This window comes from Chiloscyllium punctatum, chromosome 48 (assembly GCF_047496795.1).
Source record: "Chiloscyllium punctatum isolate Juve2018m chromosome 48, sChiPun1.3, whole genome shotgun sequence".
NCBI lineage: Eukaryota > Metazoa > Chordata > Chondrichthyes > Orectolobiformes > Hemiscylliidae > Chiloscyllium > Chiloscyllium punctatum.
In genome coordinates this window covers 57,250,911-57,395,089 of record NC_092786.1, presented here as the reverse complement: position 1 = coordinate 57,395,089, position 144,179 = coordinate 57,250,911, and the positions used below count along the sequence as shown (strand labels likewise).

At 42.6% G+C, this 144,179-nt stretch overlaps 3 protein-coding genes and 1 non-coding gene across 8 annotated transcripts in view; 3 read left to right on the top strand and 1 right to left on the bottom strand.

The window, feature by feature from the left end:
- adamts7 (a disintegrin-like and metallopeptidase (reprolysin type) with thrombospondin type 1 motif, 7) overlaps positions 1-10,239 on the bottom strand; it is a 197,422-nt gene extending 187,183 nt beyond the window's left edge. Inside the window, exons 1-2 of the mRNA XM_072565316.1 lie at positions 9,841-10,239; positions 8,399-8,757 (exon numbers count right to left, since the gene is read on the bottom strand). Coding sequence (XP_072421417.1) covers positions 8,399-8,757; positions 9,841-9,967 — 486 coding nt within the window. The 5' untranslated portion in view covers positions 9,968-10,239. The remainder of the gene's footprint in view (positions 1-8,398; positions 8,758-9,840) is intronic.
- A 29,755-nt stretch (positions 10,240-39,994) lies between these two features.
- On the top strand, positions 39,995-41,216 carry rxfp3.3a3 (relaxin family peptide receptor 3.3a3). The gene has a single exon (XM_072565324.1). The coding sequence runs from the start codon at positions 39,997-39,999 to the stop codon at positions 41,176-41,178; it is 1,182 nt and encodes a 393-aa protein (XP_072421425.1). The 5' UTR covers positions 39,995-39,996; the 3' UTR covers positions 41,179-41,216.
- Positions 41,217-45,596: 4,380 nt separating this feature from the next.
- On the top strand, positions 45,597-45,669 carry trnak-cuu (transfer RNA lysine (anticodon CUU)). The gene has a single exon. It is a non-coding gene; the product is annotated as a tRNA-Lys (tRNA).
- An 18,085-nt stretch (positions 45,670-63,754) lies between these two features.
- Positions 63,755-122,414, top strand: morf4l1 (mortality factor 4 like 1). Of its 5 annotated transcripts, XM_072565327.1 has the most exons (13): positions 63,762-63,924; positions 64,973-65,039; positions 68,984-69,030; positions 75,460-75,527; positions 86,656-86,742; positions 95,203-95,283; positions 95,866-95,891; positions 97,844-97,932; positions 101,075-101,176; positions 110,076-110,167; positions 110,610-110,782; positions 119,094-119,178; positions 120,631-122,414. In XM_072565327.1, the coding sequence occupies exons 6-13, from the start codon at positions 95,225-95,227 to the stop codon at positions 120,713-120,715; spliced, it is 711 nt and encodes a 236-aa protein (XP_072421428.1). In that variant the 5' UTR covers positions 63,762-63,924; positions 64,973-65,039; positions 68,984-69,030; positions 75,460-75,527; positions 86,656-86,742; positions 95,203-95,224; the 3' UTR covers positions 120,716-122,414. The 5 variants fall into 5 exon arrangements, with proteins under 5 accessions (XP_072421427.1, XP_072421426.1, XP_072421430.1 ...); XM_072565326.1 differs by lacking the exon at positions 64,973-65,039 and having other exon boundaries at positions 63,755-63,924; positions 97,844-97,928; positions 101,077-101,176; XM_072565325.1 differs by lacking the exon at positions 64,973-65,039 and having other exon boundaries at positions 63,755-63,924.
- The last annotated feature ends 21,765 nt before the right edge of the window (positions 122,415-144,179 follow it).

The following is a 144,179-nucleotide window of genomic DNA, read 5'->3' as shown; positions in this document are numbered from 1 at the left end:
GTGGGCTAGGTGTCATCCTGACTTCTACTCGAAAAACAAGGCAAGCTTTATTGGCTCCAGAGACACATTTTACTGAGTTGGAGCCAGTTCAACAATGTTCCAAGATTTCTGTTGAAGCCATAATTGGATCAGTGACTGAAGCCTGGAGAGGATTCAGCCTTGATTGAGTTCAGAACTGCACACTGTGCACGTTATTGTAATGCCAAGCAATGTAATCTTCACTAAACTTTATTGGTCCAGTGCAGAAACCAACATCTGTTTCCAACAGAAACACATAAAAGGAAGCTAAACACAGCTACAAACCTGAAATAAAAATTGGAAGCTGTACAAATACACCAGCAATTGAGAAAGAAGAAGACTCTCTGTGGTAACAGCTCATTAGAGGTGGACTAGAAACAGGAACCTCATTACAGGACAGAAGATGGAGGGGCAGGAACCTCGTTACAGGACAGAGGATGGGGAGGGAGCAGGAACCTCGTTACAGGACAGAGGATGGGGGTGCAGGAACCTTGTTACGGGATAGAGATTGGGGAAGGAGCAGGCACCTCATTACAGGACAGAGGTTGGGGAGGTAGCAGGAACCTCGTTACAGGACAGAGGTTGGGGAGGGAGCAGGAACCTCATTACAGGACAGAGGATGGGGGTGCAGGAACCTCATTACAGGACAGAGGATGGGGAGGGAGCAGGAACCTCGTTACAGGACAGAGGATGGGGGTGCAGGAACCTCATTACAGGACAGAGGATGGAGGGGCAGGAATCTCATTATAGAACAGAGGATGGGTGGGGCAGCAACCTCGTTATAGGACAGGATGAGGGAGCAGGAACCTCATTACAGGACAGAGGATGGGGAGTGTACAAACCTCATTACAGGACAGAGGATGGGGGGGCAGGAACCTCATTACAGGACAGAGGATGGGGGAGTATACAAACCTCATTACAGGACAGTGGATGGGGGGCAGGAGCCTCATTACAGGACAGAGGATGGAGGGTCAGGAACCTTATTACAGGACAGAGGATGGAGAGTGCAGGAACCTCATTACAAGACAGAGGATGGAGGGGCAGGAATCTCATTACAGGACAGAGGATAAGGGAGCAGGAACCTCATTACAGGACAGAGGATGAGGGAGCAGGAACCTCATTACAGGACAAAGGATGGGGGACTTTACAAACCTCATTACAGGACAGTGGATGGGGGGGCAGGAGCCTCATTACAGGACAAAGGATCTGGGGGAGTGCAGGAACCTCGATACAGGACTGGGAGAATTACAGGTTAGGAGTGAGCAACTTGCTGATTATCTCCTAAAGGTTCTTAAGGAAAGAAAGGCTGTCCAATCGCAGGCCAATGAAGGACATTGGAAATACGAATGAAATGTAGAAAACATGGCAACCAATTTATTCACAGCAAGAGCCTTCCACTGGCAATACTATAATGACAGGGTAGTCAAAGAGGGAAATCACAGCCTTGGCTTAACATCCAATACATAAAAGTTAAAGGCCTAAGAACAACACTTGTAATAGTCCAGCCCTCCCTCATTATTGGAACAGGAATATCCATCAGAATAATGGAATTGAAACCTCTAGAGCATGAATTGAAAAGCCAATCTTCGAGAATAAAATTGAAAACAACAAATGCTGGAGATCACAGCGAGTCAGGCAACATCCATGAAGAGACAGCAAGCTGACGTTTCAAGCCTAGATGACCCTTCAGTGCTGATGAAGAATCATTAGGACTCGAAACATTAGCTTGCTCTCTCTCCGTGGATGCTGCCTGACCCGCTGTGATCTCCAGCATTGGTTGTTTTCAGTACAGATTCCAGCATCTGCAATCATTTGTTCCTACTTCGAGAATAACAAGTGAGTGTTTTCCATCGAGGCCACAGCCAATGTTACGATAGCTATGAATGAGAAAGATCACTGAGCTTACACCAATTCACTCATCCTAAAGGACCCTGCAATTCCCAGTGCGTCGTCTAATTCTTCCTGAAGCTATTCAATAGATTTTCCTTCGACATTCCCAATTTTTATGACGTAATTTGCCAATGTTAGCATCATATGAATTGCTGTTATTCCCCCATCCCCAATCATTTTTATAACTAAGAAATAAAAGTGGTGTGCAAAAAATGAAGATGATGCACAATGTTGATGTTGATGCCTCTATCTTTCTTTTCTTGCGGTTTATCACAACTGCAGTGAGAAGATTAATCTTAATTTTAAAAAATAAAGCTTTGAAAATCCTGGAAAACCTAGTGGGATAATGTTTTGTAAGTTGGGCTCCTGTTACTCCTGTTCATAGTGTGAAGTCCAGGGACACCACGAGACAGCTGGTCATTTTACCAGGTGATGAGGCCATTGAAACAATCAAGACTCTGTCAGCTGTTTAATATAGATGTACAATGAATCCTAATACCCTGTTCCCTTGTAAGACCACAGGAGCAGAATTAGGCCATTCGTCCCATCAAGCCTGCTCTACCATTCAATGAGATCATGGCAAATCTCATGGTCTTCAATTCCATTTTTCCCCACAACCTTTGATTCCTTTACTAATTCAATATCTGTCAATCTTAGCCTTGAGCAATACTTAATGGGCCCAACAATACTTTGCTGTAAAGAATTCACCCTCCAAGTGAAGAGTTTTTTTTATTCGTTCACGGGATGCAGGGATCACTGACTGGGCCAGCATTTATTGCCCGTCCCTAGTTGCCCCTTCAGAAGGTGGGGGTAAGCTGCCTTCTTGAACCGCTGCAGTCCATGTGCTGTGGATAGACCCACAATGCCCTTCGGGCAGGTTCCAGGATCTTGACTCAGTGAGAGTGAAGTCAGCAGGGTGCATAGCTTGGAGGGAACTTGGAGGTGATGGACTTCTCATGTATCTATTGCCCTTTGTTCTTCCAGATGGAATTGCTGTTGGTTTGGAAGGCGCAGTCTAAGAATCTTCAATTAATTTCTGCAGTACATCCTGTCGATGGTGCACACTGCTGCTACTGAGCATCAGTGGTGGGGGGATGGGATGTTTGTGGATGTGATACCAATCAAACCAACTGCTTTGTCCCTGGATGATGTTGAGCTTCTTGAGAGTTGTTTAAAGCTGCATTCAACCAGACAAATGGGGAATATTGCATCACACGTCTGAGTTGTCCCTTGTAGACAGTGGACAGGCTTTAAGGAATCAGGAGGTGAGTTACTCATCACAGTATTCCGAGCCTCTGACCTGCTGTCGTAACTGCTGGGTTTATGTGCCGAATTCAGTTGAGTTTCTGGTCAATGGTCACCCTCAGGATGTTCATAGTGGAGGATTCAGTGATGGTTACATTGCATTTTATTGCACACGGTTAATGCTTGGCATTTCTGTGAGTTACCACTTGTCAGCCCAAGCCTGTATATTGTCCAGATGCTATTGCATTTGTACGTGAACTGCTTCAGTTTTGGATGAGTTCCAAACGGTGCTGAACATCGTGCAATCATCGGTAAAGGTCCCCACTTCAAACCTTATGATGGAATGAAAGTCATTGGTGAAACAGCTGAAAGTGGTTGGGTCTGGGACAGTACCCTGAGGAACTCCTGCAGTGATGTCCTGCAGCTGAAATGAGTGACTTCCAACAACCACAACCATCTTCCTCCATCTTTATCCTAAACACGTGACCCCTCATTCCAAGGTTAAGCCCTCTCATTCTAGACTCTCCCACAATCTTTCTGCACCCACTCTGTCCCCTAACAATCTTGCATGTTTCAATAAAATTACCTCTCATTCTTCTATATTCCAATGAGAATAAGCCCAATCTACTCAACCTCTACTCAGAAGTCCCTTCATAGCTAGTATCACACTAAAGAACCTTCTCTGGACTGATTTCAATACTAGTATACTTTTCCATTGATAAGGTTCTCAAAATTACAGAGTATCGCAGCTTAAATGTACCTTGTATAAATTTAGCAAACTCTCCCTACTTTTATACTCCATTCCCTTTTAAATAAAGGCCAGTATTCCTTTTGCCTTCCATATTACCCATTGAACTTGGATGCTAGTTTTATGTGATTCATGGAAGAGGACTCTCAAATCCCTCTGTTCTGTAGCTTTCTGCAGTCATTCTCCAAACAAATAATGCAATGTTTCTTCACAGCCTTGTAAATATTTCCCTTTCAAATCTGTATCCAATTTCCTTTTAAATTTTACTGTTAATTTGCTCTAATAGCTTTTCAACAAATGCATTCCAAGTCTCAAGAACTCACTATATTGAAAATATTTATTCAAGGCATCTCTTGTCTCTTTTACCAATCACCTTAAATAGTGTCCTTCTGGGGGGGGGGGGTCCAGAACTAGAGCGCATAGAGAGAGAAGGGAAAGATATAAAAGAGACCTAAGGGGCAACTTTTTCACTCAGAGGGTGGTACGTGTATGGAATGAGGTGCCAGAGGAAGTGGTGGAGGCTGGTACAATTGCAACATTTAAAAGGCATTTGGATGAGTATATGAATAGGAAGGGTTTAGAAGGATATGGGCTGGGTGCTGGCAGGTGGGACTAGATTGGGTTGGGATATCTGGTCGGCATGGACGGGTTGGACCAAAGGATCTGTTTCCTTGCTGTACATCTCTATGACTCTAAGTTACTGACCTTGCTGCACCAGTGAATGTTTCACTTTATTTGCTCTATCAAAACCATCCATGATTTAAATACCGGAACAGGGTTTTAAATACTAAAACAAAAGAGACGAGACGTGCTGGACAGTATACCCAGTATTAGATGATATTGTTATTGTTTAACCTTTTAACTTTGTTTTCTTTACTTTTTTGCTTTGTTGCTAAATGACACCAAAAGTGGCGACTTGCAAACTTTTCACTGTCCTCATGTGTGTACATGTGACAATAAACCTAATTCAATTCAATTATTTACAGCAAGACAGTTTCAGACCATTGTCTATATTCCATACAATCTTCCTCCCACTTTCTATTTATAACGCCAACAACATATCCCTCCATTCTGTCATGTGTTTATCTAGCTTCCCATTTAATGCATCAGTACCATTTGTCTCACCCAACTCTATGGGTGGTACATTCCATACGCTAGACACTTTCTGGCTCAACTCCCTGTTGGATGCTTTAGAGATTATCCTATATTTATGGCCCATAAAATCTGGTTTCACACAGGAGTGACAACATCTTCTCTATTTCTGTCCAATCAAACACATTTGTAATCATAAAGACCTCGAACAGGTCACCCCTCAGCCTTCGCTTGTCTGGAGATAAGTGCCCAAGCTTGTTCAGCTTTCTGATAGTAACTGCCCCTCTGCTATCACACGCCCATTTCTTTCATTAATTCCTGTGGGGCTTTCTCCATATTTTTCTATGAACTTCCCAACTATAATTAGCATACATTTCCAAGTGAATTTATGTCTGTAGTCCAGATTGAAAGCTACTATTTAAGGACAGACCTCTGCTCATCACAGAACTGTAGAAAGACAATAGAAACAGGCCACTCAGCCCATCATTTCTTCGTTCGCTGAATAAACTGGCTGCTCATTCTAATCCCACTTTCCAACACCTGGTCTGTGACACTGAGTTATTTTTCACGTTCTTTCTCTCAACTATGACGTTAATGTTGCAGTATTCCAAACAAATTGCTTTTGAAATTAATTTTTTGTTGTAGCTGAGATTATAAATGTCAACTTTAAGAAAGCACTTTGGTCCCTTACAGAAAATAGACCAAGTGACTTGTTGAATCATGTTGCAGCCAGTAATAAAATTAGCATATAAGTACAGGAAATATAACACAACTGTAGACTAGGTTTATTTGTAGGTGCAATTATCTAAATAGTATTTAACTCACTGTATCCCTGAGTTCCAATGCCTTAAAATGGGATTGGAAATCCAATCTGCAATGTGAAACTGCGTTAAGATACCTATCTATAATATTGGCTCTCAACTTCATGATCTCAGTGCTTATTAAGAGTACTGCCACTGGTTGATAAACTTCAGACACAATTTTATGTGAGCTTTGACCTTATTTGAATAAATGAAGGAACAATAAATAATTGAATTTGGTTCAAAAACAATAATCATGTGAAAAGATTAACAATAAAAACTGAAAAGCAGAAAGGCAAATCTACATATATATGAATTTCTCGGTTTATTACAAATCAGGAGTCATGTTTCAGTGTCAAACACTAAGAGAAAGCCAATTATATCCTACATTGATAACTTTACTTATTTCTAAGAGACTTACAAACAGCAGTAATCTACCAAACATTCTCTGAAAATTAGTGCCAATCTTATTGAAGAATGGAGTAGATCACTTTCCTACATTGCAGATGGCTTTAAAGGTAACAGCAGATTAAACACTGCTGCATGTGAGAAATAGGGGTATTTGTGGTTACTAATGAGGTGAGATCTGCCAGTTAATATTTAAACACATGTGGAGGACATCAAATTATCCTTTCTACAGCTGGTTTGCTAAACCACTGCAGAGAGCAGCTGAGGGATATTAATATGGGATTGAAATTACCAGAATATATCAGATAGGTAAGGATGTCTGGTTCCAATCTCTAAAGGATAGTGGTGAACCTGTTATAACGTGGACATGACTTTTACAGATTTTCAGTTTTAAATTGCCATGATGGGATTTGAACTTCTGTTCTCTGGGTTGCTGGCGCCGTAGCATAAATGGTCACACTATTGTACCCATGCAAGTGATGCATGCTTCCTGATAACACCTTTAGCTTAGAAATGTGTCCTAGAACAGTAAGGAGAAATGGACACTGAACAAAAAAAGGAACAGTTAGCAAAGATGACCAAAGCTTGGTTCAAGAGGTAGTCTTAAGTAATTGCTGGAAACTTAGAGAGTTTCAGGGAGGGAATCCTGGATCTTAGTGTCTATTAACTGAAGGTATAACAATCCGTGGTGAGGTGAAGAGAAAGCCAATATAACGAACCTTGTGGAACCAGAGCTTGAGAGATTGGAGTTAATGTTGTTAGGCTGGGAGAGATAGGGACTGATGAGATGATGAGTGAATTTAAACACAAGGATGGGAATTTTACAGCTGGGACTCTGGGGGAACTGGAATATAGTGGAGGTCAGCAATGAGAGGAGTGAACAGTGATTGGAACTTTGTGCAGCATACAGTCCACGGAGCAACATTTTGGAAGAGGCGAAAGTGGGTACTGCAGATGTTGGTGATTAGAGTCAAGATTAGTGTAGTGCTGTAAATGCATAATAGGTCAGGCAGAATGCGAGGAGCAGGAAAATTGACATTTCGGGCAAAAGCCCTTCATCAGGAATGAGGCCTCAATGCCATGGAACAAATTCTGCTCACTGTATTGGAGGGAGGGAATGATCACCCTCGAGAGTATTTAGAAGACACATACAAAATCACAACTAAAAATGGAGAATTTAGCTAAGATTGGACAGGCTGGGGTTATTTTCCTGAGCATACACTCTCTCCTCTCCTCAGCACAGGACAGATTTAATTGAGGTGTAAAAATTGTGAACGGCCAAGAATGAATCAGAAAGATCTATTCACAGAAGTGGAGAGGTCAGTAACTGGAGGCATATATTTAAATTGGAAAGATTAAAGGGGTGGTGTGAGGGAAGATGGAATCTGGAACTCATTGTCTGAGAGATGGATTGAGACAGAAGCCTCTCACTGCATTTACAAGGGACTTGGATTTTTATTTGAGGAACTGAAGGCTACTGACTAAGAGCTGAAAGTGAAATTAGACTAGGGCTGGTAAGGACACAATGGGCCCAATGGCTTCATTCTGTGCTCTTCCATCATTTTATGTTTAACTGGGCTGCCAGAGGGAGTGAGACAGGTGAAGTAACAGAGGTGGAACAGGGTCTTTGCTGGGCTCATAAATACATTGCAGTGTTGAATGGGGAGGGGGATGCAGTGGGTCCCATAGTCTGGAGAAGATGTAATTAATGTGGCATTGTGGCTCAGTGGTTAGCTCTGCTGCCTCACAGTGCCAGGGACCTGGATTCAATTCCAGCCTCAGGTGTCTGTGTGGAGTTTGCTTGTGTCTCCCGTTTCTGTGTGGGTTTCTTCCGGGTGCTCCGGTTTCCTCCCACAATCCAAAGATCTGCAGGCTAAGGTGGATTAGACATGGGAAATTGCCCATAGTGTCCAGGGATATGCAGGCTGGGTGGGTGAGCAATGGGAAATGCAGGGTTACAGGGATAGGGTGTTTCTAGGTGAGATGCTCTTTGGAGGGCGATGGGCTGAATGGCCTGCTTCCACACTGTGCAGATTCTATGATTGTGGTCCACAATCAGCAATGGGCAACGAGTAGCAGCGTTGTCAGTGAATGCTGAGGTTGATGTAGAGAAAACAAGACAGAGTAAGATGTGAGGAAAGCGGTGGCCATTCTGGGCAGTGCTGGAAATGTAGCCGCTTGCCCAGATGGTGCTTACCAGGCCCTGGCAGGTGCTGATAGCTGCCATCCCGCTACTGCCAGCTTGGACTGTGCCCACAAAGTGGCAGCGGTTGGTCTGGGCACGGCTGATGGCAGCTCCCTTCACCCCCCCATAGCGCCGCTCGGCCAGGAATCCGGGGGCTAGCAGGGGCCGGTTGATGGTGAGGTTGAAGTGGAGCAGGTGGCCCCGGAGGGACAGGAGGTAGTGGACAGCCTCAGGCTCAGGCTCCAGTTGGCGGCGGGACCGCTTCCTCAGGCGCTGAGAGAGCTGGTGAGACAGGAATCGGCCCAGGGGATCCACTCTGACCGGGTGCACCAGCTCCAGCTCCGGCTCCGGCTCAGGCAGGGCCCGCAGCTCTACGGAGGGAACAAGGAAGGTGTCAGAAAGCTCCCAGGGGCACAAAACCCACAGTCTCTCCCCAAACCCCCAATCCATCAGTGAGTGCAACAACCCCAGATCTGGGAGAAATGTCCCAAACGCTGCAACAAGTCCCACAGATTCATCCCATGGAGTCTTCCTCAGGGACAGCCTCCCTCATACACTGGGAGAGAGAGAGGGATCATTCCCAACCATTTGGACCAGCGGCCATTCATCCCTTTAACATAAACTAACCCAATGCAACTTATAGAGAAAGGGGACATGTGGAGACTCCTCGCCCTCTGACTATTCCCCAAAAGTTAATTCACTGTTACCATCTGTTACCTGTCTGTTCCAATCTGCAGGAATTGACAGCATCTGCCTCCCTGTGTTAGGGTTAGGGTTAGGGTTAGAGTTAGATTTAGGGTTATGATTTATGACTAGGGTTTAATGCTAGGGTTAGCATTAAGGGTTAAGGTTTCGGGTTCGAGTTAAGATTAGGCTTCCAGAGCAGATTTACCTTAGGTTAGGATTAAGGGTTAGGGTTTAGAATTAGGGTTAAGGGTTAGGGGTTAGCATTTAGAGTTAAGTTTCAGCTCCCAGAGCGGACTTACCTGGGTTTGGGTCGAGGGTTAAGGGTTAGGCTCCTAGAGCTTACTTACCTCGGGTTAGGGGTTAGGGTTAGGATTTAGGGTTAGAGGTTAAGGTTAGTGTTTAGGGTTTCGGGTTGGGGTTAGGGTTAGGGTTATGATTTAGAGTTATGATTAGTTGTGAGGGTTTAGGGTTGGGGTTAGGGTTCGGTTAGAGTTAGGGTTTGGGGTTGGGGTTAGGGTTTAGGGTTGGGTTTAGGGGTAGGGTTGGGGTTAGGGGTTAGGGTTTAGGGTTGGGGTTAGGGTTTAGGGTTGGGTTTAGGGGTAGGGTTGGGATTAGGGTTTAGTGTTGGTGTTAAGTTTGGGGTTAGGGTTTAGGGTTGGGGTTAGGGGTCAGGATTGGGGTTAGGGTTTAGGGTTTGGATTAGGGGTTAGGATTTAAGGTTGGGGTTAGGGTTTAAGGTTGGGGTTATGTTTCCAGAACGCACTTACCTTGGAGGCTGAACCGCTTCTGCCCCTTACCCTGAACCTCAGTGAATCCCTCCGTTAGTCCAAAGACAATCAAAGTTGTCAAAGTCTGCAGAAAGTTGCCAGCGTTCCCGCTCCACGGGCTCTGCATCTTTCCGCTGCTCTGGAGACCGTGTGTGTTTAAAAAGTTCCCCGCGATGCTGTGAGCCCGGATCCTGCAACATGTCCCGGCTCTCAAAATAAACTCAGTGCCGCCGGCACGGCGCAGAAGGGACGGGAGCGGGCAAAATCCTGCCCCAGGAACTCTGTCTCTGTGAGGGCTGAGCCGCTGGTCCTGTACAATCCCCACTCACACACAAACACACACAGACTGGGCTGCTCCGCTTCTCTCATCTGCTGGATTCAGCTCCATCTATTTGCATACAGCTCCTGCCCACACATCCCTCCCTCCCTCCCTCTATCACAGGGACACAAACACTCCCAGAGACACAGGGAAAGAGAAACCACACAGCCTTAGCAACCGTCACAGAGACACGCACATTTACAGACACACCAGCACACATAGAGAAATTCACACACTGTTTTTCAGATAGGAGCACACAGACTCAGAGACACACTCACAGACACCCAGATAAACTCAAAGAAACACACTCAAATATCAGACAACAGCGTGTATGGAATGAGCTGCCAGAGGAAGTAGTGGAGGCTGGTATAATTACAACATTTAAAAGGCATCTGGATGGGTATGTAAATAAGAAATGGTTAGAGGGATATGGGCCAAGTGCTGGCAAATGGGACTAGACTAGGATATCTGGTCGGAATGGACGAATTGGACCGAACGGTCTGTTTCCTTCTTGTACATTTCTATGACACACTTGGACACTCAAGCACAGCCAGTGACAGTGCTAATTGTCTCCTTGCTCCCAGACATGTTTAAATGGGCTTTTCTCTCTGTGTGTAAACAGGCAGGAACCAAGCAAGACCCAAACTGAACCAAGAATTCAGGACACCAGCCCCTGTTATCCCAACCCCCGTTATCCCAGTCCTCTCTATCCCCATCCCCACCCTCCCAGTCCCTGTTATCTCAATCTTCACTATCCCAGTCCGTGTTACCCACGTCCTACTATCCCAGCCCCCATTATCCCAGTCCCCACTATCCCCATTTCTATCCTCCCAGTCCGTGTTATCCTATTCCAAGTCTTCCAATCCCATATCCCAGTCCCTCTGTCTCAGTCGTTCAACCCAGTCCCTCTTATCCCAATGCCTCTAATCCCAATCCCTCTAATCCCAATCCCTCTATTCCAGTCCCTCAAATCCCAATTCCTCTATCCCAGTCCCTCTATCCCAGTCCTTCTAATCCCAGTCCCTCTATCCCAGTCCCTCTTATTCCAGTCCCTCAAATCCCAATTCCTCTATCCCCAGACCCTCTATCCTAGTCCCTCTAATCCCAGTCCCTCAAATCCCAATTCCTCTATCCCAGTCCCTCTTATCCCAGTCCCTCAAATCCCAATTCCTCTATCCCCAGTCCCTCTATCCCAGTCCCAGTTGCAGCCTCAGCTTTATTCCCTCACTCCCTGCCTCTGAAATGAAGAAGCACGCCCGTACTCCTTAACGCGGCTTTTAACGTAAATCAGATAAAATTGGACACAAAGTGTAATGTCGTGGCTGCTACAAAGATGTTTGAAAGGTGCGGTTTTCGCCAAGTCCTGAGGGAGGGTCTGAACAAGCGCAGAGTCCGCTCTTTCGGCTTGTGTTCTGGGGCCACATAGCGGTTAATACCAGAACAACAGAGAATGAGAGAGAGAGAGAATGCAGATAACGATAGACACCCCCTCCCCCCCCACCCCCCCCCCCCCACACACACACACACACACACACATAGTGCGAGAGCGGAATCCCGTGGGGAGCATTTAAGGAATGGGATGTGGTGAAGACCGATTGACTTTGAGCCAAGTTTTCGAGAATTGTTGAAGACTATGTCTCTGATCCTCTTTCAGCAAAATGTACAAATATTTATTCTGCACAGAATATAGCTTGAGCCTGCAGCGTGGCACTGAGGGAGTGCTGCTGTGTGGCACTGAGGGAGTGCTGCAGTGTGGCACTGAGGGAGTGCTGCAGAGTGGCACTGAGGGAGTGCTGCAGCGTGGCACTGAGGGAGTGCTGCAGTGTGGCACTGAGGGAGTGTCGCTGTGTGGCACTGAGGGAGTGCTGCTGTGTGGCACTGAGGGAGTGTCGCTGTGTGGCACTGAGGGAGTGTCGCTGTGTGGCACTGAGGGAGTGCTGCAGTGTGGCACTGAGGGAGTGCTGCAGTGTGGCACTGAGGGAGTGTCGCTGTGTGGCACTGAGAGAGTGTCGCAGTGTGGCACTGAGGGAGTGCTGCAGAGTGGCACTGAGGGAGTGTCGCTGTGTGGCACTGAGGGAGTGCTGCAGTGTGGCACTGAGGGAGTGTCGCAGTGTGGCACTGAGGGAGTGTCGCTGTGTGGCACTGAGGGAGTGCTGCAGTGTGGCACTGAGGGAGTGTCGCTGTGTGGCACTGAGGGAGTGCTGCTGTGTGGCACTGAGGGAGTGTCGCTGTGTGGCACTGAGGGAGTGTCGCTGTGTGGCATTGAGGGAGTGCTGCAGTGTGGCACTGAGGGAGTGTCGCTGTGTGGCACTGAGGGAGTGCTGCTGTGTGGCACTGAGGGAGTGTCGCTGTGTGGCACTGAGGGAGTGTCGCTGTGTGGCATTGAGGGAGTGCTGCAGTGTGGCACTGAGGGAGTGCTGCAGTGTGGCACTGAGGGAGTGCTGCAGAGTGGCACTGAGGGAGTGCTGCAGTGTGGCACTGAGAGAGTGCTGCAGTGTGGCACTGAGGGAGTGTCGCAGTGTGGCACTGAGGGAGTGTCGCAGTGTGGCACTGAGGGAGTGTCGCAGTGTGGCACTGAGGGAGTGCTGCAGTGTGGCACTGAGAGAGTGCTGCAGTGTGGCACTGAGGGAGTGTCGCAGTGTGGCACTGAGGGAGTGCTGCAGTGTGGCACTGAGAGAGTGCTGCAGAGTGGCACTGAGGGAGTGCTGCAGTGTGGCACTGAGGGAGTGCCGCTGTGTGGCACTGAGGGAGTGCTGCAGTGTGGCACTGAGAGAGTGCTGCAGTGTGGCACTGAGGGAGTGTCGCAGTGTGGCACTGAGGGAGTGCTGCAGTGTGGCACTGAGGGAGTGCTGCAGAGTGGCACTGAGGGAGTGCTGCAGTGTGGCACTGAGGGAGTGTCGCTGTGTGGCACTGAGGGAGTGTCGCTGTGTGGCACTGAGGGAGTGTCGCTGTGTGGCACTGAGGGAGTGCTGCAGTGTGGCACTGAGGGAGTGTCGCTGTGTGGCACTGAGGGAGTGCTGCAGTGTGGCACTGAGGGAGTGCTGCAGTGTGGCACTGAGGGAGTGCTGCAGTGTGGCACTGAGGGAGTGTCGCTGTGTGGCACTGAGGGAGTGCTGCAGTGTGGCACTGAGGGAGTGCTGCAGTGTGGCACTGAGGGAGTGTCGCAGTGTGGCACTGAGGGAGTGCCGCTGTGTGGCACTGAGGGAGTGCTGCAGTGTGGCACTGAGGGAGTGTCACTGTGTGGCACTGAGGGAGTGCTGCAGTGTGGCACTGAGGGAGTGCTGCAGTGTGGCACTGAGGGAGTGCTGCAGTGTGGCACTGAGGGAGTGCTGCAGTGTGGCACTGAGGGAGTGCTGCAGTGTGGCACTGAGGGAGTGCTGCAGTGTGGCACTGAGGGAGTGTCGCTGTGTGGCACTGAGTTAATGCTGCAGTGTGGCACTGAGGGAGTGCTGCAGTGTGGCACTGAGAGAGTGTCGCAGTGTGGCACTGAGGGAGTGCTGCAGTGTGGCACTGAGGGAGTGCTGCAGTGTGGCACTGAGAGAGTGTCGCAGTGTGGCACTGAGGGAGTGCTGCAGAGTGGCACTGAGGGAGTGCTGCAGTGTGGCACTGAGAGAGTGTCGCAGTGTGGCACTGAGGGAGTGCTGCAGTGTGGCACTGAGGGAGTGCTGCAGTGTGGCACTGAGGGAGTGTCGCAGTGTGGCACTGAGGGAGTGTCGCAGTGTGGCACTGAGGGAGTGCTGCAGAGTGGCACTGAGGGAGTGCTGCAGTGTGGCACTGAGGGAGTGCTGCAGTGTGGCACTGAGGGAGTGCTGCAGTGTGGCACTGAGGGAGTGCTGCAGTGTGGCACTGAGGGAGTGCTGCAGTGTGGCACTGAGAGAGTGTCGCAGTGTGGCACTGAGGGAGTGCCGCTGTGTGGCACTGAGGGAGTGTCGCAGTGTGGCACTGAGGGAGTGCTGCTGTGTGGCACTGAGGGAGTGCTGCAGTGTGGCACTGAGGGAGTGCTGCAGTGTGGCACTGAGGGAGTGCTGCAGTGTGGCACTGAGGGAGTGCTGCAGTGTGGCACTGAGGGAGTGTCGCAGTGTGGCACTGAGGGAGTGTCGCAGTGTGGCACTGAGGGAGTGCCGCAGTGTGGCACTGAGGGAGTGCCGCAGTGTGGCACTGAGGGAGTGCTGCAGTGTGGCACTGAGGGAGTGCTGCAGTGTGGCACTGAGGGAGTGCTGCAGTGTGGCACTGAGGGAGTGCTGCAGTGTGGCACTGAGAGAGTGTCGCAGTGTGGCACTGAGGGAGTGCCGCTGTGTGGCACTGAGGGAGTGTCGCAGTGTGGCACTGAGGGAGTGCTGCTGTGTGGCACTGAGGGAGTGCTGCAGTGTGGCACTGAGGGAGTGTCGCAGTGTGGCACTGAGGGAGTGTCGCAGTGTGGCACTGAGGGAGTGCCGCAGTGTGGCACTGAGGGAGTGCCGCAGTGTGGCACTGAGGGAGTGCTGCAGTGTGGCACTGAGGGAGTGCTGCAGTGTGGCACTGAGGGAGTGTCGCAGTGTGGGAGCTGCCAGTGAGGAGGGTGTCAGTGTTGGACTGGGGTGGACAGAGTTAAAAATCACACAACACCAGGTTATAGTCCAACAGGTTTATTTGGAATTACTAGCTCTCAGAGCGCTGCCCCTTCATCAGGTAGCTGTTGGACTATAACCTGGTGTTGTGTGATTTTTAACTCTGTCCACCCCAGTCCAACACTGACACCCTCCTCAATGGCAGCTCCCAATTTTTAATGTTATCCTTTAATTGAGGTGTTAAACTGAGGTCCTGCCTGCTCTCTCAGCTGCAGAAATGAAGATAATTACAATTGTATATACTGAGTTTGTTTACAAATCCTGTATTGTTCAAATTGACATGTTTGTGTGGTGTTTTTGTTTACAAATATTGTGAATAAAATATGTTTTGGGGAAGAAAGTGGAGGTAAAAGGGGTTAGTGATGAGAAAAGCCCTTCCTGTTAGATTCCTCTGACACACGCAAAGTCTTGAACCCCTCACCCTGTCACACATTGCCCTCAAAGTAGCTGTGCTGGGAAAGCGATTGCCCTCCATCTCTTGGTAACATGTGAAGAAGGTCTGGCAGAGTTATAGCTGCTTCCATTGAGATTCAGGGCACTGTGCTCCATGGGCTATTCCCAGGAATACACACAGAGACAAGCAGTAACTTCATTTGGGGGGGCCATCGACTCAGTGAAAGGTGCCCTTTGGGCTGACTGATGGCTTTCCAATGCAAAGAGTTGCTTGACTTAGTTATGCACTGAGTGTTGCAGACTGGCTCATTCTAAGGTCAGTGCTTCGATGGACGCACTGGGGACTGGGGCAACTGCTGTGGTGCCTGATGGGGAAAGGTAACTCTCTCTGACCTTTCATCCATAGTACACTGAGAGGCTGTGAAACGTAGAACTCTGTTTGCTGTTTGCTTCACAGTGTGCTATGAGAACACCAAGAATATTAAAATATGCTAAGGTATGTCAAAGTGTCTGCTCTCAGGTTGTCTGTTTGCCAGGGACTGTGTGTTGTAAATATAAAGACTGTTATAGTTGTAGTATAACAGCAGTTGGAGTGCAAAGACATAAATTACTGGAAAAGCTCAGCAAGTCTAGCAGCACCTGTGGAGAGAAAGCAGAGTTAACATTTCAACCTGAAATGATAACATTGATCTCTCTCCACAGATGCTGCCAACTTGCTGAGCTTTTCCAGCAATTTCTGTTTTTGTTGCTGATTTACAGCATCTGCAATTTTTTCGATTTTAATAGTTGGAGTACAACCTGTTTTTTGGAGACAAATAGAATTCTGTAATGTTCAAGCCAAAATATTTTGTCTTGTACTTTTACTCATTTTATGAATAAACTATTTGTTGTGGGAAAGAACAAGAAGGTAAAAGATGCGATGGGACTATTTTGATGATGAGCATGGCCATGTTCCTGTGTGTGCACAGAAATCATTGTTGGCTCTCCTTTGCAGGTGAGGATGATTGTCTTGATGAGTCTTGAGGTGACTGTGATTGAGACTAATTTGGGATCTGCAGATGCCATAGCTTAACAGACATATGCTGCCACATAAGATGCCTGGCTGTGTATTTTTAGTTGATGTTGTCAAGGCTTGCTCTTTTTACTGTTCTCACTTTTTCACTTCATTTTATCATCTCAAAATGCTGGCATCTATTTCCCACAGACTTCGCCTTCACCTGGTTCAGTCTACAGCAATATTCTCCCAGGAATTGGCGTCAATATTATATTTCTTCATATTAGCTTTCAGCACGTGCTTGAAACATTTCTTCTCTCTTGCTCTGGTATTTCTGCCCTGCTTGTGCTGCGATAAATGAAGCTGCTTTGAAAGCTGGGTATCTGACATCCAAACTACACAACCATCTCAACAGAGCTGTGGTCTCATTGACTGTGGGCTCTGTTTGTGAGGGGTCCCTGACAATGCTAGGACTGCACTTCTAGTTGAGACAGAGGATCTTTTGGACCTGGTGTTGATGGTGTGACATTAATTATCCTTCAACCCAATCACAAAAACAGATTATGTGGTCATTATTACATCGCTGTTTGGGGGATCTTACTGTGCATTGTCTGCCCTGTTTCCTACATTACAACATTCAAAGGTACTTATTTGATAATAAATTCACTTGGGGATGTCTGGTGATTGGAAAGACTTTATGTAAATGTACATCTTTCTCTGCTCGCCCTCCCTGACCACCTTCCCTCTCCCCTACAACCCCATCACAGAACTGACAATTCCTAACCTTCAAGCCTGATGTAGTCCTGGACCACTGCAGATACCAGACTGTAATTCTGCCCCTGTGTTGTGCCCTTGTAGCCTCCATTCCTGTTGGAGAAAACACTTGAAAATCATTGAAGACCAAGAGCCTGGTTACAATGGGACCATTTTGCTTTCAGTGCTCTGTCTGAGCGTTATGTTGGATCTGCTGTAGAGATTTTACCAAGACTTCACCTCTTCCGAGGAATTAGACATTTTTTGATATGCACCTCCTCTCTTTCTTTAATTTGAGTTGTTATTTGAATAATTAATTGGATATAAAGAGCCCAGATTGCTATGTTAAGCAAGCTAGTTAGAGGTTTATAAGAATCATAATCTTACGTATGAGAAGTTGTCAGTACAAAGTTTATTCCATGCTCTTTGAGGTTGCAGCATTTCACTTTGATTATGTAAGAAAGGTTTGATGACATTGATTTTCCTAAGAGTGTAAGAACATAGGAACAGGAAGAAGCCATTCAGCCTCTTCAGTCTGTTATCTCATTCATGACTGACTGTGTCTTAAAATACTCACCTTCCTTTCATAACCTTTAATACTCTTGCTTAATGAAAATCCGAACATCTCAGTTTGAAATTTTCAATTGACCTCAGGCTCAATGCGTTTTGGGGGGAAATGTGTTCTACTCATTTCTACAATGTGGTTCTACAGAATAAGTCTTTTTTTATTCATTCACAGGATGGGGACGTCGCTGGTTGGACCAACATTTATTGTCCATTCTACATTTATTGTCCATTCTAGAGGGAAGCTAAGAGTCAACCACATTACTACGGGTCTGGAGTCACATGTAGTCCAGACCAGGCAAGGATAATATTATCCTTACCTAAGGACGTTAGTGAACAAGGTGGGTTTTTCCAACAATCCCATCTTGGTTTTATTGTCAACAGTAGATTCTTAATTCCAGATTTTTATTGAATTCAAATTCCAACTTCTGCTGTGGCAGGTTTGAACCCAGTTCATCAGAACATGACCTGGTTCTCTGGATTAACAGTCCAGTGATAATACCACCAATATCACCTTCCCTGAGTAATTTATAACTCTCCAGCAAGACTGAATTCACTCCAGACTACATTTGTATGTTTCTTCCCTTGCAGTTTTCTTACACACTCGTACAGGATCAAACAAAAACCCATACTATTTAACAAATAATCCTTTTTGATACAACATTCAGCTTTCAACCTCTCTCTTTATGTTGCTGTATCCTAACACTTTTTTTCTCATCATACACACAGTCAGATCTCCTTTGGATATTTCTCTAATCTCCCACTATCCCTTCTGTATGCTCCCTGTGATGAAATTATGACACATCACATCATCTTCTATTCTGACTCAAGGATTTCATAGCTACAGAACTTCCATAAGTCTTCCTTGTCCCCTACAGGGTACAGAATTTCAAAACTCAATCTTTTCTTTAAATGATCACCAATTTCCTATTTGCTTCACTCTCAAATGTTCTCTGTCCAAATTCAGTGGTGTTTGGCAATCATGGTTTCTCTAAAGAAAACAGAGACTGCAACACCCTTGCTGGTGGGAGTGTATTATTACGATGTGTCATGACAATAGACAATAGGTGCAGGAGTAGGCCCTTCAGCCCTTTGAGCCTGCACCGCCATTCAATATGATCATGGCTGATCATTCCTAATCGGTATCCTCTTCCTGCTTTATCTCCATAACCCTTGATTCCACTATCTTTGAGAGCTCTATCTAACTCTTTCTTAAATGAATCCAGAGACTGGGTCTCCACTGCCCTCTGGGACAGAGCATTCCACACAGCCACCACTCTCTGGGTGAAGAAGTTTCTCCTCATCTCTGTCCTAAATGGTCCATCTAACATCAATGTAGACATAGGAATCATTTTTGGAAAAATTGAGAGGCTGCATGTGTAGACATAAGTTTTTAAAAACATAATAAATAAGCCAATAAGTATTCCAAAATGGCATTTTATTAATGAAGATAAAGAATGTTTGAGTTAATTATACACATTTTTTGTTGTTATGATTATTTGTGGATCCATACAAGATTTGTGATTGTAATAACATGTAAATATGGAATGTATCATCAGACTGCTATGGTCAGACATTTGGGTTAGCTGAGAGACTTCCTGGGAATGGTGTAGGATAGCATTAGGGTCTTACTAAACTAATAGATTTGTGCAGAGTTTAATAAGGCTAGAGGTTCCTTACAGAGGTGTTGCTGTTGTACTCATCTGGCAGGAACAGGGTTTTCACTGCAGTTCTCATGAAGTAATTCCAGCAAAATGAAAGCAACTCTGACCAATTTCTCAGTCACTTGGAGATGCCCGTGTTGGACTGGGGTGGACAAAGTTAGAAGTAACACAACACCAGGTTATAGTCCAACAGGTTTATTGGGAAGCACTGGCTTTCAAAGCGCTGCTCTTTCATCTGGTGGTTGTGGAAAATAAGACCAAATATCTTATGGTCTTATTCTCTGCAACCACCTGATGAAGGAGCAGTGCTTAAAAAGCTAGTGCTTCCCAATAAACCTGTTTGACTATAACCTGGTGTTGTGTAACAATTTCTCAAGTGAATATGTTTTATTCTCTGGTCAGCAATGTGTTGTTGTACAAAGCTAATACTGAATACTTACAAAGCTAATACTTCCCTTAAAGACTACATTTTATAATTGAATGAGCAAGTGTGTTAATATAGTGCCCAGCTGAATTTTAATAGGGGAAAATTAACAAGTTGCTTCCAGAGGGAACAAAAACCTAAATCCCTTCATTCTGAGTTGAATGTCTTCCATCTCACTGCAGGCATTCTGAAGATTACAATTTTCATGAATATAGGTGCCCATTGCTTCTGAGAAAGGCAGATAAAGAATTAACAATGAGTCATTCATCCAACCTAGTTTCTGCACAAATTGACTGCTCATTCATATATCTATTGTTAAAAAACAGACAAGCTGTCCAGGATATCCATTCTATAAAGGCTGTTTTATATTTAAATTGTTGTCATGTATGTCAATTTCATGTCATACCATTAAAAAAATTTTAGTTGACCATCATGTCAAGAATTGACCAAAGAAAAGTGACAGCTTTTTGAAAAAAGCTATTTGATTAAAGTTACTTCTCTGTTCCGTCGCTTAGACTGGCAAATGTTCTCCCCTTCAATATTTCCCCAGTGATATCCTTTACTCTGGCTTCTTATTTCTCAATAGTTCCATTGGTGATCACCTGCCTGAGGGTTGGATGATGGACAGCAGTGTCACGCAGTATCACAGAAAGCACCCAAAGTGCTGGTATGGGACCCTAATCTAGATCAGAACGCTGTCCAGTTGGATAGAATTCAGCACAAACTGTTATTTGTGCATCAATTTGGTATATTCACTTTTTGTTTACTTGGTCATGGGATGTGGACCTCATTGGCCAGGATTTATTGCCCTTACCTAACTGCCTTAGAGAAGGTGATGTTGAACTGCCTTCTTGAACTGGTGCAGTCCATGTGGTATATGTAAACCTTTGGTGGAGCTGGGAAAGGAGTGCAGTGCATTTTGACCCAACATCAATGAAGAATTAGATTAGATTAGATTACTTACAGTGTGGAAACAGGCCCTTCGGCCCAACAAGTCCACAGCGCCCAGCCGAAGCGCAACCCACCCATACCCCTACATTTACCCCTTACCTAACACTACGGGCAATTTAGCATGGCCAGTTCACCTGACCTGCACATCTTTGGACTGTGGGAGGAAACCGGAGCACCCGGAGGAAACCCACACAGACACGGGGAGAACGTGCAAACTTCACACAGTCAGTCGCCTGAGGCGGGAATTGAACCCGGGTCTCTGGCGCTGTGAGGCAGCAGTGCTAACCACTGTGCCACCGTGCCGCCCATAATGAAACAATGAAAATAATTCCAAGTCAGTGTTATGTGTGTCTTGGAACTCTGTACGTGCTGCTATTTCCACACATCTGTTTCCTCTGTCCTTCTGGATGGTACAAGTAATGAGTTTGGAAGGTGCTGTTGAACAACCCGAGGTGAGTTGCTGCAACGCATTGTACTCAGATAGTGAGTAATAACTGTGGATTCACTTACATCTGTATATACACATATAATACATGCATAGGAATCAGAATCCCTACAGTGTGGAAACAGACCATTCAGCCTATCAAGTCCAGACCAACCATCTGAAGGACATCCCATCCAGACCCACTCCATCCCAATGCCATGGCTAACACACCTAGTCTGTACATCCCTGGACCCTATGGGGTAATTTAGCATGGCCAATCCACCTAACCTACACATCCTCGGATCATAGGAGGAAATCAGAGCACCCAAAGGAAACTCTATGCAGACACAGGGAGAATGTGCAAACTCCACACAGACAGGTGGCCAAAGGTGGAATTGAATCCGGGTCCCTGGCGCTGTGAGGGAGCAGTGCTAATCACTGAGCCACTGTGACATCCCAATAGAGACACAGGTTGAGAGGGGAGAGGAGCAGGTTGAAAGGGATTTTTTTCCTTACAGGACAAGGTATGCAATATGTGTCTCTGTAAATAATGGCTTGTGAATGAATAAAGTCTAGGCTCCAATATTCTATTCTTCACCAGTTCAATTTGACATTAACCACCAGTAAAATCTTATTATCAGTCAGGACGGGTTTTCTTTGTCCATTCATTACTGCCCAAACGTTCAACATATTGCAGCATCCACATTCAGAAATACAGTGAAGACTTGCCACTGCCACACACCCTGATGTACGTGTCTGATTCGTAAAAGGTCAGCATTTAATTTTTGTTCATAATTAATTTGGAAATGCTAGGGCATGATACTGGTGCCTCCAGTTCATTTAAAAAGGATCCCTATTCTAAACAAGCAGCCAGGATTGCTAGATAATAGAAAACTTTTAGAAATCATGGATAGGACTTAGAAAATTAAAATACCGGTAAATAATTTAGATAGTTATTAATCTTTTGTTAAAAACACTACTTCTCATCTTTTTTGCAATTCACACTGAGGTTCTTGTGATCTTTTATTACTTTAATCAAACCAGCACCACTAAGACACCATGCAAATGAGCTCAGTCTGTGTATCAGCAATGTGAGGAGTACTTGCAGATTGTGGCACAAGGGATGTCAAACTGATGTAAATGCTGCCCTAGCCAGTGATGCCCACATCCCTTGATTCGATTTTTTAAAAGGAATTATGACAATCATTGAGCTACCAATTCCTGGATCCCATATCACAGGTAGAGAGGAAACTAATTCACTTTGGAAGGTAGCAGCCCAGGTGAACTCTGTTGCAACAACCGGCATTTATATAGAGCTGTTCACATAGTCAAGGTTTTAACAATGAAGATATATTAGCATATTCCTTGTAGTGTTGGTAAGATCTATGAATGTCTGACTAATCCTAATGTTTAATGCATTGTCAGAGATACTCCTGTCATAGAATGTATGATGGCAGTGAATGGTGGTACATGATGATGTTATCACAGTCTTAGGAGGGATGAATTATTTCCATTTCCTTGTTCCACTCTTTTACTGGTTAGAACAAAGCTTGAATTTAAAAATGGAAGGTGATATTGTCAACTTGACAAATACATTATACGGTATCATACAGTATAAAGCTCAGTTTCAGCATCATGTCAACTGGATACCTTATGTTAGCAAGTTTTGAGAAGATTTGTAGCTCAGGTTGAGGTTCTGGATGTAGGTTTGCTTGCTGAGCTGGAAGATTTGTTTTCAGATGTTTCGTCACCATACTAGGTAACATCTTTAGTGAGCCTCTTGATGAAGCACTGGTGGTGTAGCCTGATTTCTATTTATATGTTTGGAAAGCTCAACCCTATATCCAGATATCTTATAGAGTTTATTTATTACAAATAAAATATATTCAAACAAAGATCTAAAAATTATTAGCAAAAAAGTTAAATATATACAACTATCCTTCTTGAAAACTAACACACAGAGACTTACACACAACCTCCAAATCTGGCAAAAATGCCTTAAAAGTACTTTGACCCAGTAACAGTTCAATTAGTAAAAGAAGTATTCACAGATTGTCCAAAAGTAAGCCTGTAACCAAAGTCACTTTGCACACAAGTTGTTGGCACTGGTGTGTCTTCCTGGATCAGCTATGGCTTGCTGACTTTAATTTTATGGAAACAATTGTGTAGATTTACATTCTTCTTTTGGGAGCTTTTCACTTGTATTGATGAGATTTTCCAGTGGACTTACAACTGATAAATCTTGATAAGAGAGGTTTCAGAGAAGATAGAGAGTGAGAGCATTGTTGTTCTCGGCAAATTATGTATTTATGTTCAAATCCATTATCTTTATTACACCCACATATTGGGGCATTTTATCTCTCTCTGAAACTACAGCAGGCTCAGTGACTCTGGTAAATCAGTTCGTGTTCTTCACAAATGCAGCAGTTTCACTCCTGCATTTGATCTCCTTTACATTTGCAAAGTGTTCTTTCTAAAAAGCCTAAAATATGGCTATAAGTCCAGTCAATGATATTCTGATTTAATATTTTAAATAACACACCTTCCTAACTTTGACATTCAATTACATTACTACTGCTGAATACGTTGCTGTCAACACCTTAGTGGTTATCATTGACCAGAAACTGAATTGAACTCGCTATATAAATACTGTTGCTCCAGGAGCAGGTCAGAAGCTAGGAATATTGCAGTGAGTAACTCACCTCCTGACTCCACAAAACCTGTCCACCATCTACAAGGCACAAGTTAGGAGTGAGATGGAATATTCCCCTCTTCAGGACAAGTGCAGCTCCAACAACACTCAAGAAGCTTGACATCGTCCAAGACAAAACACCCTACTTCATTTGCACCACATCCACAAACACCCACTTCTTCCACATCAACAAATATCCACTCTCTCCCTCAGTAGCATGTACTATATACAAGATGTGCTGCAGGAATTCACCAAAGATCCTTAGGCAGCACCTTCCCAACACAGAGCCACTACCATTCATAAGGATCAGGACAGCAGATACATGGGAACACCACTCCCTGCAAGTTCCCCTCCAAACCATTCACCATCCTGACTTGGAAAGACATCGCCGTTCCTTCAGTGTAGCTGGGTCAAAATGTTGGAACTTCCTCCCTAAGGACATTGTGGATCTACCTGCCGCACATGAAAAGCAAGAAGGCAGCTCACCACCACATTCTCAAGGGTAACTGGCAATGGGCAATAAATGCTGGGCAGCCAGCAATGCCCACAACCCACAAATGAATTTTAAAAATAGCTTTCCACATTTGCTGTGGGAATATTATAAGAACTCACCTCCTTTATGGAAGGAAACCTTCTGACCTAAACCAGCCTCAGCCTTCAGGTGACTCCAGACCTACACCATTGTACGTGACCCTTCCCACTGCTCCAAAGTGGTGCCAGAAGCCATTCAAATGCATCAAATCACTTTCTTAAGGGAACTATGGGAGTAGCAATAAATGCTGGCCTTGCTAGCGATGCAAATACCCTGGATCAAAAGCTTTAAAAAGTTCTGTTTGTGACTGCACATTTATCTAAATTAAACTCTATTTGCCACTCCTCTGCCCATTAGCCCACCTGATCAAGATCCTGTTATACTCTGAGGTAACTTTCTTCGCTGTCCACTACACTCCAATTTTGGTGTCATCTGCAAACTTACTCACACCTAAATCATTTATATAAATGATGCACAGCAGTGGACCCAGCACCGATACTTGTGGTGGCTACATTTTGGAAGGCAAATCAGGGCAGGACTTATACACTAAATTGGTATAGTGTTCCTGGGGAGTGTTCCTGAACAAAGAGACCTTGGAGTGCAGGTTCATAGCTCCTTGAAAGTGGAGTCGCAGGAGATAGGATAGTGAAGAAGGCATTTGGTATGCTTTCCTTTAACAGTCAAAGCACTGAGTATAGGAGTTGGAAGATCGTGTTGCAGCTGTACAGGACATTGGTTAGGCCATAGAACATAGAACATAGAATATAGAACATTATAGCACAGTACAGGCCCTTCGGCCCTCGATGTTGCGCTGACCTGTCATAGCAATCTGAAGCCCATCTAACCTACACTATTGCTTGTCCAATGACGACTTAAATGTACTTAAAGTTGATGAATCTACTATCGTTGCAGACAAAGCATTCCATACCCTTACTACTCTCTGAGTAAAGAAACTACCTCTGGCATCTGTCCTATATCTATTGATGGGATTTATTCTAGAATCCTCTGGGAAGCCAGGGAGGAGATTGCCGAGCCTTTGACATTGATCTTTAAATCGTCAGTTTAAAGCTATGCCCTCTCGTGCTCGCCATCACCATACTTGGAAAAAGGCTCTCCCTGTCCACCCTGTCTAACCCTCTGATTATCTTATATGTCTCTATTAAGTCACCTCTCAACCTTCTTCTCTCTAATGAAAACAGCCTCAAGTCCCTCAGCATTTCCTCGTAAGACCTTCCACCCATACCAAGCAACATCCTAGTAAATCTCCTCTGAACCCTTTCCAAGGCTTCCACATCCTTCTTATAATGCGGTGACCAGAATTATACACAATACTCCAAGTGTGGCCGCACCAGAGTTTTGTACAGCTGCAGCATAACTTCATGGTTCCAGAACTCAATCCCTTGATTAATAAAAGCTAAAACACTGTATGCCTTCTTAATAACCCTGTCAACCTGGGTGGCAACTTTCAAGGATCTGTGTACATGGACACCGAGATCTCTCTGCTCAACTACACTGCCAAGAATCTTACCATTAGCCCAGTACTTTGCATTCCAGTTACTCCGACCAAAGTGAATCACCTCACATTGTCCGCATTAAACTTCATTTGCCACCTATCGGCCCAGCTCTGCAGCTTATCTATGTCTCTCTGTAACCGACAACATCCTTCGTCGCTGTCCACAACTCCACCGACCATAGTGTCGTCTGCAAATTTACTAACCCACCCTTCTACGCCCTCATCCAGGTTGTTTATAAAAATGACAAACAGCAGTGGACCCAACACTGACCCTTGCGGTACACCACTAGTAACTGGACTCCAGGATGAACATTTCCCATCAACCACCACCCTCTGTCTTCTTTCAGCAAGCCAATTACTGATCCAAACTGCTATATCTCCCACAATCTCATTCCTCCACATTTTGTACAATAGCCTACTGTAGGGAACCTTATCGAACGCCTTGCTGAAATCCATATACACCACATCAACTGGTTTACTCTCATCTACCTGTTTGGTCACTTTCTCAAAGAACTCAATAAGGTTTCTGAGGCACGACCTACCCTTCACAAAACCGTGCTGACTATCCCTAATCAAATTATTCTTTTCTAGATGATTATAAATCCTATCTCTTATAACCTTTTCCAACACTTTACCAACAACTGAAGTAAGGCTCACTGATCTATAATTACCAGGGTTGTCTCTACTCCCCTTCTTGAACAGGGGAACCACATTTGCTATGCTCCAGTTTTCTGGCACTATTCCTGTAGACAATGACGATTTAAAGATTAATGTCAAAGGCTCGGCAATCTCCTCCCTGGCTTCCCAAAGGATCCGAGGATAAATCCCATCTGGCCCAGGGGACTTAACTATTTTCACACTCTGCAGGATTTCTAATACCTGTGAACCTCAATCCCACCCAATCTAGTAGCCTGTATCTCAGTATTCTCCTCGACAACATTGTCGTTTTCTAGAGTGACTACTGTCGAAAAATATTCATTTAGTGCTTCCCCTATCTTCTCTGACTCCACACACAACTTCCTACTACTATCCTTGATTGGCCCTAATCTTATTCTCGTCATTCTTTTATTCTTTAAATACCTATAGAAAGCCTTAGGGTTTACCCTGATCCTATCCGCCAACAACTTCTCATGTCTCCTCCTGGCTCTTCTGAGCTTTCTCTTTAGTTTTTCCTGGCTACCTTGTAACCCTCAAACGCCCTAACTGAGCCTTCACATCTCATCCTAACATAAGCCTTCTTCTTCCTCTTGACCAGAGATTCCACTTCCTTCGTAAACCACGGCTCCCGCGCTCTACAGCTTCCTCCCTGCCTGACAGGTACATACTTATCTAGGACACACAGGAGCTTTTCCTTGAATAAGCTCCACATTTCTAATGTGCCCATCCCCTGCAGTTTCCTTCCCCATCCTATGCTTCCTAAATCTTGCCTAATTGCATCGTAATTGCCTTTCCCCCAGCTGTAACTCTTGCCCAGTGGTATATACCTATCCCTTTCTATCACTAAAGTATACATAACAGAATTGTGATCACTATCACCAAAGTGCTCACCTACTTCCAAGTCTAACACCTGGCCGGGCTCATTACCCAGTACCAAATCTAATGTGGCTTCACCCCTTGTTGGCCTGTCTACATACTATGTCAGGAAGCCCTCCTGCACACACTGGACAAAAACTGACCCATCTATACTACTTGTACTATAGTGTTCCCAGTCAATATTTGGAAAGTTGAAGTTCCCCATGACAACTACCCTGGCTCTCTCACTCCTATCGAGAATCATCTTTGCTATCCTTTCCTCTACATCCCTGGAACTATTCAGAGGCCTATAGAAAACTCCCAACAGGGTGACCTCTCCTTTCCTGTTTCTAACCTCAGCCCATACTACCTCAGTTGACGAGTCCCCAGACATCCTTTCTGCAACTGTAATACTGTCCTTGACCAACAATGCCACACCTCCCCCTCTTTTACCATCTTCTCTGTTTTTGTGTCCAAAAGGCCACTTTTGGAATATTGTCTGGAGTTCAGGTTTCCCTCCTACAGGAAGGATGTTGTAAAACTCAAAAGAGTTCACAAAGGATTTCCAAAGATATTGTCAGGATTGGAGGGTTCAGCTATAGGGAGAGGCTGAATAGGCTGAGGTTGTTTTCCCTGGAGCATCAGAGACTGAGGGGTGACTTTATAGAGGTTTATAAAATGATGAGGGACATAAATAGGGTAAATAGCCAAGGTCTGTTCCCTGGGGTGGGGGAGTCCAGAACTAGAGGGCATAGGTTTAAGGTGAGAGGGGAAAGATTTAAAAGAGACCTAAAGGGCAAATTTTTGATACAGAGGATGGTATGGGTATGGAATGAGCTGCCAGAGGAAGTAGTGGAGACTGGTACAATTACAACATTTAAAAGGCATCTTGATGGGTATATGAATAGGAAGGGTTTAGAGGGATATGGGCTAAGTGCTAGCAAGTTGGACTAGATTAATTTAGGATAACTGGTCAGCATGGACGGGTTGGGCCAAAAGGTCTGTTACCATGACTCTATGACTCTATAACGTGTGTTCTACTGATTCGACACTGAGTCTAATGTTGGAAATGTGCCTTTCCCGCCCCTTAACCAACCGCCTCGTCATTCATCATAGTCAAAACACACTTTTGAATAAATTACCCACATGATGGGAAGAGGTTCACAGAGTGAGTTATGGTGTGACACAAAGAGTTCAGATTGGGTTCCACAAGGACTTGCACTTTTACAGTTTTAGGAGGTAATTTGAAGCTTCCTGCTTATGTTAGAAATTTGTAGCTTTCCAACACATCTGTTGTTTGCTGTAGTACATCGTTGCTGTGCGACATTATTTTAATATTTTATTATGTGTTTAACTTCCTCTCTCACACGCTCTTTCCCTCTCTCTGAAACCCCCACACAGCCTAAACTGAATTATGATGCAGCGTGTAAATAACAAAAAAAGTGTCTGGAGCCATTCTGTTCCCCACATTTTTCGGATGTGAACAGACAGCATGTAGGTATGGCACTTGACAAAATACAACCTTATTTTACTTAGAGTCAATGCATAACCACCCTCCTGCACAATGAAAATGTTCAGGCACAAGTATCAATTTGTTTCGTTCTTGTCCTTTTCAATTACAGATGATCTGGGCCAGCTGATCAGAGAATGACAGCAACTTACATTTATATAGCACCTTTAACATAGCAAAACATCCCAAGATACTTATAGAAGCGCGGTCAGACAAAACTTTTGATACTACGCTGTGCAAGATATGAGGACTAGTGACCAATAAATTCATCAAAGACGTAGGTTTTAAGGGAGAAGACAGAGATAGAGACATGTGGAAATAGTGAGTGCGGGATAAAGCCATAGGTCAGAGCAAAATTAGGCCATTCAGCCCATTGAGTCTGCTCTGCCTTTTAATGAGATCATGGCTGATCTGATAATCCTCACTTTTCTGCCTTTTCCAAATAACCCTTGATTCCCCTTACTGATTAAAAATCTGTCTGTCTCAGTCTTGAAGATAGTTGACAACCCAGTTTTGACGGCTCTGTGGAGTAAAGAGCTCCACAGATTAATTACTCTGTGACAGAAGAAAATCCTCCTCACCTCAGTCTCAAATTTGACAAATGACATTTCCTTGAACATTTAGTTCCCATCTTTAATTTCTTTGTAATCATTTCTCCACAATGGCTCTAGGAACATACTCTTCACCCTATACTAATACTGTCAATTCATTTATTGTGTTCTGAATACTGCAGGGATTTAAGTAAGTCATTAATTTTGCTTTCTTGTCATTTTCCCCCTTTCACCCTATTTGCAGCTGAAATTCTACGTTTGTAGATTTTCCCCCTTCCTGTCCCATTCTGGTTACCATGTTAGTTACCCTTTAATGCTGCCATATCTTCTTGCTATTTCAGCCAATGCATTATCTCTCCAGAACCCTTCCCCTCTTTATTTAATTTAAAGCTTTCTTTAAAGCCCTGGTTGTACAATTCACCAGGACACTGGCCCCAGCCCGGTTCAAGTGAAGCCTCTTACTCCAGCATTGGTGCCAGTACCACATGAACTGAAATCCATTCCTCCTACACCAGCCTTCAAGCCAAGCATTTAATTCCTTGACTTTATTTGCCACACGCCAGTAGTTTACCTGTGGCTCAGGTAGTAATCCCAACCTCATTACCTTGGATATTCTGCTTTATAATTTAGCTCCTAACCATTCAAAATCTTTCAACAGAACCTCAGTTCTATCTTAAATAAAATCATTGGACAACAATTTGATCCTCCTCTTTCTCTCCATGATCCTCTCCAACCTTGTCGAGCTGTTCTAACCCTGGCACTGGGCAGGCTTCTGGACTCCTGTTCACAGCTGCAGAGAACAGTATCCATCTCCCTAATTATACTATACCCTGACTACAACTACATTCTTAAAGCCTCCCCAAACTTAAGTGGCTCCTTGTACCTTGTGCTGTGGTCAGTTTGCTTTTCCTTCCTGCACTCTCCATTCTTGTACACCTGCAGTTATGAGCTTGCAAGACTTATAACTGCTGGTAATGGCAGGGACTGAACCTTCTTGAAAGCTAACCCTTTGGGTGCTCATACCTGCCTTACCTGCAAACACTCGCTCCTGTTCCTGATTGCTGACCAAATCTGTACCTCATCCAAGAGGTGTGGCCACCTCCTAGAGCAAAGTGTCCAGGTAACTTGTCCCATCCATGACATGGGGCACAGTCTGCAGCTTGGACTTGGATCTGAAGGATTACTTCAGCTGCAAACATTTACTACACGAGTGTACGCCCTTGGTGTCCAGCAGCACCAACATGCTGCAGCAGCAACACATTATCTGACCAGCCATATGGATCATATTTTATTTAATATATCTCTCGAGGATTCCTGCACTTTACCCATTATTGTGTTTTTGAATCCAGGATCGATCTTATACTTAATAAGCTTTTTTTAAAAGAAAATACGAAACAAAAGACTTAAACTCAAAGTCAAACTCAAAGTCTTAAACTCAAACTGAGGAATTTCTGTTCACTTTAAGTCCAGAAAGAATCATCAATCCTATTCACCATTCAGCTGCTTTGTTCAGGTTAAAGCAACCAAACACCTCTTTCTCTTCCTCTGTTTAACTCACTGAGACATTCAACTTCAGAACTCAAGTACTAAGTCAAACTAAGTTCGCTCCTTCTCTCCGCTCCCAACAAAAAGTATCTACCTGAGTCACTTAATGAGCGTCCAACTTCAGCTGGTTCTTCATTAATCTGCTCTTTCTTTGGGTGAAAAATAAACTGCCCAAACTTGCACTTTCAGAAATTAAACTGCAGACTTCAGTTTAATTCCAACTATAAACTAAATAAAGTTCAAATAAATTAAAGGTTTACACTTTCTTACCCAGCAAACACATACTCAGTCCAAGATGGCTGCTCAGAAGGGGCAGCACTAATTTGATGAGCCCAATGACACCTTCTGAGTTGTTCTATTTTATGGTTCACTGTTGTTGGGAAGAGCTTGTTTAGCCAGAGAGGGAATATTCTGGACTTTATCAAGATGGATATGTTAGGGAAAGAAAACAATTAATTTATGTTTGAGAGATAGATCTCTCTTAAGGAGAGACATGATACATGAGTATTGGAAATTGAGATGTGTACAAACTAATTGCAATATTGATTTGTATTTTATATTTGAAATATGAGATTTCTGTGTGGCAAACTAAGTCACAAAGCTGAACACACCTCTGAGCTAGAATTAAGTAAGTTTCATTCCTTGGATCGAGTAAGATTAACTGGGCTAAAATACTCTGTTGCCCCACAGTGCCTGCAAGCATCCTTTACTTTCATGTCCTTGAAATTCACCTTTTCTTTCAAATTTCCTCTCACCTCTCATGCTGGGTAAGAATACAAACCAATGGATACAATGAGGAGCTATGCCCAGACTGTGGTATCTCTGAGCCAATCCCTTAAAGAATGGCAGTGGGACATTTTGTAAAGTGATTGTTACAGAAAATAACATCTTCAGCAGGCAATCACTGAACTTTAGGGATGTAATATCTTTTGTAAATAACACAGCTATTGCCTTGGTTTATGATGTTATCATACATACATGATTAACCTTCTAACTTTCTCCCTATCTTCTCTTTATCTCTTCCTTTTATATAATACCCAACAGATATATAACAGAGATCCATACCTATTGGACTCTGGTTCTCACTGGTATAATGCAAACTCACATCTGGTAGCTAATAAAAAAATCTTCCCTAATGTTTTGTAACTTTACACCTCGGGCCAAGAACTAGTGGACTACAGATGGACGAAAGTGTAGAAGAAATATCCTTCCCCCCCACGGCCCCCCCCCCCCCCCCCATCCCCACCCCAAGAAAATGGACATGCTCAAAAGGCACACATCAGAAATAATCAGACAGTGTTAGAGAAAGATGATGGATGAATATCTGGTTGAAATAGGGATAGGATAGATGTGATGTTAAATATGATCAGATTACTACCTGGCATTTGCTGCCAAATATCCATTGTTAAATGCAAACCATCCGAACAGTTTGATTAAATTAAAGAATGGAATCACTCCCAAGCATTCAGTCCAATTCTTGAGTATCTGTTTAGAATGTTTTAAACCTCTGTTCATGAAATATAACGCTGCATGTGGCAGAACACTGCACTTTTATAGCAGTCAGCTGGCAAGGTGGGATTAGGATCTGAATCAATTGCATTTTATTCACAGGCCTCTTGGACTTAATGAAAAGTAGCATTCCTGTCGGGTGGCACGGTGACACCGTGGCTCAGTGGTTAGCACTGCTGCCTCACAGCGCCAGGGACTCAGGTTTGATTCCCACCTCAGGAAATTGTCTGTACGGAGTTTGCATAATCTCCCTGTGTCTGTATGGGTTTCCTCTCACATTCCAAAAGATGTGCAGGTCAGGTGAATTGGCCATGCTAAGTTGCCCATAGTGGTAGTTGCATTAGTCAGGGGTAAATGTAGGGAGAATGAGTCTGGGTGGATTACTGGTTGGAGGGGTCGGTGTGGACTTGTTGGGCTGAAAGGCCTACCCCCACGCTGTATGGAATGTAACAATGCACATGAAGAGGACTTCCGTTGCACGTGGGATCACAAGGTTTAGCTGCCTCCTTTAGGAGAAAGGTGCTAAGGTTTATTTAGTGCAAATTCCTCTGTGCCATAGTTGATGATATTGGAAACTGGTGGAATTTCCAGAAATCCCTCAGTCTCTGCAATAAATTTTCCAATCCTGCAAACTCAGTGAGCACTTGAAACACAACAAAACAAAGATTTTGATATAAATATTGTACAGAATGTTATTGGAGTCAGACTACTTTCCAATATAACTTCTAGCTGGATTTGTGAATTCATCCTGAGATATAAGTCACACTGTCACCAGAAAGACCTCAAGTCAATGCCATGCTTCTTGCTAACATTGTATTTCCTCCTGAAGACACATTTTGAAGGAGTGGAGGGATTTTCGGCCTGATTAAAAATCTGACAAGTAGTGAATAGTATTCCCGCTGCTGGAACCATCTCTATAACAATTAAGAGTGGGGGATGGCTGTCCTCAATGGCAGGTGGTTTTCCCAGCCCATGTATTGAAGAGGTGGGGGATATATCATACGTGAGTATCTGCTGCATATTATCACAGAACTCCAAGCTGGAGTTCCTGTCTCCAGGCACCAGACCATCTTGAGTGCAGCTTCCACTCCAGACATGACAATGTTAGCACTAAGTCAAAGGCTACATCACTGTCATATTTCATGACTTCTAAAATTACACCTTCTAAATTTCTCTTATTCTTCTATACTTATTTGTATATCGATGCCCCTTAGACCACTGCCTCTCTCTGTCGTGAATACACCAGAGATTGCCATGCTAGAGTGAAGCTCCTGAAGCACACAAAGTGGTGTGTAACACACACAGTGCAAACCATTGCCTTATGAAATGGAAAGCTGCAGCTTAATTATATTGATAGCCAACAGACAGTGACGCATAAATTATTAAATAACTTATAACTTAACACATACCCACTTGTGTGGCATGAATGTAATTTTCTTTCAAGCTCCTTAATCCACTCATAATAAATATCTATTCATCTGTATAGCAAAAATTCTAACTCTCAAGTATTTTATATTGACGTAGATGTGGGAAGAACATTAGTAAGCATGATTTATGTAAAAATAATGAAAATTCTCAGAGTGGGAATAGGAAATAATGTAGTCGCAATATTCAATATATTAAATAGCAGACCATCAATGGGGAGGTGGTTGTGCATTGCCAATGTCACCAGTATCATGAGGCCCAGGGCATTGCTGTAGGGACACTGACCCTGTGGTGAAATAATTCATAAAATCTGGAGTTGAAAGTTAGCTATCAGCAATGGTAATTGTGAAACTTAACATTAGGTTATTATAGAAGCCTTTCTGGTTCTCTAAGATTCTTTAGATCATCCTTCCCTAGTCTGGCTGTGATTTATTTACCTGTAACAGTGATTTTGTTGACTCTCTGTCCTTTGAAGTGGCTTAGCCAACCATTGGGTTCAAGGGATAATTCAGGATGAGCAATGAAGTCAGGTACTGTCAGCAACACCCACATCCCTTGAAAGAACAAAAATAAAATGCTGTCCTATTGAGACTAAAAATTCTGACGCTTTTTTTGAAAACAAGTTTTTAGTTCCTTGAAAGTAGAGTCACAGGTGGACAGGAGAGCATTTGGTTTGCTTTCCTTTATTGATCAGTGCATTGAATATAGGAGTTGGGAGATCATGTTGAGGCTGCACAAGACGCTGGTTAGGCCACTTTTGGAATACTGCACTAAATTCTGGTCTCCCCGCTGTAGGAAGGATGTTGTGAAACTTGAAAGGGTTTGAAAAAGACTTTCAAGGATGTTGCCAGGGTTGGAGGATTTGAGCTATAGGGAGAGGCTGAACAGGCTGGGGCGTTTTTCCCTGAAACTTTGGAGGTGGAGGAATACCTTATAAAGTTTTTTGAGGGGCATGGATATGGTGAATAGACAAGGTCTTTTCCTCAGGGTAGGAGAGTCTAAAGCTAGAGAGCATAGGTTTAAGCTGACTGGAAAAGGTTTAAAAGGGGCCTAGGAGGAACATTTTCACACAGAGGGTGATGTAATGGAATGAACCACCAGAGGAAAGAGTGGTGCCTGGTACAATTACAGTGATTAAAATGCAACTGCCTGGGTATATGAATAGGAAGGGTTATAGTGATATGGGGGGCCAAGTACTATTTAGGATACCTGGTCGGCATAGTGTGGAAAGTGTGAGGTGATTCACTTTGGAAGGAGCAACAGGAATGCAGAGTACTGGGCTATTGGTAAGATTCTTGAACAGAAAGATCTTGGTGTCCATGTACATAATTCCCTGAAAGTTGCCATCTGGGTTGATAGGGTTGTTAAGAACGAATATGGCCTGTTAGCTTTTATTTGTAGAGGGATTGCATTTTGAAACCATGAGGCCATGCTGCAGCTGTACAAAACTCTGGTGCGACTGCACTTGGAGTATTGCGTATAGTTCTGGTCCCTGCATTATAGGAAAGATGTGGAAGCATTGGAAAGGGTTCAGAGGAGATTTACTAGGATATTGCCTGGTATGAAGGGAAGGTCTTTTGAGGAAAGGCTGAGGGACTTGAGGCTGTTTTTGTTAGAGTAGTAAGTTGAGAGGTGACTTAATTGAGACGTATCAGAGCGTTAGATAGGGTGGACAGTTACAGCCTTTTTCTTCGGATGGTGATGGCTAGCATGAGGGGACATAGCTTTAAATTGAGGAATGACAGATATAGGACCAATGTCAGAGGTAGTTTCTTTACTCAGAGAGTGGTAGGGACATGGAATGTGCTGCCTGCAACAGCAGTAGACTCGCCAACTTTAAGGGCTTTTAATGGTCATTGGATAGGCATATGGATGAAAATGGAATAGTGTAAGTAAGATGGGCTTCAGATTGGTTTCTCAGGTCAGCGCAACATTGAGGGTCGGAGGGGCTGTACTACGCTGTAATGTTCTATGTTCACTGCAGTCCACGTGCTGTCGGTTGAACCACAATGCTGTTAGGGTGGGAGTTCCAGGAATTTTATCCTGCCATTTATTTTCTGTTCATCATCTGAGCAGTCACTTGAAAGTCAAAATCTGAATTGTGATTCAATTGAAAATGATATCCACGGTTATGAATATACAAAGGATGCAACACACACTGAAATTGAATTCCTTCTCTGTTCTAGGGGATGTTCAAATAAACAAGTGTCTGAGCAATGGGCTGATTTTGTGAAAGGCATTTATTTCTTGCTTCTCGTCTTATTTAGTGCTGCAGGGTGAAACTTGCAACATTACAAATGAATTAAGGGGAGACATGGTGGCTTTATGATAATGTTCTGGATTCTTGCTCCAGATGCCCAGTTAATTTATTTTTATTCAATCATGGGGTGTGGGTATCACTGGCTTACATATATTGCCAGTTTCAAATTGCCCAGGTGGTAAATTGTGGTTCTTGAACTGCTGCTGTCATTGAGGTGTAGTGACTCTTACAATGCTGTTAGAAAAGGAGTTCAGGATTTTGACACAGTGATATAGTTCCAAATCAAGATGGTACCTGGTTTGTAGGGAATTGCATGTGGTGTTGTCCCCATGCATTTGCTGCACTTATCCTCTAGGTGGTAGTGGTTGTGGATTTAGGTGATACTGCTTCAGGAACCTTGTTGATGATGTAAATGGTACACACTGTTGCTACTGGACATCACTATGGTGGTGCAGGGAGTGAATGTTGAAGATGGTGGATGTGCTGACGAGTGGCTACTGAGCAGTGCCTCCTGATATGGACCTTGTAGATGGTGGACAGGCTTTAGGGAAGCAGATGAATTATTTTTTGTTATCCTCAGGAGTAAGTTTCAAATCCCATTATGGCCGTTACAATTTAAAGAACTGGTGGAACTTAGATTTAATTAATAAACCTGGAATGTAAAGATAGCCTCAGTAATGATGGCCATGACAACTATCATAATCTTTCATAAAAACCCATCTGGCTTGCTAATATCCTTTAGGGAAGGAAATCTCCCATCCTAACTAAGATTAACATACACATGACTTCAGACTCACAGCAAGCAACTGTCCTCTAAAATGCCTGAGTAAGCCACTAAGTTTGAGGGCAATTAGGGATGGGAAATAAATGCTGGTCTTGCCAATGAGATCCACATTCCATGAATGAATAAAGATATAAAAAAAAGATTATTAATGGAATAATTTTTCTATAAGACAATCTCCTAACCGTAAAAGGAAATGTAGTACAGTTTTGTACATATCTTCATTATGGCTACTACTAAATTAAGATAAAATTAATTGTGAACTACAGATGAACAGATTTCCTATTGCTCATGCTGCTCTTTCCCTACATTTTGCTGAAATGCCCACCAAGAGCAGATTCTTTCTTTCATTGGTGCCTTACATTGTAGACTGTAGCCTTTTTAATTGTTATTTTACCTCACCTTACACAATCTAATGAGTTACAAATTCAGAAGTTAAAAACACAACAGGCAAAATAAAACATCACCACCATCCCATCAGTGTTCAGATAATGGTGCATAGTGGCATTACTACTGGACTGGCAATCTGGACAAGTATTGCAGTGAATGGAATTTGAAGGCAATTACTAAAATTCAAAGCTAATGATGTTGTGACAAATCTTATTCATTGTTTTAAGAGCCCATCTGATTTACCAAATTCCCTTTTATGGAAGGGAATCTGCCACCCTTTTCCAATCCATCTACATGTGATTCCAGACCTTTAGCAGTGTGGCTGATTTTCAACTGACTTTTGGTATGACTTAGCCAGCTCTTGATTCAAGGGAAATTAAAGATGAAAACAAATTATGATCTTGCCACCAACACTAATATTCCATGAATGTATAAAGAACGAAAATGGCATATACAATCATAAAACCATTTGTACTTATTTCCAAACAAGTTTTTTTGTCTAATTCATCAAAGCACATGTTTTATGATGGGCTCAGTGATAATCTCAGATTTGGAGTCACTGATTTGAAGAAAAAGCAGCTTGGTCGCAATTGAAAATTTCTTTTAGGTTAGATGTTTTCTTTGTTAAGGGCAGCTAAGAACCAGTCATCTGCATACAGAATCTTCCTGATTATTTAATTCAAAAGGAAAATTCCCTACTTAAACCTTTCATTCCAGCTATTTGATAATTGAGGAGGAAGTGAGTATGAAAATAATTCTGGTATAGAGGACGCTTAAGGTACAGTTGTAGAGTCCCTACTTCTGAGCCTGAACACCCAACTTATATCTCATCTACTCCAGAAGTATGTCATAGCATGTCTGAGCAGACTAATTAAAATATATGATTCTGGTATCTGGTTGATAGTGAATGCCCTAATTGAGAATATATCTGGACCTGTGTAATACAACCCACAGGCAACCACCACATTGGGATGTAAGGTTAAGTTAATTGATGGTTACAGAGCAGAAGGAGCTCAATTTTGTCCATCTGTGCTCATCCACTGAAGGAGGAATTCATCTGCTTTTCAATTCTTCTCTTCTTTGTTCAGCCTGGTTCATAATTGCTATATTCACCTAATATTTGTCATCTTCTGCTCCATTTTGATTTTTCTCCTCTTTGCCATTCAGGGAACTCTGGGATAGTTTGCTCTAGTGTTTTCCTTTGTGGGAACATACCTTGAATGGACTTGAACACTGTCTTATTTAAAAGCAGCCATAGTTAAGTTGAGTTGCAGATTTGCTAATCTTTGAATCTTTGTCAGATTTATTATTATCTCATTGAAATTGTCTTGCTCCCAATTCATCATACTTCACCTGAATTGCTCCTCATCCTTTTTCATTGCCAGCCTAAACTTTATGATGCAATGTTTATTGTCTCCTCGCATTCTTCCACTAACACTTGGCTCGCCTCATTCCCAAGAACTTTGTGTAGTAGTCCCTCCTTTCTTACTGAACTGGAAATGTGCTGCCGTAGAAATTTTTCTTGAACCACTTGAGGAATACTCGCTCCTCTGTTATTTGCGTTATTGCCATCGCAGACTGTATCCTGATAATTGAAGTCCCCCACTGATAATTGAAGTACACTGCAATATTGTATTTCTGAAGTTTTCTGACTTGTTTGCCCTCTACATTTCCCCCCTCTAGCTGGTGGGCCACAGATAACGATGAACAATGTGATTGCACCTATGTTTGTTCCAGGCAAATAGATTCTTTCCTCTGCCTCTCTGGGACATCCTCTCCAGTACTGTGATGTTCTCCTTGCTAAATTCTGTCATCTCTCCTCCTTCCTGCCCCTCCTAATTTTTCTTAGTAAGCAGGAGTATTTAAAACGTCGTTCCTTCATATTTGATCTCGGTCTCTGTTATCACCACAACCTGATATTTCCATGTGGCTATCTGCTTCCATAACTCACCAATCTTATCCACCACAGGCAGTCTATTCACGAACACGCAATATTTACATTTCATGGTTCTATCCTTACGCACGGAAAGCAAATGTCAATAACAATACATTTATATAACGCCTATAACGTAATAAAACACCCCAAATATCCAGCGGAGGCATTACAAAACTAGTCAAACAAAGAGGACCGTGGTCTTGATCAGACAGCTGAGTTTTAGGACTGTCTTTCGGGGGCAAATATGGGACAAAATGTTGGAGGGTTTGGTGGAGGGGGTGAACTGCAGAGCTGTTGGAGGCACCACCAGAACATTTTACACTTCCATCTCCAGCATGAGCTGCCTTTCAATTCATCTCACAATCATAGTGATCTCACTAATGGCTGGCCCACTATACAAATCAGTGAGAACAAATGCACGGGGTACGTCCAACCCAGCCACAATGCGCTTTGATGAACGTGTCCTTTCACATTTTCCTCGCTCAAAGGCACCTTCTGTTTCAGCACCTTGGCCAGCAGGTGTGCGCAGGCGCACACTGGGCGGGGCAGAGCCGTGTCCTATGATTGACATGCTCAGCGGCCATTGGAGCAGGAGGGACTACCGGGGGGCAGGCCAATGGGAGGCTGGAGGGGGCGGGCCAGCCAGTTTGGTTCATTCGAACCGCGGCTGCTGGGTTGGTTCAAAGCAGAGAAAGCAGGAGGCAGCCCGGGAGCCAGGTATCTCCATCCAGAGGGAGGGTCAATCTGGGTCAACTCAACTCACACCAGGGGCTGAGAGCGGGAGGGGAGGGGAGCGGGGGGGAGGGAGGGAGGGAGGTGGACGGGGTCCGGCTGTAGTTGGGGAACTTTCCCGGCAGTGGCATGGTCTCTGTAGGGAACCACTTGCTTTCAGCCAGAGCACGAGGTGATGGATGGAGCCGGGACCAATGCTACAGCTGCAAGGATTCCCAACTCAAGCATGATGCTGGGGCCACGGAACTCCAGTGTTTTGGAGGATGAAGTCTCCGGGAACGGCTCCCCGGCTTTGAGAATCAGCATCTCCATCACCTACTCCATCGTGTGTGCCATTGGCTTGGTGGGCAACTTGCTGGTTTTCTTCCTGATGAGGGCGAAGCAAGGGCGCAAGAACTGCACCATCAACTTCTTCGTCCTCAACCTGGCGGTGACGGACTTCCAGTTCGTGCTGACCCTGCCGTTCTGGGCGGTGGACACGGCTCTGGACTTTAGCTGGCCCTTCGGAGACGCCATGTGTAAGATCATCCTGTCGGTCACCGTGATGAACATGTACGCCAGCGTCTTCTTCCTCACCGCCATGGCCATGGCCCGTTACTGGTCGGTGGCCTCGGCTCTCAGATCTCGGAAAAGCCGGCTGCGATGCTCGGTCAGATGGGTCAGCTTGCTGCTTTGGCTGGCGGCCAGTGTGGCCACTCTGCCCACCGCCGTGTTTGCCAGCACCAAGTCCCTGAACGGCGAGAAGCTGTGCCTGCTGAATTTTCCTGACGATGGCCAGTATTGGCTTGCGCTGTACCACATCCAGAAGATCACGCTGGCGTTTGTCCTGCCCATGATCACGCTGACAGTCTGTTACCTTCTCCTACTCCGAATCCTGGCTCAGCACCACATCGGCACCAACAACCCGAAGAGAAAGTCCCGAGTCACCAGGTCCATCACCGTGCTCATGCTGGCTTTCTTTCTGTGTTGGCTTCCCAACCACGTTATCACCCTCTGGGGGGTCCTGGTTAAACTCAACGCGGTGCCTTGGGACAAAGCCTACTACACCTTACACGCCTATGTGTTCCCAGTCACTGTCTGCTTGGCACACACCAACAGTTGCCTGAACCCGGTGCTGTATTGCTTACTGAGGAGAGATTTCCGCCAGTCCATGAGGGAGATATTCTGGAAGATATCTTCACCCGGTCTGAGCCACGCCTGCGCTATCCGACCTTACTCGGGCCCTTTCAAAGCCGAGCTGCCGGTGGGAATCCCTCTAAACACCAGGGATGGAGAGCGCTGTCAGTCAGCCTCCCAGTGTAACAGGCAGGGGGACGGTGCTGTGTCCAAGTGTAGCCTCCAGGAAAACTCCAAGTAAACTTGCGCTCTGTGTGTGTGTGTGTGTGTGTGTGTGTGTGTCTGGCTGTGTGGGTGTGAGTGGGTGTGGGTGTGAGTGGGGGTGTGTGTATGCGTGCATCTGTGTGGGTGTGTGTGTCTCTGTGTGTATGGGTGTGTGTGCCTGTGTCTAAGTCTGTCTGTCTGTGTGTGTGGGTGTGTGTCTGTGTGTGTGTCTGTGTGTGGGTGTGCGTGTGTGTCGCTGTGTGTGGGTGTGTGTCTGTGTGTGAGTGTGTGGATGTGCGTGTGTGTCGCTGTGTGTGGGTGTGTATGTGTGTCTGTGTCTGAGTCTGTCTGTGTGTGTGTGTCTGTGTGTGGGTGTGCGTGTGTGTGGGTGTGTGTCTGTGTGTGTGTCTGTGTGTGGGTGTGCGTGTGTGTCGCTGTGTGTGGGTGTGTATGTGTGTCTGTGTGTGTGTCTCTGTGTGTGAGTGTGTGTGGGTGGGTGTGGGTGGTGGGTGTGTGTGTGTTGGGTCTGCCCCTGTACGGGCGTTAGGGTTAGGGAATAACTGTGTCCCTGATGCAGTCAGAAAGAGACACAACTTCACAACGCACCGGCTCAGCTGAGCTCCCCCCGAAGCAGGGATCACTCGCCTTTCCAGCATTGACCACGAATCGTTTCTCCCGTTTTGTTTGGAAGGATTTGATGAGTCTTTATCGGGCAGCGGGCATTCATGAGCAGGTCGATCCCTGATGATCAAACCCAGCCTCCCTGGAGGTGGGGGAGGGGCGGGTTGATCTGGTTGATTGTGGATTTAAATACCCGGGATAGAAAGGGGAGCTTCCTTCACATGACTTTTTATTCCAGCCATTACCCGGCGGGCAATCATCACCCGCTACATCAGAGTTTCTTTCTAATGATCTGGATGGCAATGAGTGGGATCAGAGGAACTGAATGTCTGATGCCTGGAGCGGACATGAGGGGCCGAAAGGCCTCCTGCCGTGCTGTAAAAACTCTCGAACTGTTCATTTCTCCCATTCCTATGGCAACATTTCGAATTTCTTATGTTAAGCAACTGATTCGCCAAAAGCGGCTGTGGAATTAACTGTATGATGTTTAGAAGATGAACGATTTGCTTTGGAATTCGTTGTCGAGTTTAAGAAAGTAATTGTGGAATATTTAAGGACTTGGCCGACGTGGCGCTACCTCTTGTACATTTCCGTTCATTGACAGTCACGGTTTCTGATGTATGTCTAACTGTGCGTTAAGGTGGATGTACTTCATGTAACTTCATGAACACACTATTTCACTGAGAATGCGCCGAAAGAAATCGATTGTGACAATCCCCTTTTTTAATATTAAAGAATAAAATGGAACAACTGATGACAGCCCCACCGCTGCTGTGCCGTGCCATTCTGCAAAGCTAAATTTTCAGCAGATAAGGAAATCACTCTCAGCATTTTGGCTCTGTTGGGAACTCTGGATTTTTTAAAACCCCCAGTGTAACCACAATCCTCGGAGTTCAAAATATTTGACTTTTGAGCCAGAATGAGAAGGGGGTCACTGGACCCAAAACGTTAACTCTGATTTCTCTGCACAGATGCTGCCAATCTGCTGAGCTTTTTCAGCAAACCTCTGTTTTTGTTTAGGATTCTTTCAGCCTTTCCAACAAAAAAAGTCATAATTCTGTACGTGAATAGATTTTGTTTTCATTGTCGTGAACTTTCAGGAAAATACTCAATTTTTTCACTCAATGTGTGCAAAGTGACTTTATTTTCCGACAGTGGGACTGCAGGCTGGGATTGAAGGCCGCCCGTTCAGAGCCCTCTGGCGGAACAACAGCTCTCTTCCAGCATTAGAAACGTTTAACCTCATCCACCAAGAGACTTCAACCCTTCGCCTTTATTCATGTTCTCCTTAATCTTCAATAGGATGCGGGTGTTGTTGGCAAGATCAGCATTTGTTACCCATTCCTTGAACTGAATGGTGTTTTTTAAAAAAAAAGTAATTCATGGATGTGAGCAACACTGAAAGGATGGGGATATATTAAAAATCACACGACACCCGGTTATAGTCCAATAGGAAATAACTATGTTGGACTAGAACCTGGTGTTGTGGGATTTTTAACTTTGAGAAAGTGAGGACTGCAGATGCTGGAGATCAGAGCTTAAAAATGTGTTGCTGGAAAAGTGCAGCAGGTCAGGCAGCATCCAAGGAGCAGGAGAATCGACGTTTCTCCTCCTTTGATGCTGCCCTGACCTGCTGCACTTTTCCAGCAACACATTTTTAAGCTCTGATTTTTAACTTTATCCACCCCACTGACTCCTCCACAATTATGATATATTTCCAGGTCAGGATGGTGAGTGACTTGGAAGGGAACTTGCCTTGGGTGGTCTTCCTATGTCTCTGCTGCCCTTGTCCTTCTCAATGGTAATGGTTGCAGTTTTGGGGGGCTGCTGTCTAAGGATCTTTGGTGAATTTCTGCAGTGAATATCGTAGATTGTACACCTTGCTGCGACTGAGGGTCGCTGGTGGAGGGATTGGATGCTTATAGATCTGGTGCGAAGTCATTTCAGGGAACAGTTAAGAGTTAACCACATTGTGTAGGGCAGGAAGTCTGTCCCTCTGGACAGTTAGGGATGCGCAAAAAATTATAGCCCTACCACCAACACCCACATCTTATTGAAGAAAAATAATGTATGGTCCTGAACCCACAGCCTCTTGACGAGATCAAAGATTGCTGGTTGCAGCAGAGAGGCAAAGAGACAACTGGTCAATGAAACAAAACGTTTGGCTTTGGGACAGATAAATAAATAAATGTAGTTTTATACAACTTCCTCAATGTCAACATCCTGAGTTCAAACTTACAGTGCGATCCTTCCTGAGGTGGAAACACACCATGATCGATTCTTACAAAAGCATTTTAATTCAATTAACTGTATGTAAGCTAGTCCCTGCCCCCAACATCAATACGGAATGGTTACAGCGCCTTGGGGCTACTTCTGTTTGATTAACAGTTAGAACTCAATATTAAGCAAGAAATTACCACACTGCCCTCAGCAAAGTGGAAATAACAGCAGCGAGGCCTGGCCACCAATATAAATTAACTGACAGTGTGTTTCATTCAGTCCTGTTTGCGCTGCCCGGGGTGGAGGGGGTGCTCCACGTCACGATATTTTCTAGGCAACATGTATAGATGCAGAGCTCTGAGATAGGTGGGACTTGAGCCCCCCGCACTCCTGGCTCAGAGGTACGGACACCACAAGAAATCTCCAAATATCCCCTAATAAAATGAACACCTGAGGGCGTGGACACGCTTTGTAAGTAGATGTAACCCTGTTGCTGTGCCGCATGCAGTGTAAAAAAAAAGTAACTGAACTGAAGTCTTTGAAGTAAATATCGATTTTTTTAATTTCAAAAATGGGGTGGAAGGTTTTCAATTGAGGTTGAAGTTAGACAGTTGGACCAACATTTTTCTGATTGCGGAGTCTTTTGGCGTGAATAATACCAGAATATTTGATTTTCCTTCTCTCGTGGGTCAGAAACAACATCAGAAACAGAAACAGCATCCCTTAAAGTTCTCACTTTTATCGTCATTATTATTAAGATTATCGTTTTTTAGCTTAGTTATTATTTATTTATGTAATTAGTGGGTTTGTTTTTTAAATATTGATTTAAATTGTTTGGTTTTGTATTTGCTGTAACATTCAAAAGAAAAAAATCATTTTCTCAATAAAAATATATTTTAAAAGTTCTCACTTTGTTCAATATTGTGGATGCTGATGACCTGAAATTTAAAAGAAAGAGTGCTAGAAAAATACAAGCGTTACATTGCAATAAGAAGGCCATGTGGTAAAAACAATAACTGCATATGCTGGAAACCAAATACTGGATTAGTGGTGCTGGAAGAGCACAGCAGTTCAGGCAGCATCCAACGAGCAGCGAAGTCGACGTTTCGGGCAAAAGCTGCTCGTTGGATGCTGGCTGCTGTGCTCTTCCAGCACCACTAATCCAGTAAGAAGGCCATTTGGCCCATCGTGGCTGTAATGGCTCTTTGCATTATCAGTCTCCTGTATTGCCCTTGCACCTTGTTACAAATGCTGGTCCCACACAGCAGCAACAGTCTTATATTAACGAGTCTTCTTCGGAACTTGACTTCCCCCCAGTACTATGTGGTTGTATTTTCGAAGTCCATTCCTTCACGTTCGGTCGAGCACCGCCTGCTGCGTGCGCAGCCCCTGTCGTTACATTGCATTGTGACATTTCGAGTCACGTGAGCCGGTAGCCGGAAGTGCGAGCGCGGGAAACTCAGAAACTGGGATCAGGAGGGGAAATTAAACAGGGAGAGACCTGTGTTTCTGACTCCCTTCTCACAACAATATCTACAGAAAACATACTAAACACATAGGAAGCCATTTACCAACTACACAGTGATTCAGAATGGATGGCATTAATCGTTAGCAGCCCGGCTAGCTCAGTCGGTAGAGCATGGGACTCTTAATCCCAGGGTCGTGGGTTCGAGCCCCACGTTGGGCGCATGTTTTGGTCCTATAATTTTACAATTTCTTCATTAAATGTATAAATGCAAACAAAATAATCTCTTACCTTTAATAACCCTTCTTCCAGCTTAAACAGTTCCGATTCTGTCCTTGTAGCTTCAGCTGAGGATTTTGACCGTTTACATAATAACGTGTTTCCAGCAGTTTTCGTTCTATTTCTTTCGACATTTTCTGCTGCTCTGTTGTTCAGATTTGAAGTTTTCCCTTTCAATCTTTTCAATTCTTAAGCACTGGCTGACAGTTTCGACCGGTTGGAGACATATGATCGGTTTAATTGTATGTTAACTAATGTCACAATAACAATTGCGGGAGCCGAATGTGAGGTGGGGAACTGGGGAAACGATACTGTAGATCATTACTGTAAATTATAGTTTCTGCTATCCAGAAATTTTTCAATCAATTATTCCATTAATCCATTCTATCATTTGGGGGGGGGGGGGGGGGAGGCGTTAGCTCAGTTGTCTGGACGCTTGAGGCGTGGTGACCCTCAGGTTACAGCAACACCAGCTGTGTTTCACCCTCATCAGAAAGCAGCTTTATAGTCCCCGAAGGCAATGGCGATTTTAGCTTCATATTCAGGCAGCCATAAGGCCATAAAACACAGAAAAGGAAGTAAGGCCATTCGGCCCATCGAGTCCACTCTGCCATTTAATCATGGCTGATGGGCATTTCAATCCCACTTACCCGCACTCTCCCGGTAGCCCTTAATTCCTTGTGAGATCACAACTTTATCAATCTCTGCATTGAAGATATTTTACATCCCAGCCTTCATTGCGCTCCATGGCAATGAATTTCACAGGCCATCACTCTGTGGCTGAAGAAATGTCTTCTCATTTCCGTTATAAATTGACTCCCTCTAATTCTAAGGCTGAACCCAAGGGGCCTAGTTTCCCCACCAAACGGAAACAACTTCCACTCTTTCTAAGCCATTTTGGGGCCAGCGACCATAATTCTAATAGATTTAAAATACTGATGGAAAAGGATAGACCAGATCTAAAAGCTGAAGTTCTAAATTGGAGAAAAGGCAATTTTGACGGTATTAGGCAAGAATTTTCAAAAGCTGATTGAGGAAGCAGATGTTCGCAGGTACAGGGACAGCAGGAAAATGGGAAGCCTTCAGAAATGAGATAACGAGAATCCAGAGAAAGTATATTCCTGACAGGGTGAAAGGAAAGGCTGCTACATATAGGGAATGCTGGATGACTAAAGAAATTGAGGGTTTGGTTAAGAAAAAGAAGGAAGCATATGTCAGGTATAGACAGGATAGGTCAAGTAAATCCTTTGAAGAGTATAAAGGCAGTAGGAGTATATACTTAAGAGGGAAATCAGGAGGGCAAAAAGGGGACATGAGATAGCCTTGGCAAATATGGTTAAGGAGAATCCAAAGGGTTTTTACAAATACATTAAGGACAAAAGGGTAACTAAGGAGAGAGTAGGCCCCCTCAAAGATCAGCAAGGAGATCTTTGTGTGGAGTTGCAGAAAATGGGGGAGATACTAAATGAGTATTTTGCATCAGTATTTACTGTGAAAAAGGACATGGAAGATATAGAATGTGGGGAAATAGATGGTAACATTGTGAAAAATGTCCATATTTCAGAGGAGGAAGTGCTTCCATGCTGTACATCTCTGTGACCTGATCAGGTGTACCCTAGAACTCTGTGGGAAGCTAGGAAAGTGATTGCTGGGCCTCTTGCTGAGATACTTGTATCATTGATAGACACAGGTGAGGTGCCAGAAGACTAGAGGCTGGCTAACGTGGTGCAATTGTTTAAGAAGGGTGGTAAGGACAAGCCGGTGAGCCTGATGTCGGTGGTGGGCAAGTTGTTGCAGGGAATCCTGAGGGACAGGATGCACAAGTATTTGGTAAGGCATGGACTGGTTAGGGATAGTCAGCATGTCTTTGTGTGTGGGAAATCATGCCTCACAAATTTGACTGACTTTTTTGAAGAAGTTACAAAGAGGATTGATGAGGTCAGAGCAGTAAATGTGATTTATATGGACTTCAGTAAGGTGTTCGACAAGGTTCCCCATGGGAGACTGGTTAGCAAGGCTAGATCTCACGGAATATAGGGAGAACTAGCCATTTGGATACAGAACTGGTTCAAAGGTATGGTGGTGGTGGAGGGTTGTTTTTCAGACTGGAGGCCTGTGAGAATCGGTGCTGGGTCCACTACCTTTTGTCATTTATATAAATGATTTGGATGTGAGCATAAGAGGTACAGTTAGTAAGTTTGCAGATGACACCAAAATTGGAGGTATAGTGGACAGCGAAGAAGGTTACCTCAGATTACAACAGGATCTTAATCAGATAGGCCAATGGGCTGAGAAGTGGCAGATGAAGTTTAGTTCAAATAAATGAGAGGTGCTGCATTTTGGGAAAGTAAATCTTAGCAGGACTTATACACTTAATGGTAACACCCTAGAGACCTTGGAGTGCAGGTTCATAGCTCCTTGAAAGTGGAGTTGCAGGCAGATAGGATAGTGAAGAAGGTGTTTGGTATGCTTTCCTTTATTGGTCAGAATCACTTATTCTGTCAATTATTTTCAATATGAAATGGGCCGAGGTGTGGCAGATGGAGTTTAATTTGGATAAATGTGAGGTGCTGCATTTTGGAAAAGCAAATCAGAGCAGGACTTATACACTTAATGGTAAGTTCCTGGGGAGTGTTCCTGAACAAAGAGACCTTGGAGTGCAAGCTCAAGCTCCTCGAAAATAGAGTTGCACGCAGATAGGATAGTGAAGAAGGTGTTTGGCATGTTTTCCTTTATTGGTCAGAGTATTGAGTACAGGATTTGGGAGGTAATGTTGCGGCTGAACAGGAGATTGGTTAGACCACTGTTGGAATATTGTGTGCAATTCTGGTCTCCTTCCTATTGGAAAGATGTTGTGAAACTTGAAAGTGTTCAGAAAAGATTTGCAAGGATGTTGCCAGGGTTGGTGGATTTGAGCTATAGGGAGAGGCTGGACAGGCTGTGGCTGTTTTACTTGGAGCATCAGAGGACAAGAGGTGACCTTTCTTGAGGTTTACAAAATTATGAGGGGCATGGATACGGTAAATAGACAAAGTTTTTTTCCTGGAGTCGGGGAGTCCAGAACTAGATGGCATAGGTTTAGGGTGAGAGGGGAAAGATATAAAAGAGACCTAAGGGGCAACGTTTTCATGCAGAGGGTGGTACGTGTATGGAATGAGCTGCCAGAGGAAGTGGTGGAGGCTGGTACAATTGCAACATTTAAAAAGGCATCTGGATGGGTATATGAACAGGAAGGGCTGGGAAGGATATGTGTATAAGTGTATATGTCCTGCTCTGATTTGCTTTTCCAAAATGCAGCACCTCCCATTTATCTAAATTAAACTCCATCTGCCGCACCTCGGTCCATTTCAGATTGAAAATAATTGACAGAATAAGTGATAATGAGACAAACTTCCACAGGTGAGTTATTAATGCTTAGAATGTGTTGTCTGAGACTGTGATGGAGGCAGGCATAACTGAAGTATTAAAAGGCAGTAAAATGGTTATTTGCAAAAGAGTGGCACAGTGGCTCAGTGGTTAGCACTGCTGCCTCACAGCACCAGGTTTGATTCCTGCTTTGGGCGACTGTCTGTGTGGAGTTTGCACATTCTCTTCATGTCTGCTTGGATTTCCTCCCGCAATCCAAAGTTGTGCAGGCTAGATGAATTGGCATGCTAAATTGCTTATAGTGTTAGGTGCATTAGTCAGGAGTAAATGAAAGGATCTGGGTAGGTTACTCTTTGGAGGGTCGGTGTGGACTTGTTGGACCAAAAGGCCTGTCTCCATACTGTAGGGAATCTAATCAGAAGAATGTGTAGTATTAGGAGGAACAGGTGTAACTGTGTTGCTCATTCAAAGAGCCAGCACAGATTCAATGACTTCCTTCAGCATTGTAGCAATTGTAATATATATGAGACAAATAGGCTACCTTATCCTTTCTTCATGATACAGCATGAGGCAATTTGGTTCAATCTGCCTGGGCTTGCTTTTTGAAAGACCTTTCCAGTTAGTTGTTTTTATCTTTCTCTGTTCTTTCCTATTGCCTTGAAATATTTAACCCTCAGAATTTAAACAATTCTATTTAGATAATTACAGCTAAATTTGTTTTTACCATCCTCTCAAGCAGTGCACTTCAATTATCTTGCAATCTTGTCAAGATGAGACATGTTTTTTCTGAGAAATGGAACATTTTCCACACGACTGCCAGCATTATCCTAAATTTAAAATAAAGCTCATCACATGCAGCATCTATGATTTATATGATGAATGCATGCTGTTGCCCAGTCAGTGGATACCATTTAATGCAATATCAACACTATAATAAAATTAAGTTGCACCTCATCACTTATTCGTATGTAACTTGAGTATTGATGACAAAAGATACATTTTGTTGAAAGCTTTTTTGCGTTGCACTCATAAGATTGTCAGTTGGGTTTTTCAGTGTGGCACACCTGTGCATAAAGAAGGTTACAACTATTAACACATGGGGCACTTTCCTTTGCATATATATGCACAAACTGCACCTATTTCAACTCAACAAAATAGATGGCTGCCATTGTCTGGTGCATTTCTCAGGATATTACCTTGACCAATCAGACTCAATCTGCCTGTTTTGCAATTAAACAAAACTCATCAGTTGACTAACAGTCATCATTGAACTTGTAAATTCTCTATGGTAACATTTCAACCAATCAGCATCCATTTGCCAACTGATCAGCAGACTCTTCTCATATAGTATAAAATTGTTGTTCTGTTTTATGTTGGTATTCTTGCAAATATTCTGATGAGCATATGATGAAAAGCTTCAACCCAATGTGTCTTTTGTAACCAATACTTAAATAGTTCTGGGTGGAAGCTACACTCAGAATCCTTCTCAGCTCAGATTTCACACAGAATTGAGCATCCGTATCTAACCTGCCCAAGACGAGGAGCCGCCACCTACGCACAGATGGCCGGAGGTGGCAACACGAGCCGCGGACCGACAAAGTCTAACGAGGTACCGCGAATCAGCAAAGGAACGGTACCTGGAGGCACCCAGAAGGAAGGGAAAGTTGTAGAGGAGCAGGCAGCAGACGGCGGGGAGATGCAGCAGCCGACCCAAGCTCCTGCAAGACAGACGGAGGAAATGGAAGAGGAGGGATCAAAGGAGGCAGAGCAGTGGATTATCGTTAAAAACAGGAAAAGGAAACCTCTCGAGGGCCCCAAAGCCACCAAGCGAAGGGGGAAGAGACACCTCCAAGAGGAGGATACAGGCAGCTCCTCCGAGGGTGAGGACGGGCGCAAGAAGGGTCGCCTCCGGAGGAAGAGGCAGAGCGCCGTGGGGAGAAAGGAGGGCAACACCGCCCAAGGAGGAAAAGACGATCCCTCTGAGGGGATGGGTGAAGGCCTCCCCCTACCCGGTGAGAACCAAGGGGTACCCACCGGCCCACAGCTCCAGGGAACTGGGAGCAGCGTCCCAGTGACAGCCCTGCTGTCAGATGGAGAACGGGGCGATGAGGACCCTGGGTCCGACACGATGACACCAGAGCGGGGAAATGACTCCAGCGTGGAGCCGGACAACTACCTCAGCCCTGGGAAGGTCCAGCAGTTTGCTGTCACCACGGGGATGCACGCAGCTACCCCACTGGAGCAAGACCAGAAGAAAATGGACACTGGTAACCCCGCAAACTGTTAAAATGGGGTTTAAAATTGCCAGCGTAAATGTACGTAGCATTAAAGCGGCTACGCGATGTGTTTCAACGCTGGCCTTCCTGGCCAACGTCAAAGCCGATGTCCTGTTTCTGCAGGAGTGTGGGATACCGCACCTCAGCAGTTACAGGAGATGGTCGAGCTTGTGGGCCCACGGGCCGTCAGTGTGGTCGGGGGGCAACGATAGCCGCGCCTCCGGCCTGGGTATCCTGTTGCGGGGAGGCAACTTCACCATCTCCGAGGTTAAAGAGGTGGTGGGCGGGCGCCTCCTCGTCGCGGATGTTAAATACAGAAACGCTCCCGTGAGACTAATCAACGTGTACGCCCCAGTGGGTAAGAGTGAACGGTTGGCCGTCCTGCAACAGCTTCCACTGCTGCTGGCTACGTCCAGGCCGGTCATTCTGGCCGGAGACTTCAACTGCATCATTGATGCTGATGGACGATCCGGCGGGGGGGACAGTAAACCGGACGCTACGTCCAGGGCCCTGATGGAAACGGTCAAAGACGCCAAGCTACACGACGTCTTCAGCGCCCCTGCAGACGGAGCGCAGCGTAGATACACCTGGTCACGGGCAGACGGGTCTATCCGCTCAAGGATAGATTACCTGTTTGTGTCCCGAACGCTCTCGGTCAGATCCACCGACGTCAAGCCGGTGTTCTTCTCTGACCACTGCCTCCTGCTGGCCGACTGTCACCTACAGGACGAACAGCGGGCGGGCAAGGGAACGTGGAAACTGAACACTAAGCTGTTGACCCCGGGAAACATCGAAGAGCTCAAGAGGGATTACGCAGGTTGGAGAACCGTGAAGCCCCTCTTTGAGTCTCCAGCGGACTGGTGGGAAACGGTAAAAGGGAACATCAAGAGGTTCTTTATCCTCAAAGGTGTCCAGGAGGCGAGAGAGAGGCGGGGAAAACTGTCCCAGCTCCAGGAAAGTATGCAGAACCTGCTCCTGCTGCAGACGATGGGGGTGGATGTCACGGAGGACCTCAAGGAGGTGAAGGGCCAGCAAGCCTCGCTCTTTGCCTCGGAGGCCTCCAGGATAATCTTCCGGTCCAGGGTCCGCTCGGTGGAGCAGGACGAGACGTGCTCACGTTTCTTCTTCCAGAAGGTGCACAAAGAGAGCTCCGTGCTCAGCAGCCTGAAGAAAGAAGATGGCTCGGTAACGTCATCTCAGGCTGACGTCATGAGGATCAGCAAATCCTTCTACGCCAGCCTGTATGACTCGAAGCCGACCGACAGCGCGGCCTCCCAGTCGTTCCTGTCCTCTATCACGGAGGTCCTAGATGACGGAACACGAGAGAGGCTGGACCAGCCGCTATCTCTGGATGAACTGACCAAGGCCCTCGAGTCCTTCGAAAAGAATAAAACTCCCGGAAGCGACGGCTTACCGGTCGAGGTTTATTCCGCTCTTTGGGACTTGATCGGCCAGGACCTGCTGGAGGTGTATGTCAGTATGCTCCGGGCAGGTACCATGAGTGAATCCATGAGGAAAGGCATCATCACCCTCGTCTACAAGCGGAAGGGGGAGAGGGAGGAAATTAGAAATTGGAGACCGATCTCACTGTTAAATGCAGACTACAAAATCCTGTCAAAGGTCATCGCCAACCGGGTCAGGTCTGCTCTGGGATCGGTGATCCACCCGGACCAAACCTGTGCTGTACCGGGCAGGAAGATCTCTGAGAGTCTCGCACTCCTCAGGGATACGATCGCTTACGTGCAGGACAGGGGGGTGGACACCTGCCTCATCAGCCTGGACCAGGAGAAAGCCTTTGACAGGATATCGCATACATATATGAGGGATGTCCTCTCCAAAATGGGCTTTGGGGAGGGAATCGGAAATTGGATCAGACTGCTCTACACCAACATTGTCAGTGCAGTCTCAATCAATGGGTGGGAATCAGATAGCTTCCCTGTAAGATCTGGAGTCAGGCAGGGATGCCCCCTCTCACCCGCCTTGTTTGTGTGTTGCATAGAGCCATTTGCCGAATCCATCAGGAAGGATGCGAGCCTGAGAGGGGTGACTATTCCTGGCAGCGGGGGCCTGCAGGTTAAGGCCTCCCTGTACATGGATGACGTCGCTGTTTTCTGCTCGGATCCGCTGTCCGTGCACAGACTCGTGTGCATCTGCGACCAGTTCGAACGGGCCTCGGGGGCCAAGGTAAACCGAGGCAAGAGCGAGGCCATGCTCTTCGGGAACTGGGCCGACCAATCCTCTATCCCCTTCACCGTCAGGACTGACCACCTGAAGGTGCTGGGTATTTGGTTCGGGGGGGCTGGGGCGTGCGCCAAGACCTGGGAGGAGCGGATCAGAAAGATGAGACAGAAACTAGGCAGATGGGGGCAACGGTCGCTCTCCATCGCGGGAAAAAACCTGGTCATCAGGTGTGAGGTCCTCTCAGTATTGCTATATGTGGCACAGGTCTGGCCTATCCCCAGGACCTGTGCCGCCGCAGTCACCCGGGCCATCTTCCAATTCATTTGGAGATCAAAGATGGACCGGGTCCGAAGAGACTCAATGTACAAAGACCGGTGCAATGGGGGAAAAAACACGCCCAATGCCACCCTCACCCTGATGGCCACCTTTGTGTGTGGCTGCATCAAGCTGTGCGTGGATCCCCGGTACGCAAACACCAAGTGTCACTACGTACTGAGGTTCTACCTGTCCCCGGTGTTGCGAAGGATGGGCCTGGCCTCGCTGCCGCGGAACGCTCCGAGTAGTTGGACCGTTCCGTATCACCTGTCCTTCGTGGAGAAATTTATGAGGAAAAACACCTTTGACCACAAGTCCATCAGGAAGTGGTCAGCACGTAGCGTCCTTGAGACCCTTCGGGAAAAGGAGAGGGCGGATCCTGTCGAGCGGTTCCCTGAGCAGACTGTCAAAGCCATTTGGCAGAATGCCTCATCGCCAGAACTTTCCAACAAGCACCAAGACGTGGCTTGGCTGGTGGTGAGAAGGGCTCTGCCCGTGAGATCCTTTATGCACGCCCGGACTCTCTGCCGCACCGCACGCTGCCCTCGAAGTGGCTGCGGGGGGGACGAGACTGTCACACACCTCCTTCTGGAATGTGCCTATGCAGAGGAAGTCTGGAGAGGAATGCAGTGGTGCTTGTCGAGGTTCGTCCCGAGCAGCGCCGTGACGCGGGACTCCGTGCTCTACGGCCTGTTCCCCGGGACTCACACCGAGACGAACATTAACTGCGCCTGGAGGATCATCAACTCGGTGAAGGACGCTCTCTGGGCGGTCCGAAACCTGTTGATCTTCCAGCTGAAGGAGTTGACCCCGACCGAGTGTTGCAGACTGGCACATTCCAAGGTCCAAGACTACGTGTTGAGGGACGCGCTGAAGCTTGGGGCAGCTGCCGCCAAGGCGCGGTGGGGAAAGACCACCGTGTAAGATCGGCCTGCCGAAAGAAGAACAGGGGGCCCATACAGACGTTTTTTTGGGCTCTGCTGATGCCTCAGCCAAATATATGTATATATACAAGATTGAAAAAATGCACAGGATTGTAAAGGACAAGAATAAAGTCGAATCTGTGTTTGTAAATATGGACATATGTATGGCATGATCCAATGTACAGACCATCAAATCATTTATGAATAAAGTATATTTTTGAAATAAAAAAAAAGTATTGCAAACTTGACCACCTGAAAGTGCTGGGTATTTGGTTTGGGGGGGCTGGGGCGTGTGCCAAGTCTTGGGAGGAGCGTATCAGCAAAGTGAGGCAGAAACTGGGCAGATAGAAGCTACGGTTGCTCTCCATTGCGGGAAAAAACCTGGTCATCAGGTGTGAGGCACTGTCATTGCTGTTATACATGGCACAGGTCTGGCCTATTCCCAGAACCTGTGCCGCTGCAGTCACCCGGGCCATCTTCCAATTTATATGGAGGTTAAAGATGGACCGGGTCCGAAGGGACTCGATGTATAAAGATCTGGGCAACGGGGGAAAAAAGTACACCCAATGCCACCCTCACCCTGATGGCCACCTTTGTGTGTGGCTGCATCAAGCTGTGTGTGGATCCCCGGTACGCAAACACCAACTGTCACTACATACTGAGGTTCTACCTGTCCCGGGTGTTGCGAAGGATAGGCCTGGCCTCACTGCTGCAGAACGCTCCGAGTAGAGTCATAGAGATGTACAGCATGGAAACAAACCCTTTGGTCCAACCCATCCATGCCGACCAGATATCCACCCAATCTAGTCCCACTTGCCAGCATCCGGCCCATATCCCTCCAAATCCTTCCTATTCATATACCCATCCAAATGCCTCTTAAATGTTGCAATTGTACCAGCCTCCACCACATCCTCTGGCAGCTCATTCCATACACGTACAACTCTCTGTGTGAAAAGGTTGCCCCTTAGGTCTCTTTTATATCTTTCCCCTCTCACCCTAAACCTATGTCCTCTAGGTCTGGACTCCCCCACCCCAGGGAAAAGACTTTGCCTATTTATCCTATCCAAGCCCCTCATAGTTTTGTAAACCTCGATAAGGTCACCTCTCAGCCTCCAATGCTCCAGGGAAAACAGCCCTAGCCTATTCAGCCTCTCCCTGTAGCTCAGATCCTCCAACCCTGGCAACATCCTTGTAAATCTTTTCTGAATCCTTTCAAGTTTCACAACATATTTCCGATAGGAAGGAGACCAGAATCGCATGCAATATTCCAACAGTGGCCTAACTAATGTCCTGTATAGCTGCAACATGACCTCCCAACCCCTGTACTCAATACTCTGACCAATAAAGGAAAGCATACCAAAGGCCTCCTTCACTATCCTATCTACCTGCGACTCCACTTTCAAGGAGCTATGAACCTGCACTCCAAGGTCTCTTTGTTCAGCAATACTCCCTAGGACCTTACCATTAAGTGTATAAGTCCTGCTCAGATTTGCTTTCCCAAAATGCAGCACCTCGCATTTATCTGAATTAAACTCCATCTGCTACTTCTCAGCCCTTTGGCCCATCTGGTCCAGATCCTGTTGTAATCCGAGGTAACCCCCTTCGCTGTCCACTATACCTCCAATTTTGGTGTCATCTGCAAACTTACTAACTGTACCTCTTATGCTCTCATCCAAATCATTTATGTCAATGACAAAAAGTAGAGGGTCCAGCGCCAATCCTTGTGGCACTCCACTTGTCACAGGCCTCCAGTCTGAAAAACAAACCTCCATCACCACCCTCTGTCTTCTACCTTTGAGCCAGTTCTGTATCCAAATGGCTAGTTCTCCCTGTATTCCATGAGATCTAAACTTGCTAATCAGTCTCCCATGGGGAACCTTCTTGAACGCCTTACTGAAGTCCATATAGATCACATCTACCACTCTGCCCTCATCAATCTTCTTTGTTACTTCTTCAAAAAATTCACAAGTTTGTGAGACATGATTTCCCACACACAAAGCCATGTTGACTATTCCTAATCAGTCCTTGCCTTTCCAAATACATGTACATCCTGTCCCTCAGGATTCCCTCCAACAACTTGCCCACCACCAAGGTCAGGCTCACCGGTCTATAGTTCCCTGGCTTGTCTTTACCACCCTTCTTAAACAGTGGCACCACGTTTGCCAACCTCCTGTTTTCCAGCACCTCACCTGTGACTACCGATGATACAAATATCTCAGCAAGAGGCCCAACAATCACGTCTCTAGCTTCTCACAGAGTTCTTGGGTACACCTGATCAGGTCCTGGGGTTTTATCCACCTTTAACTGTTTCAAGACATCCAACACTTCCTCCTCTGTAATCTGGACATTTTGCAAGATGTTACCATCTATTTCCCTACAGTCTATATCTTCCATATCCTTTTCCACAGTAAATACTGATGCAAAATATACATTTAGTATCTTCCCCATTTTCTGTGGCTCCACACAAAAGCCGCCTTGCTGATCTTTGAGGGGCCCCATTCTCTTCCTCGTTACCCTTTTGTTCTTAATATATTTGTAAAACCCCTTTGGATTCTCCTCAATTCTATTTGCCAAAGCTATCTCATGTCCCCGTTTTGCCCTCCCAATTTTCCTCTGAAGTATACTGTTACTTTCTTTATACTCTTCTAAGGATTCACTTGATCTATCCTGTCTATACCTGACATTTGCGTCCTTCTTTTTCTTAACCAAACCCTCAATTTCTTTAGTCATCCAGCATTCCCTATACCTACCAGCCTTCCCTTTCACCCTGACAGGAATATACTCTCTCTGGATTCTTGTTATCTCATTTCTGAAGGCTTCCCATTTTCTAGTCGTCCCTTTACCTGCGAACATCTGCCTCCAATCAGCTTTTGAAAGTTCTTGCCTAATATCGTCAAAATTGGCCTTTCTCCAATTTAGAACTTCAGCTTTTAGATCTGGTCTATCCTTTTCCATCACTATTTTAAAATGAGTAGAATTATGGTCGCTGGCCCCAAAGTGCTCCCCCACTGAACCCTCAGTCACCTGCCCAGCCTTATTTCCCAAGAGTAGGTCAGGTTTTGCACCTTCCCTATCTAGTAGGTGCATCCACATACTGAATCAGAAAATTGTCTTGTCTGCATTTAAGAAATTCCTCTCCATCTAAACTTTTAACACTATGGCAGTCCCAGTCGATGTTTGGAAATTTAAAATCCCCTACCATAACTCCCTATTATTCTTACAGATAGCTGAGATCTCCTTACAAGTTTGTTTCTCAATTTCCCTCTGACTATTGGGGGTCTATAATACAATCTCAATAAGGTGATCATCCCTTTCTTATTTCTCAGTTCCACCCAAATAACTTCCCTGGATGTATTTCCGGGAATATCCTCCCTTAGCACAGCTGTAATGCTATCCCTTATCAAAAATGCCACTCCCCATTCTCTTTTGCCTCCTTTTCTATCCTTCCTGTAGCATTTGTATCCTGGAACATTCAGCTGCCAGTCCTGCCCATCTATGAGCCATGTTTCTGTAATTGCGATAATATCCCAGTCCCATGTTCCTAACCATGCCCTGAGTTCATCTGCCTTCCCTGTTAGGCCCCTTGCATTGAAATAAATGCAGTTTAATTCATTAGTCCTACCTTGTCCCTGCCTGCCCTGACTGTTTGACTCACTTCTGTTCTCAGCTGTACCCGTCTCAGATCGATCTCTTTCCTCACTATCTCCCTGGGTCCCACCCCCCCACCTTACTAGTTTAAATCCTCCCAAGCAGTTCTAGCAATTTCCCTGCCAGTATATTAGTCCCCTTCCAATTCAGGTGCAATCCGTTGGACCGTTCCGTATCACCTGTCCTTCGTGGAGAAGTTTATGAAGAAAAACACCTTTGACCACTAGTCCATCAGGAAGTGGTCAGCACGTAGTGTCCTTGAGACCCTTCGGGAAAAGGAGAGGGCGGATCCTATTGAGTGGTTCCCTGAGCAGACTGTCAAAGCCATTTGGCAGAATGCCTCATTGCCAGAACTTTCCAACAAGTACCAAGACATGGCTTGGCTGGTGGTGAGAAGGGCTCTGCCTGTGAGATCCTTTATGCACGCCCGGACTCTCAGCCGCACTGCACGCTGCCCTCGAAGTGGCTGCGGGGGGAATGAGACTGTCACACACCTCCTTCTGGAATGTGCCTACACGGAAGAAGTCTGGAGAGGAATGCAGTGGTGTTTATCGAGGTCCCAAGCAGCGCCATGACATGGGACTCTGTGCTCTACGGTCTGTTCCCCGGGACGCACATCAAGACGAACATCAACTGTGCCTGGAGGATCATCAACTCGGTGAAGGACGCTCTCTGGACGGTCTGAAACCTGTTGATCTTCCAGCTGTTGGAGCTGACCCTGTCGGAGTGTTGCAGACTGGCACATTCCAAGGTCCAGGACTACGTGTTGAGGGATGTGCTGAAGCTTGGGGCAGCTGCCGCCAAGGCACGTTGGGGAAAGACCACCGTGTAACGTCCGCCTGCCTAGGCCCAGGGGTCCGATGCAATAACGGGGCTCCGCTGACCCCCCTGCTAAATATGTAATCGTACAGACCTGTATATATGAATGATGTCTCTGTCACTGTATACCAAGAAATGGAATGTTTATGGATGTATGGCATGACTAATTGTACAGTTCATCAAAATATTTTATGAATAAAGTATATTTTTGAAATAAAAAAAATTACAAACTTGAAGAAGTGTTGCATTTTTAACAACACTGTTTTTCTCTTAAGATATTAAACAGGGGCAATACAAGCAGATGTAACATCTCCAGTTGCACAATTTGAATCAGCTTCATTGGCTCGAGGCATTTTTCCCATCTGTTAATTCAATATGTTCACATGTAATGTTCATTTTTCAAGATTGAGAGAGTAGGACCCCTCAAAGATCAGCAACGTGGCCTTTGTGTGGAGCTGCAGAAAATGGGGGAGATACTAAATGAGTATTTTGCATCAGTATTTACTGTGGAAAAGGACATGGAAGATATAGAATGTAGGGAAATAGATGGTAATATTGTGAAAAATGTCCATATTATAGAGGAGGAAGAGCTTCCATGCTGTACATCTCTATGACTCTATGACCTGATCAGGTATATTTGAATCAGCATCATTGGCTAAAGGCATTTTTCCCATGTGTTAATCCAATATGTTCAAGTTTAATGTTCATTTTTCAAGATTGAGCCAGGACTGCCTGCAGTTTATTTCCATGTATAACTCCAACACTTCTTTCATGGGATATGCACAAAGCTACACTTTCCCAGCAGGAGGTCGCAATTAACAGCCAGGAAATGTAACTCTTGGCTAATGTTCCTTTCACTTATTCTCTTAAATTCACTATTAGAAAATCACCTTAGACCATATTAGAGTGAGAGGAGATTTGTGGTGGAGAGTGATACTAACAGAATGGGTTCAATTCCTGCACCAGCTGAGGTTACCATGAAAGTCCTGTCTTCTCAATCTCATCTCTTGCCTATCGTGTGGTGACCTTCAGGTTAAACCCCCACCATTTATCTCTAATGAGACAGTAGCTCTATAGACTTCTGAGATAATGATCATTTTTCCTTTGCCTTTACATTTCTCTTGGGAGAAAGACCAGGAACTAGAGAACAGCAGCTGGATGGCAATTGGCTAGATGAAAATAGACATTTGGTGTTACACAGAGAACTGTTGTAATTTGAAACACATTGAAAGTAAATTGGGAGTAGATTTTTATTTATTATTTAATGGGATGTGCGAATCATTGGGTAGGCTGGCATATATTGTCCATTACTTACTGATTCCATTTCAGGGGCTAGATTGACAGTCAATACCCATTACACCCAGTTATTTGACTACACTTCTTCATGCCCTACTTCTTTGAAGGAATCTATTCCGTTCTTAGTTTCTTCATCTCAGTCATATCTGTTCCAACTTCTGTGGATGGGGGAGGGGGGACAGTGGGTGAGCTCTGATCTGTCTTCCTTTGTCCTCAACAGAGGAATCTGCCCCTCTCCCAATGTGGTTGACAGGATCGCAAACTGTGCCCAACCCAATATCCCACACCTCTACACTCACCCCTTCCCGTCGCTCCCAGAATAATGTTAAAAATCACACAACACCAGGTTATAGTCCAACAAGTTTATTTGGAAGTACTAGCTTTCGGAGCGCTGCTCCTTCATCAGGTGGTTGTGGAGTATAAGATCGTAAAACACAGAATTTATAGCAAAAGTTTACAGTCTGATGTAACTAAAATTATATATTGACAAAGAGCTGGATTGTTTGTTAAATCTGTCATCTTTCAGAATGCTTCCAGCTTTCAGCCAAAATATATTAAAACAAGCATCCCCTACGATCAAGCCCTATGCATACACAGGATCTGTTCAGATGATGAGGAACGTGACGAGCACTTGGAAGTATTCAAGGATGGCCTCATAAGAATGGGGTACGATGCTCAACTCATCAACCGTCAGTTCCTACGTGCCATAGCGAGAAACCATAATGACCTCCTCAGGAGACAGACACGAGCCTTCATTGTCCAGTACTTCCCAGCAGCCGAGAAACTATGCCTCGTTCTTCGCAGCCTGCAACACATTATCAATGAGAGTGAGCACCTCGTCAAGACCTTCCCCACACCTCCAAGTCTCGCCTTTAAACAACCACCAAACCTCAAACAGATCATTGTTTGCAGCAACCTTGTCACGGTCAATGCTGCAAGATGTGTCAGAGTGTCAACATGGATACCACCAATACACATGGGGACACCTCCCACCATGTACATGGTAGGTACTCATGTGACTCAGCCAATGTTATCTATCTCATATGCTGCAAGCAAGGATGCCCTTAGGCTTGGTACATTGATGAGACTGAGCAGAGGCTACGGAAATGGATGAATGGACACTGCACAACAATCAACAGACAGGAGTGTTCCCTCCCAGTTGGAGAACACTTCAGCTGTCCAGGACATTCGACCTCAGATCTGCAGATGACCATCATCCAAGGCGGACTTTGAGACAGGCAACAATGCAAAGTGGCTGAGCGGAGGCTGATAGCCAAATTCGGTACCCATGGGGATGACCTCAATTGGGATCTTGGGTTTGTGTCACACTACAGGTGACCCCACTGCACTACACACACCCCTACAGACCCATACACTCATGCAGACTCTCTCATACACAAGCTCTCTCTCAAACACTCACACATACACTCCCACACTCACAAAGACTTAGACCCTTTTGCACTCACACTTACACATATATACAGTCTCTCACAGACACTAATACGCCACATCCCCCTACACATACATCCGTGCGTGCACACACACATGTATAAGTTTAAGTCTGTGGGCTGAATTTCTACTCGCAGAATTACATTTATTTTGCTCAAAAACTGCATGACTCCATGTAAGATTCTTTAAATTCCCTTTTTAGATTAGAACCAGTTTGAACACTGGGGCACAGACAGCCTCATACAGGGCACCTCACACCTTCAATGCATCATTTGGGCCAACACGGCACCTATTGTTAAGATTAGATTCCACATCAGATGAGATTCCCTACAGTGCGGAAACAGGCCCTTCCACCCAACAAGTCCACACTGACCCTCTGAAGAGTAACCTACCCAGACCCATTCCCTGACATTTATCCCTGACTAATCCACCTAACACTACGAGCAATTTAGCATCGACAATTCACCTAACCTGCACATCTTTGGACTTAAAAGTTAAAGTTCACTTGAGAATGTAACTTAAGGAAAGTTCTGAAATTTACTTAAGAAAGAACTGAAACCAACATGTCCATTCTGAAAGATGACAGACTTAACAACAATCCAGATATTTTTCAATATATAATTTCAGTTACATCACAGTGTAAACTTTTGCTATAAATTCCGTATTCTACGATCTAATACTCTACAATCACCTGATGAAGGAGCAGTGCTCTGAAAGCTAGTGCTTCCAAATAAACCTGTTGGACTGTAACCTGGTGTTGTGTGATTTTTAACTTTGTACACTCCAGTCCAACACCGGCACCTCCAAATCATCCCAGAATAATAACAGAGTACAGAAACATACAGAAACTGTAATCACTGGAGAAACGTATTTGCTGTTTTTCTGTCTTTTTTTTGTACTGTCAACTCAAACTGTCTTCACAGATGCTGTCAGACCTGCTGAGGTTCTCCAGTACGATAAAACAAAGTCTGGGTGCTGAAGGTCTGAATTTCAATAAAAAGGGTTCAGAAGGATTAGATTACAGTGTGGAAACAGGCCCTTCAGCCCAACACGGCTGAATTCTTTAAATTCCCTTTTTAGATTAGAACTAGTTTGAACACTGGGGCACAGACAGCCTCATACAGGGCACCTCACACCTTCAATGCATCATTTGAGCCAACACGGCACCTATTGTTAAGATTAGATTCCACATCAGATGAGATTCCCTACAGTGCGGAAACAGGCCCTTCCACCCAACAAGTCCACACCGACCCGCCAAAGTGTAACCCACCCATACCGCTTACCTAAAACTATGGGCAATTTAGCATCGCCAATTCACCTGACCTGCACATCTTTGGACTGTGGGCAGAAACTGCAGTACCCAGAGGAAACCCACACAGACACAGGGCAAATGTACAAACTCCACACAATCAGTCGCCTGAGGTAGGAATTGAACCCAGATCGCTGGCACTGTGAGGCAGCAGTGCTAACCACTGTGCCACCATGCTGGCCCAAGTGCAAGCAGCTGGAATTAGATTAGATTAGGATATCTGGTCGGCATGGACAAGTTGGACCGAAGGGTCTATTTCCGTGCTGTACATTTCTACGACTCTATAATAACAGCAATTCCTATGTTAGGCTTTCTTCAGCACTCCCCTTCCAGGTGTGTGCAGGTTGCAAACTACAATTCCCGGCGTGCCATGCGATGACAGCTCAGTGCAGTGGAGGGGTAATGGCGTCGTGACGTAGTGCAGTGGCGTGACGACATTTCCCCTCCCCCCACCCCCCACCCGGCGCGTCGTGTTGCTCGGCGGCCGTGCGAGAGCGGACCGGGCCGCGATTATGGTGCGGAGACCGAGGGGCAGCACAGGCGCTCGGATTTAGCACGGAGAGACGGTTTGACTTGATGGCTCCGAAACCGGACCCTAGACCCAAATTTCAGGAAGGTGAGGCCCCGCGGGGACACGGCGATGGGGGACGAAGAGGAGGGGGAACAATGGCGCCGGGGCCTTGGCTCCTTTCCTTCCCCCACCCACCCCTTAGTGCGCATGCGTGGATGGCACCCTCCCTGGGCACCCAGAGCTTTGCAGGCGCCTCAGTGGAGATTTTGCAGCTGGTTAGACTTCTGGATGTAAGCACATTGTACTCGTTCTTTATCCTTTGTAGCACTTAATTTGCGCAGAGTAAAGTTGCGCAGAATGTTTCTGCCGCCAGATTCTATGTGCGTGTGTTGTTTTTTCCCTGTAATCCTGCAATACTCTTAGTCGATCTTGACCGCTTCCCTCCCCCGCCCCACCACCACCAACAACAACAACGTTTTCAGCTAAAGTCAGATTTGTGTCATTTTTGCCTTTGATTTCAATGGAGCAAGTTTGCATTGGTAGTGACAACTTTGCAGCGACTTGCTCTGTATGCACAATGCAGCGAAGCATTCTTTGCAGTGCACTTTCCAAGGTTGTCAAAAGAATTGCTTCATTGGCCGTGCCCTTTTCCAGATGCGTGAGGAGGAGGTAAGTCAGCCAGCCAGCCTAGTTAAACATGCTTTGCATTGCTTTATTTGCTGAAATCATTTTGTTTTTTCTTGTAGCAAAAGAGAGTTTGCTCCTTTCTGTCTTTGAATGCTTTGTCCGTGTGTTCTTCCTGGAAGGAAATTTGGAATTCCTGGACTTCACATGTTTAGTGAGACTGTCCAACTTCAGTTGTAACATGACAAATCATAAACAGGAAGGCATAATATATTCTTTTGTTGTATGACTGCTAGATGGAAAGTGGTGGCAAGGTAACATTTTAGTCTGGATTTTGCTTCTGTGCTCTAGCTGTGTCTACATTGGCAAACAGTTAACCATAAGGTGAGAAAATGAAGTAAACTTTGGAAATACATAGCAAGTCCATGAGCAGCGGCAAAGATAGCTTAATATTTTGGGTGTAGACTCTGTCAGAACTGCTCTGACAGAGTCTGCATCTGAAACAGCCTGTACTTTCTTTTTTTTTCAGGTGCTGGTGAACTTGCTGTCTAGATAAAACAGAATATGCTGGAATCATTCAGCATCTGTGGAGAGAGGTAGGTAGGGTTAATGTATCAGGTCAATTTTGGTCAATCTTGAAAGCATTTGATTTTACCTTTTCTGCAAATAAATGTGCCATTGTTTGGATTGTAGGTGAGTTGTGTACATGAAGACTGAGGTTAAGGCAGATACAAAACTGAAATATGACAAAGCTGCCACTCCATTAGGGTAAAGTTGTGATTGGTTTACATGGAAAGTTATTATAACTGCATTCATAGGAATTTTATGGGAAGAAGTTGCTATGATGGAAAATGCAATAAGGAAATTAGATATTGAAATGCATCATTACATTGATGTAGTGCCTTTCATTGTCTTAGCAATCTTGAGTGTAGTTACTATTGCCGTTTAGGTTAGATTAGATTCCCTACAGTGTGGAAACAGGTCCCTCGGCCCAACAAGTCCACACCGACCCTCCAAAGAACAACCCACCCAGACCCATTCATCTACTCCCTACTAATGCACTTATCACTGTGGGCAACTTAGCATGGCCAATTCACCTGACCTGCACATCTTGTGGGAGGGAACTGGAGCACCTGAAACCCACGCAGACACTGAGAATGTGCAAACTCCATGCAGACAGTCACCCGAGGCTGCAATCTAACCTGGGTCCCTGGCGCTGCAAGGCAGCAGTGCTAACCACTGAGCCACTGTGATGCCCAACATGGCCGCCAAATTGCAGGAGCAGAACATGAGAAGGGCGCATTGACAAAGTGGTTAAAATGTAATTGGGATACTTGACTTATAAAAATAAATATACAGTGTATAAAAACAAGGAAATTATGATTAATCTTTTGAATAAAACATTGATTTAGTTTCAGTTTGTGTATTGTCTGGTTCTGTGTGCTAGACTCTGAAGGATGGGATGGCATTTGTAGGGCTGTAGGAATGTTTCATGGGAATGTTCAAAGAGATTTCACTTTTGTCGATTGTGTGGAAAGTGGGACTGGTTCTCTTGGAAAAGAGAAGATTAAGACGAGATTTGATAGAGATGCTCAAATCGTGAGGAATTTCTTGAGAGAGTAACTTGGGAGGAAAATAGAATCAAAGGGTGCAATTGTAGGGTGAGTAGCAAAAAGAATTTAAGGTGATGTAATATATTTCTTTGTTTGAGTGCTAAGGAATTGGAATGTACTACTTGAGAGACTGTGAAGACTGGATTCAGTTATGATTTTCAAAGGCAGTTGGAACAGGCAAGAAGACTGAAAAAACAGGTACTGCTTGAATGGACAGAGCTTAAAGGTCTTGGTGGTGCAGAAGGATTCTGGGGGCCTGGTACGTGATATGCAAAAAGTTATGCGAGTATAGCAGATGAAGCCATGTGGAGTACTATGTATAGTTTTGAGAAAACATATACTTGCTTCAGAAAAGATTCACTTGACTCATTGCTGGGATGAAAGGCTTATCACTTGGAGTTTAGAATGAGGTGATCTTATTGAAATACATAAGCTGATGAGTGGACTGGATAAATTCAATATTGGGAATATATTTCCTCTTGTCGGGAAGACTAAAACTAGGGGACTCAGTTTAAAAGTAAAATGTCTCTATTTTGAGACAGCGATGAGGAGAATTTTTTTTTTCTGATGCTAGTCAGTCTGTGAAATTCTCTTTTCCAGAAGGTATTGGAGGGTTGGTTCTTTAAATTGATTCAATGCTGAGTTAAATCTTTCTATAGACATGAATTAAAGGCTTTTGGGGGCAGGCAGGTAAGTGGAGCTGAGACCACAATCAGATCAGCCAGGTCTTATTGCATTGTGGGGATTTTATTTTTAAAAAGTCTTTATGGAATGTGGACATCACTGGAAAGGTGTGTTTATTGCCCATCTCCAATTGCTGAGAGGGCATTAACATTGCTTAGGGTCTTCAGGCCCATTTCCTTGCCCGAAGAACATAGTGTACCAAATGGGTTTTTATGACAATTGACAGCGGCTACATGGTCATTAGGCTAGCTTTTTCATTGCATTTTCTTCTTGAATTCAAATTTCATCTGTCATGAGATTCAAGCCCACATATCAAGAATATTAGCCTAAGGTTCTAGATTGCTAGCTCGATCACGTTACTGTTTCACTGTCAGCTACTTAAGTAGGCCTGAAGGGCCAAATGACAAACTCCTGTTCCTATGGTTGTTGCTGAAGAGAAGATATTTGTAATACTGTGAGGAAAGGGTATGGAAACACCTGGCTCTGTTGTTATTTGTGCAGGGGGCCAACAGAGATATGGTGGGCTGCCTGGCTGCTTCCTCTAACCATTCAGATTCAAATTTGTGTGCAGCAACAACCCGCAAACACATGAATAACCATTAGTGATATTGGTTAAGGACACAGAGAATTCCTCTTTTAAAACAATAACTTGACAGCACATCTTGGTTTAACATCTCATTTTAAAATGGCACCTGAGTGCAGCTATGACATTCTTACCTGGATATGAGCTCTGTGAGCCAGCATGAACACTCGATGATTACTTACAGATGGGGAGCTTAGGAAGATATATGGATGAATGGACAATAGTTTACATTACTTGAGAGAAATGGTCACTGTTGTATTTGTGTGTGAGGGAAAGGCAATCGTTTAGTTTTGAACTGAAATATTTGGTGTGCTGAATCAAATTAATCTCTCCTCCAGCCCTTTTTCTTGTAAGTCCTCCTCTCATCTTTCTTTCTCCCTCACTGCTGGTCCTCCTGGCTGTGCAGTTCATTAGCTGGAAGACGTTTGCAGCTTGTGGTGTGCATTGGTGGCGCCTATGTTGCTGAGCCTGTTATGGTGCTTTTTGAGTGACCACTGGTTCACCATTTTGAATCTCTGAATCAGTATATAACTGCTGCTTCTTGAACTCTGTAGAATGTCATTTCCTGATCAATATATATCCCTGAACCAGCATCACTTTAAAAAGAAATCAGATGATCTGGGAGTTAATCATTGTTTGTGGAACCTAAATCTATACAACTTGACTGCAGCATCTCTTGCATTACAATAATACAGCATTGCATAAAGTTCTTCATTTTCTGTAAATCATTTTGAAACATCCTGAGGTTATACAAAGTGCTATTTAGTTTTCTCTTTGTACTGATTCAGTTCTCAGTTGAAATGATTCAAACATTCTGGTTTGATTTTCCGTACTAAGTTTCACTTTGTAAAGCTACACTCCCACCCCACAGCAGTTTGACTTTGTTTGTTGGTACTTAAGTGCGTTGACTATGTTTGCATAGCAAACAAGTGAGTGAAGACTCATTAGACTCTGAATCCTGGGATGAGGGGTTGTCCTGAGGAAAGATTGAGGTAAAAACAATGACTGCAGATGCTGGAAACCAGATTTTGGATTAGTGGTGCTGAAAGGGCACAGCAGTTCAGATTGTTTGTATAAACATTGGAGTGAATGGATGGTTGATCTTATTGAAAAATAAGATTGAGGGGGCTTGTCGGACTGCAAGGAGGGTGATCCCTCTTCAGGGGCAGCCTAGAACTAGGGGGCGCTGTTTAAAGTTTTCAGCTGGTGCAGTGTACAGGTGCTCTCCCCACTCTTTGTTGCCCCCCTCCCCCGCAATGATAGTAGAATGTGACCAATTACCAACAACTGATTGGGTGTTTCTGTAAAACAATTCAAGTTTGCACTTATTGAGTATTAATAATATAGCACAGGCAAAGTTGTTTGCATGATTTTCATTACAATCAAAGATGAGGCGCTAGAGAAACTCAGTAAGTCTGGCAGCATCTTTGAAGAGAAAGAGAACTAATGTTTCAAGTCCAAATGACGCACTTTTTTGGGGGCAGAAGAAAGGTGGAAAAGTCTATAACATTGTAATTTCTGCTTCATTTAAATAAATTGGAGTCCAAAGTGTATTTTTCCAAAAAGATTCGGATAAAATAATTTTGAACATTTCAATGTAATTGCGCTTGAGATTGAATGTTAACAGTGCTGTATGACTCACTTTTCTTTATTTTACCAGGTGAACGTGTCTTGTGTTTCCACGGGCCATTGCTTTATGAGGCAAAGGTACGTGATCCAGAAGCTCTCTTATTCTGAAGAGTTTTTCTGCTTAGTTGAATGGAATTTTATTTTATTTTAATGACCAAATTACTTTTAGTCTGTTCTCTTGGTCACAAAAACATCTATCTCTTTTGTTCAATGAAAACAGCTCTAAAAAACAATTTGAAATGTCATAGTGTCTGATCAATATGCTGTGTTATAGAGACATTAAAATCAGAAAATTACTGAAAATACACAGCAGATTCATTGTATTGAGGTGAGAGATAAGTAATGTTTCAATTATGGATTCATCAGAACTGAAATTAGCCTGCTTACATTTACAATTTTATCTGTTGGGCAGCATGTATAACTTCTTCTAACTTTGTACTGCCTGTGGAGCTATTTCTATTGAAAAATTTAGATTCTTTTGTCACTTAAGAGTATTCCAAATTTTTTGAGGCAAACTAGAAGTACTAGTTAGTTGTTTCTAGGCTTGAGTTGCATGTGGACAAAAGAATTCTGATTTTTGTATCCTAGTTTTGGACCCCTACACAAATCTTGATTTCAAATGAATAAGGAGAACAGTGTATTTGCAATTCAGGATGAATGATCATATTATTAGAGAGGTTCTCTGAACTACTATTTAAAAAGAGAGAAAGATGAGAATGGTTATCATTTGAGGTGGAGCAATAACCTTGAGGTAAGAGAGGGATGCTAATCAGGCAAGTTTTGTTCTCCTACCCTGTACAGAGTGCAAGGTGCTAGAACAGCATGTTCACAGTTGATTTAAGAATTTAAATTTGCTGGTGAGAGTTGGGCTTTATAAGAATTAAAATTTGACAGTGACTTTAAAAAAAGCCTTTGAAATAAAAGCCCATTGAAGTTATGTTCTGCTGTTAAGGGAATTGTTTTTAATGCAGGAAGCAATAGCGAGGCCAAATATCACAGATGAAGGTAATTAAAGGTAAAAACACCAAATAAGAGAAGGCAATTACTGACTTAAGAGAATTAAATCTTTGAAGATTTGAATTATGGGACAATAAAGAATTATGCATCTGGAGAAGATAATCTTCATTTATGCTGGAAGGAGATTTGAGGTGAAGAGTGTGCCTGCATCTGAAAAATTAATTGACAATTAATGTCCCCCAATGAGTTCAGAGGAAATTGATGCAAAGGAACCGGACTGAAGTGAGAACCAACCTTGAGCCTCTGGAATGATAAAAGAATCGCTAGATACTGGAAAGGAAACAAGGCTACAATGAATATAAATTGCAAGCCTGAAACAAATCTGGAAATAAACATCAGGCTTTTTGCATTTGAAATGAAAGAAGTGATACAGAGCTGGCTCAAAGATAGAATTCAGAGGGTGTTGATGGAGGGTTACTTTTCACACTGGAGGCCTGTGACCAGCAGTGCGCCACAGACATCAGTGGGTCTGCTGATTTTCATCACTTATATAAATGATTCGAAATTGAACATAGGAAGTATGGTTAGTAAGTTTGCAGGTGACACCAAAATTGGAGGCATAGTGGACAGAAAGGAAGGTTACCTCAGAGTATAACAGGGCCTTGATCAAGTGGACCAATAGGCTAAGGAGTGGCAAGTGGAGTTCAATTTAGATAAATGTGAAGTGCTGCATTTCAGAAAGGCAAATCAGGGCAGGATTTGTACACTTAATGATAAGGTTCTGGGGAAATTGCTGAACAAAGGCACCTTGGAGTCAAGGTTCATAGTTTCTTGAAAATGGAGTCACAGGTAGATAGGATTGTGAAGGTGGTGTTTGGTATGCTTTCCTTTATTGGTCAGGGTATTGTGTATGAGAATTGGGAGGTCATGGTGGCTATACAAGTCATTGGTTAGGTCACTATTGGAACACTGTGTGCAATTCTGGTCCCCCTGCTATAGGAAGGATATTGTAAAACATGAAAGGGTTCAGAAAAGATTTACAAGGATGTTGCCAGTGTTGGAGCATGAGCCATAGGGAAAGGCCGAGTAGGCTGGGGCTCTTTTCCCTGGGGCGTCGGCGACAGGGGTGACTTTATAGAGGTTTATAAAATCATGAGGGGCATGGATAGGGTAAGTAGGTAAGGTCTTTTCCCTGGTTTGGCGGAGTCCCAAACTAAAGGACATAGGTTTAGGGTGAGGGGGACAATTTATAAGAGACCTAAAGGACAACATTTTCATGCAGAGGGTGGTTTGTGTATGGAATGAGTTGCCAGAAGTAGTGTTGGAGGCTGATTCATTTACAACATTTAAAAGGCACCTGAGTAGGAAAAGTTTAAAGGGATATGGACTAACTGATGGCACATGGGACTTGCTTAACATAGGATATCTTGTCAGCATGGATGAGTTGGACTGAAGGATCTGTTTCTGTGCTGTACATCTCTATGACTCTGTCATTCTGTGTACCAATTGTGGAAGAAAATAGCAACAGAATTAGTGAATTTCAACCATATAGTTATAGAAATGCAACCAATACATTGGTGTTGCTCAGCAAGGAAACTGCCTCTTCTACCCAGTCCAGGCATGAATGCAGACCCCACTGTATTGAGTTTACTTGTTGACATCAGGAGCGGATCATATTTAACAGTTTTGAGCCTGTTTGTCTGATATATATCTTGACTCAATTGGTTTGTTTCCGTCATCCTAAGTACCTTTGTCTGGCAAAAGTCTGTCAATATTTCATTTTTTTTCAAATTTCTTCTTTGGAAAGTTCTGACAAGTTATTTAATTTGGGGATGTACAATAAATATGGTCTGGTAAGCATCATCTACTCAAGAACAAATAACAAAAGCCTGTTCATAGAAGATGAAAACGCAATCCTTTTCTTCTCCATGTTGTCTTAGTCAGACCGGGTAAAGGGGTAAAGACTTTTTCTCGTCTAAAAGGGATTCTGATGAGGATGTATTCTCTTTTCCCAAGTGCTAAATAATTTTTAATAATGCTTTTCCACAATTTTCTGTTCTAGCTACAGTGATTTCTGGTTTATCAACACTTGCATGATTAAACCTCTCCTTGTCCATTTATGTTCTGTACTGTGTTCTTCATGTGCCCACATTAATGGTAAGGTTCTGGGGAAATTGCTGAACAAAGGCACCTTGGAGTCAAGGTTCATAGTTCCTTGAAAATGGAGTCACCGGTAGATAGGATTGTCAAGGTGGTTTGGTATGCTTTTCTTTATTGGTCAGAGTATTGTGTATGAGAATTAGGAGGTCATGTTGGTGGCTATGCAGGTCATTGGTTAGGTCACTATTGGATCACTGTGTTATCAAGGATGGAAGAGTTATTTTCGTTCTTTCAGCTTCTGTGCTGCCAACAATATATCATCTGCAAGTTGAAAATACAAGTCTTATCTGTCTGAGTAGTCAGGGCTTTATCACTCAAACTTGAGTTAGGTTTGCTAACGTGGCTGATATTTCATGGACCTTGAACAACAGTTTGATCATCTCTGGTCGTACACTTGTCTCTTTTGACACCTGGAACCAATTTGCACCATTCATCATTGACACCTTACTTGAAGGTGGATGTGTTTGCTTTGGAGGCTGCTCAGAGGAGATTCACTTGTTTGATTCCAGAAATGAAGGTTTTGGCTTATGAAAATGGTGGATCGGTGATTCTGAAAGATTGGAATTACATGCATTTGGACAGGTAAGGACTAAATAAGGACAGTTAACATGGTTTTGTGTGAGGGAAATTGTATCTCTCAAACTTTCAGTTTGATGAGGGTAGAACGATAGATGTTGTTTACTTGGACTTTAGTAAAGCCTTTAATAAGATTCCATATGGTAGACTAATTAGGTCACATGGGATTTGAGGTGAGTTTGCCAATTGGATATAACATTGCCGTTACATTATGAGAAAAGGGTGGTAGTGGTGGGGAATTGTTTATTCGACTGGAGGCTTGTGACCAGTGGTGTTCCAATACCGATCCTTGTGGGTCCACTTTTGTTTGTCATTTATATAAATGATTTGAATGAGAACATAGGAGGCATGGTTAGTACATTTGCAGATGACGCCAAAATAGGTGGCAGAGTGGACAGTGAAGAAGTATATTTAAGATTGCAAAGAGATCTTAATCAGTTGGGTCAGTGGACTGAGGAGTGGCAGATGGAGCTAAATTTGGATAAATGTGAGGTATTGTATTTTGGTAAAACAAACAAAAGATAGGACTTCTACAATTAATGGTAGGGTCCTGGATGGTGTTGTAGAACAGAGACACCCTGGGATTCAGATACATAATCCTTTGAAATTTGCATTTTGCACAGTTTCCTTTATTGCTCAGACTATTGAGTTTGGGAGTTGAGATGTAATGTTAAGTTTCCAACAGGATGTTGGTAAGGGCTGTTCCGGAGTAGTGTGCGTGGTTCTGGTTGCCCTGTTGTAGAAAAGATATTATTAGACTGGAGGGCATTCAGAGATGTTTTACCAGGATAGGGCCAGGAGTGGAGGGTTTGAGTTAAATACTGTCTAGATTTTAGAAGAATGAGAGGAGACCAGATTGAGGTATAGAAGGTATTAAAAGGATTGACATAGTAGATGTAGAGCAGATGGTTTCCCTTGTGGGGCAATCTGGAACAAGAAGCCATAGATTTAGGATAAGGGATAACAGATTTACAACAGAAATGAAGAGGAATTACTTTTCTCAAAGGGAAGTTAATTGGTGGAATTCACTACCTCAATGCTCTTTATGCTGGGCCATTGAGTAAATTTAAGGAGGAGATAGATTTTTAATTAGTAATCGCCTAAAGGGTTGTGGAGAATGGCAAAGTAGAATTGAGATGAGATTAGCTGTGTTTGTATTGAAAGGGAGTGCAGGCTTGAGGTGTTCAATTGTCAATACCTACTTTTAGTTCTCTATTTTGTTGAAGGTGCTGACTCTCACAAGCCTTTCTTTCACAAATATTTGTATGTCTTGTAAACAGCAAGCAGGAATGGCTTGACAAGGTTCCTGGAGAGCAGTCGCGGTGCTTTTACCACACATACCAACTTGGGTCCAGTCATTTGCAAAGACTGAGTCTTTTCAGAACCTTGTGCATGCATGGTGACCAGTGTAACTGTTCATTGTCATAACACTTCAGAGTGACAGTTTTGGGAAAGTGTCATTGTTTATCCAGTTGCTCTCATTACATAGCAGATGTTATGCATTTTATTAGCTGCTTCAGGTTTCATTTGCATAAAGAGAACTTGGGCAAAGAGGGTTTTTATAACTTAATCCACAGCATAAACATGAAGTAAAGGGTTTTTCAAATTAAGCTTTGATTTTCCCAAACAAACTTCATTTCCTAAGCAGATGTCATGGTAAATCAATGGGTAACCTCCTTTTGGAATGGAATGGCATGATAAGAGGAATTCTCATTAGTCTAAACACCCTTTTTAAGAATAAACCCTGTTAGCATCCCAGCCTCTTCACTTTTCACTGGTGGTCTTTGGTCATTGATAGGGATTTAGCAGCCGGACGTCCCAAGGGTTTTCTTTTCATTCCCTCTAAGGATGACAAATGCTAGCAATAATCCCTTGTTACTTTTAAGTGTTTGTCCAGTGCAAACTGATGCTGAAATTCTGTGTCTTCCTGGTTTATTTATCCTTTGGGGTAACATCAGTAAATAGGAGCTGATTTCTTTGTCTGCTCCTTTCCCTAATGAGTATTGTATTCCATTTAAGATAATTAAGGACAATACTATAATGGTAACTGAGTTTCATTACTAAGCGCATCCAAACCATTTTATTATGTGAGAATGCTGGGCTTTTACTGGTATTTGGAGAATTACATTTGATTGTTTTAGTTTCTGCCAAGTTTTTTTTTAATGATATTAAGTGAAATGCGATGGTATTCTGGCATTTTTACCAACAATTTTGAGGGTCTATCTATTTGATTCAGTCTGTTTCTCTATGAATCCTAAATCAGTGTGATTTCTGATCCGGCTTGTTCTGTTTAATATACACATACTGGCTTGGGATCTAGGGGTACAACTTTGTATGTGGAGATTGTTATCTATCCCTACAAAATTCGCTCCACATTTTGATTTTATTTATCCAGGGCTGCCACCCAGTGGAAATGTTTGGTGACTTTAATGTCAGAATATCAAATTGTGGCCAGCATCTATCATGGTTGAATTCAGTCTTTCCTAGATCGATGGAAAGAGCACCAGATCTTTGGGTGTGTTTGGGGAGTATTTGATCTGCCATTGCAGGCTTGGAAGCAGAGATAAGGAACACTGCCAACCTCTTCAGAATGGAAATAATTTCCTTACATGATCTCTCACACTTGGCCCTTTTTCTTGCAATGTTAGTTGCTGATTAATGTGTGTACATTTGATTTCAGCATCAATTGAAATATTAATGCAAAATATTTCTTGAATGATACATTATACCTAAAAATTCCACAGATTTAATGTGATTTAATGAGTGCTGAACTTAATCTAGTTAACTTCCATTAATTTGTTTTTTCTGTTGCAGTGCGTAAAAGTTGCTATAAAGGACAAACAAGTGAAATACTTCATACATTATAGTGGCTGGAATAAAAAGTAAGTATTAAATATGAGAGACCGATTGCGTCTAAAATTGTGAATTTGCTTGACTGGGAAGGGTAATATCCAAATGCTTTAGGAGAGGCCAGAATTTTGTGATGTTAATATAATCAGTGCTACTTCTGTGGCAAACTTCAGTGACATAAATGATTGGAGTAATCTATCTAAACAGTTCCAATGAATGAAAACCACTGTAATGGTATTTCAATTGCAATTAGAGGCCATGTGAAGGAAGAACTCTAGTTATTTTTACTCACCACTTGACAAAAATTTTGGGTTTAATTAGTTTTATCATATTAAGGGTACATTGTGTAAACACCAAATTTCTTTCTAACCTTGAATTGTAAATGCTGCAGCCACAGTCTAAGTCACTCATGTCCCTCAATTTAAGGATGACATCCACTTGGGGTTTCAGGGTTCTCCTGTGGCTCTGAATGTGACTTGAGAAGACTGATTTTTGAACCACAGATCTTCGTCATATCAGATGAGACATTGGAATTCAGACTGCAGGATTTGCTGCTTTTTATTTCCTTCTGTGTTGTCACCCTGCTTCATCATTTTCATCATTGTCTTTGGAGTTTGACTCAGGATATAGCTTGATGGACACTTTATCAGCATTCTGAGCAATTTGTAGCAGACTCTTCCTCTCTGTCAATGGTGCTGTGCTTCAAGGGAAGTTCCTAAATGTCTTTGAAGTGTTTTCTTTGCTCTCCCTGGAGTTTTGACAGTTTGAGATTTGAGAAATGACAATCCAGACACAGTGGCCAGTCTGTCAAAGTTATTTTTCAGGGGTTTTACCTGAATGATTGTTGACCTGACTTCAGGAAACCCATGATACTAATGCTTGGAACACTTTCATGGCTGAGGATTAGCCATGATCAAAATGAATGGCAGATCAGGCTTGAATGGACTACTCCTCTTGCCTACATTTACCAATGCAAGAAAAAAAGCTGGTTTTAAAATAAGATTGAAGGAAGTTGATGTTGAACTGTAGGATGAGTTCCTGAAACTTGATGAAGGATATTTCATAGCATTGTGACATAAACACAAGTTGGAATTTTATGCACCTTCTGCCTTGAAGTGGGAAAACAGACGTGGTAGGATGTGTAAAATCAGGTGGCAAGGTAGGGATAGTGTGTCTATTTTTCTTTAGTGGAATTTTGGTGGGGTGGGGTCATCTCTCCAAAAAAGATTGTAATCACAGTTATGACTGGCCTTTCCTTCGCTCCTCTGGCACATTTGTATGGTAATGTTTTTGCAGTTTGGGAAGGAATGCTGTGAATTTGCCAGACCATTTGTCAACAGTCTTTATCATTGATCAGATTAAAACAAATCAGAGTGCATGATTTCACTTGCCTGTCGCATTTACGATGGGGTTGGTCATGGAGTCTGTTTGAGTTCTGTATGCAGCCCTCACCTCTCGAAACATCCACAAATCGCAAGGAGTCACTTGACAAGAAAAAATAACTTTTATCTGTTGCATTAATGTATTTTTTAAACTTGGAGATTATAGATTGTTACCTGCTCCATTCATTTCAGGCGCTTACTTGGCAGGATCTCTCTCTGTACATTAGGCTCTTCAAATTAAGCAACTGTACCCCAAATAGTATCTGATCAGTTATTGATATCTAAAAACTGATCACAAGCAAAATGTTTTACACTAATCACATTTTCTAAGCTTCATTGATCTCTCTGGTCAATAATTTAGTAAATGTCCATGTAAATTTTACTGTAGTATTCCATTTGCACTTTACCGTTAACGTTGAACAGACTAAAACATAGCCATGACCATGTTGAAAGTTCAACTGTTTGAGAGCTGAAAAATTCATTTGAGAGGAAATGGAACAGTCAGAAGCTAATTTAAGCAATTTCAAAAGATCATCCTTAGCCATTGCTAGGTGGAAATAGACTTACCTCTACCAGTCAACCACAGAGTTTTTAAAATATTGTCAATCTGCTACCATGTTATGCTGGCTGAATCATGTGCAAATCACAGACCTGAAGTAAGTAGTGTTGGTTATAATATGAAAATTACACTGCTAGCAGCCATTGGTTATTTTAATATTTGAACTGATGCTGAATGTTTGTAGTCAAAATGCTCAGACCAGCAATAGCGTATGTAGTTTGTATTTTCTGGGGGGGATTGGATGTGTTCGGGAGGTGTACAAGTGTTTTAGGCTATCATTTTGTTTAGAAATTCAGAATTTGTCATCAGAACTGTAGGACTGAAAAATAGGGTTTTTTTTTAAAAAAAGCTCCTCAAACAAATGAGATCTGTCAGATATTCATCAGGCATGGTTTTGTCTCCCACTGTTGATCTGGCTTCAGATGCTGGCCAGGTATTCCTTTGCAAAAAGGAGGAAGGGTGAAGTACAAGTTTATAGCTTTTGCATGACGAATTTGGTTGGTTTATTCTCAGAAAAGGTTTGGATTCTGTTTGACTTTTTGACCAAAGAATGATGCAAGGAGACTTAAACGGGAATTTTTTCTGATTTGAAGTCTTTGGATGGTAGCGATGTCTGGGGATTTGTTGAGCTTGGATGGGTGGGGTGGTGCTGAAGTAGGGTTTCATTTGAGTCCTATGTCAATGTTCTCTCTCTAAGCCAAATGGCTGTGTAGCAACCTGGAGGTTTTCCAGCAGGTGGAAAACAATTGGGTTATTGCATGTTTGCAACTGTGTGCAAGATATCTATTGGAGGTGCACAGCTAGACTTTGACTAAGGACATGCTTGACGTGGTATTAAAGTCTCTGAGGCATCTGTTGACCCACATACTGTTTAGGCTAATGTGTAAAAGTTGCTTGTGCACTAAGTATTTAAGGGTTGCAGCTGTCTGGACCTCGCCCTGCAAAGTCTTCACACATCCAGAAAGAGAATCAATTTTAAGACGAAAGCTACTGAAAGAAACTGATTTACTGGTATTTGGTCTTTGTATCAAGATGATTGTGCATTTCCAGTAAGGAGTTTATAGATGACAAAAATCAAAGTACTATATGTAAGTTTATTTTTAAAAAATGGTGGGAGCAGCAAATGACAGCTGTATTTTTCAATCATGGAAATGACGTATAAAGAAATTGCGGTGCATAACTGAATATTTTTAAGCATTTTTAAAAAAAGAGACACATCGATAAACTGCAAACGTTATTGCTGTTAGAAACATTTAGTCAATTAGCCATGTCACAACAATGTCTTCATTTTGCACTTACTCTCAAAAATAATTGTAAGATGTTCCATCTTTTTATTACAAAGTTGATGCCTTGTCATAGTGCCCATGACACTACTTCCTTCAACAGTAACAAATGTAAATGTTGGTATGTTGGAATAGAGTTGAGTCCTGAAAATGTATTTTGTTAGGTGAATAGGTTAGGGTAATGAGAAAAAATACCAAATATGTAATTCTTTATTGTTTCGCCTATTTAAACAGCTTAGGTGTGTGGTACCTTCAAGATTGCAGGTATTGTAAAGACTAGTTAGAATTATTTTACTTAAGACTAAAATGAAATGTCATTGTTTTCCATGCTGCTTCAGAATTATTTTCACTTTATTTGGTTTCTGAAACTCAATAAACCTAAAAACAAGGTTTACTTAGAAAATGTACGTGTGAAGAGAGATAAGTGTGAACTTGTTGGGAAATTGTAGCACAAACCATTTAAAATAAAAATGGAGATTATCTCTTAAATTTCTTCTTCCAAATGTGAACATTGCATTGAAGTTGGGGAAATGTGCCAAATGTTCCTAATTCAGACCTTTGTATGCCAAGTTTATTCAGTCTTGTCTGTTGGGCACAATTTTGAACGTAACTTCCTGAATTAGCAAGGAAAATCAGTCAGACAGGCTTCCCACATGTCATTGGCTAGGGCATATGTGCAGGCCACAAGCTGAATTAAGATCAGGTCATGTGAGATCTATCATCGTCAAAAGCCTGTCAACATGTGTTAACTGACATGAGGAATGGCTGTTTGGTTGAGAAGATTGCTGGATCTGTGACAGAGATCTGGTACTTTTGGGAAGGGAGGGAACAAGATTTTGCTTGGGTTGAAGTTGAATCAGCGTGACAAATGAGCTTGCGTGAAAACTGTTAATGACAGTGTTTACTGATATTAATGCTGGTCTTGTACTATTTGACTGGCTTTATGATGAGATGTCTCATAATGTTAATATGAATTTTTAAAGATTTTTGTATGTATATTTAAGGAGGGAGGATGGTCTTGTGACTGACTCCCCTCTAATGCGATGTCAGATTACTATTAATGTTGATAAATGATTCTGCCTGTACTGCTTTTCATTACCATAGAGTTCTTTATGTAATTTTTTCTATCAGATTGAAATGTTTTATTCACTACTGCAATTCACTCTGGTAGAAAGCAGTGAGTTTACTTTAGGTAATCTGTCTTTAACGATCCACTAAAATCAGTGCTGTCGCTGCAGTTACTTGTATTTGCATACCACAATTTAATGTAATGGAACATCCTGCACCATTTCTCAAGGTGAACATGGCGAGAGCTAGAATGATACAGCTCAGAACCATTTGACTAATTATGCATGTGCCAGCTAATTGAATGATCTATTCCTTTATTCCCGTTGTCCTGATTTCTTTACGTGCACTCACGTTCTCCCACATCCAGAATTTATCTATTTAATTTATCTATTGAAAGTTATTATGGAAAATGCTTCTAGCTTCCTTTCAGGCAGTGTTTTCGAGACTGTAACAATTTGCAGGCTTTTTAAAAAGAAACTTGTCACTTTTGGTTATTTGCCCTTAAAAGCAGAAAGTGACATCATAGAATCCCAGCGGTGTGGAAACAGGCCATTCGACCCAACTTGTGCATACTGACCTTCTGAAGAGCATCCCTCTACCCTACATTTCCCGTGGCTAACCCACCTAGCCTGCACATCGCTAACACTATGGACAATTTAGCATGGCCAATCTACCTAACCAGCACATCTTTGGAGATGTGCAAGACCATCTGCATGGTTATCATAATGAGTTTGGAGGATTTTGTAAAAAGCTGGGAAGAAATGTTGAGCACAAAAAATATATTTTAATTCAGGTTTCCCCCTTTGACATTCAGAATGTTCAAATTGACACATGAAGTTTGAAAGTAACTATTTGCGTGCATCACATAAAGCAAGTTCCCACAAAATGTGGCTGCTGATTGAGCAGTTCTTATTATTGATGACTTGTGTTTGAGGAATGAATGTTGGCTGGCAAGCTGAATAATTCTTTGCCAAATTATGTCATTGTATCCTTGGATGTCCACATGGAGCAGGGCCTGGCCTTTATATGTAATCTGAAAGTCTGCAGTGTGTGTGGTGAAATGTTGGCTTGAAGATGCATTCTTAGCCTGGGGTAGGCTTGAATCCTATTATTTGGATACAAGCATTGCTAACTGAGCCAAGCTGATACTACATATAAATGCTTGTTTCCAAGATGGCACTTGATGTGGTCAGAAGCTTCCAAAATATAAAGGTATCAACTTCATGAATTATAATTTCAACCTGTAACTACAGTACAAAATCAAAAACTTATTGGGCTTCAAATACTGAAATTTGTACAACTGTCCTTGTATCCAAGCACTTATTTATTTTGCAATGATCTTCTTGAATGATGGATGACTTGAGGGACTGAATGCCCTCCTGCTCCTAGTTCATGAGGCCACACATTGTGAATTTTGCAATAATATTAATGGTGGAAATGTGAAGTTTGCGACTTCAATGGCTCTTTCACTTTATGATGGACAATATCTGGGATTTGGCTGTCTTGACCAAATTTGTCTGCAGTGCACCTTGGGTGATGTGATTCTGATTTTAGAGATTCATATTTCATTTATCTGCAAATGCCTTGCCTTGACAGCTTGTCAGGATCATGTAAGTGTCAGGTTAAATATTATCCTATAGAACTTCTGTAACACACTCGGGCCTTTTGGGTAATTCAACATGGAGAACGGGAAAAATGGTGGCTGTAAGGGATGCTTCTTTTTTTGAGGTAATTTAGGTGTTTAAGATTTCCTCTAATTCCAGGAGCAACAATTGCTGTTTTATAAAGTGTTGTGTTGTTTTGGAACTTTGGTGAAAAAAGATCAAAACAACGGCACTGTTAAAAGGAGGAAGACGGGCAAAAGCCAGTGATCACGTGGTCAGAGAGGGAGAGAAACAAACCTCCACTGCTAACTTACACAGCAGTGAATCTGCACAGTTATTGCCTTTGCTATTTGAGTTCATTCATATCTGGATATTGAAGTGTGTCTAGGAAAAATTAACAAACGGCGAAATTTCACAGCTGACCTTGGAGGAACAGGTGGGGTGAGCTCACAGCACAGGAACATAAAAGTGCATAGTTATTAACATGTAACCTTGCTGTAAGTCTATAGTAGTGAGAGGTGGGTTCTTTGTTTGTGTTTTGAGAACTGTCTCTTGATTAAATTTTAAAAATATAAACTAATCACTAAGTTAGCCTGGAGCACTGTTTTTTAGAGCAAAAAGACAATGCTATTTTTTGCTCCTTCATATCAACAGACCCAAAGATGGTCTTCAGTAGAGTGATATACTCTCTCTGTTGGATGTGTGAGTTTAGGGAGAGTTTTCATGTTACTTGTGATTGTCTGCAGGAAGAGTCTTTGGTTGTGAATCCTATCAGATCGCATGATTGCCTCTAACTGCCACCCCAACCAATGAGGAATTTACAAGAGCGAGGGGTTGTGATGGATGGCAGTTATAGGAAGGGAGAAAAGCCACAGATACGGTCACCTAGATGGGTTAGCTCCAGGAAAGGTAGGAGGGCTAGGCAGGTAATGCAGGAGTCTTCTGTGGCTGTTCCCATCTCAAACAAGTATGCTGCTTTGGAAAATGTAGGTGGTGATGGACTCTCGGGAATATAGCATGAACAGCCAGTTTTTTGGTATCGAGACTTTCTCTAATGTAAGGAGGGGTACGTTGGGTTCCAAGCAATCAATTGTGATCAGGGACTTTCTCTAGTCTGAGGCGCAGCCAGACATTTCTGCTGCTAGCAGTGAAAAATCAGAATGGTGTGTTGCCTTCCTGGTGCCAGGATCGAGGATATCTCCGGGAGGGTGCAGCAAAGGGGAGAGGGACCAGCAAGAGGTCATTGTACACATTGGAAGTAATGACATAGGAAGGGAAAAGGATGTGATTCTAAAGGGACAATATAGAAAGTTAGGCAAAACATTAAAAAGGGGGTCCTCGAGTGTAGTAATATGTAGATTACTCCCAATGCTGCAAGCTAGTGAGGGTAGGAACAGGAGAATAGAGCAGATGAATGTGTGACTGAGGAGCTGGTACAGGGGAGTAGGGTTCACATTTTTGGATCATTGGAATCTCTTCTGGGGTAGAAGTGACCCGTCCAAGAAGGACAGATTGCACCTGAATTGGAAGGGGACCAATATACTGGCAGGGAGATTTGTTAGAACTGCTTGGGAGGATTTAAATTAGTAAGGGGGCGGTGTTGGGGGGGTGGTGGGGTGTCATAGCAATTACAGAAATGGGGGTCAAATGGTCAGGACTGGCAGCTTAATGTTCCAGGATACAAATGCTATAGGAAGGATAGAAAGGAGGGGGAGTGGCCATTTTGATAAGGGATAGTATTGTTGCTGTACTTGGGGATGATGTTCCTGGGAATACGTCCAGGGAAATTATTTTGGTGGAACTGAGAAATAAGAAAGAGATGATCACCTTATTGGGATTGTAATATAGATCCCCTAATACAGAGCAATCTCGGTTATCCGAACATCAATTATCTTGAATTTCAGATTATCCGAACAAGATCTCAAAGTTCCATTAAAAATGTTACATTAAAGAGGTGTTATGGACACTGGTTGCGAGTGGGAATTCTGAGTGCATCAGCAAGGAGGGTGATGGGTTGACTGCAATAACATATGGGATTTTAAATGGTCTAATGTTTATGGAGTGCGGAGGGGTCTGTGGTTGAAGGATGGTCAGAATAGCATTTCAGTAATCAAATAAGATTGCAAATGAATGGATAGGATTTCACCTGGTCTGAAATGATGAGAGTGTTATCAGAATTTTGAATGATCTGTTTTAGTTTGAAAGCTGGCAAATGAAGTGAAATCAGGATGAGTGAGGAGTTTATATTGGATGATGAAAATGGTGGTTTTGGTATTTCCAGTATTTTAATTGTTGGAAATTATGACCAAGCAAAATTGCCAAAAATATCCATATTTACTTTGTCTTAACTAATTTCAAGGATTAAGTATTTACAATTAAAAGTTACTTCATGCTAGATATAATTATTTTGACTCTTATACCTGATGTGAGGAATAAATGTCATGCCTAAAGATATATTTGTCCAAGATTGATAAAATTCACGTTAACAATGTATATTTAATAAACGTCTCATTTGAAGTGTACATAAAGCTATGTCTGGAGCAGTGAAGCAAAGAAACAAAATCACTTCAAACAACAGCGACTGGATATTTTCTTGAAAAAAATAATAACCAACCTCTACCTCAATTAATTTTATTTACACAGTGATTGTATTTGGAAAATATTATGAATTTTTAAGCAATATCCAGTGTTTGTATACATTTTGTCGATTGAATAAAATAAAAACTGGAAATATGCTTTTTTTAATGTCATTTTTTACGTTCAGTATGGCTTCCTTTGTTTGTTCAGATAACTGATCTGATCATCATCAGTAATCTGAACAAAATACTACCTGCCCATCTCGTTCTGATAATCAAGGTTGTTCCGCCAATGGGAAATTGAGAAGCACATTTGTAAGGAGATCTCGGTTGTCTGTAAGAATAATAGTGTGGTTATGGTAGGGGATTTTAACTTTCCAAACATAGACTGAGACTGCCTTAGTGTTAAGGGTTTAGATGGAGAGGTATTTGTGTACAAAAAACTATTTGATTCAACATGTGGATGTACCTACTAGAGAAGGTGCAAAACTTGACCTGCTCTTAGGAAATAGGGCAGGGCCGGTGCCTGAGGTGTGATGGAAAAGGATAGACAGGATCTAAAGGTTGAAATTCTAAATTGGAGAAAGGCTAATTTTGATGAGATTAGGCCAGAACTTTCAAAGGCAGATTGGGGGAAAATGTTTGCAAGTAAAGGGGCATCTAGAAAATGGGAAGCCTTCAGAAATGAGATAACAATAATCCAGAGAAAGTTACATATGCAATCAGTCATACTCCCTTCTACACCCCTCTTCACTTACTCTTCTCAATAGTCCTGCAAATCTTTCCCCAGTTCCCATTTTGAAAGTTACTATTTAATCTGTTTCTACCATTTTGCCAGGCAACTTGCAACAACTCTGTAAATTCACTTTGTTCTTCGTCACTTTAAATTTATTTTCTCATTGACTGGTCTGCTTCGGCAAGCAGTTTCTGTTTGTACTATATCGAAGTCTGTCTTGATTTCAAATCTTTCAGCAACTTGGGCTTAACCTCTTCCACCCCAGAGAGATTATTTTCAGATTTTTTTCTTTAGTCCTTTTGGTTATCTTAAATTTGTGACCTGTGATCACAAACTCGAGCATGTGCTGGCAATTTTCTTGATTTACTTTACTCAATCCCTACATAATTTACTGATCAGTCCTATCAGATTTTTTTCTTATTTTTCTGACCATTATGCCAGCTTTTTCTGTCACATTAATACAACTTTCTATCTCTGTTTTAGTGAAAATCTGTGTATGAAGTGTTGGGCAGAGGGATGAAAGATGCTGAGCTATCAGTGTCCTACAATTACAAAATGTGAGACATAAGACTCTACTTGGAATTTGACAGGACCAGGACGAATTTAGGCAAGCAGCCAGTGACTTGAATATTTCTATACCTGAGGCAGGGGTGAGCTGAATGGAATTGATTCACTTTTCCTGATAAATTGTATGAAATTTTGACTTGACCTGCAGTGCCTGTCAGTCAAACATACTGCCTTGGAATCTGTTATGTTAAAGGAAGTCAGGTATCATTGGTGTTTGCATCTGCAGCTGATATCATCAAATGACAGCACAGTGAATACAAAGGATTTTGAGGTGGGTCTCTGGCGGCATTGGATATAGTGGGAGTTTGTTGGGTGCAGAAGATTCATGCTATCCATTGTAGTGATAGTTAGGTTTGTGGCATAGGATTGCTCTGGGTGGCTAGATTTCCCCCACCCCCCCACCCCACCCGCTGTTTCAGAAAGTCAGTGCATATGGGGCTTTGAGCTTCACTGACTCTCAGACTGCTGAATACATTGAGTAACAGGAGCTACAGGAATACATGTTGACTGAATATTGTTGGGTAGATTATATTTGGACATCAATATGTGAATGTTTGTAAAATATGACTACCCTGTTACAGATGTCTAACTTATTTTGGGGAAAAAAAAATCCCATTCTAACGTATGTTTTTCAAATCTTGCATGCAAAACGGTCATATTTTATGATATCTTGATTTTGTTTCTGTTAAAATTCATTACTTGATTCTTTTTCTGTAGCAGTAATGTGAGCTTTGTTGTGAAACTGTACTTCAAATTCTGCAACTGCTGATCTTGGGCGAGATGCTAATTGCATCAAAATGTCCTGCAGGTTAGGCATAATTAAACTTGTATAGAATAGCCGACTGACTTTAGCCACAGGTAAAACTGTTGAATTATTGACAGAAATGGAAATGCAATTATGTGCTTTTAGTCTGGAAAAATTACCTGGGTGTTTAGTGCTTGCTCGGAGGCTACTCCTGTTTTGAATACCAGCTCTTTGTAAGAGTGAATTCACATGTTTTCAGCTAAAGTCTGGGTGGTTTAAAATATTGTGCACCCCTCAAGGTTATGAGATATGCATTGTTATAACTTGCTCAGGTCAATCAAAGGGTTGATTAACTTTTTTTTATTATCGTGACTCATAATGGATAAACCAGTCCTCCCTCCTTTGCTTAATAAGAACTGAAAGTTTGTTTAAAAAAAACTTCCGTCATGGGTTGTAAGTCATGGATTCCAGTGAACTATCTGTCTTGTTGTCTTAGTTGCTTGAACGTTTTAGTTTTTTTATTTCTCCCCTGCATCCCCTATAAACTTTGAACATGTGCAGTTGTAATCCCTCAGTTTTTAGTTATGAAAATTTCTGTGTTGATTTTTCTTGTCATATTACTTTCTCTTTCGGTTTTTAGTTGGGATGAATGGGTTCCAGAGAGCCGAGTGCTGAAGTATGTGGACACAAACCTGCAAAAGCAGAAGGAACTACAAAAGGCTAATCAGTGAGTATAACTGAACAAGGCTGGTGAATAGAAGAATTGCAACTGTTGGCTTTGTGTCTTGAGACTGGCACTTGCTGGGTTAAAGTTTTGCCTGCAGGAGAGGTAGGGAAACGAGTTGGCTGAGGGAAATTGTGCAAACCTATGATACTTACGTTAAGCATAGTATTGCCTTTGTTTCCATCAGGGTATCAGCTTGTTACAAATGCTTTCATGCTGCTTTCTTTGTGGCTGAGTAACAGTGAATTTATTATTCAGACCATGATGATTTGCACTGCAGTCTGATCGGTCAGCCCATACAAGTTGCAGCAAGCAGCTAGTCTGCTTTGCAAAGTTGACCTGCTTTTTCTCACGAACAAGCATTTTAACATGGTAAATGCATGCTAGAAAATGGAAATGTCTGTGAAATGTTCCAACCTATTTTCATGCTGCTCAATTGGGCACTCTAGCCGTGTTACATTGGATTGATTCTCAATGGCTTCAAGGATGAATGCCAGCACGTTAATCGACCTCCACTGCTATTTTACTAAAAGCTTATCTTGATGTTGAAATTTTACTGTCATTGCTTGTTCAGGAGTTCAGCTTAATGACTTTCCAATGAGCACTGATTTACAGTTTTTTAAAAAAACTCCAGCATTCTGATGTCCAAAGATCTTGTTTATTAAAAGAGAATTTCTGCAATAGGTTTAATGTTTAGATGGGCTGCTTCTCTTATTGCAGCTACAATATAGCTTTTTCCTATGTCAGATAATGTGCTGCTTTGAGAATCGTTAAGCTCTCCCATTTTTGTATATCTTATGCTTTGAACAGGTTGACTGATTTTTCCCATAAACAGTGCTCGTAGCCAAACACAGAAATATGCACATTTGTATAGTGCTTTTTACAACCTCTGTCCCGCTGGTGGAGATGTGGTTGAAACATTAGTTGCCGTTTGTCCTTTTTAGATGGGTATAAAAGATCCGGCACATTATTTCAAAGAAGAGCACACAAGAGGTTTTCCTTTTCCCCGGGCCAATATTTAGTCCTCAGCCAATGTCAATAGAATTTCAAAAAGAACAGATTATTTCGATAGTCATTATCACATAATTAGTTGTAAGCTTGCTCTCTACTACATTGTCATGGATCCTGGTTGTAAGTTTGCTCACTGAGCTGGAAGGTTTGTTTTCAGATGTTTCGTCACCATACTAGGTAACATCATTAACATCCAGTGAAGTGCTGGTGTTCTGTCCTGCTTTCTATTTGTGTCTTGGTCTCTTAAGGTGGATCCTATAATACAGCAGTAGTTTATTGAATATGCAGCATCTTTAAATGTCTCGAGAGTGAATGATGCTGTAAAATTGTACCTGCTTCATTTTAAAGCCTTTTACAGCCCTCTTGAGGTGCTGCACTTCATTATTGGAAATGTGTCAATGAGATAAATTAGAAGCCAGTTCACTTTAGTTGTGCTGATTATTGATCACGAGTCATGGGATCTTTCACATTCACACCTGCCTAAGTGAACGATCTGCTTGATCTTTCTTCTGAAAGATAGTATCCCGCTTCCTCAGTATTTAAAAATTGCAAACACGAGCCATGAATTCTGCATGAAAGGGCATTTGAGGCAGAAACCATCACAACAAGAAGTATCTAGATAATTGCTTGAAGCACCATGGGATACAAACTTACAGACCAGGTGCTAGAAAAACTGATTGGAGTGGATAAGGTGCTTGGTGGCTGACATGGATGTGATGGACTGAAGGGTCTCTTTCCATGCTCTAAAACTCATTCTCTAAGTTGAAACTTTTCCTATTGCATTCAAGACTGTTGTACCAAAATTATTGGAATGCACGCCGCAATTAATATAAATCAGAGGCTGTTCTCTGGTTAGTCCATGGTTGGTATGGAGATTCAGCAGAAATGTTAATTGTCTTAATTCGATGATTAAATTCTGATTGGTCAGGGAGTTGCCATGGCAGTGCAACAGAGATTGACAGTTTTGATACGTTTCAGTACTGTGCTTGGAAGTACTATGCACTTGGACCTTTTGAGTGGGTGAAAGGCTTTTTGCTCCTGTTTCTTCCCCACCCCTGGGGGTGAGTGTGTTTGTGACTGAGCCAAGGCTGACACTAGAGTAGTATAACAGAACTCCAAATTATTCCTAATTATTGACCTAATTATTTGAGGTGATTGCTTGTTATGTTAAGTTGTACAGTTTTTGCCACAGAATTATTTCTCCATTCTTGAAGACCAACCCTGGTCCTATTAAGATGGCCTGTAATATTGTATGGTATTTAGCTGTTGAGCATAAATGTGTCTACAGCCTGCTAGTCCATCTGGCTAGCTTTCTAATCTTGCATCACACTGAGAATATCTTGCTGCTTCCCCTCATGTGAATATATAAATAAGGAGGAAAGTTAGGTCTTTCAGCCTCTTGAACATGCTACGCCAATCCGCATTCTCTCTCTCCATCAATAACTGTTGAGTTCCTTGCCTGAAAAAATCTATCTATAGCTCCCTTTAAAATATTTACTGGCCCAGCTTCACATGTCTTCTGAGGCAGTGTGTTCCAAAGTCTTGCAACCGTCTGAATTGAAAGGGTGTAAGAGGCAGGGATCGTCACAATAAGAAGTATATAGATGAAGTATTTAGATGGGTTACAAAACTACAGACCAAGTGCTGGAAAATGGGATTGGAATGAATAGGTGCTTGGTAGCTATTTAAAAGCAGAATTATCCTTTTATGTTCACCTTGTCAAAACAATTAATGATCTTGTACACTTTAGTTAAGTCACCCCCCTCTCCTAAACTTATCGGAGAAAAGCCTGACCTGTCCCAGCATAAAGCAATTAACTTATTCCAGATATTAATCGAGTAAACCACCTCTGAGCTGGCCACCAATGCGTTTACGTCCTCCTTTAAATAAGGAGACCAAAACTGCACACAGTATTTGAGACCAATTCCAAGGCTAAAGTTTACCATCCTTTCTTTGATGTTCAGTTGTTCTTGGAATAAATGGTATGATCTCATTAGTGTATACATGTTGTATGGACTGTGGTTGCACACTAACTTTTTATGACTCATGTTCTACAAAACCTGGATCCCTCTACAGCTGTTCTCCGTTTAAATATTGCTTTTTTAATTCTTTCTGCCAAAAAGTAATTGATTCACATTTATCCACATTATACTCCATTAGTCAGATTTTTGCTTGCATTCAACCTATGTAAATGACTTTGCATCCTCATTATGTCCTCTTAATAATAAGCAACCTTACCTATATTTGTGATGTTCACGAATTTAATTACTACTTTTTCACTCACCTCTCAGTAATTGATATAAAATGTTTATTGTTGTGGTTCTGTTCGCCGAGCTGGGAATTTGTCTTGCAAACGTTTCGTCCCCTGTCTAGGTGACATCCTCAGTGCTTGGGAGCCTCCTGTGAAGCCCCACTTGTCGATGCTGCCAATCCATAAAATATATATTTAATATATTTTCTGCCAGCTAGTTGTCATCCTTCCAAGCTGGTATGTTACCCCCTACACCATGAATTTTTATTTTTCACAATCTTTTGATGAGGCATCTTATCCAGTGCCTTCTGAAAATACAAGTGCAACATGTCTCTAGGCTGACCTTTACTCGCTGTGCATCTTACTCTTCAAAATGGTCCGATAAATTGAAACTGCTGATCCTTCCTGAATACGAGAAATTGAGGACTGCAGATGCTAGAGACCAGAGTCGGAAAGTGTGGTGCTGGAAAAGCATTGCTGATCTGGCACCATCTAAGGTACAGGAGAATCCACATTTTGGGCATAAGCTCTTCATCAGGAATGTGGAGCGGAGAAGAGGGCTGAGAGAAAAATGAGAGTGGGGATGAGCTGTGGGGGAAGGTAGCTGGAAGGCGATAGTTGGAAGTAGGTGGGGGGGGTGATGGTGATAAGTTGGTGGGCAGGGTGGAGCGGACAGGAAGATGGATATGGGGGACCGTTCAAGAGGGTGGTGCAGAGTTCGAGGGTTGGATCTGGGATAAAGTGGGGGGGAAGGGAGATGAGGAAACTGGTGAATATATAAATAAGAAAGAAAATTAGGTCTTTCAGATCCTTGAGCTTGTTTCGCCAATCGATAACAGTTCCAAAATCTGCATTCTCATTGCCATGTGGTTGGAGGATTCCAAGGCAGAAGATGAGATGTTCCTCTTCCAGGCATTGGGTAGCTAGAGTTTGGCGGTGGAGACGGCCCAGGACTTGCATGTCCTTGGTGGACCGGAAGGGGGAGATGCTTCCTGAAACATTCCATGAGTTGGCATCCTATCTCCCCAATGTAGAGGAGACCAAATCGAGAGCAACGGATACAGTAGATGAGGTATTTGGGTGTGCAGGAAAATATCTGCTGGATGTGGCAGGATCCTTAGGGGCATTGGATGCAAGTGAAGGGGAAGGTGTGGGCCCAAGTTTTACACTTAGTGCAGCAGCAAGGGAAGGGTGAGTTGGTGGGGAGTGTGGACCGAAAGGGGGAGTCGCAGAGGGAATAGTCTCAGCGGAATGCTGATGGGGTGGGGAGTGAAATATATCTCTGGTGGTGGGGTCTGTGGAATACTGATAGGTCTTCCTGAATACCTTGATACCTTGTTTTTTTAACTGTCCAGCAGAAACTTCCTTAGTGATCAATTCGAATACCTTCCCACAACTTAAATCAGGCTAACTCCATAACATAAATAAGAGTAGGGCTAGCATCCTCTCAAGCTTGTTCTACCATTCCATAAAATCATGGTTGATCTTCCCCAGGCTTCAACTCTATTTTCGTGTCATGGCTCTCAGCTCCTCTATTTTAAAAACTTAATCTAGAGTTGTGGAGATGTACAGCATGGAAACAGACCCTTCAGTTCAACTTGTCATACTGACCAGATATCCTAACCTAATCTAGTCCCATTTGCCAGCACTTGGCTAATATCTCTCTAAACCCTTCCTATTCATGTACCCATCCAGATGCCTTTTAAATGCTGTAATCGTACCAGCCGCCTCCACTTCCTCTGGCAGCTCATTCCATACACGCAGCATCCTCTGCGTAAAAAAGTTGCCCCTTAGGTAAGGACACACCTTAGCCTCCGACGCTCCAGGGAAAACAGCCTCTCCCTTTAACTCAAATGCTCCAAACCTTAAAACATTCTTGTAAATCTTTTCTGAACCCTTTCAAGTTTCATAACCTCCTCCTTATAGGAGGGAGACTAGAATTGCACACAATATTCCAAAAATAGCCTAACCAATGTCTTGTACAGCCACAACATGACCTCCCAACTCCTATACTCAGTGCACTGACCAATAAAGGTAAGCATACTAAATGTCGCCTTCTATCTACCTGCAACTCCACTTTCAAGGAAGAATGCACCTGCACTTCAAGGTCTCTTTGTTACCTTTCCTTTAAATATTTTTAGAGATCTATCCTCCATATCTCTGGGCCAGAGAACTCCAGATTGTGTCTCAACCCTTGGATAAAGAAAATTCCTTTGTGTCTCAGTTTTAAATCAAAGCCTCCTTTATTCTGTAACCGTATCCCCTATTTTGCAATTCCCTATTATACCTGTGGCAGGTACTCCAGTTTCTGCTGAAATTTCGAAGTTGCACCTTGAAGTTTCTCTTCTAACTTAAAAAAAAACAGCCTCTCAATAATTAGACAAAACAGTCATGGTTTCAGGAATTGGGTGTCCCCAAAGCTGGGTATTTCCACGCTTTAGTTATCTAGTTGATGTTTTCATTCTCCCATTTGAAGTGAAATTTTAGGCACTTGTTCAATCAAAAATGAGAAAAGTCTTGCTGTAATTTGAAATTACTGAGTGCCACACTCCCTCTCTAGACAGCGAATTTCCCTCTAGGACCATCACTGCTACTCTATGTACCGAGTGTTGTAGAAGTGGGCGTCTGCATGAATGACTGTCACAATCATGACAGTCTAAAATATGCACTACATATAGAAGAGTTGAACAGTATTTCTAAACAATATTCTGTACTGTAGCATTTGGAGAGGGAAGGACAAATACTATCTTCAGATAAAGCCAAGTTAAAGCTAATTGAACCCAGCTGCCTAGATCACAGTCCCATTTTGAAGTTACACATTCTCCTTATTTTTGAGTGCACAGTAACTTTCACCTATTTAGTACTGTACTACAGTACTTTCAATATGACCCCATTTAACATTTAAAAATTAATGTGACTGCAGTGGCCAACAAAAAAGCAATAAGCCACTGTAGTAATAATATGTATGATTATTAAAGGTGACATATTGATGTCAATATGTAATAGCTATAAATGTTAAAAAACTGAACTTTGTAAGAACGTTTTTTATATTTTATTTTGTTTGCCAGGTGTGGATGTCACTAGCTAAGGCATCATTTATAGCCTCTTGCTGACTGCCCTTAGGGTGGTGGTGAACTACCTCCTGAAATCACTGAGGGAGAGAGTTCTAAGATTTTGAACCTAGTGATTAAAAAGGCTTGACATTGCACGTCCAAGATGGTGTATGGCTTAGAGGGGAACTTGCATGTGTTACCTTGCATTCGCTGCCCTGGTCCTCCTCCATGTTGGAAGCTGCAAATTTGAAAGATGCTGTAATAAGATCCTTGGGGAATTGCTGCTTTGCATCTTGTAAGTGGTGTACACTGCTGTTACTGAATGCCGTTGGAGAGAGAATAAATATTGAAGGTAGTTAATGGGGAGGCCACTTAATCAAGGTTGCTTTCTCATGGATGCTGCCAAGCCACTTGACCTGTACTCATCCAGGCAAGTAGGGATTATTCAATCAAACTCCAGACTTGTGCCTTGTAGATGGTAGACAGTCTTGGGGGAGGCAAAAGGTGAGTTACGTGCCTCAGTATTCTCAGTCTCTGAGCTGTATTAGTAAGCACGTTATTATGTAGGTCTTTCAGTTTCTGGTCAATGGTAACCCAAAGTTATTGTTGAAGGATTCTTTTGATGGTAATACCGTTGAGTATTAAGGGGTGATGGCTAGGTTCTGGCAGCATCTAAGGAGCAGGAAAGTCCTTACAAGGGTTTTGGCCTGAAATGTTGACGTTCTTGCTCTAATGATGCTGTTTGACCTGCTGTGCTTTTCCAGCTTCACATCTATTGACTCTGGCTTCCAGCATCTGCAGTCCTTACTGTCTCCAGGTGGCTGAGGTGGTCACTGGCACTTCTTTGGCATGAATATTACTTGCCACGTATCTGGCCAAGTCTGGGTGATACGGACTGCTTCAGTATCTGAAGATAGCCTGTGCTAAACATTGTGCAATATTAATGAACGTTCCCACTTTTGACTGTATGAAGAAGATAGATTATGAATTAAGCAACAGATGATAGCTGTGCCTAGAACATAGACCTCGAGGTTTGAGTGATTATTATTTCAAACATAATGTCTTTCCCAGGATGATTTCATGAAGGTGATGTCTTGCTGCCTAGTTTAACATGTATGTGTCCTTTTGCACGATATCTCTTGTACTGTCATCTATCAGCTCATGGCCTGTGTCAAAATGAAGGTGCATTCTGCTATGCTAGTTGATTCATTGAAGGCCTCCGGCTAATGATTTGGGTTTGAGACTTCAAGAAGATGTTTATGAAGCCTTTCCATCACCACCAACACACACAAGTGCCATCACCTTCATTGCTCACCTCCTACTGTGCCTCAGACATGAGAAATGGCAAGGGCATAACCTGGGCCTCAGTGCCACTGTGGGGCACAATCTCAAGAGATGGAGCTTGCAACCTCTAGGAAATGCTTCCAATGTAAGGAGTTGTAGCCACCAATTTACACAGTTTGCAACGACCAGAATTTTAGTGATGATTAAAATACAGGTTTCGGTAAGACACTGGGAAAGACACCTAATCATCTCTGAAGAGGTACTGGGATCCTTGTATCCACCTGATAATCACTTTATAGTCAGAGTATATAATTTAGTGACAAGTTCACAAAGATAGTTTCTATGCTAAGTGCAAACACAAGTTTTGATAAAGAATATTTGCTTGCAATCCCTATTATTGCAATCTAAGTTAATTTTATAGGGTGACCTTAAAGAGGTTTACAAAATTATGAGAGGCATGGAGAGGGTAAATAGGCAAAGTCTTTTCCCTGGGGTGGGGGAGTCTAGAACTAGAGGTTTAGGGTGAGAGGGGAAAGATATAAAAGAGACCTGAGTAGCAACGTTTTCACACAGAGGGTGGTACGTGTATGGAATGAGCTGCAAGAGGAAGTGGTGGAGGCTGGTACAATTACAACATTTAAGAGGCATTTGGATGGGTATACGAACAGGAAGGGTTTGGAGGGATATGGGCTGGGTGCTGGCTGGTGGGAAGAGGTTGGGTTGGGATATCTGGTTGGCATGGACGGGTTAGACTGAAAGGTCTGTTTCCATGCTGTGCATCTCCATGACTCTAATACTGTTTGAGAAGTGTTCCCTTTTTCTGTTAGTAATTATTTTATTTTCTGTTAATTTATTTATCTCAAGAGAGCAATGGGCAGAGGGCAAGATGAGGGGCGCTGCACCAGCCAAGAAGGCTTCCACCATGCAACAGAAGAATGTTGAAATGTAAGTAACATGAGTACTGAATCTCGTGATAACTTTTCAAGTGTGTTCCAATTTTTTGAAACTAATTTTAACGCGGTTCAGTTAGCTTTTCCACGAAGTTGGATTTATTGTCCTTTTCAAACCCCTGATTCACAAAATACGAAGAGTTAATGGCAGAACTGTTTTCAACTGCAATCTCTGACCTCATAATTTGGCATATGCCTTGCTGAGCCATTACCATCAAGCCAGAGAATCAACCCATGATATGTGAAACTGGAGTTACCATGGAGAATGAGTAGCAAAGAAGAATTGTTTGTTGTCGGAATGTAACTCTTCTTTCCTTTGTTCACCTTTTTTAAAAAAAAAATCAGGTGGCGAGCCATCTGTGCAGCATGACTATGAATTAAAACAAAATTCTATGTTGTCTTGGAAGCATAAACTAATTTTTTTTGTATATATTCCCTGAATAAGATTCTGGGCCTGTCCAGTTCAGTCAGTGGCAGCAATGAAGTTGATACGGCAATAATTTGTTATTTTCCCATTGACATGCTTTTTTAAAAAATGCATTTGATACTCGTTTGTAAAGGTTTTTCTCTCTTTCAGAAAAACAAAGAAGAATAAACAGAAAGGTAAGTATCCTTAAAACTTATCTTTGGTTCAGATCTTTTATTACTGAATGCAACCTTCAAGCAGCTGCAGAAATCGGTTATCTCTGTACAAGATTAGATTACCTACAGTGTGGAAACAGGCCCTTCGGCCCAACAAGTCCACATCGACCCTCCGAAGAGAAACCCATCCCCCTTTATTTACCCCTGACGAATCCACCTAACACTACGGGCAATTTAGCATGGCCAATTCACTTAATCTGTTCTTCTTTGGACTGTGGGAGGAAACCGGAGCACCCGGAGGAAATTCATGCAGACACTGGGAGAATGTGCAAACTCCACATGCACACGCGCACACACACACACACACTCTTGCCAGAGGCTGGGAATTGAACCCAGGTCTCTGGCACTATGAGGCAGCAGTGCTAACTACTGAGCCACCGTGCCGCCCCAAACTGTATCCCTCAGGAATACTTATCCCCTTAGTTGTCTCAGAAATTGCCTACCTGTTGTCAGAGGGTCTTACTTGCTATTTCTAGAGTAGCCTGCTTGTACAGCTTTGAGAACCAGTAGGCAATGTGCAGTAAATGTTAGCCTTGCTTGTGATACCCATATCCTATGATTGATATTTGTTTAAAATGTACTCGTTGAGGTATGTTTAGGAATAACAAATTTACACCTTTGGTGGAATTCTGACTTTTGGTTCAGGGAATTTCATTCATTTTCAGTCTTTCACCTTGCTCACACATGTGTGAACAAATATGGAAGGAGGTATGTTGACTGCAAAGGAGGAGGTGGGCTAGAGAGACAGAGCAGTTGGGGGGGGGGGGGGGGGGTGAATATTTGGGAAGGTGTCAAGAGGAGCAGGGCTTGGGTGAGCGGCGGGGGTAGGTGCAGGATAATGGGAAGGGGGTGCAGGGTTTAAGCTGTGGGTTATGCACTGGAGGCAGGCTCAGGCAGGTGGTGCCGATTAGAATTTATTGCAATGTTATGGTAGAACTGTGAAATATTTCATGAAATATGAAGAGCATTCAAGTGTTTTCTTCTGTACTTATCACTCAGCTCAATGTGGAGAGAGAAAAGCAATATATTAGCCGGATGCGGACCAGTTGGATGTAGGCCTGTTGGTGGTAATCGTAGGGTGACTTTGTATGTTTTACATTGGTAGTACTGTAACCCAAGTGGAAAACTCTCGTTTTTTTTTCCTTAAAAGCTTATGGAAGGATCATCTGAGTTCTCTTGGGTTTTGGTAGGGCATGTTTTCTCTACATTGGTCAATAATTAGAGATCATGAATTTTAAATTCATGGTAAAAGACCTAAGAAGGATTGTTTTCACCAGAATTGTTTGATTTGGAATGTTGACCCTGCAAAAGTAATGGAAATAATTTTTAAAAGGATGGTGAACAAGTAAATAGGCTTGAAGACTTTAAAGGATTATGGATGAAAAACAGAAATGTGGGCTAAGAATAACTGCTTTCAAAGAACCTGTACTGGCATAGCAGGCCAAATGGCTGCATCCTGTGCTTTAATTTCTTGAGATTCTGTAAATGGCTTGGCTTAGCATTGGAGAATTTGGCAAAATATATAGTGACCTGATAAAAATTTGATCGGTTTGAAATTTGACCGCTTTGTCTTTTGACCGCTTGACTGATGCAAACTCCTGTTAATAAAGGACAGTCAGGACTGACTGTGCATCTTGAACAGGAACAAACACAGATGAGTGTCACTTATGATGCGTCAATAACATTTTAAAAATCCAGGTAATGTTTGATGTGATGCAGCACTATTAAACAAAGCAAGACAAATCCTAAATATTTCTTCCACTCTCCTCAGTTCTGCCACCAATCTGTATATTGAATATATTCTAGTAGTCAGTTATTTGAGGTCTTTAAGTCAGTGCCTCAGCTGATGGTTGAATGTATGTAAGAGCAGTCAATTAGCTTCGCTGTGAGTAACTAATTTGGTCTTTTATCAGCTCCCACAGCTGGTGATGGAAGTAGCACTAGTGAAACACCACAGCCACCCAGGAAGAAAAGGGCAAGAGTGGACCCCACAATGGAAAGTGTATGTAGTTCACTAGAATGTAACACAGCAACTGAATGTGTGTTTAATAACCAGTAATAAAACCAAAATTTAAGTCAACATAAATTGAATCTGTAAATGATCTGAAATGCTTGGGATTACAACTAACAAAGATATTACGAGTAGATTTCAGTAACTGTCGATGAAGAGAGCTTCTATTGTGCAATGTTTTGAAACATAATTTTTAAACGCCTGTGTATTTGAGCTCTGGATACTAACACACATTCTTTCAAAGTGTTACTTCATAATGGTTATTACTCCATTAGGAAATGGGTCCAATTTCTCTCCCTCAGTTTGAGTATATAATGCCACTTTTAGCTCCATAGTGAATTAGATTGTTAATCCACATGGAGCAGAATGTCTTCGATTCATTCTGCGAGTGATGAACGGATGAGCCAAAACAGTAATTAAAGTATTTAAATTGGCAGGTTTTGATGCTACACTTGGGGCTCTGAGTATCCGTTTGAGTCTGGATAACTGAAGAGTCGTCTAGACTTAGTTACCTTGCTTTTTCCATGGATGCTGCCTGACCCGCTGTGATCTCCAGCATTTGTTTTCAGTTGTGTGTGTGTTGCTGGAAAAGCACAGCAGATCAGCTAGCATCCAAGGAGCAGGAGAATCGATGTTTCGGGCACAAGCCCTTCTTCAGGAGTTTGTTGTTTTTCAGTACAGTTTCTGTCATCTGCAGTAATTTGTTCTGACTGAGTATCTGTACTGGGGACATCAAAAGCCTGGCCAGTATTTCTGGTTTGATTTGCTATCCGGAGATTCTTGCTGGCATGGTCACTCGCCTTCTCAAGCTCAGTTATGAATGGGTATTAAACGCTGGCCTTGCCAACAGTTCTATTCCTATCGTTATGATCTCAGCCAATTGGACAGGTTAGATGCTTGAAATCTGGCTTGATAGATAATATTTTTGTTTAACGTGGTAGCCTTTTGCTGAAACATGAGCACGCAAGTCTGCAAATTTGGTTTCAACAATAAATCAAATTTATTATGCAAAAGAAAGGAAAATGAAGTGAAACAAACCAAGCTATCTCAATCAACACTGTTTGAAAGGTTTTGAAACATTGCAAAACAAAATCCCATCTACTCCAGAATATCATCATCTTGACAGTTACTTAAATATTCAGAGAAATTCCTTCCCTGTCAAATCCATTGATTTGATTTAACTACTACTACTCAGATCTGAGTTGTGAAGCCCAATGGACACTTTGGTCTACTAAATAGTGGCATGTTTCTGGTCTCAATTACCCTTTGAATATTGGCATCCATGGCATAGAACCCATGGTAAAATCAGCTTTCATGAGTGGAGGGAAAAGAAAATGGGACAAAGTGACATTTCCTCATGGATGGAATAAAAATGGTACTTAACAATTTTGAATTTTTCTTAGGTTTGACAACAAAGAAACACCAGTTGATCTTGTTGAATTGTGACTTTTATTTACAGCTACAGTCAATAGAGTAATACAGCATGGAAACAGACCGTTCAGCTCAATTCGTCCGTGCTAACCAGATTTCCTAAACTGACCCAGTCCCACTTGTCCACGTTTGGCTGTTATCCTTCTAAATCTTTCCTACACGCCTACCTGTCCAAATATCTTTTAAATGTTGTCATTGTACCCGCCCCTGCCTCTTCCTCTATCCCAGCTTCTCCTTATAACTCAAACCCTCCAGTCTCGATAACATAGTTCTTGGTAGGTATCATTTGATTACCTGCTAGTTTTCATCATGTACAGTCACATAGTTGTGTGGAACTTGAGTGTTTAGCGGAAAAAGACATTGTCGAAGTTTTTTTATCCTATGCTTGCTAAGGTTGCATGTATGTGTGTGGGCACTGTCCTTTGTAAGTAGAAAGAACATGTTGGGAGGCCACAGTTCCCTGGTCAAGTCTTTGCCATGGGGACATACCAATCAGACACAACTTGCCAACTAATTCATGCCTTTTTCTCATGCAGTATAAATAATTGTTCCCTTAATTTGGTGTTCTTGTGTCAGTCATGATGCATGTTTGACAAAAAGCTTCAACAACTTCCCTTCAGCAATTTTCATTACTGCTTCATATCACTTTCTGTTCAGTTCTAATTACATTTTATCAGACATCTGAGGTGTAACTAGATCCACGTTGTTTAACGGTATCAAGAGTTTGTTTTTTAAAAAGCATGATTAAACAAGCACAGTGTCTGGTTGAATGTGTAATGCGTTGTATTGCAGGGAAGTTTTAAGTGCTTGTGGACTTAATATTAAATCACAATCCTTTACTTTTTACTTCAAGGCTGGCAGGATTAAAAGTGTTACATTGAGGATTGTCTGCATAGACTAGTATAGATCAAAATTTAGTAGGTAACCTTTTTAAAAAGCTTTGAAATTCAGCTGGATTAGATGGATATTTCTGAGATTTCAAATTTTTAGCTTCATTACTTTTTAGAGAGAGAGCTTCAACTTTTCAGTAAATTTTGTTTTGAAGAAGTCCTGCCTGACATGATGACTGAATAGACCATTAGATATAGGAGCAGAATTAAGATAATCAGCCCAATGAGGCTGCTCAACCATTCCATCATGGCTGATATGTTTCTCAACCCCATTCTCCTACTTCCTCCCTATAAATAGCCCACTCAAAGGAGGTTACACTTTCTTGTACTGGACTCAGTCAAGAAAAAAAGTAGTCTTTGTCTTGTATGGTGTCATATTATTTCCTGATCTTGAGCATTACAGTTGGTTCATGCCTAATTTTTTAATCTATGCTGTCCCAACATTTTTAAACTGGGTATCATTCTGTCACATATGCCTTCCAAGCTTTATTTGTTTGAGATGGGACATGTTTAATGCTCATCTCCAAATGAACCAAAATGGAAATCTACATGCATATGACACAACTTCCACCCCTGAATGGTTGGTCCTTAAGGTATTCTGAGCTATTGTTGGTTGAGACTTTGAGAAGCTGGGAAGCCTGTTTTTAAAGGTCTGCAATTTTTATTGAATTGAGCACTCCTACTACTTTATAAAGATTTACCTTGAGGTGTTAGGACTGTGGGTGTGTTTTTTAAATGCAGTGTGCAGCAAGTTCAATTTGTGTGTAGACCTGGGAAGAAGCTGTAACTTGGTAAATTCTTGTCTTCTGCAGGAGGAGACATTTATGAACAGGGTAGAAGTCAAGGTTAAGATTCCAGAGGAGTTGAAACCATGGCTTGTGGACGATTGGGACCTGATCACACGTCAAAAACAGGTATGCAGTCTATCTGGTTGCTTCAAAGCATGGTGATACATCAGGATTTGCTACCACGGTAAATTTGGCTAGAATATTGCTATTGCAGACAAGCAAGGTAACAAGATGGGGTGAAAACACCGAAGAAGGATATATTGATAGGATGAGGTAAAGAAGGGTTGGAAAGATGCTTAGACACAGATTCATGAACCAAATCACCTGTTTCTGTGCTGTAAATATTTCACAACAATAGATTTTTTACTTGTCACTAGGTTAGCTCAGCTTGTGGGGGAGTGCAGTCTGCCCACTTGCTCCTGTGTTTTGGTTGCTAAGGTGAGTTTCCATACCATATTGCCAGAGCTGTAACTTCAGCAATTCTACCAACAGAAACTGACAGATGATGCTCGGTTCTCAGTCTAAAGTGAATTAACATCAATATTAAAAAACATTTAAAATCAAATTTCAGAATTTTTTGATGAAATTAAGTCATCTTGTTTTGGGCAGTGTACACTCTAGGAACCGTGGCCTGCCTTTCATGATGCGAGCTTTGAACAATTTACTGAAGCAACCCTGAAGAACTAAGATTTGTAGTGAACTCTCCTTAGAGTGATGTAGATTAAGGAAAAATTAAATAAAGGCGTCTTAAATTGAGAGGTTTTCATAGTAAATAGAGAGCCTGTTTCCAGTTACAAACTTTGAGGCTTTCCACGATGATGAGACCGACAAATCATGTAGTTTTGTATGTTTTCATAGCTTATTTTACCTGGAGCAGATCACTAGCCTGTGACCAGAGGCACTAGCTTGGGGGATGCCACACTAACTCAAGCATGCCTGGCTCAGATTCTCCTGCTCTAATGGTCGTAGGCATAATGGAAAGATTTATGGATTGATAATCAATCAGATGGTCCACATTAAGAATAAACTTTGGTGATTCTCAAGCTGTAAAGTATTCACCCAGTGGCAATGAGATTCATAGGGTTATGGTGATCGATATGAAGAAACTGTGCCTTTGCATAGTTGTTCTGAAGTGTGCTGAAGTAGATTCAGTAATAACTTTATCTGTAAAATATTGGAGAACTAGTGGGAGGTGAGAAATTTATCGGACTGTGGATAAATAACATTAGTGAGACTAATGGAATAGCTGTATTAAAGGTGCTGCGTGTTGGGTGGCTTCCTTCTGTGTGGTTTCGTTCTGAGATTCTATTTTTAGGGAGATTGCCAACTAAATCTTAGATAATTAAAGCATATACTTAACATCTAACTTTGCTCAGAAATCGATTGATGCATGGCTTTCAAGAAGGAACATTCATCTTGCAATAAAGCAGGTTCTTGTGTCTTCCAGCTGATTTACTTGTGTGTGCTGTGTTTTGTGACAATTATTGTGGGGTTTACTTGTTACTAAGCTGAGTTCACGTAACTTTTAATTTTCTCCAGTCTGATACATGTTGCACATTATACATTTTGGAATTTATTGTGGAAATTATTTAGCAAGATGTCACTGCATTGGATACACGTTACTTAGCACTAGCTGGATGAATTTGTACAGAATTACTCTAAACCTCATGAGCTAGAGTGGCATTCCAAGCTTCACATTACACTTAACAGTCATACCACTTCAAAGCAATTATTTAGACAAAAACTAAGCACTTAACAATTGGATGATCAGGATAGTTTTCTACTAGTTAGGATGTTTGGCAACCTGAAGAAGCAGAGGCTGTCTTGGCTTAATGCATCAATATTTGATTATCTTTCCCTCCAAATACATATGCACCCTTGAGAGTGGACTGGAAAAAATGTTTTGGGTTTTAAAGTAAAGTAGACATGGTAAAACAAAAGCATTCTGAGGTACTCGAGGCTAGCAAGTATTATTTTTTAAATAATTGATAATGGCATGTGAGTTCCGCTATAATTTATTGCACATTCTGATTATCCCAACTGGAAGAAGGTTATCCTGGTGCCCTGGCCAGCATTGCATCCTTGGTCGATATCATAAAGAACAGATTTGACTGATCATTTGTCTTACCATTGATTATGGGATTTCTCAATTAATGATAGACGGAAACAGGCCCTTAAGTCCAACTTGTCCGTGGTTTCCTAAACTAAACTAGTCCAATTTGCTTGTTTGGTCCATATCCCTCTAAACACTTCCAGTCCATGAGAAAGCTGGTGGCCTTACACATCCGCTAAGGAGATGTGGGAAAGAATTAAGGACATCTGTTCTTAGTGTCAATGGATTGGTATAAATAAGGTGATAACATTTGTTCACTTGTGGAATGTGTGGCAGTGCTTCCTTCTCACCGGGGACTGGAGGTGTGCATATTTCACAGTTGAATGTCTGATAACTAAGTTTCTGTTTTACATCGAAAACTCTCAACTAAACTCATACTCAGTAGGAAAAGAACTTGGAATTTGATAATTACAAGCTGAGTGGAGTATGCACGTAGTAGAACAATCCTGATACATTTTCATGTATACCACACTGTGCAGATTTGGGTTTATGAAGCTTAGCTCCCTAATCTTGACAGTTTTGGAAGGTGAATGTCTCATTACCCATACAAGCTAGGAAAACACGGTGAAATTGACATAGTAAGAAAGTTGGAAGATGTTCACGTGTGAGAGACAGAAAACATTCTTCAGTAAATTTCATTCACACACACACACACACACACGACTGAAGCTGGTGGAAAGATTAACACTGGCTTATCATGGATTGAATGTTTGTGTATTGTTCCCTAGAGCTCGAGATCTGGGAATGTTATGGATTTAACTTGCACTTTGGGAGTCTAAGATGACTTTAAAGGAAAAAGCCATTTTGTAGGACAATCATAACAGCATGTTAGCTGAGCAAGGTTGCCTCATGACCTTTTCCACATAGTTTAGACTAGCCTCTCGTTATGATGTACTGTTAAAAGAGAAGGTAATCTAGTCAAAGCAATTGGCCATTTGGCTTGGCTTGATCAGGGTGTCCCACTTTGTGCATGTAACTTAATTAGTCAAGCATACTCAGACCTGTCAGCGAGTTTCTCTTTCTCTGCAAACTTCTACCATTTTATTGCTGCTTATCTGATTAAGGACATGTGGTGTTGTAAGTTTAATACCAAATTCTTTTTAAAGCCAACTTGTTTGCAGCAATAAGAGGAGTAGCCTGAGAGAGCTCTTAGGAGCACGAGCTGGCGCTGCTACACTGCTAGTGGTTTTAGAACCTTAGCTCAAGCTTGGCTTGTAGGTATCTATGTTATAGTGTAACATTGATGCCATTGGTAAATAAAGGTAATAATTTAAACTAAACTGTTTTGTATTCCAGGCGACCATAGAGTACATTCTCCGGGCTGGATCAAGAGAGGCTTACAGGTAGAGTCCATCAGGGATTCCCTAAGCCATCTCGAAAAAGTACTTGAACATCCATGTGCCTGTTCGAAAGTCTTTTACATGTTTTAATTGTACCTGCCTCTACATATTCCTTTCGCACCTCATTCCATATGCGGGCCATCTTCTCGGTGAAAAACTTTCCCCAGATCTCCCTTAAATCTTTTCCCCCCTCCCCTTAACCTATGCTGTCTAGTTTTGGACTCCCCTACTCTGAGGTAAAAATCTTGACTATTCACCTTATCCATGCCCCTCATGATTTTATAACTCCTACAAGGTCACCCCTCAGCCTCCCATGCCTCAGCGAAAAATATCCCAGCATCTCCTTATAACCAGCCTTCAATTCTTGGTAACATTACTTGTAAATCTTTTTTGTACCCTTTCCAGTTTAATGGCATCGTTCCTATAGCAGGGTGACCAGAAATATGGCAGTACTCTAAATGTGGCCATATAAATGTCTTGTACATCTGTAACATTAAGTTCCAATTCCTGTACAATATGCTCTGACCAATGCATCGTGAGTAGCCGTAATTCTCTCCGTAACAATCATAGCACTTCAAAACAATTCTGTGCACTATGAAGCTTGGAATGCTTCCCAGGCTCCTGAGGTTGAGTAATTCTGTACACAGTCATCCACCTAGTGCCAAGTAATGTGCATATATAGCAGACATCTTTGCATAAGTCAGGAGAAATAGTAATTATGTAATGCATCATTTAATACTCCTGCAGTCTATCGATATAGTGGTGTTAGGAAGGGAATTCCAGAATTTTGATCAGTGACAGTGGAGAAATAGTAATTATATCCCAAGTTATAAAAAATCAAATTAGGAACAGAGACCTTAAACCTGCCCTCCCGCTCGGTAGGATCTTGGCTGATCTAACAACTCCTGTTCACCCCCTTTAGGATACTATCCAGTTTGGAGGGCAGATAAAGCGTGTGATGTTCCCAAATTGTCCTTGACCACTGAGATGTTATAAGGTTGATTTTCCAGGGTTGTGTAACACAGATCAATTACCTTCTAGGTAATTATCTGTTATTATCCGTCTTTTCACTGAGGAGATCTTTGCTTCTGTGAATCAAATATTCAGAAAAAAACAGTTGAGGGCAAGTATGTAGTCTTTGCTGCTTGAGGATTTTAGGAATTGACAACATGGATGTTTTGTACTTCTATGCAGTTGGTATGGAGCAAGTATTTATCTGTATTTTAAACCCTGCCCTGACCCTGAGCAAGAGGGGGGAAGGGGTCATTCACTATGAAATGAGACACTGCTAAGGTCCAAGGAAAGCATATTGCTCTATATCATTGCAGTATATCCAGAGGAAAGCTTAGGATGAGGAAGGTTAAAGTTGTCCCACAAAAAAGTGGTTAGCTGTTTTCAGATGTTAACTGAGCTTTTGTAAAGATGAAGTGCAATCTTACTTTCCCTTAACTCTCCTTTAACACTAGCCACTGAAATTAAAGAAAAGCTGAAAAGTGAAAGGGAAAAGTAAAAGTTCTCTGGGCACGTGCATGCACTTTGTTAGAGAAGCATTGTTGAGCTGTTTCCGATAATTCCAATTCCACTATATCTAAATCCACTGCCCTCATCTACAACAGGTTTGAAATAGCACCAATATGGGCATGCGTGAAATTTGTACTTGAGTTCCATTTTAAGATTACATTGTCGCCTGTAATTGGTCAGAAGAAAACTGTAAGTGAATAATGCACGCACTGTTGAATCAGGAGGCTGTGGATTTGACTGTCATGACTTAAGAGCAAATTCTTGGCTCAGTGTATTTCACAGATAAAAGTGGTGTCTTTTGGTGTGATTTTTAAATTAAGGTCCTGTCAGTTGTCTTGGGCACAAAAACATCCAGTGGCACTATTTGAAAGAGTTTTCCCCCAATGCCCTGGTTAATATTTTATCATCACAAAATGAAACAAGATAGAAGAGACATTTAATATCAACAACACCCTCACAGGCATAAAGGTCACCAAGGAGGAAGAAACCGACAACAAACCCGCATTCCTGGACGTCACAGTCGAAAGAAAGGACAAGGAAGAATTACAAACCTGCGTATACAGAAAACCGACAAACACTGACCAACTACTTAAATACACCAGCAACCATCCCAACACACACAAACAAAGCTGTATCAGAACACTATTCCAACGAGCCACCACACACTGCAGCACAGACGAACTTTGGAAAACAGAGGCAAACCACCTATGCAATGTATTCAAGAAGAATGGATACTCAAAAAATACAGTGCGCAGATTCCTCAGGACAAACCACGACAAGCAGACCAAACACAGCCAGAAACCCTAACCACCTTACCATACATCAAAGAAGTTTCAGAAATGACAGCCAGACTACTAAGACCCCTCGGAATCCTAGTCACACACAAACCCACCAACACTCTCAAACAAAAACTAACAAACTTAAAAAGACCTAGTAGAACCCATGGACAAAACCAACGTCATCTACAAAATTCCATGCAAGGACTGCCACAAACACTACGTAGGACAAACAGGAAGAAAGTTAGCCACCAGGAAACATGAACACCAGCTAGCCACAAAAAGACATGACCCTCTCCCCATCATAGCCCTACACACGGATGAAAAAAACCCACCATTTCGACTGGGACAACACATTTATCCTGGGACAGGCTAAGCAAAGACATGCCCAAGAATTCCTAGAGGCCTGGCACTCTAACCACAACGCCATAAACAAACACATAGATCTAGATGCCATCTATCAACCCCTCAGAAAACGAACAGGAAATGACATCACCACAAACCCCAGGAACCCCATTCAGGAGAAAGATATAAATAGAAAGCAGGAGACAACAGCTTCGCTTCACTTGGAGGTCACCACTGATGATGTTACCTAGCCAGGTAATGAAACGTCTGGATATCAAACCTACAGCTCAGCGAGCAAACCTACACGCTAAATTTTTCAATGTCATTTTTAGTGCCTGGCTGCTGTCAAATGCTATTTGTGAGATCTTACTGTGCTTTGTTTCCTGCGTTGCCACACTGATTACACGAGCTTCACGAGCTCAAACATTCTTGATGACTTCCTGTGGTTGTGAAAAGTACTCAATTAATGCCAGCTCATACTTGGAAATCATGTCTAGAACAGTTGTACTATTCAGTTTGGCAATGCTGGGATGGATCTATTTTGAACCTGTAATATCACAGGTTCTTGCTGGCACTGCAAGCTGCTGGGTGCTATTGTAAGCAGTCCTGTAAAGTTAGTATTAAAAAAGCATTGATAAAAATATAAAACAACTTCTTGAAATATTCTTAAAGACTCTTAAAATTGTTATCTTTCAATTCTTATTTATGAATCTATTTTGCTACCAACGGATATGTTGAAAGTTTCAAAAGTGTTTTTCTGTATCCTTTCTGGATCTTGGGTTAGATTTAAACTGCTTAGGATAATTTTACAGGGAATGTATTTTTAAGGCATTTATTTTGAGATGCATACATCCTGAAGTCTTGAGTTTCCTGCCGTCCTTAAATACTGGAAGGTGCTGAGTGCATGGATTGTGAGCGTACAGAAAAGCTCCTGGAGCATTACAAAATGAAAGTTAATATTTAACATGCTAAGACCGGGTAATTGGTGATGACGTGGGTTCAGTGCTGGCATTTCATCTGAACAATTGCGTTCAGATGCCCTCAGCCTAATTAAATGAGGGTCTCCTTTCCTGATTGTTCAGCCTTTATCGAAAATTGTTTGCACAGCCTTGATACAAATTCCAAGTAAGCAGGAGCCTACAACAAAAGGCACATCAATCAGTAAGTACAAACTTGACAGTTTTCACTTTGCCACCAAATTGATGATGGTAAATTGAAAATGTTCAGAAGAGTCAGCATGCTTGAACTTGAAGCATGTTTTTGGCCCAAGTACAGAAGCTAACTGACTTTGTTGCAGTTTTAACATCAAAGTAGAATGTCCACCATATACTCTGTTCCTTGAATTTAACAGGTCTGCACACATCTTTCCTTATATCTTTTCTTGCTCCCTGCAAGCAAGGCAAGATGAAGTTCATTATGACTTTGCTTTCCAGTGATGTGCTTTAATTCTCATGAGGGTTATACTCTTGGGAGTTGTACACATTAAGCTTCTTGAATGTAATGAATGTTGTTCACATGCAGGACTGCACTATATTTCCCTGAGGAAGAGTGATGTTTCACAGGGAAAATTTAGGGGAATTGAGTCTCCATTTGTTAAAATGTCATTCTTCAGTGCACCTGGTTGAATCTGGAAAGTGATTTCATAAAATGGTCAACATCTTGACAGTAGTTCTTGAGTTGTTCATGGCTGTCTGAAGGTCACTTGCATGTTGAATCTGTCATATTTTTTGTACTTTTTTGAAACCAAGCTAGTGCTTCAAGGATTTTTATACCAAGATGACTTTTTATTTTGATTTCTTGAAACAAAGAGATAACAGAATAACCAATTTTACTTTTGGGGTGGAATGAATTGTGATTTGCAAGACTACTGAAAAGATGCTGCGACTATAGAGATGGACTGCGTTTCAAAAAATTTATTTATTTGTGGGAGGTGGGTGTTACTGGCTGGCCATACGTATTGCCCATCCCTAGTTGCCCATGAGAAAGTGGTGTTGAGCTGCCTTTTTGAAACACTGCAGTCCATCTGCCGTGGATTGACCCCCAATCCATTCGTGAGGAAATTCCAAGATTTTGACCCAGCAACAGTGAAGGAATGGCGAGATATTTCCATGTCAGGATGATGAGTGGTTTGGAGGGGAACGTGAAGGTGGTGGTGTTCCCTTGTATCAGCTGCCCTTGTCCTACCAGTTGGAAGTGGTTGTGGATTTGGAAGGTGCTGACGATCTGGTGACAGCCGAGAAATGAATTTGTCATCGGGTGTTTTACTCAGATATAGTGAAGTTAATCTATCCAAATATAGTTGAGCAAAATTTCCTTACACTGAAAATGCTATCACAATGAACGAGTAAAGAATTAGCGGGTTTGTAAATGAGGTGAAATGAGAGTGGGAGGAGATTTGTGTAGAGTATTAAAACCAAACTGCTTGTATCCATGCTGTGAATGCTATGTATTCTTAATGTTACCCTCAACTTGTGTTGGCAGTGGACGTAATCTGCTTCTGCCTGGGATAAGATCAGAAGCCTTGTCAGTGGTCTGAATAACTTGCAGACCAATTTCACAGGCTGTGTTGAAAGTATGTGACATGTTAGTTATTAGACTTTGGCATTTTCTTCACTGCTGCAGCAATTCACTTCATGCATTAAAAATGACTATTTGTTTTACATTTTTGGTGATTGTGTTAGTGTATTTTTCATATACTGCTCTCCAGAAATTATAACCATACATCGGATAAATAATCAAGAATTGATCCATAAGCCAGAACATTATTTTTTGACAATATAATTGGAAACCTTTGGCACAGTTGATGGTTTTCTATTTTTAGAAATGAGAATAGGTTTTTGTTATCAATTTTTATTGTTCAAGATTTGCATGCTCAGTAGTGTTTAACACATGGCCATATAACCTAACAATGATCTTTCCTCTCACTAAAGCTGTTTCACTTGCCCGCAAAAAAGAATGTAGATACAGTGTTGGAAGAATATGCCAACTACAAAAAGTCACGTGGGAACACTGACAATAACAAGTGAGTGATTTATTTCTCTGGTGTGGTAACTTGCTTTCAAAGTACAAAGTAAACTGATGCCTGAAGTTTTTGCTCGGATCTCCTGTGATTTTGGAGCAGGGCGCACGAGATGTTTGAGGGTGTGTGTGTGACCTTGATAAAAACCCATCTTCAGACACTTGTAAAGGACATACACCAAAGGGAGGAACCAAGACTGGTGATCGGAGAAAATCTAGGAGGCTCAAGTCATTAATGAGGAGGGATAGAATTAAGATTGTCTCATCCCATCTCTTTCTCTTTTCATGGTCTTTTTCTGGATGCCATAAAAAAAAATTAAGCACTGACACAAGTTGAATTCTTTTGATGCTTGCCTGTATGTGTCATTCCCACGTCTTTATCCTTTCTAACAAGCTGATAATAGGATCCCTACTGATTGCTTAGTATCTTTCCTTTTCAACCTTAGGGAATATGCAGTTAATGAAGTAGTTGCTGGAATTAAGGAATATTTCAATGTGATGTTGGGTACGCAACTACTGTACAAATTTGAGAGACCACAGTATGCCGAAATCTTGGCTGATCATCCAGATGCACCCATGTCACAGATTTATGGAGCACCACATCTCCTTCGGTTGTTTGGTAAGTTTAGCTGGTTTTTAAAATTTGGTTTTGGTTCTTTTCCAGTCTTTATTCTTTGCTCCCAATGAGCTTGTGGGTAGGATAGGATAAGTTAGTCTAATCTGTCACTCTTCACTTGAGAACAGGCACCAAGTGCTATGCCACTAAACACTTAATCCTCTTCTGGTCCACTGATAAAAAATTTCAAGATAGAACTTGCATTTGTATGGTGCTCTTCAGAATCATGATGTAACAAAAAAACTTAAAGCACAGGAACAGGCCCTTGGGCCCTCCAAGCCTGCGCCGATCCACATCCTCTGTCTAAACCTGTCGCCTATTTTCTAAGGATCTGTATCCTTCTGTCCCCTGCCCATTCGAGTATCTGTCTAGATAAGTCTTAAATGACACTATTGTGACCGCCTCTACCACCTCTGCTGGCAATGGGTTCTAGGCACCCACACCCTCTGCATAAAGAACTTTCCATATGACCCCAAGTAATTGAGTCCCCCACGCTGGGGGAGGCTTCTTGTTATCCACCCTCTCTATACTTACCATGATTTTGTAATCCTTAATCAGGTCACCCCCCCTCAAATTCTGTCTTTCTAATGAAAAGAATCCTAATCTACTCAGTTAAAAATCACACAACACCAGGTTATAGTCCAACAGGTTCAATTGGGAGCACACTAGCTTTTGGAGCAACGCTTCTTCATCAGGTGATAGTGGAGGGCTCAATCCTAACATAGAATTTATAGCAAAAATTTACAGTGTAATGTAACTGAAATTATACATTGAAAAATTGATTGTCTGTTAAACCTTTCATCTGTTAGAATACCATGATAGTTTCACTTCATTCATGTGTAAATCACAAAAACCTTTTTAAAAAGTTGCATTCTTGGGTTAGCTGTTAACAATGGTGATGGCTAGACAATATGTTGAAGGTGTTGGCCCCCTGTGTTCTCTGTCTATGCCATGATGGTTTGATTGATTCTAATCTAAAAAGTGAGATAACGGAGTTTTACATAAATTCATGCAGTTTTTGAGCAAAGTACAATGTAACTCTGCAAGTACAAATTCACCCCACAAAATGTGTGTTCATGTGGGTCTTTGTCTGTCTGTCTGGGTTGGGGGTTGTGAGTGTGAAAATGTGTACGTGTGTGTGTAGTTTAAGTCTGAGGGGGAGCGTGTGCGTATCTGTTTGTGTGTATGTGTGTATAGGAGTGCCTCTGTGTGTGTGTGTGGGAGTGTCTGTGTGTGTGTGGGAGTATGTACAGTGCAATGGTGGTCACCTGTAATGTGACATGAACCCAAGGTCCTGGTTGAGCCGCCCCCCCCCCCCCCCCCCCCCCGTGGGTACCAAACTTAGCTATCAACCTCTGCTCGGCCACTTTTTTCTGCTGCCTGTCCCGAAGTCCACCTTGGAGGATGGTCACCTGAAGGTCTGAGGCTGAATGTCCTGGACGACTGACGTGTTCCCCAACTGGGAGGGAACCCTCCTGTCTGTTGATTGTTGTGCGGTGCCCATTCATCCGTTGTCGTAGCCTTTGCCAAAGACCCACATGCACAGATATTTTTGTGGGGTGAATTTGTACTTGCAGGGTTGCATTGTACTTTGCTCAAAAAACTGCATGAATTTATGTAAAACTCCGTTATCTCACTGTTTAGATTAGAATCAATCAAAACATCATGGCATAGACAGAGAACACAGGGGGCCAACACCTTCAACATATTGTCTAGCCATCACCATTGTTAACAGCTAACCCGAGAATGCAACTTTTTAAAAAGGTTTTTGTGATTTACACATTAAAGAAGTGAAACTATCACTGTATTCTAACAGATGAAAGGCTTAACAGATAATCAATTTTTCAATGTATAACTTCAGTTACATCACACTGTAAATTTTTGCTATAAATTCTGTTAGGTTTGAGCCTCCACGATCACCTGATGGAGTGTTGTTCCGAAAGCTGGTGTGCTCCCAATTGAACTTGGTGTTGTGTGATTTTTAACTTTGTACACCCCAGTCCAACACCGGCATCTCCAAATCTAATCTACTCAATCTCTCTTCATAGCTAGTGCCCTCCATACCAGGCAACATCCTGGTGAACCATCTCTGCGCCCTCTCCAAAGCATCCATGTCCTTTTGATAATGTGCTGACCTGCACACAGTATTCCAAATGTTGTTGAATCAAAGTCTTATATAACTGTAACATGACCTGCCAACTCTTGTACTCAATACCTAGTGCGATGAAGGAAAGCATGCCATGTGCCACCTTGACCACTCTATCGACCTGCGTTGCTACCTTCAGAGAACAAGACCTGAACACTCAGATCTCTCTGTACCTCAACATTCCCCAGGACTTTTCCATTTACCGTAAAGTTCGCTCTTGAATTGGATCTTCCAAAATGCAGCACCTTGTATTTGCCTGGATTGAACTCTTATCTGCCATTTCTCTGCCCAACTCTCTAATCTATCTATTCTGCTGTATTCTCTGACAGTCCCCTTCACTATTTGCTGCTACTTCAATCTTAGTGTCGACTTAAGCCAAACCTTCCTCCAGATCATTTAGGTATATCACAAATAACTGGTCTCAGCACGGATCCCTGTGGAACACCACCCGTCACAATTCTGCATTTTGAGAAACTCCTTTCCACCACTACTATCTCCTGCTGCCCAGCCAATTCTCTATCCATCTAGCTAGTACACCCTGGACCCCATGTGACTTCACTTTCTCCATCATTTACCATGGGAAATCTTATCAAATGCCTTACTGAAGTCCATGTACATGATATCTACAGCCCTTCACTCATCAATCAACTTTGTCACTTCCTCAAAGAATCCTATTCAGCTGGTAAGGCATAACCTTCCTGCACAAATCCATTTTGCCTATCACTGATAAGCCCATTTGTTTACAAATGTAAATCGATCTGATCCCCTCAGTATCTTCTCCAGCAGCTTCCCTACCACTGGCGTCAGGCTCACTGGTCTATAATTACCTGGATCAACTCAGTTACCCTTTTTAAAAATTATTTTTATTAAAAACCTTTTCAAATCTTTAACGTAACCATTGGGGCACAGACAGTCTCATGTAGGGAGCTAACACTTTCAATACATTATCTGGGCCAACATGACACCAATTGTTAAAGTTCATTTGAGAATGTAACTTTTTTAAAAAACAAAGTTTTACAATTTACATATGAAAGAACTGAAACCAACATGGTAATTCTAAAAGTTGAGAGACTTAACATACAATCCAGGTATTTTTCAATGTATAATTTCAGTTACATCACACTCTAAACTTTTGCTATAAATTCTGTGTCTTACAATCTTGGTCTCCACAACCAGCAGCGCTCTGAAACCTAGTGCTTCCAAATAAACCTGTTGGACTATAACCTTGTGTTGAATAATAAACAACCTACTATTCTACCAGCACAAACATATCTACTTAACTTTTATTTAATTTGATTGCAGTTTAGTTTAAGTTGAATTCAAATTAAATATATTACTTTATTCTGTTTCACTCATTGCACCTCTGTTGAAGCTCCCATCCCTGGGAGCACTAATTATTGTACTCATATTTTCCCAGCTTCCCCCTCCCAGGGCTAAAACCATGCCTTGGTTAATATTGCTCTGCTACCCTCCTTAAACAAGGGGACAACATTAGCAATTCTCCAGTCCTTTGTGACCTCACCCGTGTTTAAGGATGCTGCAAAGATATCTGTTAAGACCCCAGCAATTTCCCCCCTCGCTTCCCTCAGTTACCTGGGATAGATCCCATCTGGAGCTGGGGACATGTCTATCTTAATGCCTTTTAGAATACTCAACACTTCCTCCCTCCTTATGCCAACTTGACCTAGAGTAATCAAACATTTGTCCCCAACCTTCGCATCCATCATGTCCCTCTCCTCTGGTGAATACCGATGCAAAGTACTCATTAAGAATCTCACCCATTTTCTCTGACTGCATGTGTAACTTTCCTCCTTTTAGACTATAAGGAATAGGAATGGAAGTAAGGCCATTCAGCCCATCGAATTCACTCCGCCATTCAATCATGGCTAATGGACATTTCAACGCCACTTACCCGTACTCTCCCCGTAACTCTTAATTCCTTGCGAGGTTAAGAATTTATCAATCTCTGCCTTAAAGACATTTAATGTCCTGGCCTCCACTGCGCTCCACGGCAGTGAATTCCACAGGCCCACCACTCTCTGGCTGAAGAAATGTCTCCTCACTTCCGTTTTAAGTTGACCCCCTCTAATTCTAAGGCTTTGGCCATGAGTTCTAGTATCCCCGCCTGATGAAAAGTTTCCCAGCGTCCATCCTTTCTAAGCCATGCATTATCTTGTAACTTTCTATTAAATCTCCCTCAACCTTCTGAACTCTTAACGAATACAATCCCAGGATCCTCAGCTATTCATTGTATGTTAGGCCTACCATTCCAAGGATCATCTGTGTGAATCTCCGCTGGACACGCTCTCATGCCAGTATGTCCTTCCTGAGATGAGGGACTCAAAACTGGACACAGTATTCTCAATGAGGCCTAACCAGAGCTTTATAAAGTCTCACAAGCACATCACTGCTTTTACGTTCCAACCCTCTTGAAATAAATGACAACATTACATTTGCTTTCTTAATCATTGACTCAACCTGTAAGTCAACCTTTAGAGAATCCTGTACTAGCACTCCCAGATCCCTTTGTACTTTGACTTCATGAATTTTCTCGCTGTTTAGAAAATAGTCCGTGGCAGTGTTCTTTTTTCCAACGTGAAAGACTTCGCATTTGCTCACATTGAATTTCATCAGCCATTTGTTGGACCATTCTCCTAAACTGTCTAAATCTTCCTGTAGCCTCCCCACCTCCTCCGAACTACCTGCCTGTCTGCCTAACCTCGTATCATCGGCGAACTTCGCCAGAATACCCTCAATCTCTTCATCCAGATCATTAATATATAAAGTGAACAGCTGGGACCCCATCATTGAACAGTGCAGGACACCACTTATCACTAGCTGCTATTCCGAAAAAGAACCTTTTTATCCCAACTGTCTGCCTTCTGTCAGACAGCCAATCCTCAACTCGTATCAGTAGCTTATCTCGAACACCGTGGGCCCTCACCTTACTCAGCAGCCTCCCGTGAGGCACCTTACCAAAGGCCTTTTGGAAGTCGAGGTAGATAATATCCACTGGGTTTCCTGGCCTAACCTATTTGTTACCTCTTCAAAGAATTCTAACAGATTTGTCAGGCATGACCTCCCTTTATTAAATCCATGCTGACGTGTTCTAAAGTGACCCCACACTTCCAAGAATTTAGAAATCTCATCCTTAACAATGGATTCTGGAATTTTATCTACAACCAAGGTTAGGCTAATCGGCCTATAATTTTCCATCTTTTGTGTTGATCCTTTCTTGAACGAGGGGATTATAACAGTGATTTTTCCAATCATCTGGGACTTTCCCTGACTCCAGTGATTTTTGAAAGATTACATCCAACACCTCTGCTATTTCTTCAGCCACCTCCTTCAAAACTCTAGGATGTAGCCTTTTGGGCCAAGAGATTTATCAGTTTTTAGACCTTTTAGCTTATGAAGTACTTTCTCTTCTGTAATGGCCACCATACTAAACTCTACCCCTTGACTCTCCTTAATTGTTGGGATATTATTCACGTCTTCCACTGTGAAGACTGACAAAGTATTTATTAAGTTCTTCAGCTTTGCCAACCCTTTCTTTAGTTACCCTCTTGGTTTTTATATATAAGCTTCGGGATTTTTCTTAACTTTGCTTGCTAAAGCTATTTTATGGCCTCTTTTAGCTCTCTTATATCCTCATTTCAGGTTGGTCCTACTTTCCCAATATTCTTCCAAAGCTGTGTCTGTTTTCAGTCGCCTAGACCTTATGTATGCTTCCTTTTTCCTCTTAGCTAGTCTCTCAATTTCACTTGTCATCCATGGTTCCCTAGTCTTGCTATTTCTATCCCTCATTTTCACAGGGACATGTCTGTCCTGCACTCTAATCAACCTCTCGTTAATAGCCTCCCGCATATTAAATGTGGATTTACCTACAAACAGCAGCTACCTATTACATTTCTCGCATTAAAACAAGTACGCCTCAGACCGCCTGTCCCTTTGCATTCATCATAGGACATAGAGCATTACAGCGCAGTACAGGCCCTTCAGCACTTGATGTTGCACCAACCTGTGGAACCAATCTAAAGCCTATCTATCCTACACTATTTTGATCCATATGTTTATCCAATGACCATTAAGTGCCCTTAACATTGGCGAGTCTACTACAGTTGCAGGCAGGGCGTTTCACACCCCTACTACTGAGTAAAGACACTACCTCTGACATCTGTCCTATGTTCATCACCCCTCAATTTAAGGCTATGTCCCCTTGTGCTAGCCATCACCATCTGAGGAAAAAGACTCTTACTGTCCACCTTATCTAACACTCAATTAAGTCACCTCTCAACCTTCTCTCTAATGAAAACCGCCTCAATTCCCTCAGCCTTTCCTTATAAGACCTTCCCTTCATACCAGGTAACATCCCAGTAAATCGCACATCCTTCCTATAATGCAGTGACCAGAACTGAACGCAACACCTGGAGGAAACCCACGCAGACACAGGGAGAATGCAAACTCCACACAGACAGTCACCTGAGGCTGGAATCGAACCTGGGTCCCTGGCGCTGCGAGGCAGCAGTGCTAACCACTGAGCCACCATGCTGCCCTACAGCTGCAAAATGACCTCAGGGCTCTGAAACTCCATCCCTCTTCCAATAAAAGCTAACGCAATGTCTGCCACCTTAACCACCCTATCATCCTGGGTGGCATCTTTGAGGGATCTATATACATGGACACAGATTTCTGCTCATTCACACTGCCAAAAATCTTACCATTAGTCCAGTACTCTTTATTCATCATCTGCTCCCTGCCTACTCTTCCCCTTAGTCACGCTGACTTCATTGTCTAGTTTCTTATGGGCTTTAGTTACTATCTCCTTACTCTCCACTAACCTCATTTAAACCCACCCCAACAGCATTAGCAAAAGCGCCCCTAGGACATTGATTCCAGTCCAGCCCAGGTGTAGACCGTCCAATTTGTAATAGTCCCACCTCCCCCAGAACTGGTCCCAATGTCCCAAAAATCTGAACCTCTCCCTCCTGCACCATCTCTCGAAGCATGCGTTAATTCTGCCTTATCTTTCATTTTTTACTCTGACTAGCATGTAATACTGATAGCAATCCTGAGACTACTACCTCTGAAGTCCTACTTTATAACTTGGCTCCTAAGTCCCTAAATATTGCTCGTAGGACCTCATCCCGTTTTGTTTTTTAACTTGTATCATTTGTGCCCATATCCACCACGACAACTGGCTGTTCACCCTCCCCTTTCAGAATGTTCTGTCTCAGCCGATCTGAGACATCCCTGACCTGTGCACCTGGGAGGCAACGTACCATTCAGGAGTCTTGTTTTCGACCACAGAATCGCTTATCCACTCCTCTTACAATTGAATCCCCTATGACTGTAGCCCTTCCACTCTTTTTCCTGCCCTTCTGTGCAGCAGAGCCAGCCATGGTGCCATGAACCTGGCTCTTTCTGCCTTCCCCTGGTAGGCTATCCCCCCAACAGTATTCCAAATGGTATACCTGTTTTGGAGGGAGATGACCATAGGGAACACCTGCACTGCCTTCCTGCTCTTTCTCTGCGTTTTGGTCATCCATTCCCTTTCTCTCTCAGCAATGCTAATCTGTGGTGTGACCAATTCACTAAATGTGTATCCACTAAATGGTCCAAAGTGAGTCCACCCACAGCTCCAGAGCCATCTTGCAGTCTAACAAAAGCTGCAGCTGGGCACGTTTTCTGCATGTGAAGGAGTCAGGGACATCAATTGTGTCTCTGAGCTCCCACATTAAGCAAGAGGAGCATAACATGGGTCTGAGATCTCCTGCCATTTTTAGTCTTAACTTCATCCAATTATAATATCAAATAATAGATAAATGAGAAAAGAAAAAAAAAGCTCTTGGCCAGTTAAATGGTTTCTAAAGAGAAGGACATGTTGATTAGGTTCAAAGAGGTTGAAGAGTTTAAATGGCGAAAAGGTGACTTGTGTGGAGCATTTTGTAGGTCTTGATGAAGGGCTGAGCCTGAAACGTTGTCTCTCTCACTCCTCAGATGCTGCCTGACCTGTGCTTTTTCCAGTGCCACACTTTATCGACTGACTTCTCCAGCATCTGCATTCCTCTCTATCTCTTAGTTGAGCATAAACATTGGCCTGAACCAGTTGGGGTGAATGGCTTGTTTTCATATTTTAAATGCTAAGTGTTTTGCTTCTCTCCACAGTGCGAATTGGAGCAATGTTGGCATACACACCTTTGGATGAGAAGAGTTTAGCATTGTTGCTGAATTACTTGCACGATTTCTTAAAGTAAGCTGAATTATTAAATCCTCATGGCTGTTAGGAAAAAAATCACAGATGGAATTGCTTCTTCTGTGCTGTAAACTTCAGTAATCATGAATTGCTACAGGGATAAGAATCACTAAGGAATTTAATGGGATGCATTAATGCATGATTTAAAATTTGTTGATACATTAGTGCAAATTAAAATCATCAAATGCCTTATCCATGCATTCATTACCTCTAGACACTTAATACAGCCGTGGTCGATCTCTCACTTTCTGCTCTCCTAAACTTGAGGCCATCCAAAGCACTGTCCACATCTTAATTTGCAACAACTGCTGTTCTCCTATCATCTCTAATCGCTGAACTATATTAGCCACCAGTTAGGCAATATCTTCATTTTAAAGTTATCATTTCTCTTTTTTTATTTCCTTCAAGCCCAACTCTCCAAAATGCCTGTGTTCTTCTAATTCTGACCTCTTGAGCATTCCAATTATAATTTTTCTCTTGGTAGATATGCCTTGAGCTACTTCAGCTCCAAACCTGGAATTCTCTCCCTAATTGTCCTCCTTTAAGATATTTCTTAAAATATACCTCTTTGATCAGGACTTTGATAATCTGATCTAGCATCATCTTTTGTAGTTCATTGCCATACTTTCTTCTGTAATGGCCTTTTAAAGTATCATGAGATGTTTCATTACGTTAAGGTTATATTAAAAAAACCTCAATGGGTCTGACAGTATCCCTGGGGAGGGAAACTCAAAACATTTCAGGTTGATCTTCCATCAGGTCCAGAAGATGTTTTGTGATTTAATTGTTTTACATAAGTGCAGAGGTGGGGAAAGATGGGTAATCTGAGAGAGGGTGGAAGACAGAAAAGATTAAATGACATAAGGATATTGATTCAAGCCTAAACTGAATGATAATGGAAGAAGTGAAGAATCAAATGATTTGATAAGAGGTGTAAATCGGAAAGGGCAAATTCAAACTTTTGATGCATTGAAACAGGCTATTGTGGCTTGGAAGATGCCAGAGACATTTGGAGAGATCTTTCATGTTGATGAAGTGAATGTGGTTTTCCACATCCAAATTGTGGTGACTCATACTAGACTAGGTGAAGTGGCATGCAACAGTTGTAATCTGGCTGCTGGACCTTTAATGTGTCAGGGAACAGGAAAGCTCAGGCAGAGGGCAGTTAAGATCACCATGATATTATTTTGAAGCGGGTTCAAAGGACCGCCTTGCTTTCTCATACTTGCATTTAAATTTTGGTGGTACTGGTCTCTCTATACCTCTTCCTGCTCTACTTGCAAGTGTACTGCCCTTGAAATTGAGACTCAACTCATTAATATTCACCAGGAAGGTCTCATTATGTGCAGAGGGGGCGTAACTAAGTTGTCACTGAGCTTTTCAGTAACTTTGTGTTCCATTGCTACATTACCAACTCAACAATTCTTTCTCTCATCCCTAACCCTTCAGGTACTTGGTGAAGAATGCTTCGAGTCTCTTTAGTCCAAGTGATTACGAAGTCGCACCACCGGAATATCATCGCAAAGCCGTGTGACTTGGTAATTGAATTACCTTTATCCTCTGGCTCTTGTGATTTTTTTTGGGAGTTCTTTTTTGCATATGTAGCTTCTTTTCTACAGATGAACCAATCAACAACACACTGCCAGTGGTACATGTAGCAATGAAGTTCCCAGTGTCATCTGTAAGCCATTTTAGTGGACTACAGCATTAATGGTTATTCATTACCCTCCTGGATTTCTTGTGGGAAAATTGTCATTTTGGGTTAAAAAGAGCAACTTGCTTCTTTGTCAATCTTCCAATTTTTATTTTAAGAGGAAGGTTCAATGAATATAATTTTCTGATCGTGATTATCTGTAGTTAGTGTTTTGGCATTTTGATGTTTTGGATGCCTTGACCCAAGATTGGACTGGAATTGAACTAGTTTTGAACACTAGTTCCTGGATAACCAAAAACATAGATGTGACATTTTCAGCTCTTGATGATTTAAAAAGCTGAGTTTCAATGTATTGATGCTGCATGTCTGGATTTTTATCCTGCTTGTGAAAGAAATTCATGTCAGTAGTTTATTTTGTGAAGGCGCACAGCTGTGTGCTTAATGCTGATGGTGAAACAACAGTTTTATTGCCCAACACACTTCATCCTTAAGGAAGAAAATTGCTGTCAGTGAGTTTGAAGAATAAGGCAATTTATTCCTCCTGATAGTTTTAAAGATCTAGTATTATTTTATCTCCTCTCCTAAAGGTGCTGCCTTGCAGAGATTTGAGCAGCCTTTTGTAATAATTTTCTGTTAACTATTCTTCCTGTGCAATCCCTTATCGCGTATCCACATAGTGAAGTTTGGAGCCATTAACCAATGAGCAAATGGCAATCCTGGCTGACTGAGGGTGCTGCTGTGCCTGTATGGATCGAACCTAGTTAGCTCAAGTTCAGAAACTTTCCAGGCTATATATATGCCGTGATAGCCTGCTTGAGTTACTAGCCTATCAGGGAAGGGTGATCAATTGTATCTTCAAGCCCTGTATAAAACTACTTTTCATTGAAACATTTGCTAGTTAATCACAGATTATTTTACAGAAATTTGTTTACCGTACCATGGTGACACAGACTGCTACTTGATCTTCATGTCATCTTGCACAAAGGACTGCAGTGAATCTTAAAAGTAGGAGAAGCCTCAATGAAGGGGTTAATAAAAATGGGATGGGGTTACCCAACAATTACTCTAAGGTGCAACTCTGTTCCTGCACAAATTGTACATGGGAAAACCTTTATGGCTAATATAGATTGTGAAATTGCCAGGAAAGAAGACCTGGATGGATCAGCTAGACAAATCCTGTCAACCCTGGTTTAATTTGGTTCTGCCACAGCGAATAGACTGTTAGTTTGCTGCACATTCCAAAATCAATCTCATTTGCAGGTTAATCTTGCAAACATACAGAGCTATGTAAAATAAAGATTATTTTGTAAGGTTGTCTTATCTGTATTTGTATCTGACAATGTTGCACAATATTCAAACTTTTTAAGTGTTGTGTTACAAATGAGTCTGTGGACATCTTTTAAGTCTGTATGTGTATTGATGGACAATGCTCTGTGATCTTGCAGCTCTAAATGCATGGTCCAGTTTGATGCTCAGATTCATATATCAGGACTTAGTGAGATTTGTCGAATGCATGTATATAAAAATCACAACTTCTGTTTATATATTCCAGTAAAATCTTTTTATGAGAATTATTTTATTTCATGACTGCTCTTTCTGGCTACTTGAGAAACATTTGTAACATTGCATAATTCATTGCAGGAAAATGGATAGGCCATGCAAGTTTACTCTGCTGTTCAATGTGATCATGACTGTGTACCTTAGCTTCTCTTTCTTGCCCTTTCCCTACATCCCTTGATTCACTTGGTATTTACAACCCTCAACACTTGGGTTTGTGTTGAGGGTTTAGAATTCACAATATTCACAATCTTCAGAAGAAATTTCTCCCTGTCCTAAGTAGTTTGTCCCGTAAAAATTATTGAATTCCCGTAGAATCATTGAATTTTGCTGCATAAAAGTAGGTCTTTCGACTCATTGTGTCTGTATCAGCTCCTGAAAGAGCTATGGAGCTAGTCCCACTCCATGGTCCTCTAACTTCACCACTTTCAAATATATATCCAGCTCTGTTTTGAAACTGCCTATGGAATCTGCCTCCCCTACCACCCTCCCAAGCAATGTATTCCCAATCCTAACATTTGAGTAAAGAGGTTTCTCATCATCTCACTCTTAGCTCTCTTGCTGACAATCTTAAAATTGTGACCCCTAGTTACTAACCTATTATCTAGTGGAAACAGAATGTCCTCTTTACCCTGTCAAAATTGTTTATAATTTTGAGCACCTCAATAAGGTCACCTCTTAATCTTTGCTTCAAGGAGAATATACCCGATCTCTTTAATCATTCCTTGTTTTTAAAACCCTTCATTCCTAGTATCATTCTAGTAAAACTGCTTTGAACACACTAGGGATTTAATATTCTTCCGTAAATAGGATGCTCAGAACTGAACGGGATACTTCAAATGTGGGCTGACCAATAATATGTAGAGGTGTAGCATCACTTCCTTGCTTTTATACTGTACAGCTTTAGTTATAAACCTAAAAATCCTGAAAGCTTTCTTAGCAACTGTTTGAACTTACCTGGTCACCTTCAGAGAATCATGCACATGAGCCCCTGGGGTTCCTCTGCTCCTGTCCTCCCCTAAAAGTTGTACCATTGACCCTGTATTTCTTCTACCAAAATGCATTACCTCGTGTTTCTCTGCATTGAAGTTCACTTGCCAGGCGTCTGCCTGTTTGGTCAACTTGTCAGTGTTCCTGTGAAGTCACTCAGCATTATCATCACAATTCACTATGCTCCCTAGATTAGGATCCTCTGTCTTCAATATCCACGTCTACAAATAGTTTATATGAATGCGAAAAAGCAATAGTCCCAACACTAATTTGTCTCCAATCTGAGAAATGGCCATTGATTTCCTGTTTCCTAGCTTTTAGCCACCTTCTAATCTATGCAGCCAAGGATCCATTGATCCCAAGCATTTCTAATTTGCTAACCAACCTGTCATGTGGCACCGTAGCAAATGCTTTTCAAATATGAAACATCAAAAGCACTATTCTCATCCAGTGCCTGTGTCACCTCATCGAAAAATTCAATTAAATTTGTCAGGCATGATCTGCCCTTCACAAAGCCATGTTGACTTTCTACTATTAACTTACTTTTCTTTAAGTGTATCTTTATGGAATCATGGACTATGACCACAACAGTTTTCCTACTATTGCTGTCAAACTGACCAGTCTGTATTTTCCTAGGTTATCCTTTGTCCCTTTTATTAAAAAAATGGTGCTCCATTTGTAATCCTTCAGACCCCTGGAATTAATCCTGTGTTCAGAGGCTTGGAAAATTTCTGTCAACGACTCTGCAATTTTCGCCATTAACTCTCTAAGCAATCGAGGATCATTCTATCTATTCTATAAATGAAGGGTTTTAAAAACAAGGAATGATTAAAGAGATCGGGTATATTCTCCTTGAAGCAAAGATTAAGAGGTGACCTTATTGAGGTGCTCAAAATTATAAGAATGTTGACAGGAATGTTGCCAGACTTTTTAGCACCTTTATCACTATAACATTCGGTTGCTCAACACTCATGGTTTCGAGTAAGTTACTGTTAGCACCCTCTGTGAGATGGTAAAGAAAGGTGGCGAATCAGACGACGGTTGAGAGTCATCATAGCAGAATTCTGGGAGACATTGCCACAGTCATCACGACTGTACAGGAGACCTCCGCAGGACACCCTCCATGAGACAGCGAAGAAGTGTGGCGAATCAGAGGGGGTTAGGGGACAGTGGGAAGGGAAGTTTGAATACAATATACTTACCTTGTGAATCAGCAGAGCAAAGGCTGAACAGGAGCAGAAGCGGACACAGGGACTGCTTGGTAAGTGAACTAAAATATTCAGGCAGCGGCTCGACCCGAAACACCACGTGTCTCCTATCCGTCGTCATCCTCTAACAAAGAAAGGATTGTGTGGCATGTTGGTAAGATTTTTTTAACTCTCGGCAATTTAGAGCAAAGGAAATGGGACCTAGGGCAGTTGAATGTTCCTGTTGCAGGATGTAGGAGGTAAGGGTCAGCACTAGTGTCTGCTGACTTCACCTGCGAGAAGTGCACCCAACTCCAGCTCCTCACAGACCACGTTAGGGAACTGGAGCAAGATGAACTTTGGATCATTTGGGAGGCTGACTGGGTGATAGGTGTGACTACCTCCCTATAACTCCTAAGTGTTGGGATAAAATTATTTGGATGATTGTCAGGATTGGGAAAGGGAATATGCAGTCAGTGTAGGGATCCCCTGTGGCTGTTCCCCTCAAGCGTACTGCTTTGGATACTGTTCTTGGGGGGAGGGGGGTATGGGGATGGGAGGAAGACCAACTGGGGGAAGCCACAGTTGCCGGATCTCTGGCACTCAACCTGGCTCTATGGCTCAGAAGGGAAGGGGGAAGAGGAGTGTGATTTTGATAGGAGATTCAGTGGTTAGAGGAACAGACGGGGATTCTGTAATTGGAAAAATGATTTCCGGATGGTATGTTGCCTCTGGGTGCCAGAGTCAGGGATGTCTCTGATTGAGTCTACAGGATCCCTAAGGGGGAGGGTGAACAGCCAGAAGTAGTGTTGCACATCAGTACCAGTGACAGCTGAAAGGTGATGAGGACCTGAAAGGTGAATACAGGGAGTTAGGTTGGAAGCTAAGAGCAGGACAGAGTAGTAACCCCAGTGCCATGGGCTAGGAACAGAGCGAGTGCAGCTGAACACATGGCTGCAGGGCTAGTGTAGGAGGGAGGACTTCAGAAATGTGGATCATTGGGATACCTTCTGGGGATGGTAGGACCTGTACAAGGAGTTGCACCCAAACTGAAGGGACACCAATATTCTGGGTGGGAGGTTTGCTAGAGCTGTTCGGGAAGGTTTAAACTAGTTTGGCAGGGGGTTGGGAACCTGAGGTGCAGATCAGTGGAGGAGGCAGCTGGTGAACGGGCAGATACAACATGCAGAGAGTCTATGAGGAAGGATAGACCGTTAACAGGGTAAAGTTGCAGTGAGTGTGATGGATTGAAATGTCTTTTAATGCAAGAAGTGTCAGGAGTAAGCGTGATGAACTCAGAGCATGGATCAGTACTTGGTACTATGATGATGTGGCCATTAGAATCTAGGATATCACAGTTGGCTGGTTCAGGGTTTAGATGTTTCAAAAGGAAGAGTGAGGGAGGTCGGGGAGTGGCATTACTAATCAGGAATAGTATCACAGCTGCAGAAATGGAGGTCATTGAGGAGGGTTTATACAGAGTCTGTATGGGTGGAAGTCAGAAACAGGAAAGGAGCAGTCACTTTATTGGGACTTTTCTGTAGACACCATCACCACTACTAGAGCAGTGGGTTGGGATGCAGATTTTGGAAAGGTACAGAAGTAACAGTTGTTGTCATGGGTGACTTCAACTTCCCCAATATTAATTGGAACCTCCTTAGTGCAAATAGTTTGGAGCAGATTTTGTCATATGTCCAGGAAGGATTCCTGACTCAATATGTAGATAGGCTGACTAGAGGGAGGCCATATTGGTTTTGATGTTTGGCAGCATTTGCTTCAGTGTTCACTAGTGAGAGGGACCTTGTCATTTGTGAGGCAGCGTGGAACAGGTTGATGTGCTCGAACAGGTTGATGGTAAGGAGGATGTGCTGCAAATTTTGAAATAAGTGAAGATGGATAAGTCACCTGGGATATATCCAAGGTTACCATAGGAAGCAAAGGAAGATATTGCTATGCCTTTGGCAATGATCTTTGTGTCCTCTCTGCCCACTGGAGTAGTAACTGATGATTGGGGGGTAGCAAATGTTAGTCCCTTGTTCAACAAAGGGAATAGGGTTAACCCTGGGAATTAGACTAGTCAGTCTTAAGTCAGTGGTGGGCAAATTATTGGATAGGATTCTGAGAAAAGATTTATGATTATTTGGAAAAGCATATTTTATTAGAGATAGTCGGCATAGTTTTGGAAGGGGCAGGTCATGCTTCACAAGCCTTATTGGATACTTTCAGGATGTGACAAAACACATTGAAGGTAGACCAGTGGATGTGATGCATATGGATTTTAGCAAGGTGTTTGATAAAGTTCCCCATGGTAGGCTTATTCAGAAAGTAAGGAGGCATGGGAAATTTGGCTGGATATAGAATCGGCTGCCCTGTAGAAGGTGGTGGTTGTAGATGGAAAGTACTCAGTCTGAAGCTCTGTGACCAGTGGTGTTCTGCAGGGATCTGTTCTGGGATCCCTGCTCTCTGTGATTTTTATAAATGACTTGGATGAGGTCGTGGAAGGGGGGGGGCTAGTAAATTTGTCGATGAGATGAAGGTTGGAATGGTGGGTAGTGTTGAGGGCTGTTGTAGGTTGCAATGGAACGTTGATGGGGCATGCAGAACTGGGCTGAGAAGTGGCAGATGGAGTTCAACCTGGAGAAGTGTGAAGTGATTCATTTTGGAAGGTTAAATTTGAATGCAGATTACAAGGCTGAAGGTAGGATTCTTGGCAGTGTGGAGGAACAGAGGGATCTTGGGGTCCATGTCCATAGATTCCTCAGAGTTGCCCCTGAAGTTGGTAGGGTTATTACAAGGCGTTTGGTGTGTTGGCTTTCATTAGCGGGGGATTGAATTTAAGAACTGTGAGGTTATGCTGTAGCTCTCTAGAGCCCTGGTTAAACCACACTTGGAATATTATGCTCAGTTCTGGTTGCCGTCTCATAGAAAGGACGCGGAAGCTTTAGAGAAGGTGCAGAGGAGATTTACCAGGATTCTGCCTGGAGTGGAGGGTATGTCTTATGAAGAAAGGTTGAGGGAGCTAGGGCTTTTTTCATTGGAGCTAAGAAGGATGAGAGGTGACGTAATAGAAGTATGCAAGATGATGAGAGGCATAGATAGAATAGATAGCCAGAGAATTTTTTTTTCCCAATGCAGAAATGGCTATCGCAAGGACACATTTTTTAAGGTGATTTGGAGGAAGGTTTAGGGGAGGTTTCAGAGGGAGGTTCTTTACACAGAGTGATGTGTGCATGGAATGTACTGCCAACAGTGGTAGTGGAGTCAGATACATTAGGGACATTCAAGCAACTCTTGGTTAGACCCATGGATAATAGTAGAATGAAGGGTATGTAGGTTAGTCAGATCTTGGAGTAGGGTAAAAGGTCAGCACAACATTGAGGGCCGAAGGGCCTGTACTGTGCAGTACTGTTCTGTGTTCTAGTTTGGTAAAGATAAAAGAAACAAAATATCCATTAAGTACCTCTGCCATATCGTTTGCTTCAGTGAACTGCTTACCCTGCTTGTTTCTTATGGGCCCCAACCTATCCTTTACTCATCTATTACTATTAATATGCTTGAAAACATTGTACTCTGTTTCAGCACAGCCTGCCATCCTTTCCTCATATTCCAGCCTTGGCCTCTCTCCTGCATATGAGATACTCTTCCTGATTTCTATTGCTATTATTATTCTGGTATGAATTATGTGCCTCCTTTTTCTTATTTTCTCATTAATATTCTCAGTCATCCAGGGTACTCTAGCTCTGGATATGTACTTCTGTTGGAAATGTCAGTAGCTTTTACTCTATTCACCTCCCTTTTAAAATTCTGACATTTTTCATTCACTGTTTTATCCAGAAAATGTGTTTCCAATCATCATGCTCCAGTTCAACCTTTAGACCCCTAAAACCTGCCCCTTCGAGTCTAAGATCTTAATCATTGATTTTTATGCTTTTCCATATTAGTATTGAGCCTTATGTTATGATCGCTATTTTTCAAATGCTACCCTCCTCTGACATTCTCCACTTGGCTTGCCTCCTTTCCTAGGATCAGACGCAGCACAGCCCCCTCTCTATTAGGACAGGAAGTTAGAATTAAGTTTATTGTCGTGTGTGCTCAAGTACAGGGGTAGTGAAAATTAGACAAAATTGTCATTCCTGGCACCATCTTAGGTATAAAGGCAACTTGCTACAAAATCATAGGTTTAAAAAGTAGAAAAATAAATAAGTTAAATGTTATTGTATACTGTGTAGCAAGTCAGAAGAAACTTACTTGCAAGTAGTGCGCATCATCTAGAATATAAAATATTGAGAATATATTGATTCTCATTGGGTGTTGTTTGATTAGCAAATAGATTCAGAAAATTGTAGGAATTCTACTTGGTAGTTAAGATTCTACATTAATGCTTGTGATAAAAATTGCAAAGAGCTACTTGACACAAGCAATTTGTTTTTGAGAACAGCCTCTGTTGCAATTTCTACCTTATATTTTAAAGCAATTAAATTATAGTTTTGCATCAAGAGTGAAGGTTGATCAATTCCAGCTTTGTTGACATGAACTGTATGGCAAATTTTGGTATTTAAAACTCTATTTAAAATCAGCTGAAATTGTCCAGATATAATACATTGATTGTGTTTTAAAATGCACTATTCCACAAAGTTTTCCACATATTGCAGGAATTTCTCTCCTTCTGTGCCCCCCATGTTAGTTTCCCAATCTACCCTGGGGCAATTGAACTCATCAACTCTCACAATCCTACCTATCTTTCAGACTTCCATAATCTGTCTACCAATGTTGTCTTCTATTTCCTTCCCACTATTTGGAGGTCTGTAATAAATACCCAACAAGGCCACTGCTACCTTCCTGGATATCACCTCCATTCACGTAGATTCCAAGTCACAAACTGTATCTCATTCAGGGCAATGATACTATCTTTGACCAAGATTACTACACTTCCTCCCCTCTTACGCATCCTGCTTTTTCTGGAAGCCTTCTAACCTGGGTTGTTAAGTATCCAATCCTGTTCTGGCTTGACCAAGTTTCTATGAATGCTACTATGTCATATCCCCCAGAGCAATTTCTGCTTCCAGTTCCTCCATTTTGTTCACTATTCTCTGTATTTGTGTACATTCAATTTAACTTTGTCCATTGGAAGGCAATCATTTCTTTGTGCACTGAAGCCTTTCCTCACTTCCTTTTCCCCATTCACCATCTCCTTTCTCTTGCCCTCTCTGGTATTCCAATGTCCCAAAAGTCTAAGCCTCTCCCTTCTGCATCACCCCTCAAGCCACACATTTACCTCCCTGATTTGCTTAAATGGTGAAGCACATGGCATGGGGAATATTTGAGATTGCTGTCCTGGAAGCGCTGTGTTTCGAACTACTCCCTAACTCCTGAAACTGATCCTGCAAGACCTCCAATTCCTGCCTATGTGGTTGGTCCCAAAAAAAACCACTGGTTATTCACCCTCCCTTTCCATATGTTTATTCAGTTGTTCTGTTATGTCCTGAACCCTTGTACCTGGGAGCAACAGACCACATGGGACACTCAATCATGGATACAAGCTAGACTCTGTATCCCTTGAACCGTTAAGTCACCCACCGTGATTACCTTACTAATCTGCCGATCAGCCTCTTTTTTTTCTCCCAAACTAGCCGTGTACTGTGGTTTTCCCTCAGGTCATCCGAAACGACTCCATTGTATTGCTCACGAAATAGGAATCGAATTTTAGATGCCTGTTATACAACTCCGGGGAGTCTTGGCTTTCCTGGATCTGCTTGTCTCCTTTTGGCAAATGGTCACCCACTCACCTGTCATCTCTGCACTCCACCTTGTCTACCTGTCATGATGTGGATGAACACTCGCTCGTATGACTGATCCAGAAACCTTTCTCCTTGTGTGGTGTGTGGTGGGGAGAGTCAGTGCTTCAAATTAGCCACATGTTGTTCAAGGACTGCTGCCCTCTGGCACTTCATGCAGATGTGGCTGTCCTCATGTCTTGTGGGAACAAAATCTCCCACATTTTACATGCGTTGCACATCACAAGCTTTGTGACCTTTAGTTATAGAAAGTCAAAATATGAGAAAAAGAGACCTGTTGGACTGAAGGGTCTGTTTCCATGCTGTACATCTCTGACTCTCTGACATTAATCCAGTAAAGTTCTTCAGAATTTTATATATTGTAAGTATCCATTTGTGCATTTTTTTGTGGATAAATAAGCATTTTACTGATCAATGGGGTGATTATTTACAAGAGAAGCTGTCTCCTTTTAAGAATGCACTCAATGTGCATGATACATTGCAATAATGAGTGCTTTCAAACAAATGTGCAGCATATGGACCATAAACTGCAATCAACTAATGAATTAAAGGATTGATAAATGGAACAGTCATCATCCTAAACGCAGAGGCACCTATAAATGCTTAACTAGAGAAACAGTCAGAAACAAATAGACAGCTGTGCAAGCCACCTGACCTGTAATTTGAGATGGTGAGGTTTCAGATGAAAGCTTTTCAGTATAAATATTAATTTAATATCTGTGGTAGAGTGTTGTACCATGATGAGACAATGTAAATGGAAATGTCATTTGATTCTAGTGGTTAAATCTGTGATGTAAGTACATCATTGTTGACTTATTCCTCTGTGGCCTTTTTTTCCAACTTTTTCAGCAAAGCCCTGCTACTGAAGTCAGAAGGCTGTCTGCAAAAGAATTTGCAATTCTCTAGCACGTTTTTTTATAATATCAGGTGGGGTCCCAGAGTGCCTTGCAGCCAATGAAATACTTGGAGTTTTTAATTCATGTATTTGTTCATGGTATGTGGACATTGTTTGTTGGATCAGCATTTCTTGCCTGTCCCTAGTTGTCCATGAGAAGATGATGCTGAACTGCACTTGAACTGCTGTAATCCATCCGATCTCCTCCTCCTCCTCCTTGTTTGTATATTTGTCACTCCCTTCATATTCCAGACTCTGCTTAGGCAAATGTTGCAGGACCTTAGAGCTCTTAGTAATGAATGCTCAGCAATACTTTGAGCCTTCAGCTGTTTCCTCCATTTCCTTTTTTTTTCCTCTCTAAATGTGAAAGAAATTCAAGAAGGATAGCATCGGGGGCAGTAATCTCTCCCAGATCATTGTTGCTCAGATCAGCAGAAATGTAGCAGTGTACGTTAGTACTAGCTCAGCACCAATACAGACGAGTTCAACTTTTGAACATTTTAACCTGAAATGTCACAATTTCTTTCCTTGGTTTTTGTTGTAGGATAGGAGGGAAGACACTGAATTCTCCTGAATCGATCAGGTTTTCACCTGTTGCTGCAATCCAGTACCTCACTGTGTTCGTTCAGCTGTCTGGACCCTAAATGCTGGAATTTGTTCTCACACTCCATCTCCCTGTAATGTGCAGTGTAAAATGGATTTCTTTAAGCTGGTCTTTGGTCCTCCATCCTAATGTCATCTCATATAGCTCCCAGTTAAACTTGGTTTTGTTACAAGTTGGGAAAATGCTTTGTGATGTTTCAATATGTTTGAAGGCAATTGACCACACATGGAGTATTGTGTACAATTTATGGTCCCCTTAATTTAGGAGGGATGTAGTTGTTTTGGAGACAGGTCAGAGGAGGTTCATGTGATTGATTCCCAAGATGCGGGGTTTGTCTTATGAAAAGAGATTGAGCAGTTTAGGCCTATATCTGCAGCATTTAGAAATATGAGAAGAGATTAAATTGAGATGCTAAAGGGGATTGATAAAGTAGATGTTTCTTCATGTGGGGAAGTCTAGAACAAGGTCATAATTTTAGGATAAGAGGTAGCAGAAGTAAATCAAGATGAAAAATTTCTTCTGTGTTGTGAATCGGTGGAGTTCACTATCTTAGCGTGTGGTGGATGTCTGGACATTGAGTAAATGTAAAAGGTGATGGACAGGTTTTTAAATAAGTAATGGGTTAAAGGGTTATGGAGATTGGGCAGGAAAGTGGAATTGAGGCTGAGATGAGATTTGCCATGATGGTATTAAACGGCAGCGCAAGCTCAAAGGCCAAACTGCCGTTCCGGGGCCTTGCAGGGGGGGCTGATGGGAAGGTAGCTGGGAATGCAATAGGTAGATGAAGGTTAGGAGAAGGTGATAGGTCGGAGCAGACAGATGGGAAAGATGATGGACAGGCCAAGAAGATGGTGTCGAGTTGGAGGCTTGGGACTGGGATAAGATAGGGGGAGGGAAATGAGGAAACTGGTGGAATCCACATTAAACCCGTGTGGTTGGAGGGTCCCAAGGTGGAAGATGAGGTGTTCCTCCTCCAGGCTTCGGGTTGTTAGGATTTGGCGATGGAGGAGGCCCAGGACCTGCATGTCCTTGGTGGAGTGGGAGGGGGAGTTGAAGTGTTCAGCCAGAGGGCGGTGGGGTTGGTTGGTACAGGTATCCCAGAGATGGTCTCTGAAACGATCTGCAATTTGGTGTCCTGTCTCCCCGATGTGAAGGAGACCACATTGGGTGCAACCGATACAGTAGATGACATTTTTGGAGGTATAGGTAAACTTCTGTTGGATGTGGAAGGATCCTTTGGGCCTTGGGAGGTGGTGTGGGCACAGGCTTTGCACTTCCTCTGGTGGCAGGGGAAGGTGCCAGGAGTAGGGTGTGGGCTGGTGGAGGTGAGGATCTGACAAGGGAGTCATGGAGGTAATGGTCTCTCTGGAATGCTGTTAGGGGTGGAGAGGGAAATATATACCTAGTGGTGGGGTCTGTATGTTGGTGGCAGAGGATGATGTGATGTATATGGAGATATACATCCAAATGAAACTTAAACCAATCTCTCAATTCCCTGATTATAGGTGATGCCATTAGTTTTATTAATCAAGGCCTTTGATATCAGGTGATAGAAGAGTTGAATAATATTTTATTTTTCTTGAAGATTGTAATGTTGACTTGCATCTTTCCAGTGTGACCTTTACTGATTTGTTTGCAGAGCTTTTAATATTTTTAAATGTGTTCAGACATGTTATTACATGCATCTGAATTTAAACCTAAACCTTCCAGAATCACTACCACTACAAAACTCACCATAAGGAGTTATACTCATGCATTGATGAGAAGGTTGAATAAGGGTGGCACGGTGGCTCAGTGGTTAGCACAGTTGCCTCACAGCGCTAGGGACCCAGGTTCAATTCCTGCCTCGGGCGACTCTGTGGAGTTTGCACATTCTCCCCGTGTCCACGTGGGTTTCCTCCAGGCACCCTGGTTTCCTCCCACAATCCAAAAATGTGCCAGTCAGGTGAATTGGTCATACTAAATTGCCATAATGTTGGTTGCATTAGTCAGGGGTAAATATAGGGTAGGGAAATGGGTCTGGGTGGGTTACTCTTCGGAGGGTCGGTGTGGACTTCATTGGGCCAAATGGCCTGATTCCATACTGTAGCGAGTTTAATCTAAGTCTGTCTGTTTGAATTATGTGGAGACTGAGTGCTGTACAACCAGAGTAATGGGCACCCTCTGTTTCTGTGACCAGTGCACATTACATCAACGAAGCTGGGGAAAAAAATAATGATAGGTTTTCTTAAAAATCTGCAGTCAGCTTTTTCTACAAAGCAATCCGTCACCGGCTGTTGGTATCAAACACTCTGAAAGCTGAGTAATTAATGTTAATTAGCATTTCAGATCCTCAATTAATCCTCAACTCAGGCACTGATGGCTAGGACCCAGGGATGGAGCTGCAGGATGATCATTGTACCAGGAGTCAATGATACCTGGGGGATCTGTTTGAAGACTTTTATTTTGCTCAATATCATGGGAAATGATCAAACTGAAGCTGCAAACACAGGAATCTAAGTTTGCAATTGATGGGAAATAATGCTGATAGAATCCAAAGCTAAACAGGATTAATTATTTAAATATACAGTCGGTTATGCTATAACGCATGTTTCTTCAACACGAGTTGGCTACAATGTGATTCAAGAATTTAGACCATTATTTGTGGAACGAGAACTTTCCTTAACGTAATTCTGATTCCATTGGTTGAAGTGGTACTGCTATTACACAATGTCCTTATGTGGGATGCATGGGAATGGAACTGTCGCATTATATTAAAACGGACTGTATTTAGGGAATTGAGAAAACAGGTAGGAATTCAATCTGGAATAGCGGGACGTGTTAGATAGGAACTAACAAATATTGCTGGGTTCTATGACTCTTAAAGAAAACAATGCACAAAGTCAATGCAAGAGATCAGTGTGTGCAGACAGACAGTAAATGGATTTGTTGCAATAGATGCTCATGGAGGCAGCCAGCAAAGAAATCTAGATGGTGAGAGGTATTATTGGCAAAGTAGTGCTGACACTTCATAATTCATTACGAGTGACTGCACTTGAACAGGTTGAGAAGTTCTGATCAGTGCCAAACAAACATAATATCAGGCCAAGCTGAATGATTGAGGGGATAACAGGATTTGATTATGTGAATTGGGTATATTCTCATTGGGGGTGAGAGGGTTGGGAGTTAATGGAATGGCAGGTATTCGAACAGGACCCTAACCAACTCGATCCAGAACACACAGCCCCACCTGAAGTTTGGGGTGGAGGGAGTGGTAGCTCATCTATCATTGGGCGGCATGGTGGCACAGTGGCTAGCACTGCTGCCTCAGTGCCAGAGACTCTGGTTCAATTCCCACCTTAGGCAACTGTGTGTGTGGAGTTTACACATTCTCCCCATGTCTGCTGGGTTTCCTCTCAGTCCAAAAATGTGCAGGTTAGGTGAATTGGCCATGCTAAGTTGCCTGTAGTGCTAGGTGCATTAGTCAGAGGGAAATATAAGGTAGGGGAATGGATCTGGGTGGGTTACTCTTTGGACTTGTTGGGTCAAAGGACCTGTTTCCATACTGTAGGGAATCTAATCTAACAGTGGAGCAAATTAGGCCATTTGGCCCATTGAATCTGCTCTGCCATTTGATCATGGCAAGATGTTTTTCAATCCCATTCTTCTGCCTTCCTCTATACCGCTTCACCTGATTAATCAAGAACCTCTCTATCTCAGTCTTAAATATATTCAGTGAGTAACTTGCCTTCACAGCCCTCTGTGGCAATAAGTTCCACAGATTAACTATCCTCTGGCTGAAGAAATTCCTCCTCTTCTCAGATGCAAAGGGTTATCCCTTCACTCTGAAGTTGTGCTCTCAGATCCTAGACTCTCCTACCAGTGGAAACATCTTCTCCGTGTCCACTCTATCCAGGCCTCTCAGTATTCTGTAAGTTTCAATCAAATCCTCCTAAAACTCTGTCGAGCACAAGCTAGAGTTCTCAATCACTCCTCATGTGATGAGCCCTTCATCCACAGGATCATTCTTGTAAACTTCTCTGGACCCTCTCCAATGCTAGCACATCCTTGTCTAGATACAGGGACCAAAACTGCTCACGGTATTCCAAATACAGTCTGACCAGAGCCATCTACAGTCACAGCAGTACATTTCTGCTCTTGTATTCTAGCCGTCTTGAAATGGACACGAACCTTTTAACTTGCCTTCCCAATTACATGTTAACTTTAAGGGAATGCTGAAGTAGGACTCCCAAGTCCCTTTGTGATTTCCAAAGCCTTTCCCCATTTAGAAAATGGTTGACACCTCTTTTGCCTACCAATGTGCACAACCTCACACTTTCACAAATTGTATTCCATCTGCCACTTCTTTACCCACACTACTAGCCTGTCCAAGTCCTTCTGCAGCGTACCCACTTCCTCAGCATTACCTGTTCTTCACCTATGTTTGTGTTATCTGCAAATATAGCAACAGTACCTTCAGTTTCTTCACCCAGATTGTTAATATATAATCTGAACAGTTGTTCCAACATAGACTTCTTTGTGAGTTTTGAGAAGATTTGTAGCTCAGGTTGTGGTTTTGGATGTAGGTTTGCTCGCTGAGCTGTAAGGTTCATTTCCAGATGTTTCGTTACCCTACTTGGTAACATCTTCAGTGGGTCTCAAGCAAAGCAATGCTGACAGTTCCTGCTTTCTATTTATATGTTTGGGTTTCTTTGGGTCGGTGATGTTATTTCTTGCGATGAAGTCACTTCCGGTTCCTTTTCTCGGGGTGGTAGATGGGGTCTAACTCGATGTGTTTGTTGATAGAATTCCGGTTGGAATGCCATGCTTCTAGGAATTCTCATGCGTGTCTTTGTTTGGCTTGTCCTAGGATGGATGTGTTGTCCCAGTCGAAGTGGTGTCCTTCCTTATCTATATGTAAGGATACTAGTAAGAGTGGGTCATGTCTTTTTGTGGCTAGTTGGTGTTCATGTATCCTGGTGGCTAGTTTTCTGCCTGTTTGTCCAATGTAGTGTTTGTTACAGTCCTTGCATGGTATTTTGTAAATGACATTAGTTTTGCTTGTTGTCTGTATAGGGTCGTTCAAGTTCATTAGCTGCTGTTTTAGTGTGTTGGTGGGTTTGTGGGCTACCGTGATGCCAAGGGGTCTTTGCAGCTCAGCGAGCAAACCTATCCAACAGACTACTTCGAAACTCCACTAGTCATTAGTTGCCATCCTGAAAAAGACCCTTTTATTTCCACACTCTGCCTTCTACCAGTCAATTAACCCTCAATTCATGCCAGTACCTTACCCCATCTTAGTGGCCTCTTGTTCTATTTAGCAGCCTCCTATGCGGCACCTTACCCGAGGCCTTCTGGAAATCCAAATAGACACTGTCTACTTGATCTCCTTCATCTAACTTGATACCTTCTCAAAGAATTCTAACAGATTTGTCAGCCATGACCTTGAAGCCATGCAAACTCAACCCTACTTTACTGTGCACTTTTAAGTACTCTGCAATCTCAACCTTAATAATGGATTCTCAAAGAGGTCAGGCTAACTGGCGTATAGTTTCCTGTCTTTTTAGGTGTAGGTTTGCTCATTTAGCTGGAAGGTTCATTTTCAGACATTATACTAGGTAACATCTTCAGTGAGCCTCCAAATGAAGCACTGCTCGTGTTTCCTGCTTTTTATTTATAGGTTTGGGTTTCCTTGGGTTGATGACATTTCCAGCAGTGATGGCACTTCATGTGGTAATATCACTTCCTGTGGCGATGTCATTTCCTGTTCTTTTTCTCAGAGGATAGTAAATGGGGTCCGTGTCAGAGTTCCGGTTGAAATGCCGTGCTTCCAGGAATTCTCGTGCGTGTCTTTGTTTGTCTTGTCCAAGGATGGATGTGTTGTCCCAGTCGAAGTGGTGTCCTTCCTGCATAGGAACTACGCAGAGCAGGGGAAAATCACCTATACAATGTATTCAAAAAGAATGGGTAACCCATGAACACCGTCTGCTAATTTCTCAGCAACAAACCCAAACAAGCAGACAAAACACATCCAGAAATCTTAGCCACTCTTCCCTACGTCAAAGACATCTTGGAAATGACTTACAGACTATTAAGACCCCTAGGCATCATGGTAGCCCACAAACCCACCAACACACTAAAGCAGCAGTTAATGAACTTGAAACACCCTATACAGACAACAAGCAAAACTAATGTCATTTACAAATACCATCCAAAAACTGTAACAAACACTACATTAGACAAACAGGCAGAAAACTAGCCACAAAATGACATGACTCTCTCTCACTAGTATCCTTATATACAGATAAGGAAGGACACCACTTCAACTGGGACAACATATCCATCCTAGGACAAGCCAAACAAAGACATGCACGAGAATTCTTAGAAGCATAACATTCCAACCAGAACTCTATCAACAAACACATTGACTTGGACCCCATTTACCACCCCCTGAGAAAAAGAATGGAAATGACAAATACCAACCTAAGCAAACCCAAACATATTAATAGAAAGCAGGAAACATGAGCAATGCTTTTTCCGGAGGCTTACTGAAGATGTTACCTAGGAGGGTGATGAAATGTCTGAAAATGGACCTTCCAGCTCAGCGAGCAAACCTACATCCAGAATCTCAACCTGAGCTACAAATCTTCTCAGAACTCGCTATTTCCTGTTTTTTACTGACCTCCATCCCTTCCTCTTTACATAGAAACAGTGAAAGCAAATTCTATTCATTCGTTCATTTGTAAGTTTGATTGATTTCCCTCAGTGAGTAATATTTGAGGTGCAGGATGAGAGAAATTTGAGTTAAAATAAAATCTGATATTGGAAATGTCCTAAATTGTTTCTCTGGAGAACTATGGTATAAAGTATGACACTAAGCCACAATGTAAAATGTTAGGTCAGACAGCTAAAAGCTTAGGAAAGGGATAAGCTTTGGAGAGTGCCTTAGAATGATGTGAATGAGGGGGGAAAATGCTATTATAGAGCTTGGGACCTTGGTAACTGAAAGCATAACCACCAATGATAGACTACAGAACAGTACAGTCCCCTCAGCTGACGATGTTGTGCCAAGCATTTATCTTACCTATACACCCCTCAATTAACTGCCTTCCGTGTGCTTGTCCAGTAGTTGCTTAAATGTCCCTAATGTCTCTGACTCTACTACGACTGCTGGCAGTGCATTCCATGCACCTACCATTCTCTGAATAAAGGACCTACCTCTGACATCTCCCCCATACCTTCCTCCAATCACCTTAAAATTATGACCCCTTGTGACAGCCATTTCTGTCCTGGGCAAAAGTCTCTGGCTATCTACTCTATCTATTCCTCTCATTACCTTGTACACCTCTATCAAGTCACCCCTCATCTTCAGTGTGAAAAGCCCTAGCTCACTTAGTCTCTCTTCATAAGACAAAATTAAAAATCACTAAAAATAGTCCAACAGGTTTAATTGGAAGCACTAGCTTTCGGAGTGCTGCTCCTTCATCACGTGGTTGTGAAGTACACAATTCTAAGACACAGAATTTATAGCAAAGGTTTACAGTGTGATGTAACTGAAATTATACATTGAAAAATACCTTGACTGTTTGTTAAGTCTCTTATCTTTCAGAATGCCCATGTTAGTTTCATTCAGCGAGGTAAAAACAATGACTGCAAATGTTAGTTTCATATCTCTTCATTAGTCAAGCCCTCCAATCCAGGCAGCATCCTAGTAAATCTCCTCTGCACCCTCTCTAAAGCATCTACAGAGGAACCTTGATTATCCTAAAGACACGGGTGGGGAGTATTTTGTTTGGTTAATCGAATACCGGATGACACAGTTTAGCCAAGCACTGGGACCTTGTGATCTTGTCGCATAAACTGATATTCAGATCATCGAATGGCAGATAATCGAGGTTCCTCTGTACGTCTTCCTATAATGAGGTGACCAGAGCTTGATACAATATTCCAAGTGCAGTCTAACCAGGGTTTTATAGAGCTGCAGCACAACCTTGTTGCTCTTAAACTGTTAATGAAAGCCAAAACAGCATACGCCCTCTGAACAGCCTGATCACCTTGGATGGCAACTTTGAGGGATATATGTATGTAGACCCCAAGATCCTGCTGTTCCTCCATACTGCCAAGAATCCTGTCTTTAAACCTGTATTCAGCATTCAAATTTGACCTTCCAAAATGAGTCACTTCGCATTTGTCCAGGTTAAACTCCCATCTGCCGCTTCTCAGCCCAGCTCTGCATCCTGTCAATGTCTTGTAGCCTGCAACTGCCCCCGACACTAAAACACCACCAATGTTTGTGTTATTGGCAAACGTACTAACTCATCCTTCCACTTCTCCATCCAATTCATTTATTAAAAACTACAAAGAGCAGAGGCCCAAGAACAGATCCCTGCAGGACACCACTAGTCACTAACCTCAAGGCTGAATACTTTCCATTCACTACCATTCGCTGATGGTGTGTGTAAAAATTGGGGATATGCGAGTGGCTGGAATCGGAGGAGCATGGTGGCCATAGAGGATTGTGGGATTGGAGGAGATTAGAGATAAAAGCACAATTGTGGCAGGCTGTTGTGCCACAATGGTGGTGCCCTTATCTCTGAGCCAGGAGGCCTGCATTCCAGTCCCACCTTCTCTGAAGACGTGTGATAAAATGTCTGAACCATGTTGGTTTTTTAAAAAGCACAGCTGCGGAGAGATTTTAAAACAATGAAAATTTTAAAATCAAGCAGCCAGAAAACATGGTGATAGGGAAATTGAATTTGGTGTGATTTAGGATGTGAGGAGCAGGGGTTTGGCTGACCTTAGATTTGGAGAGGGTAGAATATGAGAAACTAGCCAGGGAGAGATTTTGTTTGGCTCTAGAGGTTGCAAAGGTGTGAATAACAGTTTCGACAGCAGGTGAGCAGTTACTGACATGGAAATTGGCCTTGGGCGATGAATATGAGGCCGAAGCTCACTCCAGGATCAAACATAACACGAATTGTGAATGACTGGCTTCATCTTACATTGTTCCCATGGGGAATAGATGAAATATGTAATTTCGGCACACAGTTTGGAGCAGGGAGTGGAACTGGTGCCTTCAGCTTTGCTGATATTTAATTGGAGAACATAAGCTGAATGTAGCATGTTTGGAACGACAGGTGACTTTGGACTTGTGATTTCTCGGTTACTAAAACACTCCAGTGGGGGTAGTGGAAGTGTATGGGGGTTGATCTGGATCTGTTATGGACTCAGTGAATGATCATTCTGATGATTCAGTAACTCCATGCTTTTTGGATTATTTGACCAGGATGATAGAAGGTGAATTACATGGACCATGGTTTTCTGCAATATAAGCTATGGAATAGTAATTCCTATTCTTTATAATTCACCCTTTTAGGAAATATTTTCCTAACCAGAGGCTGCACAAATGTCGCACTATTGGATTGTGATCTATATTCTGTGAATGGAACCGTTGGTTTAAAGCCATCATTAATTTAATTCACTTCAGCCCTACATGTTTTTCTTTTCATTACATACTCTGGCAAACGGTGGATGTCTTGGTAGGCTGAAGTTTTTTAAAAAAACAAATTCCTTGAAAATCTATGCTTAAACAGTTATGCTGAAATATCTCTCTCAAGGACCTCTGTCTCTTTGCAGTAAGTATTATGCATGAATTTAGAGTCCACAGACAGAGGGCAGCAAATCACAATGAGCAGATATCTACTCGAAACGCCAATGAGGTGAATGTTAAACTTTTGGGTATGAATTCTGAAATATAAAAATCTGTCAATGATTACAGCAACCTTTAAAGTAGAAGAATAACTTCACCTGTTTGTGTTAGAAATTCACTAAATTAATATCGCATCATTTGATTTTACCCAAAAGATATTAATTAGTATTACTATTAATTCATCTCTCTGCTATTTTAGTGCATTACGTGTTCTGTCCTTAATTCATTTATTTTGAAGAGGTTAATGGCTTTTTTAAAAATAAGACAGACGACACCTTAATGGAACCAAATGCACTAGTGTGTTAGTGTCTGCAATTCAGAGATTTAGAAATTTCCTCTGAAGAAATTCCTTGTGCTTCAGCATGTAATGGTGACCACCTGATTGTAAGACTAGGGCTGCTGGTATTAAACTCTCCAACCAGAGGAAACAATTTTCCAGTTTCTATAACAGAATTATTACAGTGCTGAAGAAGGACCTTCAGTCCATGTCTACACAGGCTCCTCAATGGGCATCCCAGTGCCATTCTCCTCCCTTCACCCATCGTTCTGCTTTCTTTTCACATAGTCTTCTAATTCCCTTGTGAATGTCTTGATTAAACCTTGCATCTACCTTGCTCTAAACTATTCCATTCCACATCTAATCATAGAAACATAAAAAAACAGGAGGCCATTCAGCCCTTTGAACCTGTTTTCTCAGCTGTTTTCTTTGCCACAGGATTCCTCAGGTTCACTAATCTGTAGATGAAGAAATTTGTTCTCACTTCAGTCCTAAATGGCCTACCGATACATTAGACGGTGACTCTGGTTCCAGATTCTCCTTTCATCAGGATCATCCTTCCTGTCTAGTCCTGCTAGGTTTCTGTGAGGACCCCCCCCCCCCCCCCCCCCCCAACCATGTGTACCTAAGCTCCAATGAGTATAATCTTAACTGATCCAGTTTCTCTTCTTACGTCAATCCTACCATCCAGGAGTCAGTTTGGTAAACTTTTGTTGTATTCTCTTGATAGCCAGGACATCCTTCCTGAGATAAGGAGACCCAAACTGCACACAATATTCCCGGTGTGCTCTCACCTAGGCCCTGTATAATTGTAGCGAGGCACCTCTGCTCGAATCCTCTTGCGAGGAAGGTCAGCATGCCGTTTACTTTCTTCACTGTCTGCTGCACCTGCGTGCTTGAGTCAGCACTTACTCGCTGTGTGTAAACATTTTTCCTCACATTACTTTTGCTTTTTTTAACCAATTACTATATATCTGTGCTGCCTTGTTTTTGATTTCTTCCCAAGTGGAACATTTTCTGTCCATTTACTTGGTCCAGACCACCCATGATTTTTAATCTGACCTCCTCAGCCTTCTCCTCCAAGGAGAACAGTCCTTCTTTATGCTCACCAATGTCTTCACATACTTCGTCAGGTGAGGTGTCCAGAACTCCAGCTGAAGCCAAACTAGTGTTTTATACAAGTTCAACATAATCTCCTTGCTGCGGTGTTCCATGCCTCTATTAATAAAGTGTAGGTTGCAGTATACTTTTGTAACTGCTTACTCAAATTGTCCTGCCACTTATAATGACTTATGCACATATGTACCTAGGTCACTCTGTTCCTGTCAAGTCTTCAAGAATTATATGTGTGTCAGTTATATCACCTCTCATTCTTCAGAGGCTTTCTGAAGTGTCTTACTATATTTATCATTATGGTTTATATTTAGAATATTAATTTCATGTCAAACATATGGCATGTGGGTTGTTACTCAGCTTCCTGCCCCATGGTTTAATGTGCTAGGAGGGCCTTCAGTTCTGGCCCTTTCACCTTGCAGCTGCAGTTACCTCAGACTTTAGTGTATCCCTCAGCATATTGGTACATGCCAAGGTCCAGGACAATCTGAGACACTTGGTTGGTGACAGCTTTTTTTCACTAAACGTCTGGCAGGTCTTGGGAAAACCAAAGAGAGTCTTTCTCTGTGTTGTTGGTCCTCCAGGCACAGTTGTTTACTGGGCGCATGTTTCCATGTACAGTCTATAGAGTCTACAGGACTGCATCATAGAGCTGTTTGGGATGGACCTCAATGAAACCCATCTTCTTTGTCCAGACCTTTCCAAATGCACATTCCACAAGAAGGTGGATGATGGGAAAGTTGTGGCTACTCCATTGTTCCTTACATTTTCCATATATTTCCATTGGCGTTCAGAAGCATGAGACATGATCTCATTGAAATATAGGATTCTTTAAGGAGTTTGTCAGGCTGAGCGGCTTACCCTCATGGGAGAGTCTAGGACCAGAGAATTTAGTCTCCGAATAAAGGTGGGGAGGTAATTTAAGTCTGAGATGAGGAGGAATTGCATCTCTCGGAGGGTTGTGAGTCTTTGGAACTCCTTGCCACCGAGGGGTGCAAAGTCCTTGTGTAAATTGAAGGTGGAGATAGATTTTTCATCAGTTGGGTAATCAAGGGTTGCAGGGTGAATACAGGAAAGTGGATTTGAGAGATGTTGGATCAGCCATGAACCTATTGAATGACAGAGCAGGCTCAAGAGCTGAACAACCTACCCCCAATTCTATTTCTTATGGTCTTATACAACAACTCTATATTTTTTTTCATTGTTTTGGAGATCAAAGAGAGGACTATTGTTGGGTA

Coding starts and splice junctions, on each gene's coding strand:
- rxfp3.3a3 (XM_072565324.1), top strand. CDS start 39,997: ATGGATGGAGCCGGGACCAATGCTACAGCTGCAAGGATTCCCAACTCA.
- morf4l1 (XM_072565325.1), top strand. CDS start 63,885: ATGGCTCCGAAACCGGACCCTAGACCCAAATTTCAGGAAG. Junction 63,925..68,983: donor TAGACCCAAATTTCAGGAAG/GTGAGGCCCCGC, acceptor TTATTTTACCAG/GTGAACGTGTCTTGTGTTTC. Junction 86,743..95,202: donor GAACTACAAAAGGCTAATCA/GTGAGTATAACT, acceptor ATTTATCTCAAG/AGAGCAATGGGCAGAGGGCA.